At 41.2% G+C, this 144,179-nt stretch overlaps 1 protein-coding gene and 1 pseudogene across 1 annotated transcript; both read left to right on the forward strand.

Moving 5' to 3' along the window:
- The first annotated feature begins 18,126 nt into the window (after nucleotides 1-18,126).
- On the forward strand, nucleotides 18,127-18,244 carry LOC145409149 (5S ribosomal RNA; annotated as a pseudogene).
- A 4,210-nt stretch (nucleotides 18,245-22,454) lies between these two features.
- On the forward strand, nucleotides 22,455-105,870 carry LOC145408973 (cardioacceleratory peptide receptor-like). The gene is made up of 10 exons (XM_080279549.1): nucleotides 22,455-22,624; nucleotides 80,739-80,874; nucleotides 86,055-86,158; nucleotides 88,731-88,824; nucleotides 89,416-89,511; nucleotides 91,990-92,175; nucleotides 93,489-93,602; nucleotides 94,165-94,345; nucleotides 103,246-103,401; nucleotides 105,747-105,870. Exons 1-10 carry the CDS (start codon nucleotides 22,457-22,459, stop codon nucleotides 105,868-105,870), a joined length of 1,359 nt encoding a protein of 452 aa, XP_080135675.1. The 5' UTR covers nucleotides 22,455-22,456.
- Nucleotides 105,871-144,179: the final 38,309 nt, after the last annotated feature.

The raw sequence follows: 144,179 nt of genomic DNA on the forward strand, positions 1-144,179 counted from the left end.
CCAATATCAGCTAATGTTTTTTTCAGGGTGCGGCAAAACAACTTCAGTGGAGCAGATTTTAAAATATTTATATCAACAATTTCATTTTTCAGGGGAAGGAAAAATGGTTGGAGAAAGTATATAAAAATTACTGTTTGTCACACTGGCCTTCAGATAGCTGGGCCTCTGAATGCCTCACCCCTCTCTCTCTCTCTCTCTCTCTCTCTCTTTCTGTTTAACTTGATCAGGTTATGTTTATCTGTATTTATTTATCTGTCTATCAGTCCATCTGTCTTGCAATCTGTCTATCTATCCATCCATCCATCTATCTCTGCATCTATCTGTCTATCTGTCAATCAATCAATCTATATATGTTCTCTTCATCATTCTATATCAATCTACCAATCTATCTATTTCCCTATCTATCTATCCATCTACCTATCTATCCACTGAAGTCTATCTATCTATCTATCTATTTATCTATTAAAGGGAAAATCATTGATCCCTAAGTTGCTATGCTAACTGCCAATCCCCAATCCGACTTGATATCTCTTTTACCATTTAATATCTATCAGTCTATCTATCAGTCTATCTATCAATCTATCTTTATTTCTAAGGTGCTCTGCCAATTACCAATCACCAATCCAACTACAAGTCTCTTTCACAAGGCTTCTCCTTCCATCCCTCTGGTAAAAAGTCAGTCAATCTCTTAATATCCACTTCTATGCCGTGCGCTCCTACCTTCCTAATTAACCTTTTGTGGGAAGATTGATAGATAGATAGATAGATAGACAGACAGACAGACAGACAGAATAATAGACAGATAGACAGATTCACTGGGAACAGCAAGGTGTATTTGGTAATCCTTCTTGTCCCTGTTCACTGATACGTATATAGACAGATAGACAAATAAATAGATAGATAGATAGACAGATGGATTAGATAGATTCTGGTAACTGCTAGGTGTAGTTCGTAATTCTTTCCTCCCCATTCCCCAAACAGTAAAATTAGGGACCTTGCTAGAACTTAGATGGTTGCAAGTCGAATAAGTATGTAGGGAGATTAGGATTTTGCGAAACTGATTGGCTGCTTTAAATGAATCTCGTGTTGTTGATAGGTGGAAGTGTGTGTGTGTGTGTGTGTGTGTGTGTGTGTGTGTGTGTGTGTGTGTGTGTGTGTGTGTGTGTACCTACTCCTACCTCTATGGTACCCACCATCCGTCCACTCCCCCCTTCCCCCACTCCCCTCCCCCTGTTTCCCCTCCCCTTCTACCCCCTATCCGCCCCTCCCCCTCACCCCTCCTTCACCCAAGATGACGTGTGTTTGATTCATTGGATTACTCTCTCTCTCTCTCTCTCTCTGTTACAGATCTTCCCGCCAATTACTCTCTTCATAAAAGAAATTAATTCTCTCTCTCTCTCTCTCTCTCTCTCTCTCTCTCTCTCTCTCTCTCGCTCTCTCCGAACTCTCTTTCTCTCCGAACTCTTATAATCTCGTCAATTACTCCCCCCATAAAAGAAACTAATTCTCTCTCTCTCTCTCTCTCTCTCTCTCTCTCTCTCTCTCTCTCTCTCTCTCTCTCTCACACACACACACACACACACACACACACACACACGGTAACAAAACTGAGCAGCATCCCTATTTCACCCCTTCAGTACGACGGCAGTGTGACAAGCCCATGACCGAAAAAAAAAAAAAATCCAGTCACCTCTTGTGGGCTCAAACCTATGCAAGGCCGTCACTCCGACCGGGGCATCCTAACCACTACACCACCGGGGCTAAGGGTAAAATAGAGGAGGCTCCCTAACACCTCTTCCTCAGCGATTTTTTTTCGGATCTGGCTGGTTAATATATTGTAACTTACGCAGAGTATGGCGATATTAGAAAGGCTTAAGTAGCACAAAAGATGACATTGACGTATCATAGCACAATAAATCGCTTAGGAAGAGGTGTTAGGGAGTTTCCTTAACCGACAACAATGCACAAGGGTGTCGTGGTGTAATGGGTTGCACATCCAGCCCGCAACTAGCTAAACCCAAGTTCGCTTCCCGGACCGGTCGGACTCCGGGACAAAATTTGCTTCCCCTATGCCTCTGTTCAGTCCGCTTTAGAGTTGGGGATCTGCCATGTATATTCAACTGTTGCGTGTTCTGTTCTAGGGGAGACTTGTGACTTAGAAGAAAATACCCTCGTGCATTCGACAGGCAAGACCCGTAAATGATAGCGTCTTAGAAGTGGCGTAAAGGAGCTCCATAACACCTCTTCCTAAGTGATTTATTTACCTTATTACATCTTACTCTCCACCTGTGTTATATAAATTCATCAAATATCGCCATACTCTAAATAAATGACGTAAAAAGGACATTACCAAGGCATATCCAAAAATAAATCGCTAAGGAGGAATTGCTACGGATCCTCCTTAAGCGATGAGAATTCTGGCCAAGATTTTTTGTGACATGGAGGAGTTTTGAGAGAAATTTGACGTGTCTCGTAAAGAAAAAAAAAATGTGTTAATTCATGAAATGTAAATGCAATAAATGGGAGAGAGAGAGAGAGAGAGAGAGAGAGAGAGAGAGAGAGAGAGAGAGAGAGAGAAAATAAGTCATGTCAAAAAGGCAAGAACATATCCAGAAGTAAGTGAGAAGAATAAATATGTGACAGACAAGACAAGACAGCAGAAGTGAAGCCACAGAGAGAGAGAGAGAGAGAGAGAGAGAGAGAGAGAGAGAGAGAGAGAGAGAGAGAGATAAAAAAAGAGAAAAAGAGAGAGGGGGGGAAGTTCGCGAAGGAAAAGGCAAATCTGGAAGAGAAAAGCGAAAGAAAGTGGAAAAAAAAGAAAGCGAGGATGGAACGAGAGAGCACAAGACAATTCACATCCTGAGAGGGTGTGATAATGATGATATATATAAAAAATAAATAAAAAGTGACTTGAAAGAAAATAAAGATAGTTGGAAAGGAGAATAAAGGAAGACGCTGACTGGCAGATAAAATGGGCAGGATTGAAAAGACAGAGGTGATTGGTTGATAGGGAGGGGGGTCAGGGAAGGGGGCTGGGGAGGAGAGGGGAGAGGGAGGGGATGAGGGGAAGAAAGGGGAAGAGGGAGGCAGGATGAGGGGGGCAGGTGAAGGGAGGGGGTTGGAGTGTGGGAAAGGGAGGGAAGGAGGGAGGTAGGAGGGGAGGAAATGAGGGGAAGGAAAGAGCTAGGATAAGAAGGGAAGGGAGAGAAGGTAAGAGGAAAGGGAGAAGAAGATGAGAGGGGAAATGTAGTAGAGGAGATATGAAATGGGTAGGGTGAAAGAGAGGAGAATAAGAGAGAGGGTGAAGGGGAAGGGGAAAGGGTGAAGGGGAAGGGGAGAGGGGAGGGGGTACTGAAAAAGGGAAAAAGAGAGTGAGAGAAAATGACAGGGAGAAATAAGAACGAGAGGGGGAAGGGAGAACGAGAGGAAGGGGGTAAGGGGGAAAGGAAAGAGAGGAAACGAAGGGAGAAAGGGAGAGGGGAAGGGAAGAAGAATGGGGTAACAGAGAAGATGAGTTGCTGGAAAAGGAGAAGGGAGGGGAGAAAGTGTGGAGGGGAGAAAGTGGGACGGCGAGAGAGAGAGAGAGAGAGAGAGAGGGAAGGGGAGAGGAAGTGGGGAGGGGGTGGCGGGAGAAGGAGGGGAGGGGAAGGGAGGAGGGGAGAGAAGCTCAATCACAGCTCCAAGGCAATTGAGTAATTGAGGAGAAAAAGAAGATGGATGAAGCAAAAATGAAAAATATCCGAAGAAAATAATACTTGATGTCACGGAGGACGAAGACTGTGACATCCCTCGACCGATTAGCTGCCTCAGTACTGTGACTTTTTTTCATCACGACCACAGGAACTCCAGACGATTTTACTGAGCAACCAGACGATTTTTTTTCAACCAGACAAATTTTTTTAGCAACCAGACGATTTTTTCAAACAGCCAATTTTTTTCAGCAACCAGACAATTTTATCAGCAGCCAGACGATTTTATTCAGCTGTTGCATTCATCTGTAGCAGTGATGGAGGCGATTCGTGCTGTATACTCTCACCTCAAAAAGTCTGTCCTAAGCTGAATAAAATCGTCTGTAAGTAGCATGAATAAGGTGGAGAAACACGTCAAACTGAAAGCGTATTTTTAAGTGGTGAATTCGTAATACTATTCCCTTAACTCTGCATTTTACACCTCAGCATCCCCTTGTATGGTACTGATGGAACTTGTGTCGCTACTTAAGCCTCATCAATAAAATAACAGTGAAGGGTGAGGTGTAACATGCAAATCAAATCGCTAAGGAAGAGGTGTTATGATATCGTCAATGCCACTTAGAATAGGACCCTGGTGTGTGTGTGTGTGTGTGTGTGTGTGTGTGTGTGTGTGTGTGTGTGTGTGTGTGTGTGTGTGTGTGTGTTTAATATTCAGCATAAAAAAGAAGTAATATACCATGATCATCAACTGCTATTTTGTATTTAACCGGATATATGTTTTCTATAGACTGCATAGTGAAGTTTGTTTTTTATATATATTCCTAATAATTTCACCTAACAGCTGTTCTGAGGCCGCTCGCTGTGTAATTACCCCGATTGGTTATGGGTGTTATTGTATCCTTTTCACTTCAATTTGGCCTAAAATTATGATCTTGCCATCTTGTATGCTGAGGTGGAACAGTAGATTAACACTAAAATACGATGCTAGTCACGAAGAAGCCGACAGAAAGGGATGCAGCCTGGCAGAATGATCTAATTTTATCACTGAGGAACGGGAAGTAAGCTACAATAGGAGGCCTTACACTAGCTTGGCCTGTCACCCTCAAATTTGTTCACTTCTCGGAAAGTTGAAATAAACCAAATATGTATGAATAAATTAGTATGTGATAAGGCTCGACGAAAATGGACTTAGCTTCGTTGGATCCATTACAGAAAGCAAATTATTAAGGGGTAGCTATAACAATTTCGCAAATAAAATATTTTTCGGAACTTTCACACTAAAAATCTTTAAACAAAATTTGGAGTCCCAGAGTGGATTCATGCAAAGTTTCATCTAAATCGGTCCTCCCGACAAGGAGGAGGAAGTGGATAAACCCATATACAGACAGAGAACGGTGTATTATCTATATATATATATATATATATATATATATATATATATATATATATATATATATATATATATATATATATATATATATATATATATATATATATATATATATATATATATATATATATATATATATATATATATATATATATATATATATATATATATATATATATATATATATATAAAGTGGCCATACTGGACGAGGGCGGGTGCAAGTAAGAGCTTTGACAGGTTATAATGATGAAGAACTCCCACCCATGCCATCAAGCGACAGATGTGAACGTGGCCTGAGGTTTAGTAGATTTAGTTCCTTGACTTTATATCAGTACCCATAAATTGTTAACTTTCCTCAACATCTCGAAATGAACGGATCTTGAATTTGGCTTTTTTTTTTTTTTTTTTTTTTTTTTTGGAAGGAACGGTTTGCGGGCTCCTGGCCTCTGGTTCATTCTTTCTTGCACATAAAAAAGGCAGCGAAATGTGAGTTGAAAAATATGGATCTTGTCAGGTGAATAAAATGGTCTGTCCTTACCATGAAAATTACAAAGACTAATTTTAACGTCTTTATTAGTGTGGGTTTCACTTAATCTAAAAGAAAAAAAAAAAAATCATCTCACGGCAGCAAGAATAAAGGCGACAATAAAACTGTCTGGTGATAGGAAGAGAAACATAATAAACAAAGAAAATGAGTAAACAAGCAAATAAAGTAAGAAGTGAATTGAATAAAGTAAATAAGTAAAGAGGGTAAGTACTGGTTAAGCAAATAAGTAAATACAATAAACAAGAAAATAAATAAGAAAATAAAGCAAAATTAAATGAAACAGATAAGCAAATAAGCAAATAAAGAAAATGATTAACGTAAAGGAGAAAATAAAGCAAATGAGTAAAGTAATTAAGTAACTAAAGAAAATAAAGAACAGTAAGGAAAATAAGAAAGTAAGAAAATGAGAAGTAAAGAAAAATTAAAGTAAGCAAAGAAAATTGAGAGAAGTTAATCAGTAAATAAAGCTGGTAAAAAAGAGTAAAATAAGAAAATAAAGCAAGTAAGGAAAAATCAATAAAGTCAGCATGAGAATAAAGTAAAGAAAAATAAGCACAGTAATGAAGAAAATAAAGTAAGCAAAGAAAAATTAGTCAAGCAATTAAGAAAAAAAGTAATAAAGGAGAATTAGTAAAGTAAATAAATAAATTAAGTAGGGCACCATCTTGTCCCTAGGGAGAATAAAATCGTCTGGCTGTAAAAAGAATGAACCAATTACGTCACTGTATTGAGGAAAAGAATCAGGGACGAATCACGGACGGGAAAATGAAGGTTAAAAATAGGAGCGTGCAGTGATATTGAGGATATTGGGTAGCGGGGAGAGAGAGAGAGAGAGAGAGAGAGAGAGAGAGAGAGAGGGGGAGGGGGGGGCGTAATTAGAACCTGGGGTGGACCGTGAGAGAGGAGCGTTGAGCAAGTGAGAAAAGTTAAGAGCAAATCAGCAAGTGATATGAGGCTCCAGATCCCTTGGCAATGAAAACCCAATTAGCTCTCTCTCCCTCCCTCCCTCTCTCTCTCTCTCTCTCTCTCTCTCTCTCTCTCTCTCTCTCTCTCTCACCCAAAATAATGAATAATATTATAAACATCAGAGAGCAAACGCAATTAAGTCTTTCAATGTTTCGTGCCTTGTCTTTCACATTAATATTACTAAATGACTCTTCAGTTTATAAAGGGAAGAATTTTTTACCTTTAGGAGATAAAAGACACATTAATCAACCCCTAAAGTAAGAGAGGATTTTCTTAAACTGGCTATTTTTAGGTTATTCAACTTTGGGGAAAATTTTCGACCTAAAAGACATACGGACAGTCTTCACAAATTCTTTTACTCCCCTCAATCCCTTGACTTAAAACAGCAAGAAAGTGGACGTCACCTTGAAGTGGGCGTCACCTGAAAGTAAAGTGGACGTCACCTGAAAGTAAAGTGGACGTCACCTTAATGTAAAGTGGACGTCGCCTGAAAATAAAGTGGACGTCACCTTGAAGTAAAGTGGACGTCACCTTGAAGTAAAGTGGACGTCACCTGAGAGTAAAGTGGACGTCACCTTGAAGTAAAGTGGACGTCACCTGAGAGTAAAGTGGACGTCACCTTGAAGTAAAGTGGACGTCACCTGAGAGTAAAGTGGACGTCACCTTAATGTAAAGTGGACGTCACCTTAAAGTTAAGTGGATGTCGCCTGAAAATAAAGTGGACGTCACCTTGAAGTAAAGTGGACGTCACCTGAGAGTAAAGTGGACGTCACCTGAAAGTAAAGTGGACATCACCTGAAAGTAAAGTGGACGTCACCTTGAAGTAAAGTGGACGTCACCTTGAAGTAAAGTGGATGTCACCTTGAAGTAAAGTGGACGTCACCTTGAAGTAAAGTGGACATCACCTGAAAGTAAAGTGGACGTCACCTTGAAGTAAAGTGGATGTCACCTGAGAGTAAAGTGGATGTCACGATTAACTGCAGGAAACCGTGGAGGAAGAGACGAAGAATTTAACGTAAAGATGGGAAAAGTGACGAAGGAGTGAAGGAAGGACGAAGAATTGAAGAAAAAATGGAGACGGGGAGGGAGAATTGAAGGAAAGGTTCGAGAAAGGGAGGGAGAATTGAAGGAAAGGTTTGGGGAAGGGGAGGGAGAATTGAAGGAAAGGTTCGAGAAAGGGAGGGAGAATTGAAGGAAAGGTTTGGGGAAAGGGACGAAGAATTGAAGAAAAAGATGGAGAAAGACGAAAAAATTGAAGGAAAAGATGGAGAACGAAAAAAACTGGAGGAAAAGATGGAGAAAGACGAAAAAACTGAAGGAAAAGATGGAGAAAGGAAGAAGAATTAAAGGAAAAAATGCAGAAAGACGAAGAACTGAAGGGAATGATGGAGAAAGACAAAGAACTGAAGGAAAAGATGGAGAAAAACGAAAAACCTGAAGGAAAAGATGGAGAAAGGAAGATGAATTGAAAGAAAAGATGAAGAAAGGGACAGAAGGTTTAGGATCAGTACCTATTAATTACAAGGGGACCATTAAAGCCAACATTCAATCTTCGCAAAGTCCAAGGTTTCCGCTAAACCACGACACACAACCGTCCACTTTACCACCCAGCTCCCTATTTCGGTCCTAAACATAAGCGGGCTGGGGTAAAAAAGTTTAAAGATCAAACAGACGGTCAGGGAGTAGAACCCGGAACATATCGGTTGCGGACTGAGTGTGCCTCCTATTACATGGACATCATCGCCACTCCATGGTCCACTGCAGTACCAGAATCACTAACTGCGCATATAAGGTGGTTCATATATTGCGCCCTTCTATCTTGTGTGTTGAAGGGACGGCTGGGTCTGCTGATGTGAAGAGCGCGGATAATTTGGCTGCCTCATGAGGTTACTAATCAACCTTATATTCAGTGTACATGAAAAAAAAAAAAAGACTAAAAATGACGACCAGGGTTACGGGAAATAGAAACTAAAGTTGGGTAGACACTGATAAAATTGAGCCGTCCCTGCAACACACGAGGCCTTTGCCATCTAGTGGTAAAAAAGATACAATATAGGAACTATCCTCTATATATATTTTCCACTTTAATTCTAGCTTATTCTTGCTGCCTCCAGACACAGTACTGTAATTCAGATGGAGATTTTGGGGTTAGATATAGCCTTTAAATAAGCCTTTAATTAGTAAATGAGTTAACTGGTTGATTAGTTACGTCGTCTGGTTTAGAAATAGTAAAAGCAAACGTCAATGGGTTGTATGGATTTAATATAGAAAGATAAACAGATGGACTGATGGACTGATACGTGGAAAGAGAGATGGATTGACTGATGGACAGACAGATGGCTAAGGACAGACAGACGGATGCTCGTTGATGGATAAATGAAAAGCATATAGAATGATACATGGCTAAACAGACAGACAGACAGACAGACAAACACAGATGGACAGATAGACGAATAGATAGACAGGTAAATAGATAATGACATATATATAGACAGAGAGATGAAGAGACAGGCTACATACATTCACACAGGCATACACAGATACACACAAAAACAGACAGATTAGCCCAAAATAACCAATTAATTAAAATAAAACTAGGACACCAGAGAAGTAATATCAACAGTAACGCTTCCCCGTGAATATTTCTGGCCAGCAGGAGGGATTTAATAAAAAAGTTAGCCTCCAACACAACCCACTCGTTCCTCTCCCTCCACCTCACACTCCGGGCATAGTTTGTGGAGTGGGACTTGACGCTTTCTGTTCCTTGATGTTTATTATATTTTAGCTTATTTATCTATTTATTTATCCATTTTATTTATTTAGCTATTTCTGCTGCCCTGAGATGATTTTATTCAGCTTGGGAGAGAGACTGACATGGAGAGGTTTGATATAGCCTTCTCAACCCCTTTAAATACAAGAGTTTTTTAAGATGAATAAAATCGAGAGGTCCCCCCTCCCCCTAAGAAAAAAATAAAATTACGGATAAAAAAGGTAATCGGACTTCAAAATCCCTTCACTACGAGAGGTGCTTCTGTGGGCTAAATAAATTCGTATATTGTAAAAAAGAAAAAAAAACGAAAGATAATTAAAAAGCGAAAAAATTAGTGGAAACAGCTTTTATTTCCTTAGTTATGAGAGATTTTTCCCCTAAGCTGAGTGATAATAAATGGGAATAACACAAAGTAAATAGGAATATCACTACCATGGTAAGAGAGTTGATGGAAAATTTTTAACCCCTTCCCTTCGTGTGGTGCTTCGCTGGACACAATAAAAGCGTCAGTGGAGGCAGGGATGGAGGAGAAAGGAAAAGGATCAAGGTTGTCAAGAAACTGCATTTATAGTGTGTGTGTGTGTGTGTGTGTGTGTGTGTGTGTGTGTGTGTGTGTGTGTGTGTGTGTGTGTGTGTGTGTGATTTAATGCCGTGTTCTAGGTAACAGGACAATTTCCTAGCACGTCTTCCTTAGCGAAAAAGGTCGTTTCTACATTTTATAGTTCGAAAGGAGTCTCCTAATCTAATATAGTCATCTGAAAATAACAAAAATCATATAAAAATCTACATCATCGGAGTGAAGGGATTAGACTCTTCCATATTAGTAATCTATTTTTATTTTATTATTTTTTCATTTTTTGGGGGAGGGGGGCGCAACTGTTAGATTTTTTTTTTTTATTCATTAGTGTAGAGCCCCTGTTAAAGAAGGGGCAGGTGAATTCAACAATCTGGCATTTCCATTTCGAGAAGTCATTTTGGGGATGAATAAAAATCGTCTGGATACAAGACGAAGGAAACTGAAAACACGTTCTCGGCGACTGCAAATATTTACCGCTTCAGCCCGATGACGTTTTCTGGTTTGCACTATTGGTATTAAATGTTATCTTTTTATTTTTTTCTTTGGGGGAACACTCTTGCCGGATTCTGGCCTCTAGTTCCTTCTTCCTTGCGTAAAAAAAGATGGTGTTCAGTTTGGAAGAGACCCTTGACAGAGAGGCTAATGAATGCTATATTAACCTCCAGTGTGTCAAATCTATCCCTAGATTAATAACAATTCATGGTATGCTTTCTTTCACATTAACCTGGCCCAGATTTTCGTACCTTTGCATCTCAAGTAGTTTAACAGAAGATTAAGACAATACTATGGCTTTACTTCTTCGCCATAGCACTTCTTCGTGACCAGCATCATCGTCTAATTTAATATATTGTTACATAACAGGACTCAAGATGTAGAGATGGCAATTTTTTGGCCAAGTTAGAGTGAAACGAGTATAGTGCAAGAAGAAAAAAAATAAATCATCTGGCTGAAAGGGTAAACGATAGCCAGAATTAAAGACAAAACAGCACCAACGTCCGCATTTGTTAACCCATTCAATCCGATAACATCTTCATTTCATTCTTGCTGCCTCCAGACGATTTTATTCAGCTTAAGGGTAACATTTCGAACTGCAAGGGTCAGATGTAGCTCTCATCAACCCCTTCATTAGAGAAATCCCTTTAAAAAATCGTCTGGGGACCTAATTAACCACCTCATGTGTCTTCTAGTACGAGTCTCTTATTCCAGTTAAAACCAGACGATTTTATTCAGTTGAAAGTGGGTCATAGGAGCCTCAAATGTAGACACTGGTACACAAGATAACTAATATTTTTTTCGCAGTTAACACAAAACGATTTTATTCAGCTGAGATATAGACACTGATATGATGAACTATCTCAAATCTACGATAATTCTATCTTAGTAACTTCAGACGATTTCCTTGATCTATAAGTGAGTGATAGGAAGCTGGGAATGTTAACAGACTATTTCATTCAGCCGAGGAAAGATTTATGATAGCAAGACGGTTGATGAAAGATATATCTGACTCCTTAAGCACAGAAAAACCGTCTTTCAAAATTAATGTAAGTGTTTGGGGGGTTGTAAGAAACATATATTGAAAAACCTGTAGATATAAAAAAGGGAGGAAGGATAACAAGCAATTAAGGGAAGAAAATGTAAGGAAAGGTGAGGAGAATGAGAGGGAAGTAAAAGATAGTGTACCTGGAGAGGGAGGAAGTGAGAAGAAAATGAGAGAGAGAGAGAGAGAGAGAGAGAGAGAGAGAGAGAGAGGATAAATAAAAACAGCGAGTAAATGAAGAAAGAAACAGCGAGGGGAGACGAGAGTGAAAAGAAAGGAGAGAGAACCGAATGAAAGGATGGGGAGAGAGGGGAGAGAGGAAGGTGTTTAAGCGCAAGAGGGAGGAAGAGGGGAGATGATTAATGCTGGAGAGGGGAGATGAAGAAGAGAAGAAGAGGAAACAGAGGAAGAGGGGGAGAAGAACCAGGATAAGGAAGAGGGGAAAAGATGAATGGTAATCTGATGGACGTGAAGGGAGAAGGAAGATACCAAGGACGGAAGAAGAAGAGAGAGGGTTTGGGAAAAGAGGCCATGAAATATAAAGGAAAGGGGAAAGAAGGAATGCAAGAAAAGAGGGAAGGATGGCGCAGGAGAGATGAAAGTGAAAGAGGAAGAAGAATGGGGACGTGATAAAGAAGAAAAGAATGGATCTGAGCGAAAAACAATGATATGTAGACTAGAAATCAGAGGTAAGAGGAAACAGAACAAGAAGATAAGGAGGAGGATAAGAAGAAAGAAGAGAAAGGAGGAGGAGGATAAGAAGAAAGAAGAGAAAGGAGGAGGAGGATGAAAGAAAGATGGATGAGGAGGAGCTGAAGAAGGAAGAAATTCTGAAAGGAGAGCGCCAATGTGAAAAGTAAATAAAAGAACTACAGAAATGAAAAGAATAAAGAAAGATACTAAGAGAGAGAGAGAGAAGAATCAGGAAGAAGAGAGCAAAAGAGAGGGGAAGAGAGAGAGGAAGGCGTGTGAGAGGGGAGAAGATCTGAGGGGAAAAGACCAATATGAAATGTGAGAGAGAAGAGAGTGAGGGAGACAAAGTTGGGAGGGGGAGAAGGCAATTTATGGGAGTTTGGATCTGATAATGGAAGAGAGAGAGAGAGAGAGAGAGAGAGAGAGAGAGAGAGAGAGAGAGAGAGAGAGAGAGAGAGAGAGAGAGAGAGAGAGAGAGAACAAATTAACTAAAGAAGGAGGCAGAGAAGTTAAAACACAAGAAATTAATAATTCACAAATAAAGCAAATATTAATCTCCATCTCTCACTTCAATACGAATGGTCTTTACTAAACTCAATAAAATCATCTGGCAGCAGCAAGAATAATAAAGAATTTCGTTATCCTACTGAAGAGAATAATGACGATTTTTTAGAACATCGATTTTTCAAGTGATATTCTCAAAGAATCAGTGGTTTTCATTTTGGGGGGAGAGGGGGTGAGAAATTTTTAAGGGGGGCGCGAGGACCCAGAGGAAAAATACAGCAGAGAGTGGCCTGTACAAGTGTGTGTGTGTGTGTGTGTGTGTGTGATGATGAATCACTGATCTTTCATATTCAGCACTCATATCCTGTCACTGCTCCAACCTTCACACGTTTTCTTTGTACCTTTTCTTTGTAACCTTGAGTTGCTTTCAGTCCTTCCCTGTCTGTCGCTAGATCACCTTCCTACATTTTTTTCCTGTCTGGTCTGGTCGATTTACGAGAAAACAAAATATACAGAACTCTTATATTGTAGGATGAATAAACCGCATCCCAGTTAGCTTCTTTCTATGTCCAAATAAATGTTCCCAGCCATTTTCACTATTAAAAATTTCACAAACTTCAAGTGCCACGTCCACAGGTGAAAGCTTCTTATCCCTCACACTCGCATATTTGTTTCTGTAACTGACTGATGCTTAATTATGTGAATCAAACAAACAATGATACCTACCGCTACGTCTGTCAACTGAAAAAAAAAAAAAAAAGGCAAATTGGAATTTGTTTCTTAAAATGACGATAAAAATGACAAATAGAGAAGATACTACGAAAAAGAATGTGCTGATTTGATGCTTATGACTCTTGGGTGTTGTTTTGTGAAATTATGGAGGCTTCTATGACCAAGTGTGATGCTTCTTGGCCATTTAGTAGTGCTGACTGTGGCGACGTTGTTGTGTTTATGGTCATGACTGTGTGGTGCTGGTAATGAGTATGTGGTGATGTTAAGGACCATGTATGAATTACCATGAGGGGGTGTTCACGACCATGTAAGAGTGTTTATGAAAATGAAGTGGCATTTATGATTATATGGTGGTATTTGTGAACTTGTGGTGGTGTCTGTGATCATGAGGTGTGGTATATGATCATGTGGTAGTGTTCATGTCCTTGTTTTGATGTCTCTGGCCATGTGGCGGATTTATTACCATTACCATGACCATAGCGATGTAGAAATATTCTGGTGGTGTTTATGATCATGTAGTGCTGTTAATTAGGACCATGACCATCTTGTAATGTTTATAACCATGTGGTGATGTTTATAACCAAGAGATGATATTTATAACTATTATGTGATGTTTATGACCAAATGCCAGTGTTTGTTACCATGACCAAGTGATGTTTATGACCACGTGGCGATATTTACAAAGATGTGGTGATGTTGCTGGCGATGTGGTGGTGTTTGATCTCTCTTCCGCCTGTGGTATCTTAAGGTGGAGCTCTTTTATGATCTGACGATATCCACAAACATCTCTGCAAGGACGCTCTTTCCTCGTTGCTCCCCCTCGGGATAAGCTACAACAAAAAACATCTGGTACACTTGACAGATTTTCCATCATATATCTGTTGGTGGCACTGACATGAATGACTGGTGGTGTCAAATACTCGGTGAATTGGCCAAGTAACTGTGATGCATGAACGTCGGAAATTGTACTATTTAACCTTCAATTTTCGCAGACACCATCCCAGGTTTATATGCTGCCAACTGTACAGTACATAAAAGTTAACCAAGATTGTATAGAGGTCAATGAATATATATTAAAAAAAAAAAAAAATGTCTAGGTACTGGCAGATTAGAGGTATTCTCACTGATTTTTTTTTTTTGTTAAGCTGGGTAGATTTGCCCGACAACAGCAGCCTCAGAAAGCAATATACATTCTATACATCTTTTACCTTAACTTGGTCCAGATTTTCGTCCTACTCCAGCCTACGTCAAGCAGCTAAATGGCAAAAAAAAAAAACAAAAAAAAAACGATAAAACGGCTCTGTATCCATTTCATAGCACTTCTTCGTGACTGTCATCATTTGCTAGTGTTAATCTCGTTCAGGGTAGAGAGAGATTGCAATTTTTGGCCAAGTTGGAGTGAAAAGGGTAGAGCTGTTATGGGGTGTCCATAAGACTACACACTACAGTCATTAGTTCCTGGTGCACTTCAAAGCTCCTCTCTCTTTCTCTCTCTCTCTCTCTCTCTCTCTCTCTCTCTCTCTCTCTCTCTCTCTCTCTCTCTCTCTCTTTTCTTTTTCCACCCTACTTCGCTTTCCCTTTCCCTTAGTCTGTTTATTTCATTATATTTCCTTTCTTCCCCATTATCCGCCCATGTACTGCATTTCTCTCTCTCTCTCTCTCTCTCTCTCTCTCTCCCTTTCTCTTAATTACTCCTCTTTTCTTTTCAGCATTTCTCCCTCCTTCTCTCCCTTCTCAATTATCTTCGTATTTCTTCCAACCCTCTCTCGCTTTTTCTATTTTCAACCTGTTACATTTACTCCTTCCCAGTACTTCGCTCTCCCCCTCTCCCTCTCTCTCTCTCTCTCTCTCTCTCTCTCTCTCTCTCTCTCTCTCTCTCTCTCTATCTATCTATCTATCTATCTATCTCTCTTAAACAACCCCAAGAAGAGCAGTAAAAAACACAAATTTTTAAGAGGACCAAAATCAGATGTATTTTATCACAGCAAATTTTATAGACTTCTCACGATTTCTACTTGGCATCCTCTAATCCTACTTTCGTGATGATATGGCAAGAGGTAAGCTTGGCCTTCTCATGCAGTTTGTTAGGAAGGTGGATTTATATTGCAATCATCATTTCTGCTCAGATTTTTAGTTCTTTCGCAACGATTACTCTCATTTCTCATTTTTCTGACGCCAGTAAACGACCGTACTAAGCTTTACTTTTAGACACTGGGGAGACTTACTCTGTGTCTATCTCTTTCAAAAACAACTTGCCTGTCCTTATAAAATAGTCAAATACATCACGGAAGAAGAAAATGCAGTTCCTTTTCTCCCTGTAGCATTATTTGTGTCAAGAAAGCGTGGAAAATTCATCTCTAATTGCAGCACCATTGCATCATTGCTATTAAATGCAAGACCATCTCTATGAACAAGTCTCCATCAGTTACCCCTAAAATTTTACGAAAGAAGGTGCTCAACTTCCACAGAATTTACCAAAGCCTCATACATTTTATGAAAGAAGGAGCTCAACTTCCACAGAATTTAACAAAGCCTCATATGAAGGTTCTGATGTTTAGGCACCTCATACTTTTGCACCTGCTTTTGTTTTCACTGATAAAGCTTGAATATTACTCAGAAAAAAACATACAAAAAAACAAAGACTTCTATTACTACTTTTGTTTCAAGTTTTTAGCACAGGTTTCTTAATATTCTTTATCAATTTCACTCAACGTACCAATATAATGCCTAAAAGATGAATTATAACTTTCCCTGTCGACTGCTTTTACTTGACTGGACCAGACTAGCTGGGAGAATACTGGCCTGCTATGGGGTAGATGCCAAGCGGGAAAAATATTACAGTACTCAAAATGTGCTGGGAAAAGTCATATAGTAAAATCGCCCCCACTTATGAATATATACGCTGGCTTTAAGTGTTGAGAAATACCAAATCATTACATCCAGAAACGTTATTCAGTCATTTCTCAACTATCTAGAATCCTTAATATGTCCCCTATAAAGTGCTCCACCCAATCAAATATATATAATCACAGTCCTCCACATCGCCCCAAACCTGAAGCCTGCCTATAAATGTGGAGCAGGGGTGGCTGCGGGAAACGGTACCAGATACTAATCCTGGCATGCAGCACTGAACCACCGAGACCCTACCATCTACTGAACCTACTGGTGAGGGATACTTGGAGGTAAATGGGATGGAAAGTCCTTCTTAATTATCTCGCTTTTTTTTTTTCAGATTCACACTAGATTTGCCTAGACAATTTTCTTCTGTTCCTTCACTTAATGACGCCCCTCTCTCTCTCTCTCTCTCTCTCTCTCTCTCTCTCTCTCTCTCTCTCTCTCTCTCTCTCTCTCTCTATATATATATATATATATATATATATATATATATTCTCCCTTCTCCACTAGTAATCTACCATTTTTATCTTTCACTCCCCTGCTAACTTCACTTCCACCCTGTCTTACTCTTTTCACTTCTGTCTAGAACATTTTCTTACAGTCACTCCACTTTTCACTCAGATTCCTTCCAAATTCCTCATCCACTCCCTTCTTACTCTCTCTTACTAATCTTTTCACCTCTCTCTTTCTTTCCACATATAACTCTCTCTTCCGCCTCTCAACTTCTTCCACGCCCCTATTTCTCATCCATTCATTGTATGCTTTCTTCTTTTGTGCCACAGCCTGTTTCACCTCTTCAGTCCACCACGCTGTTCCTTGCACCCCCCTCCGTCTTCTCTTCCTTCCACACACCACATCACATGCTGCACTTATTTCTTCTCTAAATATCTTACACACACCTTCCACGTCTCCCATCTGCTCCAATTCATATTTGCCCAATCGTTCCTCCACTTCTCTCTTATACTCTGCCTTTTTCTCATCCTCTTGTAACCTTTCCACTCTCCTTGCAACTACTCCTTCCTCTTGTCTTTCCCTTCTTCTATTCCTCCATCTTACTTGCATTCTGATTCTGGCCACCACCAAGTAGTGGTCAGAAAGTCCACTCCCCCATCCTCTATACACTCTTGCATCCTTTACACATCTTCGCATCCTTTCATCCACACACACATAATCAATCATTGCCTTCCTTTCATTCAGTTCACCACCCACCCTTCTCATCACTCGCCATGGATACCTGTGGATCATTTTATGCCTGAAGAGGGTATTGGCTATCACCAACCCCCTCCCAGCACAAATGTCCACTAACGCACTCCCATTCTCATCTATCTCAGCAGGCACACCCCACTCACCAACTATTCCATCCACCTTCACATTCCCAACTTTACCATTCATATCACCAATCAAAAACACTCTCTCATTCCTTCCAAACTTTTCCATGCACACTTCCACACTTGTCCAGAACTCTTCTCTCACTCTTCTAGCACGATCTTGCGTTGGTGCATACACACACACAATCGCCCACATTTGTATTCCAACTTTCAACTTTACCCACACAATCCTTGACCCAAAAGATCCATACTGTCTTATGCTCCCCTTCCATCTTTTACTCACAACTATACATACTCCTTCCTTTGCCCTCTCATTCTCACCTACTCCTGCACATATACCCCATCCATACTCCCATTCTCTCACACTTTCTCCCCTCCATTTTGTTTCAGTTATTCCACATGCATCCACTTTCGCACCCACAAGCACCTGGACAATCTCTCTCTCTTTCACCTCATCATTTATATTCTGGTCAATTTACTATTGCTTGAGCTCAGTATTTTTATGTGATACCACGTTGAGTACACCGCTTCCCGTCCGATCAGCGAAGTTAAGCAACGTTGGGTCTGGTTAGTACTTGGATGGGTGACCGCCTGGGAACACCAGATGCTGTTGGCATCCCTACGTGTAAAGTGGGGTTGGTGGAGGATTAGTGCCCTTCCCTGTAAAACAATTAACTCTAAGCCCTTGGCCACCCCGTCTGGGATACATGGCGTCTGGCAATGAATATATATATATATATATTTGATGGATATTGTATAGCGAAGAGGTAGGGTAACTCCACATAAACTACTACAATACTGTAATTTCTTTTATTACCTACCTACAGGCAACGTTCATCAGTCTGAGAGAGAGAGAGAGAGAGAGAGAGAGAGAGAGAGAGAGAGAGAGAGAGAGAGAGAGAGAGAGAGAGAGAGAGAGAGAGAGAGAGAGAGAGAGAGAGAGAGAGAGAGAGAGAGTCTCAAATAAATCTCTTTAGAAGGATATTTCCTCATTTAATCCGGTCTGAGGATGAATTAAAAAAAAAAAATCTTTTATGTACTGGGTGTTTGAAGTCTACTTAATGAAGAGCAAAAATACATACATACATACATACATTCATACACACACATCCATACACACACACATACATACATACACACATACATACATACACACATACATACATACATACTCACACACATATATATCCCTTAACTCTTTTATAGTCATGTTTTGTGTGTTGTGTGTGTGTGTGTGTGTGTGTGTGTGTGTGTGTGTGTGTGTGTGTGTGTGTGTGTGTGATAGGAGCCTGACTGTAAATATTCTCCCCATTAACTCTAATTATGGTCAAGGTAATTTAAGTATGTTATTCTTGTTAATGGTTAATGATTTAATTCACCAGATAATGAGTCCAATTTCTGGAACAATCTCTTCTCATTTATTAGTGGTAAGAGGATGGGTTGATGATGATGATGATGATGATGGTGGTGGTGATGATAAAGGATGATGATAAAGATGATGATGACGACGATGATGACGATGATGATGACGATGATGATGATGACGATGTGATGACGATGATGATGATGACGATGATGTTGATGATGATGATGACGATATGATGACGATGATGATGATGACGACAATGTTGATGATGATGATGACAGTAGTTTCGATTAATATTCTAATATTTCTCTCTTTTCTCCTTCAGATCTCCCTCAAGTTCGCCTAAAGGTTGAGAAAAGGTCAACGTTTCCTTCACACTCCCTTCCATCTTTCCTCCCGTCCTTTCCTCCCTTCCCTCCATCCCTCCGCGTCCTGTCCTTCTCTTCTAGCCAATCGTGAAAATGTCTCTTCTTATTTTTACTCCTTGACTGTTTAGCGAAGAGGAAAAAGAAGAGGGAGTGAGAGACACAAAAGCGAAGGAGAGGAGAAGAGAGGGAAAGAGGAGGAGGAGGGGGAGGAGGAGGGGGAGGAAAAAGTGCAACAAAGAGGAGGGAGAGGTAAACACTAGAGAGAAAGGACGAGAAAAGACAGTGACAGAGAAGGAGGAGGAGGAGGAGAAAGGCAAGGAGGAAGAGGAGAAAGAGAGGGAAGTGCAAGAATGGAGGGAAAGAAAGGGTAAGAAAAGTGAAGTTGAGATACAAGAAGACCCGAAGGAGAAAAATAAGAAACGAAGAGGAGAAAAAAAGGAAAGAGCATAATAGGAAGAAATGTAATAATAATAATAATAATAATAATCCCAAACTGAAGTAACTGCAATAAATTTTCTAGCATCGACAAAATCTTTGTTCTTCGTGCATAAATACGTGCAGTACATGTGTCCAAAGCAGCACAGGGGGGTTAATGTAATTTTAACCTTTTGGCTTCTAGGATAAAATTTCTCTTAGCAAAATAAATAAATAAATAAGGTATCCGGTGTTAGATCGAATATAATACATAAGTGTGTGCAAAGATCGTGAAAAAGTTACCTACATTACAACTTACTGAAGAAGCTAAAGCCTAATTACTCAAAATTACCCCAGAACAGTATTAGCAAATTATACCTCAGCCTAACTACACTAAATTACGTTGAAACAGCATTAGAAAGATATGCCTAAGAGTCAAATGATGAGAATTGCCTTGAAACAGCATTAGAAAGTTATACCTGAAGCCTAATTGATGAAAGTTACCTTGAACAGCGTTAGAAAATCAGAAAATATACCTAAAGCTTAACTACTTAAAATTAACCAAGAAAAGCACCAAAAAATTACGAGTATAACAATAGCCAAATTATTTAAAATTTTCCTGGACTTCCATAAAAAAATTCTGATGCATTGATAGTACAAGATGTCTACAATATTAACAGGAAAATTAATTAAATAAAGCAATAGAAATGAGTATCGCTTTCAAAATCAAAATAAATCTTAAAATAAATTCCACTTGAACATGTCTAATACAGAAATTAAAAGATGAGGGAGTTTTGTGTAGACCAACTATAGTGATACATTGTAATTTATTAATAATGTGTTACAGTACTGAGTGAATAAAATAAATAGTGAGAGAGAGAGAGAGAGAGAGAGAGAGAGAGAGAGAGAGAGAGAGAGAGAGAGAGAGAGAGAGAGACGTGAACAGTGATACACACATAATAATAAAGGAAAGTGAGTACCGGTGCACATATAAGAAACAAGAAAATAAATAATCGTACAGTATATAGCGCATTAAAAACAACATAAGATTATTATTAGAGAAAACAATGACAGTAATAAAACACCCCACAAAAAAAAAAATTTGAATTAAAAAAAAAAATTAATAACCACGACAATAAAGAATGTAGACATATATTTGTATAAACAGAAAGAATATAAAGAGGAAAGACGTAGGTGAATAGAGACATGAAGATATTAAGTAAACAGATTTGTAACATTAAATCAGAAAGACCTTAACCATGATCTCGAAGGTGCAGTGTATATTTATTACTTTAGAAAACGAAATCAAAACTTCAGCAACATAGATAAAATTCCCTCTCAGCTGCCACACTTAAATCATTAAGAAAGCTAACGTCAATAAAATGGACAAATAATGTTTCCAACCATCAGACTATAAGAAATCACACCTGACATATAATCACGTGTTTATTGCTAAATCTTAAATTAATAAAGTATAAAGTCTGCCAAAAAAGGGTTAAAGGAAGTATCTAGAAGTCCAGCAACTAACCATATTACTAATCCCTTCACTACACGAAAATTATTCCCTTTTCTGTTACATAAAAGTCATCTAAGGAAACCAAGATGAAAAAATATAGGATCTCATCAATCGTATGGGCCTGATGGAGATAATTTTGGACATCTTTACTTTAATGGTCTGTCTGAAGCGGAGCAGACCAATTTTGGAGTAACAGAAAAAAAAAAAAACTAATCGTGAACAAGAATAAAGTTAATGGGGAGTGTTCCAAATGTCTTAGCTGCTAGAGGTCCGGCCAAATAAAATCAACAAAAGAATAATGAATAAAAAATCATCGTACTGACTGGGTAAAAGACACTGTTACGTCTTCAATAAGAGAGGCGAAGGGGAGTAAAAACCGCCAGGGGGTTATCAGAGTGAATTAAGATGCTATTGTTTGAGGGGTTAAATTGGACTGAGAAAAACCGATAGCAGGTACATGGAATAAAACCAGAAACACACCTTACTGAACAGGTTACTTGAGATGGTGAAATTGCCACGTAGAAGAATAAACTTAAAATATTATTGTAAACAGTGACTGAAGCATACCAAGTAAATGCTAAAACGAACGTAAAATAATATCGTAAACTGGGACTAATGCACACCAGAAAACAAATGTGAAAGGAGAGTATTAAAAAAGTTCATGGAAACTTAGTAAAGCCGCCAAGTGATACCAGAAATTTAAAAAAATCTAAATGAAGGAGGTAAATCTAGACTAAGCACGATAATAAACTGGTGTGGAAAATTAAAGGCATTACACTGATAGAACAAATGAAGACAGTATAATCGCCACTTTCTATCAAGAATTTAGACCATCGAACTGAAGGGTGAAAATGGAAACTAAGTGAATTTGTCTAACTGTGCCAAATATTAAGATCATTATACTTTAGTGGAGAAACTGAGAAGGAAGAAAATTGCTCCGCGGTACCAGAATTAAGATTACGGTATTGATGGAAGAAAATGGAGGCTAAGTAGGTTTGTCTCGTGGTACAAAAAACATAAAAAGAAAAACAACTGTACTACAGGGAATAAACTCGTGACGTGCTACCGAAAATTAAGTCATTCGTAGTCAAGGGGTCAAATATGGCCGACACGGGCGGGACTGTGTCAACCCTTTCCCTGGATCACGGCGAGGGTGAGGTTGGCATGGTGGTGGTGAACTTAGGGGTGGACTGCCCTGACAACACCCTGCACCTGGACCCTGCCAACACCACCTGCACCAACTACACCACCTACACCACTGCCAACAACAGCTACACCACCACTAACACCACCTCCAGCTTCGGCCCGGGAGATTCTTACTACTTCTATGAGGTAAGTTATAGTTCCTAATCACTAATCAATTGTTTTTTGTTATGGTGGGGTATATATATATATATATGTGTGTGTGTGTGTGTGTGTGTGTGAGAGAGAGAGAGAGAGAGAGAGAGAGAGAGAGAGAGAGAGAGAGAGAGAGGTGGTGGGTACTTAGAGGTGGGTGTGGTGGTGGTCTGTCTTAACGCCAACTTACACCTTAATCCTGCTAACATCATCATCCCCTGACACCACACCAGCACCACACCCACACCACTCCAACAGCACAACCACAATACCACCTACCCTTCGACAGAGGCTTGCAAACAGACCCCAGCCTTACGTAATCCTCTTTGCTACTCTCCTTATGCACCTGGCCAAGCTGTATCACCTGCTCAGCATCTAATCATTAATCTGGCTAAAGAGGAGACGTAGCCAAGACCTCACCCCACACGAAGTCCTTTGAGATTCGTAAGACTGCATGAGAGAAGAATTAACAATGATGATGTTCCGTGTGCAGTTTAACCAAAAAAATAAAGAAAGAAAGAAAGAAAGAAAAGAAAGAAAGAAAACTAGCAATGACTTTTTTTTCACTAGGGATAGGATGAGAGAGTGAGCAGAAAATGTGGTGAATTGACCTTCATCATGATATTATTATTGTAAATTTTGCTCAGATTTCTTGTCATGCTTCATATTTCTCCGTTTTAAGTGTTCAAAGCAGACATTTAACTTCTGAATGACAAGTCTATGCCCAGGTGCTTTCAGGCTTTCTTCATTCCATTGTTTCACCATCATCACTTAAAACACTAGCACTTCCACCACTTACAACACCACCACTTCCACCACTTACAACACTGACACTTCCACCACTTACAACACCAACACTTCCACCACTTACAACACTGACACTTCCACCACTTACAACACTAACACTTCCACCACTTACAACACCAGCACTTCCACCACTTACAACACCAGCACTTCCACCACTTACAACACCAGCACTTCCACCACTTACAACCTTAACACTTCCACCACTTACAGCACCAACACTTCCACCCCTCACTAACACTTCCACCACTTACAACACCAACACTTCCACCACTTACAACACCAACACTTCCACCACAAACACCACCACAAGATCATCTCCAGTTCTACAAATAGATCTCCACTAATAATAACACCATTACGATTCTGACTACCACCTGTACCACCACTAGTACCACCCCAGCACCACCACTGACACCACTACCATCTATACCAACCAAACCACATCCACCTACAACACCAAGACCTACACCATCATCAGCAACCATACCATACTCACTACATCCAGCCACAACACCACCACATACGTCAACACAACAGCACCAACACCACCACCAACTATACCACTTCAGCATTCCACCCCAACACCACCACCACTGCCAGCCATACCACCTACACCACCACGCCAACACCAGCACTAGCTCCTGCCTGGGGGGACTCTTATTACTTCTACGAGGTAAGTTATGCTTCATTCTTTTTCTCAACAATTTTTGATACCGGAACTAACCTGCAATAAGGTGTGTGTGTGTGTGTGTGTGTGTGTGTGTGTGTGTGTGTGTGTGTGTGTGTGTGTGTGTGTGTGTGTGTGTGTGTGTGTGTGTGTGTGTTGAGGCAACAAAAGACCTCCCCAAAGCTAAATGAAAATGTTTCGTGGGCAAAAAAAAAAAAAAAGGAGAAAAAGAAAAAATTAAAGCATGGTACCGTACTCAGGACTTTAAAATCATATACTTTAATATAATTTCCTTTTCCATTTTTTCAGATAAATTTCCTTCACTGATATAACTTCTTCATTGACTCTAAAATACTGATATCATTTCCGCATATATAAGGTCACTTTTTTTTAATACAATAAAGAAAATAAGGATACCAGTACATTTAGTTTTTATTTCGCCTCCAAATGTAAGGAGTCAGGTATTCAGATACAGGGAATAAAGTTCTTATGCTTCATCGAATATTTTCCAGCTACGACTCAGTATTCAAGTTTTGGGAGTTTATTTTTTATGCAAGAAAGAAGGAACCAAAGGCCAGTACCCTAGTTCCGTCACATGAAGAAAAATTGACTCTAGTAACCAAGGAGACTCAGTACCAACCTCACAGCTAAGACCCATCGAATTCCACGCAACCATGACTTGTACAGGAGTGTGTGGAATAGGTGGGTGGGTGAATAGGGTGGGTGGGCAGGGCAGACAGTGCGTGGGTGGGGTTGGAGAGTGTGTGAGTGAGAGGGTGGGGAGTGTGAGTGGGTGAATGAGAGGGTGGGCAGGGTGAGTGGGTGAGGGAGTGGGAAAGGTTAGTGGGTGAGTGAATGGATAGGGTGGGTGGGTTGCTGCGTGAGGAAGTGTCTGTGGGTGGACGGGGTGGCTGGGTTTGTAGGGTGAAGGATTTTGTAGGTGGGTGTAGTGGGTGCGTGGCCGGGGTGGGTGGGTAGGTGGGTGGCTTGGTGGAAAGGCATTTGAGACGGCAGAGTAGGTGGGTGAATAGGTAGGTGGGTGGGGGAGTGAACTTTGTGGGTGGGTTGGCGAATGGTGGATTGGGGCAAGGTAAGAGATGAGCTATGTTGATGGTTTATTAGAGAGAGAGAGAGAGAGAGAGAAAGAGAGAGAGCAGAAGACAAAACATAAAGAGAAGCTGAAGAGTAAAATGCAAGAGAGGGGAGAGGTTGCCATGGGAGGGGGGGTGGTGAAGGCTTACATACCTTAGAGCCATCTGTTAGGCGAATTGGTCACTTCTGCACCATCACCCACCGCTCACACACTTTTGTCAACAGCTGTACCGACTAGGGTAAAAATTAGATCAATATTCCACCTACTCGCTTTACTGATTAATATACCAGAGCTGAGAAAGGCTAGATATGCTTTGCTCATATATTTTTTTTTTTTTTAATATTATGTGTTAGGTAGGAAAGTGAATAACCTACTTTATTTATGAAGCAGACGCAGTGGAGTAGCAGACTAAATTTTATCCCTGAATGTGCATAGATGTAGGCCTTCTGTACAAGTCTCTCTCCAATAACACACACACACACACACACACACACACACACACACACACACACACACACACACACACACACACACACACACACACACACACACACTGTAGTTACGCATAAGCATACTTCTCTCTTCTCTCTGTAGTGATGAAGGGGTACAGAACCTAAAATGCCTAAGAACTGCTGCTGTGACTGGACCAACAGGCGTGGAGGAAGAGGCGTGGTGCAGGAAAACTTGGGAAAAACAAGGGCGAATTGGGTCTCACTTAGTCTCGGCTTTTCTCATTCATTCCCGCCGTTGCTCGAACTGTCAGACTTTTCGCGAGATTTTGCTCTGTTTAATTTCTCGCCATTCGTGCGCACCACTCTTTATTTTTTCTTTACTGCTTCAGGTTCTTGGTTCTTCCTGCTTCTTTATTTATTTACTTGTCTCATTTCTCCTTTTACTCTGCTAATTTTTTCTCTTATTCTTTGTTACCATCTCTTCTTCCTTGCCATTTTTGTTTCTCCCTGTGCTCATGATTTTACTGTTCTTTTTTTTTCCTCTTTTTTCCTCTTACTTCTTTATATTTTTTGGTCAGTCATACTTTGCTTTTTTATCGTCTTTTTTATCACTTTCTTCCTTCCCATTTGTCTTCGCTTATTTCCGTCTTCTTCCCCCTCCTTCTTGTCATGTGTTTCTTGTGCATCTCCTCTTATTTCTTTTGCCTGTCTCATTTTTCTAAATTTTCCTTTTTATGTCCTCCTCCTCCTTCTTCCATACCATTTTGTTTTAACTTTTCGTTCTCTACTGTTTTTTTTTATAATTTCTACGCAGTTACTTTTTTCTTAAGCCAGTCTTATCTTCTTAGCTTTATCTCTCTTTCTTATCCCCTACTTTCTTTTGTTTTAATTATTTACGTCTTTCACTCAATTTTTACAATTTTCTTTTCATCTTCTATTTTTCTGCTTCGTTTCTTGGCTGTCTTTCATTTCCAGTCTTCACCGACTTTCATTTCCTGTAATGGTGGGGATGATGATGATGATGATGATGATGATGATGGTCGTGCGAGACTGATTGATAAGGGTAATAAATCAAACCACACGATCATTATCTCCTATGTCACCCCCAACACTACACCACCATCCCACACCAGCACCACAACACTCATCACCATCACCAACACAATCACCACACATCACAAGCAGCCTCGCACACTACCACATCCATCTCTTCACCTTCTCCATCTTCCAGTGTTCACCATAACCACCACCACACCCAGATTCCGCAACCACCACTAATACAACTACCAACACCACTACCATCACCACCACAACCATTCCACACCATCACCACCATTATCATCTCATCGCAAAGTACCATTATTACTACCATCATAACTATTTTACACAATCACCAAAGCAACCACCACACACCACAACCACACACAAACCACATCACCACCATCATCTCCATTTTCAACACCATTCCCCACCACAACCACCATCACCACACCATACCACATCACCACCATCGTCCCTAACCTCTGTGGCCTTAATCACCATCTCATGCCACCATAACACCACACCCAAACTACCAACACACACCCTCACACCAGCACCACAACCCTTTCATCATCCCTACCACCACGATCACTACCACCACACCACCACTAACACACAACACCATCACCACCACCACACCACACCACCACCAACACACCACCACCACACCGCACCACACCACACCACACCACCACCACACCACCAACACTAACACACAACACCATCACCACACCACCACCACCACACCACACCACCACCACACCACACCACACCACCACCGTCCCTAACCTTGTGGCCACTATATTAAAGATATTACCATCTTTTTCGACTGTCATTTGCATATTCAGGGCTTTCATGATGTGGATATTAAAGTTGTATTTCCCTTGCTTTGCTATATGGGGGTTGCCTTGGGTATTTTTCCGTCTCTTTTTTCCCCCTTTTTCCTTTTCCCAGTTTTTTAAAATTGTGCTAAGCCTCTCTCTCTCTCTCTCTCTCTCTCTCTCTCTCTCTCTCTCTCTCTCTCTCTCTCTCTCTCTCGTATTTTTCCTTCTCTTTTTCCCTCTTTTCTTCCTTTTTTCGATTCTTTTTTACTGTGTTACTCCCCCCCCCCTCTCTCTCTCTCTCTCTCTCTCTCTCTCTCACACACACACACACACACACACACACACATTTTTTGTTTACCGCTTCAATATTATGTTGTCTGAGTCTTGACCTCCTTTGTTTGTCTGCTTGCTTGTTTTCTCAGACATTTGTTGACTCTCTCTCTCTCTCTCTCTCTCTCTCTCTCTCTCTCCCAAAATATTACACTCACATACGAACCGAACTCTTCCTTTTCTTTAAATAATAATACAGAAAACCTTCAATACTATCTCTGCTGTGGATTTATTTTATTTATTTTATTGATTTATTGGATTTAGGATGATTTATTATATTTAGGATGCCACCAGACGATTTTATTCAACTTAGAGAAGTCCTAGGTCTTAAAAGGTAAACAATATCTCCATTAATCCTCTCAAAATTAGGCGAAAGACTGAGGTGCTTTATTCTGGCTGACACAGGCAATTTTGGTTTCCTAGAAGATATCCTGACAGTGGACAGACATAAAACACACACACACACACACACACACACACACACACACACACACACACACACACACACACACACACACACACACACACACACACCATGGTCAAACCAACCAGATAGCACTTAGAGAGAGAATTCTATCGCCAACGCCAATAAAGCTTATGATTTACTGCTGTAATTCATCTTTTCTGTGGGACGAATACTTTTACGGTCTCACTGAATTAAGTCTTCGGTCTTAGGCAGTCCTGCTACACAGTCTAAAACAGTGCAATTCTCCACGAACGCCAATGAATGTATGATTTATCCATAGATTCACCTCAAAATTTAATCAGTTCATCCTTACCACACTGGCCACCTATCCGTCAAATTTCACTGAAGGCCGACCATAACTTTTTCGAATATCTAATACACAAACAGACGAGTGCATGCAAAACCTTCGTCCAGCTTCGTTGGCGGCGGTAACGAAGCCAAACAAAAGCAAATAAACTCATGACCCCTAACCAGGCAGCAGAGCCGGTCGGAACCACGCCACGATAAACAAAAACCGACGATAGGCAATAAAGGAGGAAGCGATAAAGCAATAAAGGTGGAAGCGATAACGAAGGAACATAAGCAATAGCATGGGGGACGTGGACAGGAACAGCGTTGGGACACAGGGTCGTCAGCCAAGCAGTATAAAAGACATTGGTGTAAGATGTGAGGGCCGGAGGTATATTGGGTGAGAGAGAGAGAGAGAGAGAGAGAGAGAGAGAGAGAGAGAGAGAGAGAGAGAGAGAGAGAGAGAGAGAGAGAGAGAGAGAGAGAGAGAGAGAGAGGTGGGGGGGACGGTACTGCGTGGGAGGGAGCGAATGACATTTGGAAACTAAACTAACATCGTGGGAATTGGAGGGAGAGAGAGAGAGAGAGAGAGAGAGAGAGAGAGAGAAATGCTGAACGATCTAGCTTAAACAGAAACAGGGTGACATCGGGACAAGCCGAAAATGTTGGCGAGCCGGATGCTGTCGCTGAAGTAAGAGGACAATGTGGTGAGGGTACCTGTGTGAGAGAGTAAGAGAGCGAGTAAGAGCTGAACGAGTGAGAGTGGGTGAGTGAGAAGGTGAGCGAGTGAGAGTGAGCGAGTGGAAGAGTGAGCGAGTGAGAGCGAGTGGCACTGGCTGATAATGTGGTGCTGCTGGAATGGGAAAATCTAAAAGGGCCTATCAGAGTGACAGTGTTATATTGTGCGTGTTTGTCTGGCAATGGGTGAGCCCCGACCCTGGGTTCAAACCTCAGCCGTGGCGGACATTTAAAGTAGGTGCTGGTAGTATGTTTCTTCATGTGCTTGTTAATCCCAAAACAACATTACACAACGCAAACACACACATAAACACATAACCACCATTACCATCCCAAACCTTCAACCAATTACCATTATAAACCCCCACCAGACATAGCCATCTTAAGACTATCCTACCCAGAGAGACACGAGTACACCTAGACACAAGACGATGATGTCACCAATATACCCTACTACACTACCAACACACAATACTGCCAACACTCCTCTATGCACAGACATTCTTCCATACTGTTTTTAATATTTTCTTGGAAGGAACAATCTAGCGGGCTTCTGACCTTTGGTTCCTTCTTCCATGCATATAAAAATAAAAATAATGCAGCTCCCCATACCCCAACACACACACACACACACACACACACACACACACACACACACACACACTTTCACATACATTACTCTTTCCACAGACACTCTTTCTCCTTTAGTACTTAGCCTTATAGGGAAGATTTAAACTGTGGCTATCACTCTCCCTCCAGGAGCATGGTCCGGAGCCTCGCAGAGGGCCGAATATAGACATGTGTGAATCTACCATCTATCTATATATCTCTCTATCTGTCTACCTATTTATCTATCTATCACTCGACCAGTCACAACCAGCAAGCAATATAATGATCTCCCTCACCAGGAAAAGAAAGACCAGCCACTTCCAGCCGCCAGGAAAAAGTTGTCATACTCACCATTAGTTCGGGGAGGAAAACTTGCTGTGTGTCTAGGGCGACGTTCTCTTGCGGGGCTGCGGGACACTGACCAACATCCAACCTATATCTGTAAATAAAGATGTCACTGCGTTTTTATGGAATTCATGACATCTGACAAAGCTGGTTAGTTCTCAAAATTCACGTGGAGCTGTAAATAAGAAGCCCTGCCTTTTAGCTTCCCCGTTCGGTAAATGCATCTCCCAGTTCCCGAGCAGAGGGATTTTTTACAAATAAATTCTGGCTACACTCAGACGAAGGGACATAGCGAATAATTTAATACAGATCTGGAACTAGAGAGGTTATATCAATTTCCAATCACCCCACTAATCTTTTGATGCTGTGATTTTTTTTTTTCTCTTATTTGCGTTTGAGTTTTCCTCTATTTTTATTTAGGCTCTAGGAAAGGAGAATTTCTAGATGTGAAGGGGTTAGATAAGGCTGTATGTAATTCCCTGGTTGAAAAAGTCTCCATTAAACTGAATGAAACCGTCTAGATTTATCAAGCTTCAGAAACGTCTGGCCTTCCTAACCCCATCAGCAATTAGAGTTTTATTTCTGCACAAACAAAGTCTTCTCTCCTTAACGCCTTGAATCAGGTAATTTATTCTATTACTCATTCTTGTTTCCTCCAGACGATTTCATTCAGCTAAGATGTTTTTCGAAATACGAGTTTGACAAAGCCATCAGTAATGCATTCACTACTAGACGTCTTTAAGTTCAATAAAATTCATGTGGAATTAGTTGCAGTAAGGTAAATAAAGCCAAGCAGGATGTAAGGGCTTAATCCACATATGAAAAGGACTGTGGTACTCTGGACTAGTAATTAACCCTTTCAATATGGTGACTATTTTATTAGGATTATAATAAAATTATTATTATTATTATTAATTATTATTATTATTATTATTATTATTATTATTATTATTATTATACCTATTATTATTATTATTATTATTATTATTATTATTATTATTGCCATCACCATCACCTTGATCATCACCATTATTATTATTAGTCTTATCATTATTATTATTATCATCATCATCATCATCATCATCACTTCTTCCCACCATCAGAGCGATCTCATTCCAATTAGAGGAGACTTTCGAACTAGTGGGGTCAGAAATAGCCTTCATTAACCCCTTCCCTAAAAAAAAGGTCTCCCGAAAGCTGAATAAAATCGTCCAGAAATAGCAAAAATTAATAAGGAAAAAAAAAAAAAACATGTCAGGATTGAAGGAAATAAGCAATCTTTTTCGTTCTTCTATTCGCCTTGAGCGCTATTTTTTTTTTAATTATTATTATTATTTTTATTATAGCATCGTTTTCGCAGTTTTTTATCTTCACGACGAGATCGGCTTCATTATTATTCAGAAAAACTGGGGGAGGAAAATGAGCAAGATATCAAATTTGCATAAGAGCTTCAAGCAAAAATATTTTATTAATACAAAGGCAAATTTTTTATAAATCTATGAAATATACTTTTTTTTTTTTATTTCTCCTTCAAAATAAAATCCAAAAAAAATCCTCGTCTCAAAACCTTCAGTACAATACGAGGAAAAACAAATGCATGGAATTTTCAACCACGAGCAAGGGTTTATATTTATTTATTTATTTTATCATAAGCGATATCAATAACTTTCAAAGGAGTAGGCCAAGAAGACATCAAATTCTGCATTTACACTTGCGCGAACGAGATTGCAAGTGGAGGCAGGTTTTGCTCGGTGCGTGTGTGTGTGTGTGTGTGTGTGTGTGTCGGATCCACCCATCCCTTTACTCCAATCCATTTAATCACAGTAAAACCTTTATTAGATAAGGACGGATATAAAGGTTAGTGCAAGTTTTTACGAGTGTGGAGAAAAAAAACAAAAAAGGATATATATATTTCCACCCACATTACAGCGATTGGAAAGGCTTAGGAGGCAGAGGATTACATTAGGTGAATTTAACCCCTTCGGTGCGATGACGTGTATTTTATAGCTTATTCCTGCTACCTCCAGACGATTTTATTCAGCTTACGGGAATTCTCTATTAGTAAGGCGATTAATGAAGGCTTTACCTAACCCCTCCAGTTTAAATAGTGTATCTGACGCTTAATAAAACTCAGGAAATAGCAAGATGAAAATAACACTGACTTTGGGCTGAAAGATGTAACTTCGATGCTTAATAAAATCATCTGGAAATACAAGAAATGAAATCGATGTCCTTGGTTTGGATGATTCAATGAGAAGTAGACGATTCGAGCAAGAATTTCTCAGCCCCTTCACGACCGGAGGAACTGACGAAGATGAATAAAATCGTCTGGCGGTAATCATTCATCCATTTGCATATCCTTTCTTGCCCCATCAGGCACAAATGATCTCGGGGATAGGTTACTCACTCCAAACGTTTCAGACAAGTGTGACCAGTGACTACACCATGAGCAGCATTGGGTAGGTAGTAAATCCCAGCCACTCCTCGGATTTTTACTTATATGTATGGGTGCAGCTGACTTGGAGTGCCTCAGACCACTACACCACCAGGCGTCTATTTGCTGATCATATGGTTACCACCCAGCGTCACAAATAGTTTCCTGCTACCTAGGAACCCTCTGACGTGTCACTGAGTGTACTGTGGCTTGACGGTAGCACTACATCGATTGAGTGGATGGTGACAACAAAAATGATTACACAGGCGTCAATGGATATCACGCAATGAAGCAAAAAGTTTCATACATCTGCATTACTAAAACAGTTTTGAAAGGTGTAGATACATAATTATATTTGACGAAACTTTATGAAACGCCCCATGATTACTTTGATCAGCCATAATTAGACGAAACTTTATGAAACGTCCCATGATTACTTTGATCAGTCATAATATTTGACGAAACTTTATGAAACACCTGCGATTATTAGGTATGCTTCGCCTGCATACAACATTATAGAGTGCAGTCAGCGAGGATAAAGGGATGTTTCAGAAATTATCGTCCTGTTTCAGAAATTATCGCCAGGCACAAGAGCTCCTTACCACATTCAATAAAATCGTCTGGCGGTAGCAAGATAAAAATAAATAGAAAAATAAAGGCGGACTCGAAGTGAATGTTGGGTGCGTCTGGGTTTATGAAGATTTATTACCGTAATGTGGGTATGTGGGATGCTTGAGAGAGAGAGAGAGAGAGAGAGAGAGAGAATATAACGAGTGAAGGAAAAAGTGAAAACAATGTGTGTGAGAGAGAGAGAGAGAGAGAGAGAGAGAGAGAGAGAGAGAGAGAGAGAGAGAGAGAGAGAGAGAGAGAATATGAGTGAAGGAAAAAGTGAAAAAACAATGTGAGAGAGAGAGAGAGAGAGAGAGAGAGAGAGAGAGAAGAGAGAGGGGGAGGGGACGGGATGATAAGATCCTGGGAAGTACCATACGCACCTCACACTTGTACTTAATCCACCTTACATATAATATTTAATCCCTCTTCCTACGCCCTAAGTAATTGGTACTGAGTTAATCTACACGTAATCCCTTTTTCTCACTAGGTTAATCCTCAAGTTCCAGTGATTCATATGCAGTACTGAGCCGCGCTTCAGAGATATTTTAATTATCCGGATCGATTTGATACTCAGATGATGCTCCCAGGGACAGCATTATCAGCTGATCTCTTGAAAAAGACGTCGATGGAGGGAGGTACAAAATTTCAGACGACTTTATTTACTGTTTCCTCATTAATTAATACATAAACATACCAGTAAGGAGGATCGTCACATATTCACCAAGCTGTTCACCTCATTCTACATCACATCACCCTTCCATGGTGTTTGTATCAGCCGTTCTTCTTTACATTTATGTCTGGGAGGCAAGTCGCTCAGGTGACGACCCAGGTGGCGCCATCCTACCTGGTGGCTAATGACGTCTCTCTGTATCTGGACATCGCTGGGACAAGAATATCGCACATCGCCCAAGTGATGACGTCAAGGTGAAGCAAGTCACCTAGCTCTAAAACAAGGCTCAGGTAAATAAAATCGTTTGACGTCGGCAAAAATTGAATAACTGGTGTTTTTGTGGCTATGAAAGGATTACTGAAGATTAACTTTTTTATGGAAGATGAGCTGAAGGAAAAACAAGCTAAATAACACACACACACACACACACACACACACACACACACACACACACACACACACACACACACACACACCAGACCACAAGTGTCCTGGGGGTAGGGGGGTTTCAAGAATACTCCCCCAGTATCCCTGCTTGTCGTACAAGGCGACTAAAAGGGTTGGTAGTGAGTTAGTGCCCCACCCCGTAAAAAAAACTAACTAAAAAAGCGAACAAAGCGCCTCGGACCCGGACGGACCATACGTTGACGACTAAGGAACGGACAAAGGACATTCTTAGGGTGGGAACGTGGAATATGAGAGGAGTGAATGATGAAGTGAAAGAGAGAGAGATTGTTCAGGTACTTGAGGATGCAAAAGTGGATATATGTGGACTGACTGAAACTAAATGGCAAAGGTGAAAGGGTGAGAGAATGGGAATATGGTTTAGGTATATGTGCGGGAGTCAATGAAAATGAGAGAGCAAGAGAGGGAGTATGTCTGATGATAAGCAAGAAGTGGAAGAATATAAGAGAGTATGGAACAGTGGGTGCAAGGATTGTATGGGTGAGGATGAAAGTAGGTATACAAGCGTGGGCGATTGTATGTGTGTATGCCCCGACAGAGGATCGAGTGGCAAGAGTGAAAGATGAGTTTTGGGCGAGTGTAGAAGCGTGTATGGACAAGTTTGAGAGGAGCGAGAGAGTGCTGTTGATTGGAGACATGAATGGCAAAGTTGGGAATGTGCGAGTGGATGGAGTGGTTGGTCAGTGGGGTGTGCCAGTTGACGTAGATGGGAATGGAAGTGCTTTGGTGGACATCTGTGCTTGTAAGGGGTTGGCAATAGCCAACACCTACTTTCGGCATAAGATGATCCACCGGTATACATGGAGAGTAATGAGGAGGATGGATGGTGAACTTGTTGAACGAAAGGCAATGATAGACTACGTGTGTGTGGATGAGCGAATGAGAAGACAAGTGTTGGATGCAAGAGTGTGGAGAGGGTGGGGGAATGGAGTCTCGGACCATCACTTAGTGATGGCCAAGGTAGAGCTGCAAAGAAAGTGGTTGAGGAGACGAAGGGGAAGACAGGAGGAAGCAACTCCTGTGAGAAGAGTGGAGAAATTGCAAGATAGTGAGAAAATGACAGAGTATAAGAGCATAGTGGAAGAAAGATTGGGAAGGTATGAGCTAGGGCAGATGGAAGGGGTGGAAGACGTATGTAAGATATTCACGGAAGAGATAGGCGCAGCGTGTGAGGCGGTTTGTGGAGTGAGGAGGAGATGCAAGAGTGTGCAAGGGACAGCATGGTGGAATGATGAGGTGAAACGAGCTGTGGAACAAAAGAAGAAGGCATATAGTGAATGGTTAGCGAGTAGAGGTAGGGGAGAAGATGAGAGAGAGAAGAGAGAGGTATATGTGAGCAGGAGAAGGGAGGTTAAGAGAATGGTGAAGGAGAGTAAAAAGAAAGTGGATGAGGAGTTTGGGAGGAATCTGAGTGTGAAATGGAGGGAGAGTAAGAAATTGTTTTGGAAGGAGGTAAAGAAAGTAAGGCAGTGTGAAAGGGGAAATAGTAGGGGAGTGAAAGATGGGAATAATAGACTGTTGGTGGAGAAGAGAGAGAAACTGAGGAGATGGAAGGAGCACTTTGAGGATTTGTTGAATGTGGAGAGTGAAAGCAGTGCGAGTATAAGTGGTTGGGGAATGGCTGGGAGAAGAAGAGATGAGAGGAGGGAGGAAGAGATCAGTAGGGCGGAAGTAGTGGAAGCGATGAAGAATATTAAGTTGGGAAAGGCCCCAGGAATTGATGGAGTGTGTGGTGAAATGCTTAGGTATGGGGGTGAGATTGTTGTGGAGTGGATATGGAAGTTGTGTAGATTGGCTTGGGAAGAGGAAAGGGTTCCAGAGGACTGGAAATCAGGTATAATTGTTCCTTTATACAAAGGAAAAGGAGAGAGAGAGAGAAGTATGTGGTAACCATAGGGGTATTTGCCTACTTAGTGTGACTGGTAAAATATATGGTAGAATACTCATTGATAGGGTTAGGCATATGACAGAGGAGCTAGTTGGAGAAGAACAAGGGGGATTTAGGAAGAGAAAAGGGTGTGTAGATCAGATATTTGTTCTAAGATGTTTAGTGGAGAAGTATCTAGAGAAGGGAAGGAAAGTGTATGCTGCCTTCATGGACTTGGAGAAAGCTTATGACAGAATAGATAGGCAAGGTATGTGGAAGGTATTAAGAATATATGGAGTGGAGGGAAAATTGTTGAGTGCTGTGAAGAGTATGTACGAGGGAGCTAGGGTTACGGTGCGAGTGGATGGTGAGCTGAGTGAGTTCTTTGATCTCAATGTGGGACTGAAACAGGGTTGTGTGATGTCTCCATGGCTGTTTAATATATACATGGATGGGGTTGTAACGGAGGTGCAGGGTAGGGCAGTGGATGTGGGGGTGGCTCTAATGAATGAGGGTGAGATTTGGAAGCTTCCTGTATTGCTGTTTGCTGATGATACAGTACTGTTGAGTAAAGACGAATGGGAGTTGCAAGGTTTGGTGAATGAATTTGGGACAGTGTGTAGGAGGAGGAATCTGAAAGTTAATGTAAACAAAAGTAAAGTTATGGTGTTTGAGAGGAATGAAGTCACAGAGTGTGCAATGAGGTTGGATGGTGAGGATATGGAGAATGTGAGTGCATTCAAGTACTTGGGTAGTGTGATGAGTAAGGATGGAACTTTGGGGGATGAAGTGCATGAAAGGGTACAGCAGGGAAGGAAGGTTGTTGGTACACTGAAAGTAGTGATGAGAAATAGGGAGGTGAGTATGGAAGTTAAGAAGTCACTGCATGATAGTATTGTGATCCCTACCCTGACGTATGGAAGCGAGGCATGGACCTTGCAAGAGGGGAACTAGTCAAGAGTGAGAGCAGTGGAAATGAGTTACTTGAGAGGAGCATGTGGAGTGACGTGGAGGGACAGGTTGACGAATGAAGAAGTGAAGGAACGCTGTGGGGTGGATGTGGATGTGGTTGAGAAGATTAGGAGAAATACACTGAGGTGGTTTGGACATGTGAAGAGAATGGAGAATGAAAGACTGACTAAAAGGGTGTATGTAGGTGAGGTGGAGGGAGGGAGAGGGAGAGGTAGACCGAGGATGAGGTGGAGGGATGGAGTTGAGAGGTATATGAGGGATGGGGGGGTGAGTTGGGGGGAGGGTAGTCAAATGGTGGGTGACAGAGCGACTTGGAGGCGTTTTGTCTGCGGCCACCCTTTGCGGGATTAGGGCGTCGGACTATAGATAGATAGATAGAAAATCTAGGAGTCGGACTTGAAATGCCATAAGTTGAATTATTGTCCTTAAATATAAAAGACACGCTTGGGGCAGAAATAAAAGCAAGGACAACTGTACTGCTAAAGGACATGCAAGATTTGATTCACAGGTACAAGGAACATGAAACTGTAATTTCCCTTTTGAACCAAACATGAGCAATTCGTTCAGCCAAAATTCACTTCGCTCACCCCTCAAGCACCTTCACTAGATTGTATTACAATGTTTATTATCGTCAAGCAAAGATCCCTAACCCATTTCAGCTCCGTTAATGGCCAAATGAGGTCAGACTGGAGGATAAATCTGACTAGTAACCAAGGAGATGAGTGATATAATTCTCTCAGATGAAAACAAACCGACTATAGTGTTTACAGTGACGGTGATCGACTCGTAGTTCATCTGTGAGCGATCAGGGTCCGTATCCTCGCAGGTTAAGGAGGCTCCATAGCATCTCTTCTTTAGCGATTTATTTTCTAAACTACATTTTAATATCCTTTTTTTCTTCTTCTTATATCTTTTAAATGACGAGGTAGATTGCATGAATAACACACAAGAATATAGTAACGGAGCAAAATTAGGAAATAAATCGATAAGGATGAGGTGTTTACCCCAGGACACGAATTCGGAATCTGAGTAGAATTTAAGTGGTATAAGGAACCTCGTTGCATCTCCCCCTTAGTGATTTATCTTTACACATCAACATTCGCTCATTTGTTATTTATTTCGTTTAAATATCGGCACAGACGAAGATGTGAAGGTTTTACGTGTAGAATAAATAGCTAGGAAAGAAGTGTTACGAATTTCTTAAACTTACTTAGAACACTGTGATGATCCTTCTTCCTTCATCTCCACCAAATTTCTCTCTCTCTCTCTCTCTCTCTCTCTCTCTCTCTCTCTCTCTCGGGTCTAATACAGGTAAAAATCCCTGTATCAGAATATCGGCAAACAGTCTGCCGGGGAGATGACAGGAGTACACACACACACACACACACACACACACACACACACACACACACACACACACACACACACACACACACACACACACACAGAATGATGGGAAAAGAAGAGTGACTGACCAGCGGGAGACAAGAAAGCAAATAATAAAGAAATGTATAAATAATAAGTAAGTAAACAAATAAATTATAATAAAATAGGTTGTGTGGATGAAAAGTATAAGTGAGAGAAAAGTATAAGAGACTGAGTTGTATAAGTGAATGAAAAGTATAAGTGACTGAATTGTACGCGTGAATGAAATGTATAAGTGAATGAAATGTGTAAGTGAATGAAATGTATAGGTGAGAAGTTTATAAGCGAATGAAAATTATAAATGAGAGAAGTGAGACATCTTTCCATTTCGCGAGGCGCTATTGTGTCGCAGGGACGGCTCAGTCAGCGTTATCAAAGTCCATCCTGCATCCTTTACTCATTTCCCACCCCCACTGCCACACCAACACCCACACCAGCAGACTGAGCCGCTATCAAAGTCCATCCTGCATTCTTTATTCATTTCCCACCCCCACTGCCACACCAACACCCACACCAGCAGACTGAGCCGCTATAAATGACCATCCTGCATTCTTTATTCATTTCCCACTCCCACTGCTACACCAACACCCACACCAGCAGACTGAGCCGCTATCAAAGTCCATCCTGCATTCTTTATTCATTTCCCACCCCCACTGCCACACCAACACCCATACCAGCAGACTGAGCCGCTATCAAAGTCCATCCTGCATTCTTTATTTATTTCCCACCCCCACTGCCACACCAACACCCATACCAGCAGACTGAGCCGCTATCAAAGTCCATCCTGCATTCTTTATTCATTTCCCACCTCCACTGCCACACCAACACCCATACCAGCAGACTGAGCCGTCCCCACAACACACAAATGACCACCAGTGAGTTTTTGGTGAAGGCCTCTTTACGAACCACCCTGTCTGGTGCTCAAGGTAACAAGTGTGGCTAAGGAAAATCTACTTTGCAATTTATTCTGTTGACGTCTTGCCATTTTGCTTTAGGGTATATCTCGGGCAGAAAGAGTGTCAAGAATCATCACAACAATTTTTTTACGCATTATAATAATCGTACTGCAGGTGGCTTTCGGGATTTCGCAACAATTTTCCTTAAGCGCTTTATCTTGCACATTATATCTACTGTCTCTTGTGTGTTACTGATGAAAAATATATCGACATTTAAGCTATGCAAAAAAGATAGAAGAAAATGTTGACTGCAATACGAAAAATAAATCGCTACTGAGGAGGTGTAACGAAGCTTCCTAGGGCACTCAAAATATGGTCGTAAGCCTCCCATGTCACTCAAAATATGGTCGTAATCTCCCATGCCACTCAGAATGTGATCGTAAGTCTCCCATGCCACTCAGAATGTGATCGTAAGTCTCCCATGTCACTCAGAATGCGGTCGTAAGTCTCCCATGTCACTCAGAATATGGTCGTAAGTCTCCCATGTCACTCAGAATGCGGTCGTAAGTCTCCCATGTCACTCAGAATATGGTCGTAAGTCTCCCATGCCACTCAGAATGCCGGTCTCCGCATAGCCAGTCAGAATGAGTCTCCTGCCTCAATTTGTCAGCTGGCTTCCCCTTCCCAATACACTAACTCATCCTTCACCCATAACCGATAATACTGGATCTCCTCTCTCTCTCTCTCTCTCTCTCTCTCTCTCTCTCTTGCGTACCTGTCTTACCCATTTCCTCCGTCTCCTTCCTCCTTACCTACGTGGCTTCTCCTCTCCCTTTCCTTCTCCCTTCCTCTCATCTGTCTGTCCCTCCCTTTCCTCTACTGCCTACCTGCCTTAATTTCCTCCCCTACCTACTTACCTTTCCTCCCTGCCTACTTCCTTCCCTCCATCTCCTCCATCCTTACTTACCTGTCCTCTCCCCTTCCCTCTCCCTCCTTCATCCCAACTTCCCTGTTCTCATCCTTCCCTTTCCCACTTCCCTACCTTCCTACCTCACTTCCTGCTCCTTCTCTCCCTACCTACCTACCTTCTGTCTCCTCTCCATTTCCTTCCTACCTACCTACATACCTACCCCTTCTGTGCCCTTCCCAACCCAACTACCTACCCCTCTTGCCTTCTTCCCTCCTCTTCCTCCCAACCTACCTACCTACATCTATCCCTCCCGTCCTTTCTCCTTCCCTCCCCTCCTTCATACCTACCGCACCTACTTCTCTCCCTGCCTTCCTGTCTCTTTCCCTCCCTCCCTACCTACCTACCTACTTCTATCCCTGCCTTCCTGTTTCCTTCCCGCCCTCCCTTCCCTACCTAGCTACTCCCTGCCCTCCTGTCTCGTTCCCTCCCTCCCCTCCTGACTCCTTCCCTCCCTCTCCTTACCTACACACTATTCTCCCTCCCTACTGTCTCCTTCCCTCCCGTCCTTTCTCCATCCCTCCCTCCCCACCCTACCTACCTACTTCTCTCCCTCCCGTCCTGTCTCCTCTCCTTCCTCTGCACGTCACATCCCAAGCAAGTGAGTCTCATGAGAGTCACACACAATCCAGCCTCGTCACAATGCAGTCCCCTGGTTCCTATATTACCTCGCTCTGACACTCCCTTACCCACAACAACTGCACACACACACACACACACACACACACACACACACACACACACACACACATTCACAGTTTTCTCTCCTTTCCTGCCTCCCTCCTTCCATCCCTCCACTTTTCCTTCCGTTTTTTCTCTTCATTTCCACACCCTTCATCAACACTGTATTCTTCCCTCGCTTTTTTCTCTTCAACTTTTTCATTTTCCTCTCTCTCTCTCTCTCTCTCTCTCTCTCTCTCTCTCTCCCTTACTTTTTCTCTTTCTTTCATTCAGTTTCCTCCATATTCAAGTTATTTTTTTTTGGGGGGGGCATTTTATTGAACAATTTTTTACTTGTCTTCTTTTACCACTGTCCCCCTATGGTTCAGAGGACGGAAAAAATCATCTGTGTGTGTGTGTGTGTGTGTGTGTGTGTGTGTGTGTGTGTGTGTGTGTGTGTGTGTGTGTGTGTGTGTGTGTGAAACTTTAGAGAAGGCAATACCAAGCTCGCCTTAATATCGGGAAGTTGAGAGAGAGAGAGAGAGAGACAGAGAGAGAGAGAGAGAGAGAGAGAGAGAGAGAGAGAGAGAGAGACGCGGTTAAAAGCTTCAAAAAGTAGTAGAGGAAATAAAAATAAAAGATATTGGTTTTCTCGGGGACAGACACTCCCAAAATTTGCACACACAGGCAGTTGCTATTGTTTCACCCCTCAGTACAATGACTTTTATGCTATTGTTACCACCCAGCGATATTATTCAGTTTTATAGTTACTTTCCGAATTCAAGGGCTTCTATGTTCCTGTTACTCATATGCAGAAAATAATGGTCTGTTGTTAGATGGAATAGTAAGCTAGAGTTGTCTCGATTATAAAAAGGGTAATGAGACCGGTATCCACACTCTCAGGCTCTCGCTACTACTGTACTGTTACTACTACTGCTACAACTACTACTACTACTACCAATAGCCTACTAATATTGATACCAATACTACAAGTTCTATTATCATCATCATCATCATCATCATCATCATCATCATCATCATCATCATCATCATTATTATTATTATTATTATTATTATTATTATTATTATTGTTGTTGTTGTTGTTCACACTCAGCTGAATAAAATCATCTGGTCTTAGTTGTATTCTCCATCAGTAAGGAAGCTCCGTAACATCTTTTCCTAAGCGACTGATGTAGCTTATTGCACCTTAAGGATGCGTGGACAGAGAACGCTGTCCTCGCCTGTGTTACATAAATCCTCCTGATGCTGTCCTCGCCTGTGTTACATAAATCCTTCTGATGCTGTCCTCGCCTGTGTTACATAAATCCTTCTGATGCTGTCCTCGCCTGTGTTACATAAATCCTTCTGATGCTGTCCTCGCCTGTGTTACATAAATCCTTCTGATGCTTCCACACTCTGCACAGATAACCTGCAAAAGGATAACCAGCCGAATCCAAAAATAAATCGCTAAGGAAGAGGTGGTAGGAAGCCTTCTTAGCCGACAAGAATACTGGCCTATGAGTGAGTTAATTCCTCTTCCCCTCACCTCCAGTCACTGTTTCTCTCTCTCTCTCTCTCTCTCTCTCTCTCTCTCTCTCTCTCTCTCTCTCTCTCTCAAGGGGCTAATGAAGGCTATGGCAAACCCCTCCAAGCCTTAAAATCCCCTAATTGGTATAAAATCGTCTGGGCAAAGTTAGAAATAATACGAAGTAAAAAATAATCTATCTGATGGAGATAAATCACTTTGCCTTCCATTTTTGTAAAGTTATCTGATTTTTTAATTGTCATTTTCTTTTTTTCACATTTTCCAATCTTTCTTTTATCCCTGCCATCCACTCTTATAGATATTTTGAGTTTGTTGTTTCATATATTTTCCTCTTTCATTTCGTATATACAATCTCTCATTTCGTCAGCCCTCTTCTCTTTCCTATTCCTTTTTTTCGCCCAGTTTTTCACTCTTTCCTTTTCTATTTCCTAAATTTTTTTTTTCATCCCCTTTCTTTGACTTCTAATTCTTTTTTCATTTTTCAATCAGTTATATATTTTCCCTTCATCTCTGTACGAATTTTCCGTTTTTATTTTCTATTGTCTTTCTCGTATATTTTGCAGTCCCTATTACACCCCTGTTTTCGATCCATATTGAGTATTTTTTCCTTTTCCTGGTACTTTTCATTCTCACGTTCTACAAGGCTACTGAGAAGAATATCGCTCCAATTTTTAGCCCAGTAATTCTGAAACGTACATAACATTCTAAAACAAAACATACCTCCTAGGTCTGTAATCCTGAGTTTCAAAGATCATCGTTCACTATCAATATTTATCGTTATGAGGTGAATCAGTATTTATGTGTTCGCCATTATACATGCTTATATATTTCCATCCTTCCTTCACCCTTCTCTTCAGTCTTTGTAGCTCTTCATTTCTTTTTTTATCTTTATTTTCCCCATTTTTTTTCCTATTAGAACTCCATCCTCACATTCTGACATCTTTCCTTTCTTCATTTTGCTCTTGTTTCTCCTTTTTGGCTTTTTTCTGTTTCTCACTTTATCACTTCATATTTCTCTGTTCCTGGATTCACTGGAGCACATTCTCTCTCTCTCTCTCTCTCTCTCTCTCTCTCTCTCTCTCTCTCTCTCTCTCTCTCTCTCACAATTGCATTCTCCCACTTTGCCATCCCTCTCTTCTTTTTCCTCTTTGTCCTCTCTCTCCTTTTTTCTCCCATTTTTTTTCACTTTCCCCTCCTTCATTCCTGGATTTTTTCTTGCATGTGTTTTCCGTTTTTTCCCATCCGTATTGCAGGATATTGAACCGGATTCTGCGTAGCACAGGAGGCTTCGTAACACCTCTTCCTGACCGATTTATATTGTACAGTAGACTTGATAATTTGTCGGTATTAAAAGGATATATATAACGTGCCATAAAATGATCAAGTGTCATATGCAAAAATAAATCGCCAAGGAAGAGACGTTAGGAAATCTTTGAGGTCACTCTGCATGCGGTCGATTCGCACACGGATATTGCCACTCACGCCCAGATTGTTACTAAGGAAAACGGTGGTCTAGTGGGCGGAGGAGTGGACTGCTGACCTCGGATACAACGAAGAGAGGGAGAGAGAGAGAGAGAGAGAGAGATCCATTTCCAAAACAAGAACTTACAGTAGGCTAACCCCTTATCCTTACCAGCTTTAAAATCCAAACAAGAAGCGGTGCCAAGGCACAGGAAACCCGTGCCCGGCAGTCATTTTAGTGCTGACGTATAAACAACAGGATATCAAGTCAAAGATGTCACATATCGAATTTGGAACAAATCGGGTGAAAATGGACGATTTTATGCCCAATTGAAATTTTAGGCCCGACCCACCTGACACTGACCCCCCTACCGCTAACTGGGGGGCGACCCCCCTGATATAATGAGGCATGTTATAGGATGCAGATTTGAATTATGCTCCTTTAGGTTTTGGTCTCATGTCGATATGACGACTTTGAAAGGAGTTATGGCGGAAAACTATTTTTAAGTCCTTTTTTTTTTACGTTTTTTTTTTTTTTGGGGGGGGGCGGGGCTACAGCTTGGGCCTTAGCCCAATTTGGCCCCAAATTTATTAACGTGATCAGAAGGTCATTGCCCATCATCTTTGTAATTTTAGTCAAAATCGCACCAGTAGTTTTCGCGTAAAGTTGTTAACAGACAGACAGACAGACAAATAGACAGACTGACAAACCGAGTGAAAACAATACCCGTCCCTGAGCTCCTTCGGGGCGGGGGCGGGTAATAAATGGTCTTTAAATCGCAAGAACAGGCCAGAAAATTGGCCGTGCGATTCAAGGGATTAATTAGACACCTTAAAAGTGTAAAGGAACTTTTGACTGGGACTCTACGTTAACATTTTTCCCTTCCAAAAATTTTCTTGTCAGTGTATTGCCAACTTTACTCTCTCTCTCTCTCTCTCTCTCTCTCTCTCTCTCTCTCTCTCTCTCTCTCTCTCTCTCTCGTTGTCGTACTTTGCACTCTCATAACCTCGCTAGGTGGCCATAACCCACAAAACATTAAATGGAGAGAGAGAGAGAGAGAGAGAGAGAGGGAGGATGGGGAATGAACTTGTAATGTTTACTATCCTATACTGTTCATCGGAATTAACACTTTCATTAGGAAGGCATCTGATATACTGAGAGCTACTGCCCCTCGTCTTTTTTTTTTTTTTTTTTTTTTGGCTTAGGGTCCTTTTTAAACCGGAGGATTTACATATAGTCTTTCCCTCACGCCATCACTGCAAAAGGGTTTCCGTAACCTAAATAAAGCCACCTGGAGTCCTTTTATTTATCTATTTATTTTTTTTTACAGGAAAGAAATAGCCCAAGATTTAGTGCCTTCAAAACTCGTTCGGCCAAAATGAAGCTGAACAAGAAATAAGATAGAGTTCAAGATCAGTTCATTTAGTTGTACCTGGACACATGGAATTTAACAGACCGGCGATTAAGGACAACAGAAAAGACAGACTGAAGGGGAGAGTTCCAGATCCGACCTGAAAAACGCCCCTGAGTTGATGTACTAGCTAAGATGATGTGGGGATGAGGATGGGAGTCGGTGTGTGGCTGGGAAGATGGGGAGAGAAGCGAGGAGAAGGGGATGGTAGATGAGGATGGGATGTGGGGAGAGAAGAGGACGAGTGGGCGAAGAGGTGGAGAAATGAGGGAGTGGAAGGGGGAGGGAAATGAAAGGGAAGACAGTAATGGGAGGAGAGAACTCTTACCTCATAACAGTAAGCTCTAATTGTGTCCAGTGGCCGCCTGCCAACTAGTGAGAGAGAGAGAGAGAGAGAGAGAGAGAGAGAGAGAGGAACTGAACATATTCACATTATTTCAAACATGATTAGCATTCTCTATTACTTGCGATCAGACTAAAATTTTTCTCTTCCTAAATAGGCTGCTGTCAGGTCATTGTGTGATTAGATTTATAATATGCATGTATTCTTGTGCCGTGGAATAACTTTATTGCCACCGTAACTGATATGGTTTACCCCTGCCACATCATAACAGACCCATCCCCTTACCCGCACCTGACCTGACTAGTTGATCAGACCAAATGCGGGAGAATATCTCCTCAGGGCTGCGTCATCACTTATTCATTCACAGTTTCTCTCCATTTATTTCTGTCACGCACAGCCACTCTTTCTTGCTCAACGGACGTCCCTCTCGCATCCAGCGCTCTCTTCACACTGTCCATCCATCCTATTCGTGGTCTTCCTCTCAGCCTTACACCTCTCACATCAGATCTAGTTATCTTTTTCACTCATTGCATTGCGCAGTTGACCCTTGTGCAGTGTGGTGCGGTGAGGATCTGTCCGTTCTCCCCTTTGGGGCTAAGATGCGAATGAATGTGTTTGAATGGATGAGTAAATGGGGAGTGTGTCGTCCTGTCTCGGCTACCTCCCTTTCCTTGGGGGAAGCAGCCTAGGTATATAGATATAGATAGATAGTAACTGATATGGAATGTCTCCTAAGGTGTGTGTGTGTGTGTGTGTGTGTGTGTGTGTGTGTGTGTGTGTGTGTGTGTGTGTGTGTGTGTGTGTGTGAGAGAGAGAGAGAGAGAGAGAGAGAGAGAGAGAGAGAGAGAGAGGTAAGCATCGGCTGTGAAATGCAAAATATGTTTCATGTCACTGTCCACAATGTTTGAAGCAAAATAACTGACATCTCATCTCATGTAAACCCAGGCGACTCCACACTTTTGCTTGTCCCTGTCTTAGCCACACCTGTGGGTTGCAGTGTTGAAAAAAAAAAAAAAAAACTTCCAACCATGCTTCCCCCCGCTTCCTGTATGGCCGCGCTTTAAAGTGCTGCAAACCCTCTCACCAGCATCCGCTCGAGCCCGCCTGCTGCCTGCTCTCCCGTGACATCCTAATTCTACCCCTCACGCCTAACCGTTCGCACATAAGAAAAAAATTCAGATATCCTAATCCAATTCTCTACCATTACACAGGGGGATGAGGGGACAGAGGACCCAGAATTAGTGGGGGGGGGGAAAAAAAAAAAAAAGCGAGGAGGAAAACACTATCAGCTTAGTGAAATGTACAGTTCAGAGCAGAAATTAGCGGACAGTCACTAGCCAGCACTGTGTAAGGAGGCTCCATATGACCTCTTCGTTATTGATTTATTTTTGGATATGGCTGGTTACTATCCCTTTGCACTTCATCTATGCAGAGTATGGCGATATTAGAAGGATGAATATAGCACGGAGACTGAAGTAAGGTGTATTATGCAAAACAAGTTGCCTAGGAAAAGGTGTTAGGGAGCTTCCATTTCCGACGAGAGTTAGGGCCAAGATAGTAGCTTTTGTTCTTAGTTTATTCCATTGTTTCATATTGCTGTCCATCCATCCACTCATCGCATAATTCTTTTTTTTTTTTTTCCCTCAGAAGCGTAGAGGCCCGGGGCAAAGTTACACAATCCCAACATTTGAGTCGAGGGTAACCAGCCTCACTCGCCCATGAGAAGCATTATGTGAGAAGAACAAAATCCAGCTATCATGAGAGGCATTATGTGAGCAAAAAATCCAATCATCCCCCGAATACTAACCCTTACATGCACAGTCCGGTTGGGGCGCCTTAACCCACTAAGCCACACATAAAATCTCTCTTGTAACACCTCACATCGCCGCAGCCAAGAGGGAAGTTTCAGTGAACTTTTGATTGTGACTGTATTTTAAATTATGTACTCATTCTTCAACCCATAATATTTTACTCTTTCCCGCAGAACAATATCTCAGTGTTTTATTATTATTATTATTATTATTATTATTATTATTATTATTATTACTACTACTACTACTACTACTACTACTACTATTATTATATGATTGTTACTACTACTATTACTACTACCACTACTACTACTACTACTGTTATTATTACATCACAAAGTTGAACCTCAGTCTGGGAAAATGAAAAGACACCCCCCCTCCAAAAAAAAAAAAAAACGCTCCAACAAAGAAACTCGAAAAGAAAATATCAACAGGATAAGAAAAACTACAACACTTGCAATAATCCGTCAAGTGAGAGAGAGAGAGAGAGAGAGAGAGAGAGAGAGAGAGAGAGAGAGAGCGAGAGAGGAGGAGGAGGAGGAGGCACTGACCGGCTCTTGAAACTTTCGTCGATCAAATTGCGCGGGGGGGAAAATAATTCTCTTGTATTTTCCTCTTTTCTTCTCTTTTCCTCTCTCCCTATCTTGTGTTTTTTCTTGGTTAAATCCTCGAGCTCCCTCTCCGAACTTCTGCTTTTCTCCTCTCTATTGTTTATCATTGTTTTCTTGTATTTTTCCTCGTCTCATGTCGTTTTTTCATTCGCCTGTCTTTCAGTCCCTTTTATCCTTCCCTTTCTTTTCTTATTCCCTTATGTTTCTCTCTCTCTCTCTCTCTCTCTCTCTCTCTCTCTCTCTCTCTCTCTCCCTATTACCCCAGTATGGGCTCCTGGACAGCTAGGGGTAAAGTTGGCCAATTTAGGTGACGGTCTGTGAAAGGGAGAGTTGTTACAAAAAAAGAATCAGCCGTTGCAAGAAATATATGTACGGTTTCTGTAGCCCCTGAGAGAGAGAGAGAGAGAGAGAGAGAGAGAGAGTTACATACACTGATCACACTTACTTTATGGTTCCTTTAAGTGGTCCGGCTGTAATGGAAAGACTTACAATCTAATTACGGAAGTTCAAGAGTTGCAAAGAGAGAGAGAGAGAGAGAGGAATAAAGTGAGGTAATATATTCCCCAGGGAAGCCAATAAATAGAGGGTAGGATTAAATGAGGCTAATTATTCTTCCTCTTCAGTGAGTTTCTTTATTCCTCTCTCTCTCTCTCTCTCTCTCTCTCTCTCTCTCTCTCTCTCTCTCTCTCTCTCTCTCTCGCTCTCTCTCTCTCTCTCCCTCCACCTGCATCACCTGAACTTCTGTAATTAGGGAGTAAGTCTTTCTAATATCGTCGGACCAGTTAGTAAGAAGAGTTAGGTCTGTGTGTTCTGTGTATAGGTCTCTCTCTCTCTCTCTCTCTCTCTCTATTTATCTATCTATCTATCTATCTATCTCTATCTCTCTCTCTCAGTCGCTCACACTTCCTTAGTATTAGCCCAGTTCTTTCATTCACCTCTTTCGATAACTTCCTCTCACACTTCCAGTCCATTTCACTTCAGCTCAGTCGCTCTAGTTTTCATGCACTTTCAGTTAGTTTCAGTTCACTCCCTTAATTACTCTCTCTTACTTTTTCGCTCGATCTAGCTCTCACTCATTTTGAAGTTGATTTTCTCACTTTCTCTAACCCAAAGAGGCGAATTATATCTTTTGCTTACTGTCTTCGAGGGATTTTATTCATCTTAGGAGGGATTTTTCGTAAACTTCTTCACCACCAGAGGTCCTTTGTAAGTACAGAAAAATCGTCTGGTGGTAGGAAGCATAAAAACAGATGAGGGAAACTCGCACTTTATAAATTTTAGTCTAAAGGGCGAACATTTGACTTTGCCATGTGATCTTGACTTTTGATCGACTGTCCTCAAATCAAACTGCTTCATACGCACCTGATCCTTAACCTATCCACTAGCTTTGACCCAAATCGGATTAAAGTTGGAGGATGAAATGCTTGAAAGGGTACAACAAGGAAGAAAGGTGGCTGGCTCTTTGAAAGTAGTGATAAGAAATAGGTAAGTGAGCATGGAAGTAAAAAAGTCGCCGCATGATGACCTGTGACCCTGAATTTTGACATATCGTTCTCAAAATTAAATTCTTTATCCTTGGCTTACTCTCAGTCTGTCCACCAAGTTTGGTTCATACTAGATTAAAAATAAATAAATATTGAGTTATAAAGTGGAATATTTGTCCTTGCCCTGTGACCTTGACTGACCTTCCAATATCGAATCCCTTCCTTGTCTTACCCTTAACCCTTTCATTAAGTGTAATATTAACTGCATGAAAACTACTTAAGGTGATCGTGCCATGTGACCTTGACCTTTGACCTTTCTCCTTGACCTATGACCTATCTCCTTGCCCTTGACCTTTGATTGACTCTTCTCAAAATCGAATACCATTAGTCTTGTCTTACCCTGAACACTTCCACTAAGTTTACCCTACACAGGATGAAAACTCACTAATCTTGCCAAGTGACCCCGACCTTTGACCTGCCCTTCCTCAAAACAAGTCAACACCCTGGCTGATCCTTCTCGTGGCAGCACCGATATGACTGGGTGGTTCCTCTGCCCTGCCACATAATAATCCCTCAACACGCTTCCTATCGCCTGAAAGGAGGATGTTTAATTGCAGGATGAGGGTGCCTTCAGCCTGCGTACTCCGGGTTCACGTTTCAGATGAACCTTGGGCTACTCCTCTTCCTCCTCCTCCTCCTCCTCCTTCATTAACCCCTCCGCTAATAGGAACCACTCCTACCCTGACTGAAATCGTCTGGGAACAAAAAAAGATGCAACAAATGAATACATAAATAACCGTATCGTAGTGAAGGGGTTAATCGAGGTCACGGTACTTAGTTGTAGTTTAACCTAGCATAAGGCGGTGTGCCCTGCCCCGCCCACTGAGGTCGCCACATGATAAGGCGGTAATTGCCCTTAAGTCGCATTGTCCTGCCTGATAATGACCCATGATCTGGTAATTTGCTCCATGAATGAGATGTGAACTCCACCGTCCTTCATTCATAGTTAATTCCACATTCCTTCATTCTGCTCAACTCAGTCTTCCTTAATTCTGCCCAACTCCACCTTCCTTCATTCTGCTCAACTCAGTCATCCTTCATTCTGCTCAACTACACCTTCCTTCACTCTGCTGAACTCCATCTTCTTTCATTCTGCTCAGCTCAATCTTTCTTAATTCTGCCCAACTCCATCGTCCTTCATTCTGATTTTCGTGTCGCATTTTGGCATTCATAGCATCATCTCCTCTGTCCCAGCCAGTAAAAAAAAAAAAAATTCAAAATCTTCACTATTCCTTAACCTCTTGAGCCCCAGGGGGTGATGGACGGTATATTATTTCTTCTCTCTCTCTCTCTCTCTCTCTCTTTGCTAACCAGGAATTTTTCTCTTTTCCTTCGAGGCATTTTCTCGCAGTGAAGTGGAGGGGGACAATCTCCATCAAATTCCACTGAGAAGGGTGAAGTGGTGGGGGACAATCTCCATCAAATTCCACTGAGATAGGTGAAGTGGTGGGGGACAATCTCCACCAAATTCCACTGAGAAGGGTGAAGTGGTGGGGGACAATCTCCATCAAATTCCACTGAGAAGGGTGAAGTGGTGGGGGACAATCTCCATCAAATTCCACTGAGAAGGGTGAAGTGGTGGGGGATAGTCTCCATCAAATTCCACTGAGAAGGGTGAAGTGCTGGGGGATAGTCTCCATCAAATTCCACTGAGATAGGTGAAGTGGTGGGGGACAATCTCCATCAAATTCCACTGAGATAGGTGAAGTGGAGGAAGGATAGTCTCCATCAAATTCCTCTCAGTTAGAAAGGCATCTCAAAAGGTAACTTAAACAAAGGAGTAGACAAAATAACGCCAGTAATCACAAGCGTCACATGGGTTTCACAAGGCGTCACGGAAGAGATGCACTGCCGTCACAAGGTATCACGAAACTAAAATCCTCTGCGTGCGAAAATCCTTAATGAGTGACTGACTGACCTGGCCACTCCTAGACATACTCCAGTTTCTTAAAGTATATGCTATGATTGAACGGATGAATGGTATTTTCCTGAATCGACTGGATGGAAGTTGTACAGCACAAAACAAGTGAAAGACACACACACACACACACACACACACACACACACACACACACACACACACACACACACACACACACACACACAGAGAGAGAGAGAGAGAGAGAGAGAGGGGGGGGGTCAAAACAGTGTTATATTTGGAGTGGCTCCATAAATTCTGGATTGTTTACAGTCCAAACTGTGTGTGTGTGTGTGTGTGTGTGTGTGTGTGTGTGTGAGAGAGAGAGAGAGAGAGAGAGAGAGAGAGAGAGAGAGAGAGAGAGAGAAATGGCTTAACTTGGTGTCGTCCGCACTTACTTATTTATCCCTTATTCATCGTTAAGGAAAAAAGTATTAACATCCCTTCGATACGAGGAAGTAGTACTGCAGCCTAGTTCCTTCTTACAACCTATTAAGGACTTTACACAGCCTGGGAAAGACCTTGAGAAGAGACGGGATTGGTGAAGTGTAAGAGGCTGATCACCTTAATTTAAAAGTTCTATTCCACTATGAATAAAATAATTTGGACACTTTTTGAGATGAACAAAGGAAGAAAAATAAATTACAGAAAATAATTACGAAAAAAGGGGGGACATAATGGCAGGGAAAAGATTGATGTCCACAAATAAGTAAACACAGGATTACAAAATCTTCCTTACGCTTTAAATTCTACGTCTTGGACTCAGTTTCTCTCTCCTTTATGGAAAAAAAATCAACTATGGACCTTAAAAAAAATACTGATGACCTGTATGTATAATGTTTACTACGAATATTAATTTGGGGAAAGTATTTATTTTTGGTTACTGTCAGATGATAAAATAAATCAGTTTCATTTTACTAAGCTCAAGAAGAGGTCTCGTTGTGAGTACGTGGAGGAAAATTTGCGAGAAAAGAAGTGTACCATGTTCCGGTTACCAGTTATGCTCTCTCTCTCTCTCTCTCTCTCTCTCTCTCTCTCCATTTGTCATTTCAGGTATCTATCTTTATCACCTTCCCGCCTTCCCCCATTTCCCTTCTCTCTCTCTCTCTCTCTCTCTCTCTCTCACACACACACACACACACACACACACACACACACACACACACACACACAAAGCTGGCAAGGGTCCAGTTCCATAAGTGAGGTATTCGGGAGAAATTTTGAGTGGTAAAACGAAAGTTGAGGAGGCGAAAGGAAGGCTTGAAGAAGAGAAAGAGGAGGAGGAGGAGGAGGAGGACGAGGACGAGGACGAGGAGGAGAGAGAGAGAGAGAGAGAGAGAGAGAGAGAGAGAGAGAGAGAGAGAGAGAGAGCGCTGGTGTGTGAAGGAGGGAAGGAGCACTGAATGGCAGATATAAGGCAACAAATTAGACACACACACACACACACACACACAGCGCAGCATGGCACCCTACAACATCAGCAATTCCACGTTTACATGCGTTACTTACACAGACACCCTTCTCTTCGTACTTCACCAGCCTGACTAAAGTTCAATTCCGGCTATCACTCTCCCTCCGAGCCGAAGGGGGCTGAAATATATCCTTTTTTAAGGTGGCAATCAAGAGGCACGGCACTATCACAGGGGCCTTTGTACAGCGCTTCACCAAATTAAAAATATTGAGTGAATGGTTTGTCTGTGAGGTGAAGGTGAAAAATATTGCTTTGAGTATTGGGTGAACGGATGTATCGATGATTTCACTGGATACTCTATTGATATTTCTATTTTCATGCTTTCCTCTTTCTGGTTTGAACCGTCCTATCCAAGCTTTTACGTTATATGGAGACCAGTACATGCGCGTATAAACTTGCTGTACATAGTAAGAGAGAGAGAGAGAGAGAGAGAGAGAGGGGGGGGGGGAAGGGGAAGGGGAAGAACAAAAGAAAGTGGCGGAAATATTCACTGTCGCGTGCGCATATTCAAACCTGACCTCTTTCCTATGCAAATATTCTTTTTGTGGTACACGCACAAGATGTTGATTGCTGTCCATTACCCTCCATCACACCAATTAGCCCTTTTTTATGTGGGTAATTCTCCATGGCAATCCCCTTACGGTAGGTAAAGCCAGACGATTTTATCCAGCTGAGGGTATGATAGCGTGAGTGTGTTAACTGCACTCTCTTCCTTACACACTCGTTGCTCATAGAGTCTTGTTTTCAGTATATCTATCTATTCTATCTGTCTACCTGTCTATCTGTCTGTCTACGTATCTGTCTATCTCTGTCTACCTATGACTATCTATCTATGTATTTTTCTCTTATATATCTATCTTTCTGTTTGTCTGTCGGTCTGTCTATTTACACCTATCCGACAACCTACCGGTCTATCTATCTATCTATCTGTTAATGTCTATCTATTTATCTATGATCTCCATCTGTCTGTCTATTGATCCATCCATCCATCCATCTGTTTATCTATCTATCCAATCCTCTGCAGCCTAATCAGGAGCGTCGGGGCCTAGGGCTAGGCTATTCCCTCCCAACACTGAAGACGATGGATAAGGCTCGATCAAGTAGCAATAAGTAGCCAGGAAATCGCAACTTACCCTTGGACGCACACCCTTTCTGACCCCATCCCTCGAAGCGCCGCAACCCACTGAACCACCTGGCGTTTACCGAATATCATAACGTAACTACAGGAGACTTTGGGACGTCTTTACTGTGTGAATTAATTTTCACATTTTATATTCACATTCTTTTGCACGCTACTTGTTTCACTTAATTGCCTACGTAGTTTGCATCATGGACAGGATTTCAGTGGAGATTTATGTGAGTGAATGTTCGTCTAATGTGAATAAAATTTTCTGATAGTAACAAAAATGTAGAAAAGAAAAGGTGACATAAAAGGTGATACCGTTCTGAGTAATGCATTTAGAAGACTACGTTCCTCCTCCCCACTGTCTACGTTACATCCAGACGATTTTATCCGGATTTGGAGGGATTTTTCGACCTGGAGGGGTTAGATATAGCCTTCATTATTCATCAAACAATCCTCCCGACACCTGACCAAAAGTTTTAAAAATCCATCAAAGCAGAAAGGGTTAATTTGATCAAGAAAAGGTTTTTGTTTTTGCAGTTTCGCTTTTTTTTTTTTTTTCGTTTACATTAACACCGTCAGCTGTAAGACTTCACTTGTTTTTAATATTGCTACTGCCAGACGATTTAATTCAGCTTAGGAGTGATGCCTGGGATTGAAGGGGGTTAATGAAGACTATTTAAGCCTTCCACGTCCAATAGTCTCCCCTGAATGGAATATTCTCGTCTGTGGATATCAAGAAAAAAAGACATCATTGTAGTGAATATGTTAACCTTCTTAATGTATCTATCTATCTATCTATCTAATTTTTTAAACATTCTTGCTACAGATGGACGATTATACCCAGCTTCCCAAGGCCCTCTCAAAATGGAGTTAATCAAGATATACTCCCACACTTTCATTAACAGGTATACTTCCTCAGCAGAGTTACATCATCCAGTGTCCAGAATAATGCGAGCCCGTATATCAACCACGTGGCCTGCATTGCGCTATGAAACAGTGGAAGAGGGTGTGCGGACAGAGAAATGGGTGTGGTGAGGAAAGGAGTGGGTGGGATGGGCTGGAGTAATGGTGAGTGGAGGAACAAGGACGGAAAAGAATACCGTGTAGATACTGAGGCTGTAGAGTAAGTGGCGTGAGTGCAGTGAAGGTTTAAGATATTCTCCATGAGTGTCAGTGTCAAGGAAGGCAAAGATATAGGACTGAGTGACAAAAAAATGGGCGCGTGAGACAGGGAAATGGGTGGGATGAGGTAGATTCGGGGTGGGATGGGTGGGGAGGGACTGTGACAAAATACCCTGCGTAAATAGGTAGTGTATGGTGAATGGTTTGTGTGTAGTCAAGGTTGATCTCTTTATTCATTTATTCATTTATCTACTTTCTCTTATTTATTTTAACAACAGTAGGCAAGAGAAGCTCATATATTCTTTTATGTCTGAGGTCTTGCTACACAGACAACCCTCGTCATCGGGGTGAAGGGATAAAAATGCGGTCAGTCCTATATTGCCCCCTTCGAGGAGGAGTAGGATCCCGAGGCTAGGCTACCGTAATACAGTACAGCCTACATCTCCTGGGGCATTACATATTGTGCAAGATAAATCACAGAGGAAAAGATGCTAAGAGGCTACATAATTTAAAGTGTGTGTGTGTGTGTGTGTATGTGTGTGTGTGTGTGTGTGTGTGTGTGTGTGTGTGTGTGTGTGTGTGTGTGTGTGTGTGTGTGTGTGTGTGTGTGTGTGTGTGTGTGTGTGTGTGTGTGTGTGTGTGTGTGTGTGTGTGTGTGTGTGTGTGTGTGTGTGTGCGATCTCAAGTGAGCTCCATTTCCTTCAGGGTAGTCACAGAAGGTTAGGAAGCAGAATACAGGGTCTTGGTGGTGGCTTAAAGTGTGCTATATCAAACGGGGTCAGTTCCTGCTTCTGGGACAAAGGGAAGCATGGAAGGAGGAAGGCAGGAGGTGGGGTGGGGGGCGGGGGAGGTCAGACACGCAAAATGGGAGAAAAAGTTTTGTGGTGACGTGCTGAAGGGATATTTTCACCTGCTAAGTGGACTACAAATATGATGTAGTATGCCATGCGAACTTTCTTACCCCACGAACGGTCAGGTATTTGAGAAGAGCAGGGAAGAAAGCAGGAAGGAATGGGAGAGGAAAGAATGAGAGAGGCAGGAACAGGCGTGGACGGAATGAGAGGGGAAGGAATGGAGGAGGAAGGACAGAGAAGGACTCCAGATGCAATATTTGTACGGCATGCGGGGCTTTATTAAATAGCTGAGTTGGATAAAAATATAAAGTGGCATGCCAAGTGAACTCTCTAATTCCACAGGCAGTAGGGTAGTTGTGAGGGTTGGGAAGAGCAGAAAAGGAAGGGGAGAGAGAGAATCATAAAAATAAACGTAGGAGTTAATGTTCTGTTGTGGCTTGAAATGAGGTGCTTACATGGACTGTCTAGTGGTTTACAGATAATGATTTTAATGGCTCTGGGTCCCACCTCCCCGGAAGCAGGCCTTTATAGATACTAAAGCTGAAATTCATATGTGGCAGACTGCACGGTAAAAAGGCCAGCGGGTGATATATTTTTTATTATGTTCCGATGAATGCAATCAACTTTTTTCTTTTACTCTGCCTGTGCATTGTTCTTTTTTTTTTGGGGGGGGGGGAGGAGGGGGTTGGTGTTTCCATGTTGAATATTATGTATGAATGGTATAACTAATTTCCTCATTTTGGTAACAGTCATAAGCATCACGCATTTCCGATACTTTACTTAAATATTTGGTTATGTTTGGTCAAATTCATAATTTTTGCAGACCTCTGTGAAGCCTCAAGCATCTTAGCCATCTCATTTTCATTAATGGTATATTCAATTATATATATATATATATATATATATATATATATATATATATATATATATATATATATATATATATATATATATATATATATATAAGTCAGTTTTTGGTGCAAGTACTTATTTGCTTAAGGTGGAGTTATCAAAAAAAAAAAAAAAAAAAAAAAGTTTGTCTTTACACAGGTACTGGGATTAAAAGTATGCGTCTAGATTCTCCCCTATTATAATATTTTTTTCCCTTACTGACGTGGAGGTATTACATATTTTTCTTGATTTTCAGTGGTTTCATGAGAGAGAGAGAGAGAGAGAGAGAGAGAGAGAGGGAGGGGTGGCTGAGGGTGAGACAAACCACACAAGAGTATAGGTTTTGTGAGCTGATATGTCTAATTCTGGAGGCTTGGCTTTCCTCCAGCCTTCTCTCCATCATTCTCTCCTTCCCTCCATCCTTCTGTCCCTTCCTTCCTCCATCCTTCTGTCCAGCTTTCCATCCTTCTCTCTCTCTCTCGCTCCCCCCCCCCCAACACACACACACAGTCATCACCAATCACTCCCCTATTCACTGTGGGGTCATTCCAAAGTTAACCCCTCCTGTTTAACCCTTTCATTGCTATCGATGTTTTTAGTGCTATTCAGACTGACAGCACTCCATTTTGTACAGATGAGGGAAATTCAACGTTCCAAGAGTTACGGAATATTTCACTTTTAATGACAGACGATTGTTTTTAACCGAGAGAAATCGCTTTGGTCAAAATATTAATAAACATGGCAGTACTGAGCATGTGGAGACTATGAAACGTACTGGCTTAAAGAAAACGCTTATTAACAACATATCATAGTAAGCCCTAAAAAATTTCTTAAGATTACCACTGGAAGTACTAAAACCATTTTATGTGACGCTCTCAGACGCTACCGTTTGTTTCTGATTAAGACTTCCTCCTCCTCCTCCTCTTCTCCTCCTCCTCCTCCTCCTCCTCCTCTTCCTCCTCCTCCTCCTCCTCCTCCTCCTCTTCTTCTTCTTCCTCCTCCTCCTCCTCCTCCTCATCATCATCATCATCATAATCCGCCTAGAAAAATGATCAGCGCTACCCACTCCTTGCGTATGCTGTGGAGTAGGAAAAACTACTTATATTAACCCACTGAGCACGGTGACATCTTCTCCATCTTCTCGTTGTTAAATCCTCTCACTTTTATTCGGCTTTTCAAACACCAGGGGATTAGATACAACTTTAATAAACACCTCAAAATAAGTTGAATAAAAATCGTCTGGTAACAAACAACATCACTGCACTAAAAATAACAACTTAATTCGAAAGGTAAATCGCCACGCTGCTTTGGACACCGGGATTTTTTTTTTTCCAGGCTGTCCAGGCGATTTATTTAGCCAAGAAAATAAATAAAAAAGTAGTACAAGGTTAACCATTTGGGAGGTGCATGTGGAGTTACAAAGAGAGACTGACATGGGGAAGTGAAGAAGCTTTGTGATGTGGATGTGGATGTGACAGAAAAGGTTGGGGAAATACAGTGAGGTGGTTTGGCCATGTGGAGAGGTTGGAGAGTAAGAGACCAACTAGGAGAGTGTATGTGTAGGAGTGAGAGGAAGAGGGAGGCCGAGATTGAGATGGAGGGAATGAGTAGAAAGGTACGAGTATATGAAGGAAGCGGGTGTGCAAGTTGCGGGGAGGAAATCGAAATTGCAGGGAACAGGGCGACATGGAGGTGATTTGTTTGTGACCACTCCTTACAGGATTAAGGCGTCTGGCTGTAGATAGGTAGAACAGATACCTCCTGCTCTAATTTAACCACTTGAATCCAGGTGACTTTATGGCTTTATTTTTGCTGTCAGACAGTTGTTATTGAATACAGAAAAGGCTTTTGATATCAAGTTTCATATCATGGTTTGTCACTTTATCATTTCTTATAATTTTGTCGACCTCGCCTTTATTCCAGTCTTTACTCCTACTTTATTCTTTTCCCACGTCTCTCCTTCTCCTCGGCCCTTCCTTTCCCCTTCTTCATACCCACTTTCTTCTTCTCTCCCAGTGTTCTGTCTCTTCTTTCATACTGTTCCTTCCTGCTCACATTTTCTCACAGTCTCCTATCTTCCGCTGTCTTTCTGTCGCCTTCCTTCCTCTCTTTTATCTTAACATTTTCTTCCTTCTTGCCTCGTCCTTAGATTGACCGTCTTAACTTGGGGAAGATAATCTCCTTCTTACGGGTTGTCTCACAGCTTAGTCGAAGAATAAGAAAATGCAACATAACCATTCCATAGCACTTCTTCGTGACTAGCACCATATTTCAGCGTTTAGATTAGCTTAGTAACAATAAGACAAGACTAGGGCTCTCTATCCATTGCATAAAACTTCTTATTGACTAGCATCATATTCTTGTGTTAATCTCTTGTTACAGCTCAGCATTCACGGTAGAGAGCTCAATTTTAGACCAGGTTAGAGTGAACATAGTATGGTTTTTCTTTTTTATTTTTCCTTCTTCTGCATCTTCTTCATCTTCTTCGTCATCTTCATCTTCATCATCTTCATCTATACTTTCTTCATCATCATCATCATCATCATCATCTTCATCATCATCATCATCATCATCATCTTCATCATCATCTTCATCTTCTTCATCCTCATCTTCTTCATCTTCCTCTTCGTTTTCCTTGTCGTTCTCCTTCAGTCTCCCTCCTTCCTCTTCCCCTAACCTCTTCACAGTCAGAGAAATAAGCATCTCAAGGGCTGACGAATACATAGCGGAAAATTTGAAACCTTCTGAGACACGCGTTGGCAGAGATGGGATTTGCACTGTGTTTTGAAAGTTGTAAAAATTCTTCGGACAAAATTGGGAATAAATGATCGTTTCTTTAACTAAGCATTATTTATTTATTTATTTTTTTTTCTGTCACTATCACTTTACGATTTTATTCAGCGATTTTATTCAGCGATTTTATTCAACTGATGTAGTGAATGGATTAATGAAGGATGTAGTGAATCCTTCCATATCTTAAAGCCTCTCTTAAGCTGACTAAAATCGTCTGGATACAACATGAATAAACTAAAAAAAGGACATCCACGTATTGAAGGGGTTAATCTCACACGTGCCTCTTCTTTCCTTTTCTCTTTTCTTATTTTTTCTTTATCATATGCTCTCTCTCTCTCTCTCTCTCTCTCTCTCCTCCATCCCTCAATACCTCATCTCTCACTCATTCCCTCCCACGTTTTTCTTCCTCCTTCCTTCCACGTTGTCTTTCCTCCCTACCATTGTTCCTTCCTTCCCTCTCTCTCTCTCTCTCTCTCTCTCTCTCTCTCTCTCTCTCAATACCTCATCTCTCTCTTATTCCCTGATCCGTTTTTCTTCCTCCTTCCTTCCACGTCGTCTTTCCTCCCTTCCATTGTTCCCTCCCTGCCTCCTTTCTAATTTTTTTCCCCTCCTTCCTCCATCCCTCACTTCTCCTTCCTTCTCTTTCTCCCATTTCCTCCTCCTTCCATATCACTAACTTTTCAAAAAAATTTCTTCAATATTTACGTTTTATTCTTTCTTTTTCCTGCCAGCTATTTTTCCCGAAGGAGCAGTGGGTGGAAGAGAGCCATCATTTTTCTTTTCACATAAGTAGCTCATTCTTTATACCTCGCTAACCCCTTACATGGTCTTGGTAACTCTAGTATTCTATTTCAGCTTAAACCAGACGATTTTATTCAGCTGAGAGAGTTCTAGAAGCTCAAGCCCACACCAGGACCCATATTCACACAGACCCCTACCATCATTTCCTTCTCGTAAGTTATATGTGCTTCCATAGATAAAAAAAAGAAAACAAAGGCTGATTCTTCACTTTGTTCCTCTGCGCGTTCCTACTAAATCAGTTATTACTTAGAGGATAATTTTCACCGTAAGATTTTTTTTTGCAGAAGAATACGGACGATAGAATGCAGTATCTTGGCACGTCTCCTGTTTGTCTTGAATATAAAAGCCTGAGTTACAAGATGGAGTTGATCGGAAATTTTTGTGAAACCGGGCAGAGGTAAAGTAAAAATGTCAGCAGCAAACTCAGGTCTCAAAGAACCAGGAATCGTATTAATTAAAAAACTGAAACCATTTCGTAAACAGATATTCATGGCAGTTATTTATTAGCACACACAGTTTTACGCTGTCTCGTGTTTATTCGCTTCGTTATTCGCTTTTTCGCATTCTTTCATGTTACTAGTCCCTCTGTTCTGATTAAGGGACATTTGGTACTTGCATGAATGAACAAAAAAATCTTATACGCAACTGAAGCTATAAAAAGTTTGTTAATATTGTTCCTGGTTTGGGTGGCTATTAAATTTTTCAACCTAAGGATACATTGTCTACTTTAGTCTAGCCTTCCTGACGCTTCGTATCAATTTAGAATACATTTTATAAACTAGATGGGATTACAGAGGCCCTAATTAACCCCTTAAATATTAAACGCCTCTCCTAAGAGAACAAAACCCGCTTGAAATCAGCAACAAACATAATACGCCAAAAATGCATCATCGGATAGAAGGGAACTTGAATATTTTCCGAACGAGTGGACCAAAAATGTTGCCTAATGGACCACATCCTCTCTCACTCATTTTCCTGCATCTTTTCCCTTCCTCTCATTATCATTTTCCATCTCTGCTTCACCTACTCTTTCCGTATCCCTTCCCGTTCTTCATGGCTACCCTTCATCCCCCCCTATCTTCCTTATTTTCCCTCCCTTCCTTCTCATTATCTCTTGTTATCATCTTCCTTGCACTTTGTCTTCTTCTTCCGTACCCCATAGCCTCTCTCTCTCTCTCTCTCTCTTTCTCTCTCTCTGTACCCCACGCCCTTCCCCCTTTCCTCTCTCCCTGTCACAGAGAAGGATACAGCTCGTTAAGGGGTTTGTTTGTTTTATGCTCCCTGATTTCTGAGAGAGAGAAAGAGAGACAGACAGACAGAGACAGAGACAGAGACAGAGAGAGAGAGAGTCACATACATACATACATACATACATACATACATACATACTACATACATACATACATACACATCACAAAGACCTTCGGGTTCTTAATAAGCGGTCCGGCCGTAATAGAAAGACTTATACCCTAATTACGGAAGTTCAAGAACTGGAGAGAGAGAGAGAGAGAGAGAGAGAGAGAGAATGACAAAAAGTTTACGATCCAGATTATATTATCCGACCTTATCCTTTTTATTTTATTTATTTTTTTTACACGATGTCTACGCTTGTACTCAAACTACCACTAAATGAAGGTAATGACACTGGTAAAGGATCTCGAATGTGCTATAAAATACCTACACTAACCCATTCAGTACGATGACCCGTTTTTACACCGCCTGAAGAAGCAACGCATTTACTTCTTCTCAGTGACTTATTCTCTTTCTTTTTCTTATCGACGTCCTTGCCACAGCCTCTCACACACATCTATTATTCTGGAACAACTGACTTGAAAATTACACTCCTTGTACCAGGGAAGTTATCTTGAGACAGCTCTTTCGGATATTCGATAATGAACATATCTTGAATTTGGCGTTTTTTTTTTTTTTTTTTTTTTGAGGGGGGAGGGAACAATCTTGCGGACTTCTGGCCTTTGGTTCCTTCTTCCTCGGAAAAAAAAAATTAATCCCATGACGCATTTTCATGTATTTTTGCTACCACCAGAGGATTTGATAAAAGTCAGACCAGGCCTTTAGTAAGGAAGGGGTTAATGAAGGCTGCATCAAACCCCTCCAGTCTTGAGTCTCTCCAAAGCTTAGAGAAATCGTCGGGTGATAGCAACAGAATACCATATACGTCATGGGAGTGAAGTGGTTAAAATAATTTAAGACCTGTAACTGTTATAAGATGATCAAGCAGCCTCCAAAATACAGTTTCAAAAAAGCAGAATTCTGAGGCAATATTCAAAGAACTCCACATTCCACATGAAAATACTTCTATCATTGTAGGACTAATAATAAGGGACTTTTGATATAACTCAAAATTTTTTATGGATTTTGACTGTGACTTTGAGAACAGGGTCAAGGTCATTCATAGTATGCAAATCACGTTCACTCATGACCCGCTACTTTTCCATCGAGTTTGGTCAAAATCGGCCAAATACTTTCCTATCTAGCATTTTCAGGCATGAGGCCATTTCAATTTTCCTCAGTATCTCAAAAACAATATGTTGGACCTCAGTATCAATACCCAGGTGCACTAGTATATGCTAACGACTACATTTTGGAACATCTGCAAACCAATTGATTCAGAAGTTTTTGCTGAGTAGGAGGGCAAAAAAAAAATGAGAAAAAGAACAATGAAGGGGACGCTGGTGCGGCGCCAGTGCTAGGAGAAAAAAATTGTGCCAAAAGAAGCCTGTAACCAAGATACATCTCTCCTGATTATTTTGAAGACTTTATCTCGAACGGTCTTGGAATACCGGCCTTCTAGATCCCCCTCCCCCTCAAAAAAAAAAATATAAATAAATAAGAGAAATAATCTGGTGTCTATAATATTAATAATAACTCCAAAGAAAGTGGAGTTCTTAAAAAAATGAAACAGAAATCCCATTGTGGGCCCGTTTTACATTTTATCTTCAAGGCAGCTACGGTCCAGAGTATGTTAAATCTGAACGGGCCCTCTAGCCTCTCTGTTCTGGGATTCGCTTGCTTCCCATGATTTAAAACAGCAAGAAAAAACACATGCAACTAAATTAGGGAAACGTCGTGCATATGGAAGCGAGTGTTCCATTTTTTTTTTTTTTTTTTTTTTACATCAGATGGACGATTCTGTTCAGAGAGAGAGAGAGAGAGAGAGAGAGAGAGAAAGAGAGAGGGAGTGAGAGAGAAACTGAAAGGAAGGATGGATCGTGGTGTCATATTCTTGTCATTCCTCTTTCTCTTCTTAATGCGGACCCTGTTTCTCTGGCCACATCCTTCCCCACAGTTTCCCTCTTTCTCTCTCTCTCTCTCTCTCTCTCTCTCTCTCTCTCTCTCTCTCTCTCTCTCTCTGCAGCAATAACACTTTTAATTAGCCCTGTGTCCTTATGTATTAGGAGGACAATAACGCCAATCTCTCTCTCTTTCTCTCTCTCTCTCTCACTCTCTTTTTTTCCTCTTTTTTCATACTACCTCTTCCCTCATTCTCCAAGCCTTATTCCTCTCTCTCTCTCTCTCTCTCTCTCTCTCTCTCTCTCTCTCTCTCTCTCTCTCTCCCTCCTCTCCAGATCTATTCTCTTCCAGTTTTCCCTTTCTCTTTATCTCATATATCTCTCTCAAAGTCTTTCCTGTCTCTCCAGTTCTTTCCTCCGTCTCTCCAATTCTTTCCTCCGTCTCTCCAATTCTTTCCTCCGTCTCTCCAATTCTTCCCTCCGTCTCTCCACTTCTTTCCTCCGTCTCTCCAATTTTTCCTTCCCTTCATGGCCACTGTTCGTCCTCAATCACGTAACAAAAATGTCTGATTAGAGGGATAAAGTGCAATGTTTGAGAGAGAGAGAGAGAGAGAGAGAGAGAGACGAAGAGGACGGGCAGTGGGAAGGGATGCAAACAGGGAGAGGGGAAGAGAGGAGGGGAAGGGTGAGAGGGAGAGAGGAAGGAAGAGGGAGAGGGAGAGGGGAAGAGAGGATGGGAAGGGTGAGAGGAAGAGAGGAAGGGAAAGGGAGAGGGACAGGGAGAGGGAGAGGGAGAGGAAGGGAGAGGGAGAGGGAGAGGGACAGGGACAGGGAGAGGGGGAGGGAGAGAGTGAGGGTGAGGGAGAGGGAAAGACAGGGTGAGGGGGAGAGTGGAAGGAAGAGGGAGGGAGTATGAGAGGAGACTGACGGGGAGTAGGGAGAGGGAGGGAGATGCAAACTGTGGATGAGAGGGGGAGGGGACTAAAGATAGAGGGAAAGGGAGGGGGAAAAGAGGGAGCGAGAGTGGAGAACATCATGCTCATTCTGAACAATAAAAATGAGAGAGAGAGAGAGAGAGAGAGAGAGAGAGAGAGAGAGAGAGAGAGAGAGAGAGAGAGAGAGAGAGAGAGAGAGAGAGAAAGAAAGAAAGAGAGAGAGAGAGAGAGAGAGAGAGAGAGAGAGAGAGATGGGAATGAGAATGAGAATAGTGGAAGGAAAGGGGAGGAAGAAAAAGAGCAGCGTGGAAATAGAAGATTGCCAGTGAACTCAGGGGAATGCAAGATGGTCTCCACGCACCAACAACACAATGATATACTTTGCAAATTGTCATAAAGATTACTGAAAATACGATCCCGAAAATTTGTGTTTCCGTGTGACCCTTGACCTCAAAAATCCCTTGTAAGGATCCAAATTAAAAAATGAAAAAAAGGTGTGTGTGTGTGTGTGTGTGTGTGTGTGTGTGTGCAAGGGGGGAGATAATTGCCCAGGGAACAATTACACCAAGACTGAGGCACATTGGTGAAGAAAAAAAAGGAAAATAAACGACTGTCACCAAAATGAAAGTGTTTGGGGGGAGGAGGAGGAGGAGGAGGAGGAGGAGGAGGAGGAGGAGGAGGAGGAGGAGGAAAGAAACTGAGGCAAAACAATAGATCTCCAGACTCTGGTAAGGAAAACTAATAATAAGATAAAAACGTACGAAGAAATAAGATAGACCATAATAAGACAGTGAATCAACAATGCATTGGTTAGCACATCCATCTATCAACTGATAGAGCCTGATTTCAATCTTAGAGCTGGTCAGACTGGCAGACTCAATTTGTTTCCCCTTCCCCCTTCTTCATCCAGGAGTACAAATTGGGACCTGGATGTAACCTGATTACTGGGAGTTGTATTCGTGGGGAAGACTTCGAATTGAAAAATTTCCTGACTTAATGACCCCATTTACAGTCAATAGTAAATTTTTTAAAGCTATTTCTTCCAATTTGGGAATAATGGGATAATTGGCGATAAAAAGGAAAGACACAATGGACAATGGGTAGGACAGGAGAAAGGAAAGAAGAATGATGAAAATGGTGATGAAAATGAGGAACTGATGGGACGGAAAAGAGAAGCGAATGTGTAATGAGGTGAGGAGTTAAAAGAGGAAAGTGGATTAAGAGAGACGTATAATTTGGAGCGAAGAGAAATGAAACGCCGAGAACTTGGGCCCAGAGCTGTCGACGCCAAGGCATACAACCTCCACGACAGGGTTCACTGTGGGTTGAAACAAGACTAGAGATAAATTAAGCCTGCCCCATATGACCTTGACCTTTGGCCCCTCGACCTTGCTGACCTATTCATTACATCGTCCCTTCATACTGTATCACTGACAAAAGTTTGGTCGAAATCCGTTGAGGGGTTCAGGAGATATCTCGCCCAGAAAAATGTTACGGACGCAAGGACCCACGCACGCACGCAAGGACAGACCAATCACTTAATGCCTCCTCAAGCATATGTGGGCAGAGGCATAGTGAGAGTAAAGAATGACGAAGGAGAGTAAAAGAAAGAAGAGTAAAAGAAAGAGAAGGGAAAGTTTGAGGAAGAGGAACGAGAGTAAAGGAAGAGAAAGAGGGAAAAGAGGTAAGAGAAGAGGAGTAAGAAAAAGGTTTTAAAAATACGAGAAAGAAGAGAGAAAAAAAGTGGAAAGGAGAGTTTGAGGCAAGGAAGATGTGGGAGTAAAAAGAAATGAGAAATAAATAGAGCGAGGAGAGCAAAAGAAAATGAAAGAAGAGCAAAAGAAAGATAAATGAGAGCAAAATGAAAGGAGGAGAGAAAAATGAAGAGAGGAGAGAAAAGGGAAAGATTGAGAAGAAAACTGTGGAAAATTCTTGTGGCTCCTATCTTATCACTGCCCCTTACTCTTCCCTTCTTTCCATTTTCCCCCCCATTTATTCCATACTCTCTCTCTCTCTCTCTCTCTCTCTCTCTCTAACACACACACACACACACACACACACACACACACACACATTCAGGTTAGTTTACAGTATCGTCAAACATCAAACAATAACTCTCTAATACAACGAAGCCAAGAAAACAAATAATCACATTAAAAATACAGTCTTCAACGCTATGAAAAATAAGCTTTGAATATAAGCTTACACTGTGGTATAATATTTCGCCCTGGCCAGCTATTCCCAGTCAAAAATTATTCCAAGTTCAAAATATTTTACCTGACCAAAGGCTTCTCTGTAAAAGGTAAATTAATTGACGGTATTTGGGGTTATAGTTAAATTTAATAACTTTATACCCAGGGTGAATTTGTTACATTTTGATCTATCTGAAAATTAATTGTGTTATCTAAGTAACTATCTATCTGTCTGCTGGTCTGTCTATCTATATGTCTGTCTATGTATGTCTATATGTCTGTCTGTTTCTCTATCTGTCTGTCTTTCTGTCTCTCTGTCAAATCTCTTTCTGTCTACTTGTGTATGTCTTTTTGTCTAATCTATCTATCTATCTATTTGTCTGTATTTCTGTCTATCTATCTATCAATCAATCAATTTATCTATATCTATATCCGTCTGTCTATCTACCTACTTAACCGTCTGTCTACACCCAAAGGCCTTAATCCCGAAATAGGTGGTCACGAAAAAATTGCCTCCATATTGCCTGTCCTACACCATTCCGCTGTCCTCCCATCATAAAAAAATAAATAAATAAATAAAAATGAAAATGAACAACGCATCCTCATTAGTTCATATTTGCAGTTCGGTTACTCTACTTTCCTGCAACTTAACCTGTAATTTCACCTTCCAATCTTACACAGTTTCTTTTTAATTCTACTAAGCGCAGGATTTCACTCTGCTCACTGCATCTGGCTTCTTTTCTTCCCTCTCTTTGCTTCAGTGTTATCATCCACTCAGTCAATGTGGTGCTACCTTTAGGGGACTCTGAGTGATAAATAGTTTCCTGTAACCTCGGGAAATCATTTACTTCGTTGGGTGGTAACCATATAGCTAAGTTACTCCTGGTGGTTTAATGGTAAGGAGCACCATTCGAATGAGGTCTTAAAGGTTTTTATTCAAAGACTGATTGGAGTTTATTGCCAACTAAGTGCCACTCAGGGGCGGGAGATGCTGGTCACCCTCGGAAATAATAGTCTAGCATTTGGTCCCTACTCTTCTGATTAGACAAAAAAATAATAATAATAAGACTGGCTGACAAATACACTTCTCATCCTTCTTTCTCTTTGCATTCCCAGGCTCATTTGAACGTGAACCTAGTGGAGTACAGGCCGAAGTGGTTCTTTTTCCTGAGGTTCACCATCATCCTTTCTGGGGATAGGAAGAAGAGTAAGGGATGTTTGTTTAACCAGGCAGCTCAATCACTCGGTCATATCCGTGCAACCACATGAAGGCGTTTCTCTCCAGCAAGTCTGTATTCACTAAAAATAAACAAAAAATAATAATTACCGACACTATTGGATTAAAAGAGTGATGTTTATTGCAAGAACCCCCTTCATCATCCCATCCATGTGTCTTCCTACTTCCTTATCCCCCTTTCCCATTTTTACCTGCACAACACACCTTTCAGACTAATTATTCAAAGCTATTTACAGTCACAACATCTACGCCTCGCCTTGCTGTGACGGGGAAGCTTGTATATCCCACTGATGAGGATGCCATAGTAGAGTTCGTTCACTGTAAGTTTTCTGGAGGTTTTCGTCCTTTATAAAGATTTCGCGTACCTAAACGGCTTTGTATCCTCTCCATAACACTTCTTTGTGACCAGCGCCATATTCTAGTGATCTGATGCGTGTATTCTTAGCTTAATGACAGTGTATGAATTCTGTATAGGATATGAGAAGTTGTGAAATGTTTGTTGCTGTTTGCAAAGTTAATTGCTTTGGTGGTGTGTTTCAGTTTTGAAAAATGTCCTCAAGCAATCTAGAACTAATATAAAGCAATTTAAAGCCTTGGACTATAATGAAATTTCACAATACTTCTTATTCCTATATGCAATAACGTGCGACAAAAGCATACCCAACCTTCAAAAAAAAAAAAAAAATGATAAATCACACGTCCCAAATACACACATATCCTTATTTGACACTGGAATGGGTTGTCATCTGCTCAACATTTTCCAGTCTGGTTTTATGTCTGACACGAAAAAATGCTTGACTATGATTTATGCATTCCAAATCTGTCCCTGATCACCCGACTACCAAATACACAACGTTATGTTCCATGCAAGCTCGAAATGGTGCCCAACATTTCCCCTTCCAACAACAGTAAGATTTTCCATATAAGAAGGAACAGCTGGGAGATCCATATTATAATGTCAAAGTGCAACAATACTTCTGCATGGGTTAATCGAGACATATTTAAATCTCTGAAAAGTAGAAATATCCAAAAATTAATAGAACTGCCTTGCTTTATCCACAATGAATTACCAAACTGTGACACCAATCATGAATGAGTTAGTATGAACTCTTGTAATTATTTGTTCCACATTTGAAGTGAACTGTCAGTCACATGTGTATGCATAATTAAAGCCACTTATCCGTGAGTGACGCTGCCCACACACCAGAGTCACAACACCGACTGACGCCCCTGACACTAACCGAATGTTTATTGCTGTTTTGTGCTGACAGCAGGATGTGCCTGCAGCCTGATGGACATTTGGACTTTGCACTGTCAGCTGATGGTGTTATGGCAGTTTTATTGCTTACTTTATGACTGTAGGTTACACAAAAATCATAGCTTCTGTTTAGCATGGGTTTACCAAACAAAGATATTCGTCGACCACATGGCTTGCATCGAGTAATAAAATTGTTAAAGGGGAGGTAAAGAAACTGGCAAAGTGAGCAAAATAATATGGTGGGCGATCGTGCTGAGGTAGAAAAAAATGCTCTGAAAATGGATGTTGTAGGAATAGTGGTGTGAGTGCAGTGAAAGTTTACTGAAAAAAAAAAAAAAAATCCACCAAGAATGAAAGTGTAAGGGAAGTGTAAGTGGGTGGGATGAGCTGAAATTTTGGTATGGGGTGGAGAGGGGCCATGAGAATACATCTTGTCAAAACGGGTGTTGGCTTGAGCACAGTAAAGATTATTTTAGTACCCCCCCCCCCAATAAACAGACAAAGAAAAGCCAGTTTTGCTCTCATATACCTGACGTCTTGCAACATAGATTAAAAAAAAAGGTGTCACTGTAAAGAAAAGATAAAGATGTAATAATGCAACATACAGAATGGGACGGAATCTCTTAAATCAGCGAGAACATGGCTCTGTTACAGAATATCAGTAGTTACACAACCATCAAAATGCCTTAATTTCACACTCCCTCGAACTGAGCAAGTGGAAAAACTATACCAACAGATTGAAACTGTGTTCACTGTGAAAATGCGACAATTTTAGCCCGACTTGGACCCTCCCAATTCTCATCGCGCCTGATATAGATTGCCAAGAAGTTACCAAACGCCGCTGGATATTTGATAAATTTATTCATTCTTTTTAGAGGGTGTGGTATACGTAGTTCCCAAATCCAGCAGTTAAAATCTAGAGACACCTTACGAACTAAGGGAGTTTGATATACTGTAGGCCTCACTAACCTCTTTGCTACTAGATGTCTGTTCAAAGTTATAATATGAACGTGTAGAAACAGCGAGATAAAACAAAATAACGCATTACTAGATCGAAGGCGTTAGCAGGTTTATATGCATGTTGAGCCGATTAGATTATTTTACCCTCCCACCTCCTCGACATAGAGCCAGATATCCCTGCTCAGAAAAGAAAGGTGGAAGGATTGAGGCTGTCAGGAGGAGAAATTAGGGTTGGAGGATGAGGGTAAACCTGTCACTGTAACAATCACTTTTCTCAACTCTCTCTCTCTCTCTCTCTCTCTCTCTCTCTCTCTCTCTCTCATATCAGTTCATGTCTCAGATTCACAAACAAATCTTACCATTACTTGCTTCTTATAACAATGATTTTTAATTGGGGGAAGGACAAGGAGAACGCATAATCCTCTCGTATCTGTTGCTCTTTCTACATAAACATATCTCAGTCGCAAGAGGAAGCTAATCTTAAGTCCATTAGTGAATCCAGCTCAAGATTTCTGCTGAGAAGATTCCCGGCCTTCCCCAATATTTACTTCTGGTCCAGTTTTTGATCCCGTGTATTTGCTAGAGGACGAGAAAGATAGCCAAACACTTCAGAGAAAAAGTTACCATTCACCGTGGTCTCTTCTGGTGAGCTATGAGAGAGAGAGAGAAAGAGAAAGAGAGTCCCTGAGTTCTCCTTGGCTTCGTAATTTGTCAAAGATCTTCGCTCTCAGGCACCTATGACCCACTCTGACCGAAATCCTTTAATATTACTTGAAATACAATGCTAGAGTTTTCCCACCCATAAGGGAGTTACCCAATCTGCATGGTAAATACGTCTCAGTAGCAGGTATTTGTTTGATCTTTTTTTTTTCTTTTTTTTCTGTTTCAATATTCATTCTTGTGTGTGTGTGTGTGTGTGTGTGTGTGTGTGTGTGTGTGTGTGTGTGTGTGTGTGTGTGTGTGGAGAAGAGAGAGAGAGAGAGAGAGAGAGAGAGAGAGAGACAGACAGACAGACAGACAGAGACAGAGAGATTTTTACACTGCAGCAAAGAGACACAGGTTAATGGGAGTTAGTGAGAGAAGAAGAGATGCTGAGACGAAAAGCTTTGATTCCACCCAGTGTAGAAGAGCTGTATGTGGTGATCCCCCATGCATATCAGAAATATACATCTAAACTGGGCCAATTACGGTACATACATTTATTCAGCAACTGCCAAAGGTAAAAATAAATAAATAGAAATAAAATAAAGGGTCGGTATACATAGGTGACAATGACCGGTACTCTTGTTGATTAAGGATGCTCCCCAACACCTTTTCCTAAGCGACTGATTTTGTCTTTTACACCATACTCCCCTCTGCTGTGCTACATTAATCCTTCCAAACTCGCCATACTCTGCATAGGTAACGTGCAAAAGGATATAGCCCTGCCATATCCAAAGTAAATCGCCAGGGAAGAGGTGCCAGGGAGACTCCTTACCGAGAATACGGGCCTTGTGTTTTGCGGATTTTTAGCGGATTTTACAGGCCTATGTGACGCGTTTTTCAGCAGCCACGTTTCGGAAAATTGGGTTTAGTACACCCATTCTCAGGCAAGCAGATTTGACAAGAAAAGTTACATCATTTTAACAGGACAGATTTACAGAGAATGAAATGATAAAGATCCTGAGAAATGATGAAGGATTTGGCTTAGCATACATAAAGACGAAGGGATAATCCTGTAGAAATTTGAGACGGGTTGAAAAAAGCGGGATTTTAGTTTCTCCTCCAATTAAAAAAAAAAAAAAGCATGTAAAGTGTCATTTGTTCAGGTAAGAAATAAGAAACATGAAAAAAGTTTGCCTGTCTTCATCTCGTAATTGTTGTAGTGATTATTCTGATGGACACTGTGAGCAGAGGGTGGAGCAGAGAAAGATGGAGTGATTGTAAAAGTAAATAGAGATAAATGTGCATAGGGACAGAAATGAGTGAGTTGGTGAAAGGATTTATTAGAAAAACATATATACAACGAGAGAGAGAGAGAGAGAGAGAGAGAGAGAGAGAGAGAGAGAGAGAGAGAGAGAGAGAGAGAGAGAGATGAGCAAACGAAAACACGTGAGCGTAATGTTTGCGCAGACACTGTCAGCTAATCACTCGTTGGCTCCAGTTGACTCTACGTGTGTGTGTGTGTGTGTGTGTGTGTGTGTGTGTGTGTGTGTGTGTGTGTGTGTGTGTGTGAGAGAGAGAAAGAGAGAGAGAGAGAGAGAGAGAGAGAGAGAGACTGCGGGGGAAAGTTGGGTGCCTCGCTTTATTAACTGGCTTGAAGCAGAGAAGGAGAAAGTGAAGCGGTGAGGAAAAGGGGATATGAGAGAGAGAGAGAGAGAGAGAGAGAGAGAGAGAGAGAGAGAGAAAGGAGGGGGTACCGTATTTTCTTGAATTCTGAGGCTTACAAACATCTCTTCCTTGCTAGTTAATATTTATACATGACACACTGTTAACGTCCATTAACACTCGATTCCTGTCCTATCTATCCATCTATCTGTCTATCTATCTACCTATTTATCTATCTGTCTATCTATCCATCCGTCCCTATCGGTGCTGGAGGGGGGCGTATTCATATATACTCCTTTTACTCTAACTTGGCCAAGATATTCGTCCTTTTGAAGCTTATTTCGCATAATTCGAGAATAGAATCGGAGTATACTACAGCTCTACGTCCTTTCCATGGTACTTCTTCGTGACTAGCATCATCTTCTAGTGCTAATTCATTGTTAGAACTGAGTATTTAAGATGAAGATGTGTCAATTTGGGTCTGAGTTGGCGTTAAATGGGTATAGTGAGAAAAATTAGCCGAGCAAATGTTGTGGTTAATTATACAAACGTTACTCAGCTCCAGTCCTACCCCGAAAGGAGGATGGTGGATTCCCAAAGAGAGTCCACTTCAACTAGCAGTACACTAAGTTCATGTATTACGTAAATCGGGAGCTACTATTACAACAACAACAACAACTACTACTACTACTACTACTACTACTACTACTACTAATAATAATAATGATAATACGTCCGCATCACTGAAATAATGTGGTAGACGAGGAATTTCGACCACTGGGAAGAAGAGAATGGATGAGGAGGAATTTGAGTTACGTGAGAGGATGGTAACAGGCAGGTGGTCAGAAAGACTGAATAGGAGTGAGAGGGAACTAGGAAGGAGAATGTGCTGGGTCTCTCTCTCTCTCTCTCTCTCTCTCTCTCATAAAGAATAACTGACATCTTTACGGCGTAGAAAGTCGGCCTATAACTCCTCCTCTCTCTCTCTCTCTCTCCTAACTAACTTTTATTCCCTCTCGACCTCACGCCCTCCCGCTCACAAAACTCAAATTGTCCGTGGACCAGACTCTCTCTCTCTCTCTCTCTCTCTCTCATAAAGAATAACACATCTTTACGGCGTAGAAAGTCTGCCTATAACTCCTCTCTCTCTCTCTCTCTCTCTCTCTCTCATAAAGAATAACTGACATCTTTACGGCGTAGAAAGTCTGCCTATAACTCCTGCTCCTCTCTCTCTCTCTCTCTCTCTCTCTCTCTCTCTCTCTCATACACACACACACACACACACACACACACACACACACACACACACACTGTCCTTTCTTAAACTACAGTGCATAATGTAGAATGCAGATTTTTTTTTTTACAAGCTTTCTCCCTCAAAGTTAAAAAAAAAGTCCATCTGGCGGAAGCAAGATTTAATCAAAGACATTTTAGAGAAAGAGTGAAGATGCAGTTTTCTTGAGGCGATAGGAAGAAGCAGTGAAGTACAAAGGAAGACATCATCATCATCATCATCATCATCATCTTTAACATCACCATCATCATCATCAACATCATCATCACCATCATTTTCATTATATTTATCATCATCTTTAACATCATCATCACCATCATCTTTAGCATCATCATCATCACCATCATCATTTTCATTATACTTATCATCATCTTTAACATCATCATCATCATCATCATTATCATCATCACCATCATTTTCATTATATTTATCATCATCTTTAACATCATCATCATCATTTTCATTATACTTAATCATCATCTTCAATATCATCATCATCTTTAACATCATCATCATCATCATCATCTTCAACATCATCATCGTACATCATCATCTCATCATCTTCAACATCATCTTCAACATCATCATTATCATCATCATCATAATCATCATCATCATCATTTGTATTATATTTATTATCATCATCATCATCATCATCATCATCATCTTATTTAGCACAAAAGAAAAGAAAAGAAGCAGTGTTTTTAGGTACGGTATACAAAGATGAAGGGTTGAGATAGAGAGGAAAAAGTACTATATAGAGTGTATGGAGATTACTTGCCTAGAAAATATTAAATCAGGAGAGAGAGAGAGAGAGAGAGAGAGAGAGATCTTATGGCCAGGCACAAGCAGTTTCCCATTCAAATCCAAACACTTTTACACACCGAAAATCCCAAACTTCCCTGAGAAAAGAATTCGCACTGAACCTCCACTGCGCGGGGAAAAAAAAAAAAAAGAAGTCAGGGGAAAAATACAGGGAAAATATACGGAAAAAAAGAAAATGCCGTCCCTCATTAAGCAGCCTTCAGGAGAGCGCAGTAGTTAGAAATCCCCGGTCGGAGTGTCGGCCGCGCATAGATTTGTTTCTCCAAGAGTTCACTGGAGGCTTTCTCTCTTGTGTAAATCCATGAAGAGGGGTAGTTTGATATCCACCCTCAGCTCTTGCATATTGATGGCTTTTTTAAATTGAAATTTTGCTATCTATGAGTGATTTAAGTCAACTTAGGAATGATTTAGTAGTAGTAGTGGTGGTAGTGATCGCCCCAGATTCATCTCAAATTTAAACCCAGTGGACTACAGACCAAAACCGCCTTTCTGCAGTCCACCATCCTCCTTTAGGGGGATAGGAAGGGAGCAGTGGGACGTTTGTCTAACCGGGCATCTCCACCACCCAGTTATATAGGTACCCCACCACACGAAGGCGTCCCTCTCCGCAATACGTGGTCTATAATCTTCAACGAGTTTGCTAAGTCTATGTTTATTAAGGCCACCTGTCTCCTCCAATTGGAAGTCTCACCAAAACGGAATAAAGTTGTCAGGTGGTAGCAAGAATAAGAAAACACGTCACAGGTCTGAAGGGGTTCTGGACTTCCAGTGTGGCTTTTTCCGGGTAGCACATCCGGGGTAAGGACGCCAGGGGGTCTAGTGGTCTAAGGTGCCAGTCGGGGGGAAGGTCATGGACTGTACGTGCGTGGATTCGAATTCCGAGGAGCCACATGTCAAGATACGAGGATGACGTTTTTCGGATACAGCTAAGTCAAGTGTACAATCGGGAACAAAAGCTAGGGTACTTATTTCAGTGCCTCTACTTCACACTTAAGCCATGTCCGCCACTCTCCTCCTTGACCATTACACAGAATCATCTATGGGCAGAAAAACTTACTAAGCCTCTGCCTGGAAATATTAGCCAGCAAAGAGAGGTGAGAGGTACAAGAGGTGAAATATTAGGTGAATTTTTGTGTATCTGGACTGACAAACATACCAAGCATCTCTCACTGCATAATAATTAGCCTGCAGACGAAAGTGGGAGGCAGAGACAAAATACTGGATGAAATTTTATATCCATGAGCGGGGAAAATTAACAGCGTATTACGGCTCAGGAATATTTATCAGCAGAAATGAGCTTGATACAAGAACATAATATTAGGCTACATTTTCTCCCTACCTCCATAACTCCCTTTTTCATGATGGCGTCCTTTTAAGTTTATTCGCACTTATTGTGCAGTTGCAATTATAAAACATGTACCAATATATCGAAGCCATAATTGCCCTAAATTCCGTCACACCTAAAAAAAAAAATCATGATAGGAATTTTGTATATGGCGAAAAAATTCCCAGGATACCGACTAACCCATCTGGGAAGTTTCATTTAAATTCATCAAATAACCTAGGAGGTTGGGGGAGTGGACTTTCTGACCACTACTTGGTGGTGGCCAGAATTAGGATTCAAGTAAGCTGGAGGAATAGAAGAAGGGAAAGACGAGAAGAAGGAGTAGTTGCAAGGAGAGTGGAAAGGTTACAAGAGGATGAGAAAAAGGCAGAGTATAAGAGAGAAGTGGAGGAACGATTGGGCAAATATGAATTGAAGCAGATGGGAGACGTGGAAGGTGTGTGTAGGATATTTACGGAAGAAATATGTGCAACATGTGATGTGGTGTGTGGAAGGAAGTGAAGACGGAGGGGGGTGCAAGGAACAGCGTGGTGGGCTGAAGAGGTGAGACAGGCTGTGGCACAAAAGAAGAAAGCATACAATGAATGGATGAGAAATAGGGGCGTGGAAGAAGTTGAGAGGCGGAAGAGAGAGTTATATGTAGAAAGAAAGAGGTGAAAAGATTAGTAAGAGAGAGTAAGAAGTGAGTGGATGAGGAATTTGGAAGGAATTTGAGTGTAAAGTGGAGGGACTGTAAGAAAATGTTCTGGAAAGAGGTGAAAAGAGTAAGACAGGGTGGAAGTGAAGTTAGCAGGGGAGTGAAAGATAAAAATGGTATATTACTTGTGGAGAAGGGAGAAAAAGTGAGCAGATGGTGAGAACACTTTAAGGAATTGTTGAACATAGAGGATGGAAGTAATGCGAGTATAAGTGGCTGGGGAATGGCTGGGAGAAGGAGGGAGGTGAGAAGACAGGAAGAAATCAGTAGGATAGAAGTTGTGGAAGCAATGAAGAAAGTTAAATCGGGGAAAGCCCCAGGAATTGATGGAGTGTGTGGTGAAATGCTGAAGCATGGGGGAGAGATAGTAGTAGAATGGATGTGGAAGATGTGCAGATTGGCCTGGGAGGAAGGTAGAGTCTCGGAGGATTGGAAGTCAGGTATAATTATTCCCTTGTACAAAGGAAAAGGGGAAAAAGAAGTGTGTGGTAATCATAGGGGCATTTGTCTTCTTAGTATAATAGGAAAAGTGTACTTACTGACAGAGTTAGAGAAAGAATAGAGAAAACAGTTGGAGAAGAACAGGGAGGCTTTAGGAAGGGAAGACGTTGTGTAGATCAGATAATCATTCTTAGATCTTTAGTGGAAAAGTTTCTAGAGAAGGGAAAGAAGTAGTATGCGGCTTTCATGGATTTGGAGAAAGCATATGACAGGGTGGATAGACAAGGATTGTGGAAAGTGTTAAGAATATATGGAGTAGATGGGAAGTTGTTGAATGCTGTGAAGAGTATGTACGATGGTGTGAAGGCTGCAGTGCGTGTGGATGGGGAACTAACGGAATTTTTCTCTTTGAAAGTTGGGTTGAAACAGGGATTTGTCATGTCTCCATGGCTGTTCAATCTGTACATGGATGGGGTAATAAATAAGATACAAGATACTCGTAGGGTAGTGGATGTTGGAGTGGCCCTGGTGAGAGAGGATAGTGTTTGGAAACTCCCTGTACTGTTGTTTGCAGATGATACTGTGTTGTTGAGTGAAGACGAAGGGGAGCTGCAAAGCTTGGTGGATGAGTTTGGGAGAGTGTGTAAGAAACGGAATCTAAAGGTGATTGTAGGGAAGAGTAAAGTGATGGTCTTTGAGAGAGGTGAAGTCAGTGAATGGACAGCGAGGTTGGATGGTGAGGAATTGGAAAATATGAGTACGTTTAAGTACTTGGGTAGTGTGATGAGTAAGGATGGAGGTCTGGAGGGTGAAGTGCTTGAAAGGGTACAGCAGGGAAGAAAGGTTGCTGGTTCTTTGAAAGCAGTGACAAGAAACAGGGAAGTGAGCATGGAAGTGAAAAAGTTACTACATGACAGTATTGTGATACCAACTCTAACGTATGGAAGTGAAGCTTGGACGTTGTTGGAAGGACACAAGTCAAGAGTGAGAGCAGTGGAAATGAGTTATTTAAGAGGAGCCTGTGGAGTCACATGGAGAGACAGGCTGACGAATGAGGATATAAAGGAGTGTTGTGGTGTGGATGTGGATGTGATAGGAAGCGTTATGAGGAACACACTGAGGTGGTTTGGCCATGTGGAGAGGATGGAGGGTGAAAGACTGACGAAGAGAGTGTATGTGAGTGAGGTGGAGGGGGGAAGAGGGAGGGGGAGGCCGAGGATGAGATGAGGATGGGGTGGAGAGGTATTTGAGAGAGGGGGGTGTGAGTTGGAAGCAGGGCAGTGAAATGGAGGGGGACAAGGCGACTTGGAGGCGATTTGTTTGTGGCCACCCCAAACGGGCTTGAGGCGTCTGGCAATAGATAGATAGAGTTAAAGCACACACACACACACACACACACACACACACACACACACACACACACACACACACAGCCTTGAATTTAGGGCAGCGGTATAGTTCGAGTTGCCGAAAATGATACCAACTTCGCAAGATTGATAAAGGGCAAGCAACTGGAAATATCTTAGTCATCCCTCTTGCTAGTGTGGCCTCTTGTAGAAAATGGATGAGGAAGTGAGAAGGAAAATGTAAAAAGGCGAAAGTGAGAAGAATATGTAAACGTCAGAGGAAATGTATGATGATGAATGAGAGGAAAACTGAGCGAGTGAAAATGAAAATGAAAAAAATGAGAGAATATGAAAGTAAAAAAAAAAAATGAGAATGTAAATATGAGAAAATGAGAGTGAAGGTGTAAAGGAAACTATTAGAGCGAAAGTGGGAGTGAGGAGAGAGCGAGAGTGAGGGAGGAAATGGGAAGGGAAAATGCGAAACCGAAGACGAGTGAGGGGAAAAATCCTCAAAGTTCTCCCTTCTATTGGAATGGTCTTGTTAGAGGTGAGAGTGAGTGTGATGTTAAAAAGTGAGCTGTCTTTAATATTCATGTATTCTCAAAAAGGAATGGAAGACGAATGTGGAAGGGTTAACAAAAACAGGTCTTAATCTTCCTGGACAAAAGGAGCAATTTCGAACATACTGTCACGATTACCGAAGAGAGATGTATCCCTTCTCCTTCCTCCTTGGACCAGCATCATTTGTTTTGTTTCCTTAATCTCTCTCTCTCTCTCTCTCTCTCTCTCTCTCTCTGTACGTGCGTGCGCGTGCGTTTGTGTGAGGGTTCATAGCACAAACATATGGAAAGACATACTGCCCGTAACTACTTCAATCAAGTCACTGCAGAACGGGAGGTGACTACGACAACCACCGAACTAACACCGGTCCTTTATTTTGCTCGAGAATCTGGCCATGAAACAGGGATTGCGGTTTACGTAGACTTTATTGATTTTTGCGATTGACGACGATACACAGGCAGGCTGGTGAGTTTGCACTTGCATTGGAGGCGCTGTCTTCCTGTCCCAAAATAAAATAATCCCTTTTCATGAGAGAGAGAGAGAGAGAGAGAGAGAGAGAGAGAGAGAGAGAGAGAGAGAGAGAGAGAGAGAGGGAGAGAGAGAACAGGGATTAAGGAAAGGAAACCAAACTGAAGAAAGATGGATTTAGGAGTAAGAAGGGAGGGAAAAGATGAAAGGAGAGATACTTTGGGGTAAAGGCAATTCCGGTGATGGAGTGAAGGATGAAAAACGTGATAAATGGAGGCGAAGAGACAGGAGGAAAGATGGCGAGAGAGAGAGAGAGAGAGAGAGAGAGAGAGAGAGAGTGTGTGTGTGTGTGTGTGTGTGTGTGTGTGTGTGTGTGCGCGTGCGTGTAGTTAATACGGAACACAAGAAAGCAAAATGAAGAAAATTATTAGCAATACGTGTATGAAATCCCCTTCGGTATATTTTCCCGCATATTACATTACCCAGGGAATACGTGGGTAATATTTTCCTCTCCTCTATCGACAGGCGGAGCAGTTCACGGTGCTGTCGCTGTTGAATATTTTCTGGCCATAGGTACTGTCAATTTTTCTCGGCTAATTTTTGTGTGTGCAAAACGGAGAGAATACGTGGGTTATATTTTTCTTCTCTACTCTCGACAGACGGAGCAGTTTACGGTGCTGTGGCTTCTCTTCATCAGCATCGTGGTGGGCAACGTGGCAGTCCTCGCAGCCCTTATGTTGTCCAAGACCAGGAAAAGTAGGACTAATTTCTTCATCATGCATCTGGCTTTAGCAGGTGGGTGGTGGTGATGGTGGTGGTGGTAGGGGAAGTAGTACTCATTGTCGTAGGGGAGTGTGATGTTGGTAAATGATTTGAGGTGGTGACAGTAGATGTAGCAGTGGTGGTGATAGAGTGGTGATTTTAGTGGTAGGGAAGTGGTGATGGGGATGGTAGTACTGCTGATGATAGTGTGGATGGTGGTGGTGACGGTGCTGAAGGCTGTGTGATGTTTATATTGTCCAAGCTCAGGAAGACTATTACTAACTTCATTAACTTCTTTATCGCGTGGGTGGTGAGAGTAGTGATCGTTGTGTTGTTGTTGGTGGTGGTGCTTGTGGTAGGAGAGTCGTAATTTTGGCTGCAGAGTGGTGATGGTGGTAGAGGTGTTTGTGATGAGGGGCAGTGTTGATGATGGTAATGCTATGGCGATGGTAGTGGTGGTGTGGGGTGGCGAAGTAAGGATGGTGGTGCTGGTCATGGTGATCGTGGTGGTAGTGGTGGTGATTGTAGTATGCTGTTCATGTTGTTCAGGACGAAGAAGGGTAGGATTAATCTGGCCCTAACAGGTGGGTGGGGGTAATGGCGGCGGTGGTGTGGTGGTATTTGTGATTATATTGGTGGTGGTGGTGTGGTGGTATTTGTGATTATATTGGTGGTGGTGGTGTGGTGGTATTTGTGGTTATATTGGAGGTGGTGGTGTGGTGGCTGTACTGGTTATAGAGGAGTGTTCATTACCCATTAGACATTAAGACACCTGATGTATGCCGTATCACAGGCGCTAGAGAGAGACGCCTTCATGTGGTGGCACCGATATGGCGAGCAATTCTTCTGTTTGCCGAAATAAACATCCCTTAACTCCCCCCTCATCACCCGAAAGAGGAACGGTTGACTGCCTTACTGAAGGAGGGAAATTTTAGCATGTAAAGTTGGGGTCAGGAATATCTCTCCACTTTTAAGACGAACGATTATGAAACTCTTACACATTATCCTGAAAATCTGGGAGGATTCCGAAGACAACCCCACTAAGTTTCTAAAGTTTTCGGTCACTCACTTATTATTTATCGTAATGAAGTGGATTGGTATTAGTGTCTGCAACAGTACACCATGTTTATGTTTTTTCGTTTACCTGTGTTTCCGTATGCCTTTTTTTTTTTTTTTTTTACATGACCCACAACAAACGCAGAACACTCAGGAAGCTTTTTCCACGTTAATATTTTATTCATTTCAGCGACTTCTATACACGGCACAGTCACAACTTTCTTCCACTCCTCTGATATATTTTCTCTAATACTGTATATGCTTTCTGTTTCATGTTCTCCTCGCATGAATTACTGCCAGAGAAGGTAATAATGGGAGAAGTGAAGAGAGTTGTGAAGAGTTTACAGAATGGGAGGGATCGGGGTATTGAATTGCGTGCAGCAATGATGAAATATAAAGGCAAGACTGCACACTAATTGATTTCATGAAGGAGAGAGCACACTAATTTGAGAGTGCACACTGCTTTGTTTATTAAATATAAAGGTGAGAGTGCACACTACCTTGTTTCTTAGTTCGTTCGTTCGTTCGAAGATGTGCAGGCCGGGCCATACATTAGCCCGGTCAGTGGGGTATGGACTGATTAATAAATGGTAAGTGGGGAGGACAGGACCTGGGGATTGTCCGGCACACACGTCCTGTCTCCTGACTGGCTTTGTGGTGTGTGTGTTGTTTCTTAATTTGATCTGCGTCTATCATCCCTCCATACTGAAAACTAAGCAGCAACAGGAGATTCATTCAAGGATATGGTGCAACTCACGACGAAATGCTATGGAAAGGATGTAGAGCCGCAGCACTGTCTTATTCTGCATTTGAACAACATTAAATATGCAGCAAAAGACAAAAAACTCCACCACCTGATGTATGCCGTATCACAGGCGCTAGAGAGAGACGCCTTCATGTGGTGGCACCGATATGGCGAGCAATTCTTCTGTTTGCCGAAATAAACGTCCCTTAACTCCCCCCTCATCACCCGAAAGAGGAACGGTTGACTGCCTTACTGAAGGAGGGAAATTTTAGCATGTAAAGTTGGGGTCAGGAATATCTCTCCACTTTTAAGACGAACAATTATGAAACTCTTACACATTATCCTGAAAATCTGGGAGGATTCCGAAGACAGCCCCACCAAGTTTCTAAAGTTATCGGTCACTCACTTATTATTTATCGTAATGAAGTGGATTGGTATTAGTGTCTGCAACAGTACACCATGTTTATGTTTTTTCGTTTACCTGTACTACGATACCGGTACCTGGTGCTAAATTAAAGGTGTTATGGGTTTACGATACGGGAACGAAGATCACGACTATCCAGTGGTAAACAAGAATTATTACTTTTCTGGCTCGGTGTGTGTGTGTGTGTGTGTGTGTGTGTGTGTGTGTGTGTGTGTGTGTGAGGGGATTCTGCCATTTTTACTGACGGGAACTGGTGTAGTCTACAATAATTCTTTTTTTACTGAGAGGATTTGGTGTTTTTCCTTCTTTTTATTTTGTCGAGAGGAGTGCGTGATTTTTTCTTTATTTTCTTTACACTGACAGTTGTAAAAATGTTTCTACCACCCACAGACGACCATGTTGATATTTTTTTATTTTCATTTTATTTTTTACTGATAGTTACGCTGCACGACAGCGACAAGGACATCGAAAGCTTAATTGGAGAGTGAACGAAGCCAGGTATACATTTCATCTAGTATTTTTTCAACTGGTTCTCGTATTATTATATTTTTCTGGTTCCTGACTTCTACCTATTCTACTCTGGTGCTGTTCAGTCATAAAAATCTACCATATGATCATTTTAATTTTAATTTTTTTTGTTTTTATTCAGCTACCCATTTTTTTTTTTTTTATCTTTCTCAGTATTTCTCATAATTTCTGCCTGTTCTCGTTTCCTCCTTTCAGTCTTCATTCCTGTCCTCTCTCTCTCTCTCTCTCTCTCTCTCTCTCTCTCTCTCTCTCCATCATTAATTCCTTCTCTCGTTTTCCTTGTTTTCTCTGTAGTATTTTCCTTCTTGCCTTCTTATTTCTTGCCTTCTCCGTCACTTCCCTTTTCCTTCCTTCCTTCTTCCTTCTTCTCATGAATACCTCTCTCTCCCTCTCCTTCTTCAAACTTTGTCCCCCTTTACTCCTTTCCTTCCTTTGCTCTCTCATGCATCTGTGTGTGTGTGTGTGTGTGTGTGTGTGTGTGTGTAATTCACCGGGTCGGTCAGGATCACTTGATGGTCGTGATCGTCAGCATTTTACCCTCCCGGAAGGGAGTTGAGAGCTCATATAGTCCGATCTAAGGGCAAGGCTGTGACCTTCACACACTCACACACCCGTCCCCTTGCTCAAGGGGGACAGTAACCACCCACTTCGTCAGTGAAACTTTTCGCAACCTGAGCGAGGCGCGAACTCCCGTCTACCAGATGGCAAGCGAGAGCGTTACCACTGTGTGTGTGTGTGTGTGTGTGTGTGTGTGTGTGTGTGTGTGTGTGTGTGTGTGTGTGTGTGTGTGTGTGTCCTTCCTCCTCTATCTTGCTATCTGTCTTAGTTTTCTTCATTTACTCTGTTCTATCGTCTCAGATCTTCTCCATCTTTTCATAACTCCCACATTCTCTCTTTTTCTTTATGCTTCCCTCTCTTCTACGTTCTCTCTTTTTCCCTCCCTTATTTCTCTCTTCTCTCCTCCCCCCCATTTCTCACCTTCCGTTCTTGCTTCCTCTCTTCATATCATTCGTCCTCTCTCTCTCTCTCTCTCTCTCTCTCTAGGTCTTGTTTCTTTTCTCTCACGTCCCCTTTATTTCCTCTTAGTTCAATTCTTCTCCTCCATTTTCTCTACCCATTCCATCTTCCCTCTTTGTTCTCTCCGCTTCCTCATCATTTCTCCCCTCCTTCCTTTCCTCCTCATTTCCTCTCTTCTCTCCTTCCCTCCCTCCTTCCTTCCTTCTCCCAGGCAATGGAGTGGAAAGCGCTGAGTGTTGGAGTGTAAAATTGCTGTTCATGGTAATTTGTCTGTGTATGTGTTGGCTCGCAGGATTAGATTAGTTCACGATCTAAAGCCAGACTCACTCTGTGTGTGTGTGTGTGTGTGTGTGTGTGTGTGTGTGTGTGTGTGTGTGTGTGTGTTTGTGTGTGTGTGTGTGTGCACTTCTTTATTTGTCTATGTGTCTGGCTTTCTGTTTGTCTGTCGGTCCGCCTCTCTCTCTCTCTCTCTCTCTCTCTCTCTCTCTCTCTCTCACACACACACACACACACACACACACACACACACTTACACACACACACACACAAAGGGATCGACATGTTGTGAGAAGTAAGAAAGAAAAGTTACCAATGATATCAAGATAACTTTACCATTTTCTCGGTATGCTTCCTGCTTCTCAATTTTTCTTTCGTATATCTTTTCTTTTTTCCTTCTTTCCTTTCTTTCCTTTTTTTTAAAGCATTCCATATAAAGCCAACAGATATGCTGGTAAAAATTTATATTGGGAAAAGTTATCTATAAGGGCAATACAAATTTGGGCGGTAAAAATATATATGGGGTTTTAGAAAAAGATTTGGGATTAAGCTGTGTATATAGAATTTTTGTACATTTATTTACATACAAACCATGTATATACACACAAACTCATCACACACTCCAGATGCGCACCACACACCTCAGATACACACCAGACACGCTTTAAGTACACGCCAGACACACTGTTAATAACCACCACCCCTCAACATTCACCCCATAATACCTGGACCCCTCCGAGTGCGGCAAACATCATTCGAAGTGATAGGGTGACACTCATAAAACTCTACAATTCAGACTTGCCAGATTTCACCCTAAAGGTACAGTCGGCATAAAAAAAAATCCTTTTCCCCTGTTCCTGTTTGTCTCTCCGTGGACTTCGAAGATCAGTGAGGTGAATCTGAAGCAACCGACACTAGTGACTTTATTTTTAGTTGTAAATCAGTGTCATCTGTGTTCTTTGCTGTGGATTCAGAAGACTGATTGTCAAACTTCATAAAGAAAAAAAGGAGGCAACAGGACTTTTGATGCAGACTGTTCAGTGACTCTCTCTCTCTCTCTCTCTCTCTCTCTCTGCATGCACGCGCATGAGGGGTATCTTAGTCTCATTACAGTATACATTTTCTCCAAGGTTAACATGGACTCATACCGAATTTCCCCTCTCTTAGATCTCTCCGTGGGTCTGATCAGTGTTCTCACCGACATCGTGTGGAAGAGTACGGTGTCATGGCACGCTGGAAATCTGGGATGTAAAGCAGTCAGATTTGCACAGGTAAGAAACATGATCCTTCTTCTTTTCTGTCTTATCTTTGTTGTATATTCTCGCTACGGTACACGATTTTAATAAGATGAGAGATTCCAGGAATTTCAGGGGATACAGAGAGCCTTCAGTAATCCCGTTCCTATGCTGAATAAAAGCATAAAGACATGGCGAGAAGAGAAAGAAGTATATCATGAATGTGAAAATTTTAACCACTTCAAACTGTGTCATATGAAAAAATAATATAGGCTATGGCTTTTCTCAAAATTTCAGCGTGTATTAACATTAGATGAGTGGGAATGCATAGTTCTTCTTTTAAATAAAATAATGTTAGCCAGCGTTCTTGAATACACTACACAAGTTTCTAAGCGTACAACTTCTCAACTCAGCTTATAATTCTGGATGACGTGGAGGTCGCAGAACTTCCCCACCTTATTTTTTCAAGCTATTCTTTCCTTTAATGACTTGTGCGGTCATTAGGCATGCATTTATTTTCATTATCTACTTATTGTTGGTTGCCATAATCCAGGAGTGACCATGAACAAATCGTCTCCATGTCGCCCTGTCCTTCACCATCAGGCTGCCCTACCTCATCTCATTCCACTCTCATAGATATTACTCTCCACTCCATCCCTTCACCTCATCCTAGCCATCTGACTACCGCACGCGATTTCCGGGTGGTTCCCGAAAGGGTTCCTTTTTCCACCAAAAAAGGAATGTATCCAGTACTTGTTTTATATTTTTTTTGGTATTTCCTAAGCTAACCTGGCCATGAAGTTTCAATATATAACACTGAAAATGCTTGAAACTGTAAATAAGATCAAAATTTAATACTTCTCACTGAAAACATTCGTTTTTTTGTAAACAAATAAAAAAATTGACAGCAGGCATTTAAATGATATTCAGAGTTTGCCAGAAGTACAAATGTTACCGTAATTATAAAGATCCACAAAAATCATCACTTTACAATTGTTGTGCGTCTGACACCTGGAAACATAGCCTAATAAAAACGCTGGTGATAATACAGATATCAAATACAATAGTGACTAAAATGTGTTGCAAATTCTTGTCATAGAATGCATATAATAATTGCAGAAAGCACCTGGAACATAGTAAAAACGCTGGTGAAAAATTTTACAGAAATCAAATAGTGACTGAAATGTGTGGTAAATTCTTGTCAAAGAATGCATACGGTATAATAATTGCAGAAACAGACAATAATGAAGAACACACTATATTTGTATAGCATCATATACACTAAAAATATATGAATGTAAGAATATGTGGCATAATTAAGGCATACCGGTATAAAACTGAAAAAAATAATTTACCAGCTACTGTTCATCATCAGTGTAATTATATCATGCATTCAGCTGCATATTTATTACTGTAGGACTCCTGCTCTAGCAGTTATATATTAAGTAATTTATCAATAAAGGTAGGTTTTGAGGTGGAAAGGGTGCAGTCTTCCTGTGTTTTGCAACAGCGGGTGACAACAGCTGAGGCTCCTGGCAAATATGTATTCTGATACAACAAGCTTATATGCCTTCATTTATTAACCAGCGTATGTACACATATCTTTATGCATCCTATTAAAAGATATTTCCTGCCCAGCACTTATTACAGAGTTTCTTCAATCTGATTTCAGTATTAGTTCCAGTATGCTACAGAGGTGATCAGCGGATTGCAGATAATCACGCACATTTCTCTTGCTGCACAAAACATCGCATTATTTCATACATCATATTGCTCCATAGTTGTTCACTGTTCATCAGTAATAGTATTATGTACGTAACTTACCTGTGAAGGTGGATCCCGAGGTGGAATAGGGGTACCATCCCATGCACCCGCAGCGTGGGGCGGCGGGAGGGACTTGTCACATGTTTACATTGGAATAGATGGCAAAGGCCACCTGAAAGTCAATTGCACATGAGCGCCCATTTCAAACCTCCTCGATAGCTGTCAAAGTAGTGTGGCCCAGAATTTTTCCCAAGCCGTGGACTAAAGTCGAGTAAGGATCCATTAACAATATTTACCTAGTCCGATTTTACTCGCGATAAGCAGTCAAAGGGCTAAGTCTCCCCCCTCTCCCACTTGACCTTGTTCAGATTCTCTCTCTCTCTCTCTCTCTCTACTAAATAAATGTGTTGTTTTATATTTTCAGGTTGTGGTGATGTCCTCTAGGTCTGTCTTTCTGTCTGCTTTACGTCTGTCTGTCTGCTTCTGTCTGTTTGTCTGCTTTTGTCTGTCTGTCTGTCTGTCTGCCTTTCTCCTCCAGGTCTGTCTGTCTGTCTAGTTGTCTCCTGCATGCCTATCTATCTGTCTGATCTGTCTCTATCTGTCTCTTTATCTATCTGTCTCTCCATGTACTTCCACTACCTGATGATAAAAGTATTGGCTTTGCAGGTGTTGGTGACAGTTCTCCCAAGTTTTATGTGTGTGCCTGTTTGTCTGTCTTTCTCCCCCACGCCTGTCTATCTGTCTCTCTTGATCTTGCACGTCTGTTTGTCTACCTATCTATCTATTTCTTTGTCTGTCTGTCTCTCCGCACAATACCACTAATTGTATTTTTTTTTTTTTACAGGTGGTGGTGACATACTCTTCCACATATGTCCTCGTGGCTCTCAGCATCGATCGTTATGACGCTATCACACACCCCATGAACTTCTCCGGCAGCTGTGAGTTCATTAATCTGTCTGTATGTCAGCATGTCTGTTCGTCTATCTCTCTCTATCTACGTCTGTCTGTCCTTTTGATTCTACTGTATTTATATGATTATCGGTATCATTCTAATTATCTGTCTATCTATCTATCTGTCTAGTTGACTGTCTCTATCTAACCCATCCTCTCTATCTCCCTATCTATTTATTTACATTTCTATTCATGTCTGTTTATCTGTTTATCCTGTTGGTCAAGCCGTCACACATGATATCAACTCAGTCATTCGAGTTCATCCATCTATCTGTATATCTTTATCTATCTTTTACCTAACCTAAATTAACCCAGTAAAGCCTAACCTAACCCAACATAGATCCAATGTAATCTAATCCAACTAAACTAACTTAACCTAACCTAACAGAAACTAACAATCTAACTCTCATCACCTAACCTAACCAAACCTACCTCCCCATCCTACCCTAACGTTACCTTCCATATTCCAACTACCTAATCTACCTACCCAAACCTACCCTAACCTAACTATCCTACCCTAACCTTACCTACCTTATTCTGACCTAGCCTACCTTAACTTCGACTAACCTACTGTACAGGGCGGAGGGCGAGACGGCTGGTAGTGGTGGCGTGGTTGTTGTCTGCCGTCTTCGCCTCCCCTAGCCTCGTCTTCTTCATGGAGGCCTCAGTAGACGGTGAGTGAGTGAGTGAGTGAGTGAGTGAGTGAGCGAGTGAGACGGTGAGTAAGATGGTGAGTGAGTAAGCGAGCGAGATGGTGAGTGAATAACTGAGTGAGGAGGTGAGTGAGAGTGAAATGTTGAGTATGGGAGAGAGTGAAATGGTCTGGGAGTGAGTGAGACGGTGAGTAAGATGGTAAGTGAGTGAGCGAGCGAGATGGTGAGTGAATAACTGAGTGAGGAGGTGAGTGAGACAGTGAAATGGTGAGTATGGGAGTGAGTGAGACGGTAAGTGAGAGTAAAATGGTGAATGAGTGAGATGATTAAGAGAGTAAGATGGTAAGTGAGCGAGAAGGAAGGTGAGTGAGTGAGTGAGTGAAACGGTGAGTGCGTAGGTAAGTAACTGTGTGGGACGGTGAGCTGGATAACTATACTCATCAACTCGTACAGTAATCTATCGTCATTAAGGTCATTTCTTTAACTACATATTTTTTTTCTCTGTCTAAGTGTTCCGTCTCGTAAAGAAAACTGAAATAATCTCTATCAAATATTGTGTAGGTATTTCCCCCACCAGAGGAACTATTTCTTTCTAATAAGCTTTCCTAATTCGTCTCGTGGGCTAAGGAGTCTCTAACATTCCTTCCATAGTAGTATGTCCTTGCATATTGAGTGCTTTTGTTGTTTTATTGGCTAATTATGTAAAGCATTTAGATATTTAAAAGAATTACACACAGGATTTTATTAACAGCATCAATAAGGATTTTTTAGTTTATTCTTGCTACCTCCAGACAATTTTATTCTGTTTAGGAAAGACGTTTCGTACTAAGCGATCCATTAAACACCTTATGAAACACCTTTAGGTCGAAAAAATCTCTTCCAAAATAAATATGGACGTCTGAATTTAGCAAGAATAAAAGGATGTGTACGTCAGCAGAGTGAGGTGGCTAAGGGAAAACCATCAAAATAAACTGCCCAAGAAGAGGTGTTAGCCTCCGGAACTTCACTGGCTCACGAGATTTCGGTCATGTACATAAAAATCTCGCATGGCGCCCACACTCTGCCTAATTAAGGAATTCTCTTGCATGACCACACACACTCATGCAAACCGGTGTCTTTGGAATTTATGACACCCACTTCCAGCTCGACTCGAACACATATAAGCCGGAAGAGGCGCGTGAGGCGGCATCTGATGCATTCGTGATAGATTTTAGCCAATTTTTACGACAAGCAATCCTTCTTAACTGCTAAACCTCTCAGAGTCGAACGCATAAGAAAAGAATAAATAATAAGAGTAGCGTCGTCTATAGTTTTTTTCCTCTTTTAGTTCTAAGTAGTACCACATGATTTTATTCAGCTAAGGCTCAGTCACAGGAGACTGGAAAAAACTTTAAACTGTCACCATCATCCCTCTCATTGCGTGGGTCAACCTAATCCCAGTGACATTAAACCACTTCATGCAGCTGAGAAATGGTCATAGTAATCTGAAAGCTTTAATCATAACCAAAACATTTTTTTATTTTATCTTGTCCCTTTGATACTCACTGTGGATAGGCTGTGAAATGAAGGGCTGCTGCATGACTGAAGAGAGTGATAAAGATAAGAAGTCGTATTCACAGTTTCAGGATCGTTCATTCAGGTGTGAAATGTGAGGTAACCGTACTAATGAAGGCAAAAAGGTATACATAAATAACCCTAATACAAAAATAGCTTCAACAAAATAATGTAAAAATATATCATCAGCTGAGCCATATTCTAGCGACTGGCCTAAAAAACGAGACGCACATATTTCACGTTTATATTTGGCGTGAGATTCAAGCGTTTAATTTGAGATGAGAGGCTGGATTTAGAACGATGGCATGGATTTATTAAGCGATTTATTTACAGGGATGACGCCGTATTTAGAAAGGGTGACCCGGCCGTATTTAGAGAGGCGACAGGGGATATTTAGAGGGGTGACAGGGGAGTATTTAGAGGGGTGACAGGGTTTTTTTTTAGAGGGGTGACAGGGGAGTATTTCGAGGGGTGACAGGACCATATTTAGAGGGGTGACAGGACCATACTTAGAGGGGTGGCAGGACCATACTTAGAGGGGTGACAAGGCTATATTTAGACGGGTGGCAGGGCCGTATTTGGAGGGGTGACAGGGGCGTATTTAGAGGGGTGACATGGCCGTATTTGAAGGGGTGACAGGGCCGTATTAAGAGGGGTGACAGGGCCGCATTTAGAGGGCTGACGGCCGTATTTAGAGGGCTGACTTAAACATATTGAGATGGGAGCAGATGAGTTTAATTACCGTATATTTAGACACTGGAACATCTCTTGAACTGGCCCATTCTGTCAGTCACACACTAAGATTTTTTGGAGGCAAAGTCCTTCAATCCTGTTCACTTTAGCAACACTCCAAATTTCGACTCTTACGGTTTCGTCTGTATATATTCTAAAAAGCACACGTCTATTTATACAGACTCATATTTAACCTTTATTTTCCCCTCTCAGGTGTTTTGCAGTGCTGGATCGACTTCTCCGAGGCGTGGCAGTGGAAGGTGTATATGACCCTAGTGGCCCTCACCGTCTTCGTCTTCCCCACCATCATCATCACCGCCTGCTACGCCATCATCGTCTACACCATCTGGTCGAAAAGTAAAATTATGACCGTCGGCACCAAGGCGATAGGTCCCAGAAGTAAGTAACCATCAGTCAATCACTTTTTCACCTCTGTATTACCTCATCAGAAGAATAGGATCCCTGGGCTACGCTATTCCAGAGTTCAAAGGCAAAGCAGGCCAGTTATTCTACCCTGAGCGGCATTAACGTGGCCAATAAACCCCAACCATCCCTCAAAATCAGACCCTTATGAGCTAAGTCTGGATGGACCTAAGGGTACATGCGTGGACCAGGGAGCTAGGAATTTATGTGTACCCAGGTGTATGTGTATGAATAAACGTGTAGGATCGTTTGGACCGAAGGATAAATATATGGACCAAAGTGTGATTTAATAGACCAAAAAATATATCAACCAAAAATTATGTAGACCAATGGACCGAAGTGGAAGCATGTGGACCGAAAAATAGAAGTATAGATCAAGAAATAAGCATATATGGACCAAAGTAAATGTACGAACCCAGAAGTTAATTGTGGACCAAAGTGTAAACATCTGGACCAAACTCTAGATATATGGACCGAGAAGAAAGTATAAAGACCTAATAGAATATACTGGTACTAAACAAAGACCAAGAAGTAACTATTGGATGTAAAGTATAAGATAATACGCGGACCAAAAAATAAGTAGAGAATCGAAAGAAAAGTGTGGGAACGAAAAAGTAAATAGAGAGAAGTGTAAGTGAATGAATCAGTACATGAGTGGTTAATTGATGAGAGCACTTTGGGTTGGGAAAGAGAGAGAGAGAGAGAGAGAGAGAGAGAGAAGTGTGTGTGTGTGTGTGTGTGTGTGTGTGTGTGTGTGTGTGTGTGTGTGTGTGTCTGTGTGTGTGTCTGTGTGTGTGTGTGTGTGTGTGTGTGTGTGTGTGTGTGTGTGTGTGTGTGTGTGTGTGTGTGTGTGTGTGTGTGTGTGTGTGTGTGTGTGTGTGTGTGTGTGTATGATTTTAATTAACTTGTCGTCTCATAATGCATTTATAGCCATGACTTATATCTCATTGTCATTACTGATGCATGCTCTGTCCTGCCCTGCCTTGCCCTGCCCTTCCCTCACCTAGCCCTGCCTTACCCTGCCTTGCCATACCCTAGTGTAATCGATGTTCCTCTCTTTCACTCTGCACTCCCTGCCCTACTATACCCTGCCCTGCCTTTCCCACCTCTGTCCTGTCTTTAAAAATAAACTATGCACCCCTCCTTCACGCTCCTCTACCTTGCCCAGCCCTGCCATCCCCTGCTGTTCTAAAATAGTCTATACACCCCTTCTTTACTCTGCTCCTCCCTTCCCCTGCCCTGACCTCCCCTGCCCTGTAATAACCCCTGCCCCCTTGCCTCTCCCCCAGACGGTGACCTGCGGGTGTGTGGTGGGGAGGAGGACACCCGACGAGCCTCCTCCCGCGGCCTCATCCCCAAAGCCAAGATCAAAACAGTGAAGATGACGCTTGTTATCGTCTTTGGTAAGTTGTAATGACGCAAACACGGGGAAAGGTAAGCCAGGTGGGTCATTAACAGGTGGGTTTAATTGATGTAGTTGAGCATTTATTTCCTCTCTCTCTCTCTCTCTCTCTCTTTCTGTGTGTGTGTGTGTGTGTGTGTGTGTGTGTGTGTGTGTGTGTGTGTGTGTGTGTGTGTGTGTGTTTTACACATTAGGACATAAAAGTAAAACAACATCAATCTTCGAAGTCACTGATAAATTCTAATTACAAAAACAAAGGGAAAATTGGCAGTGAATCATAAATGTGATCTGAAATGGGTACAGAACGTCATTCTTATTCTGCTGTTTTTCTTAGCTGGTATATAAGAAAGGAAAGATATCATAGCTAATTTTGGACTTTCTTCCTAAGTTCGGATGGGGTAAACAGAGAAATTATAGGCCTTGGTTCATAAATACCTTGATTAAATTTATATAAAACTCTCAATTTCTTCTGACGTTTTTCTTAGCTGGGAAAAAAGAACGTAAAAATTCTTGACCGCTCCCTAACCGCACAACATCCAGCCGACATACCGTCTCTGCCGCAGTGTTCGTCCTCTGCTGGTCGCCCTACATCGTGTTCGACCTGCTACAAGTGTACGGGTTCGTGCCTAAGTCCCCGACCAACGTTGCAGTGGCCACCTTCATCCAGTCCCTGGCCCCTCTCAACTCAGCCGCCAACCCTATCATCTACTGCCTCTTCTCCACACATATCTGCAGAAATCTCAGGTCAAATAGCATAAATTGGTCTCTGTCTCGTGTATTGTACTCAGCTACATCCTAATTCTGCTTTCTCATATATTCAAAGTCATTATAACTTGACTCATTCACATAATCTACAGCCTCTTCTCCACACATACCTGCAAAAATCTCTGGTCAAATGCCTTAAATTATACTCATTCAAATTGTACTCATCGCCATCTTATTTCGGTTCTTTCATCACTAACTCTAATTATTCATTTATATATTCATCTTCACATCATTTACCGCCTCTTCTCCACACATACCTGCAGGACAGGTGAAAGGCTTTAACTTGTCCTCACTCACTCAAATTTTGTACCCAACGTCATCCTAGTTCTGTTCCCCGTATATTCAGTCTAAATCCAGTCATTCATAATTATTCAACGCACATCATCTACCTATTTTCCACACATACACTCTATTGCCATACATCCTCTCTGCTCTTGTCATTTTTTTCCACTTTATACACAGTTCACACCTTCCATAACTCTCCATGTTCGCTTTGTTATACGCTTTTTCAAGATCTCTAAATGTCTTTTATTGTAGTTCTTCTCATATACTTTCTCTGTTAATTGCCTTCTGAAAACATTTTATCTTTCGATTTCCTTTACCACTTCGAAACTACCCTGTTCAGTATTCCCAAGATTTTTACGCCTATTTTTTTTTTCTCAGTTGTCGTTAATCTGTTCACCTTACCTACAATACTATCTATCAATCTGTTTATTGCCGGACGCCTTTGATCTATTGCCAGCCGCCTTAATCCTGTAAAGGGTGACCACAAACAAAACTCCTCCATGTCCCGCCATTTCTCTGCTCTCCCCCCATCTCACCCCCCCCCTCATATACCTCTCCATTCCATCCCTCCCTCTCATCCTCGGCCTCCCCCTCCCTCTCCCCTCCTCCACCTCTCTCACATACACTCTCCTCGTTAGTTTCTTGCTCTCCATTCTCTCCACATGGCCAAACAACCTCACTTCACATTTTCCACAAAAGTTTCCGCTTTCGCTTCAGTTATATTTCCTTTTAGCAGCGGTACGAACATGACCTCCTTTCACTCCACGGTGATACAGACTCTTTCATCTTGGCTTTATCACTGTTACTATAAATATCACACTACAGTTTGTCTATTTCATTTTATTATTTCTGCATATACATCAGTGACTGTTAAAATTATATCATCACATACTTTTTCATTAATATTTACAATCATGGAGTTATTCACCCCGTTTGCATTCATCTTTTATTCACTACTTTCATTGATTTCATTGAGTATTAGTGTCTTGACCCGGTAATCGTGTCTTAGCTTGGTAATACTGATAGGGTTACTCTTTCAACTTAATTTTTTTTACTTGTTTCAGATATTTACCCACGTCACTTTCACCATATACCGTCCTCATTCATTTACTAATCTCTTCCTTCCTCAGCTGTTTTAACAATTTTTCAGGTGAATCAAGGTTGAATAAATCCTGAAAGAGGTTCCGGTGGAGAATGAATAATGATTGTGTGACAGATGATGAAATAATTCCAAACTGTACCTTGATAATGTCCCTTGCATGACTACTGATTAAATTTTTCCTGTCAGATGTTTGTTAAAAGAGGATTGTGGTGTGTGTGTGTGTGTGTGTGTGTGTGTGTGTGTGTGTGTGTGTGTGTGTGTGTGTGTGTGTGTGTGTGTGTGTGTGTGTGTGTGTGTGTGTGTGTGTGTGACGACTAAACGTGTTTGTGATGTGAGCTGTGATTAGTATGGTAAGGTGTGGTATGAAGCGACCTGAATGAGATGTGGTGAGGTGTGCTGTGGTATAATTCTGAATGGTGTGGTGTGGTGTGGTGAGGTGTGGTGTGGTGTGGTTTATTGTAATATGGTACAGTATAGTATGGTATGGTATGGTTTGGTATGATGTAGTACGGTGTGGTATAGAATGAATTTGTGTGGTATGATATGGTGTGGTTCGGTGTGATGTGGTGTGGTGTGACGTGGTGTGGCCAGGTGTAGTACTGGCATGTGACCCATTTAAACATCCTTCACTAAACAGCTTAATATCCCTTGCCTGTCAATTTCCCAGATGATAAATATTACAGTAGTAGCAGCCTGATCCTTTAAATCCCCCCCCCCCCTCTTTAGCGTCACCCTTATTGTCGTATGTCTTTCTTTCCTCCCTTATTCTCTCCTTTTCGATCCATCATTAATTTTTCCTTTTTCCTCCTCTTTGTGTATATTAAACTACAGATCAATTTTCCTCTTCTTTCCCTCCCCCATATTCACTTCTCTTCACTTCTTCTTTTATCTCTTCCTTTTAGCACCTTTTTCTTCAAATCATCCATCCTTTATTTTTTACCTTTTCATCTCTCTTTTTTTTCACTCCTCCTTCGTCCTCCTACCTTCTCTTCTTCTCTTACCACCTCTCTTTGCTTAAACCCTTCCTTCCTTTTATTTCTTTAGCCTCTCCACGTCTTCCCCTTCCTCCCTTCATCTTCCTTGATTGCAGAATTTGCTCCTTCTTTGTTTCACTTTCTTCTCTTTCTCCTTTTCTCTCTACCCCTTTTGTAAAACGTTTTCTTCATTTTTTCTTCATCCCCTTTCTTTCCAGATCTCTTTTCTTGCTACAATCCTTCCTTCCTTTTTTTTATTTTTTTATTTTTCACTTTCCATCTGCTAAAGTTTCAACACATTTTTCCTGTTCTTACTTCTTTTCCTCCCACGCCTGTCTTTCTCTTTATTTCTTTCTTTTATTGCACTCTCTCTCTCTCTCTCTCTCTCCCTCTCTCTCTCTGACATATTCATTCCAACATATCTTTTTCCCACTGACTTTCCACAGGCTGAACTTCCATTATATTAATTAATGAATCACACATTTTCACTCACATTCTTTTGGTTGCCCGTTTTATGGATATTAGTTTCTCTTTTACAACAAATGTCAAAAGTGTTAAAATTCTTCGTTTATAATTTTTGGAACAACAATTTCTGCTACATCACAAACACGTAGATGAATAGCTAGTGTATATTGCTCCAACAAAATACAATATCCTGTGATGCAATTCCACATACACACCTCTGAATAACGTGTACAGTATATATCAACACTAGGATTTGCAACAAGTTCATGCAACATATTTCCACACACACCAACAAAAAAAATGACTGGTTTATATTTACGCACTAGCATCTTCCACAATATCTTACGTCACATCTCCACATGCAAACAAAGGAGTAATAAATAAAGCTTAATTAGACATTTAAGCAAAAACTATATCTTTACCAGTTACTCTAAAATACAGATGAATGTCATAAATTAGATCCATTTCTGCACATACATGAATTACAATGATTTTTCAAACCACACATACACAGGCACTGGATAAAAGTGTGTTTCTCTGCATCTAAAATTCATACAACAACTGCCTACATACAGATCCACGCATTGTTTAGAAGGACTGCAAAAGTAGGCTCTTGCACGCGATGATATTTTATGCAACAACTACACTTACTCTAATTACACACACACACACACACACACACACACACACACACACACACAAAGAAAAACAGCAGACCTTCTTATATTTCTGAACTTTCCCTTATTAACTCGGACATAATATTTTTTTCTTTTCTTTCCCTATTTTCTCTCCACTGAAAAATCACCCCTAAAAATATCGCCTAGAAGAAACAAACCATTAAACATCCCCGCAGTGATGGGGTTCAGAATAAGTCACTTGATTGAATCTGCTAGGAACATTAATCTAGAGTGGCGAGATAGAGTATGATTCTAAGACATTACGATCAATTCCCTGCCCTAATCATTATTATTATTTTTTTTCTGTAGGGAGAAGTAGAGATATCGAAAGACTCTGAACTTTTTAATTTATTGTCTTTCCTTCAAGAAATAAAAATTTTTGCAATAACTTTCCTCTAGTAACAATTTTTTTTTTAAATTAGAAAGAACGAGGCATGGAAAGATTCTATTCCTCATCCTTCCTTCTAAAACAAATACATTTTTACAGTAACTTTTCTCCAGTAACTTTTTATTATCAGAATGAATGAGACACGGAAAGATTCTATTTCTTGCCTTCCCTACAAAAACAAAGTTGAGTTACGACAGGGAATCGATCGTGAAATACATTTGAGAATCCCGCCCCTGTAGTCCATTTCTCAAGGCATTCCAGGCTGCACCCTATAAGAAACTGAAGCTCGGCACTCCAGTTTCAGTTTGAGCGAGTATTACCCTTTTGTTCATCATACTAAGAACACTTCACACAGGAATTAACCATCCTCAAAAAATGCTTATACTTATACTGCACACACTATAAACTGCAACAAAAAGATGATGTAGGGGAAAGAAACACAGCATCTGACAAACCATAAATCGCGTCTCATCTGTTTCCACCAGATTGCGGCTTTACCCTGTTTACACTGTTTACATATACACACAAAAACAGTAGACACAACGTAGGGCAACTTATAAACAGAGTCTCATCTGTTTTCGTTCATTACAATTTTACCCTGCTTTCACTGTTTAAATATACACACACAAACAGTAGACAAGGGGTAGGGCAAACTATAAACTGCATCTCATTTGTGTCTGCCTGATTACAGCTTTACCCTCACCCCTTCTCTCCCTAACAAGGCAAAAATGGAGCACCACCAAAACCACCTTCACGAACTCCTCAGTAAGTCACCCAAGCCCAATAGAAGATCCTTTTCATTATTTAATATTTTTTCTTTGATATACTTCTTGCATACTTTTCCTAGCTCACTAACATACCCTCGTGGAATCTTTACTTTTTTCTCTCTTTTCTGCTTTTCGGCATAATGGTTCGTATTCTAAGCGACTTTGGATATTTCGTGACACCTCTTCCCTTAGCGGTTTAGTCTACACAGGACGCATCAGTATTCCCATGTGTGTTGTTGCAGACTAAGTCGATCTTAATGACATAGCAAATAATGAAATGCTGAAGTGTATTGTGAAGAATAAATCGCTAAGGAAGAGGTGCTACGAAGCCTTATTCATCACCTAAAATGCGGCACTAAGCTTCCTAGTCCACCTCCAACACCAGGGGGGGCACACAGAGAGGCACGAAACCCCTGCATTGGCGTTAGTGAGTAAGGTAGCTGATGCCAGGAGATTTCGTGTCATTGTGTATTATCACTGGTGACTAATTAACCTGTTAGGCTTGGTATATACTGTATTTTTTCCTTATATTCCTTGGCTTAAGCATTAACATTAAATATCCTTTTCACTTCAGTCAGTCAGGATAATCTGCTTTTCACTGGAAGCATCATCTTTTCTTACTAATGTACCGATTCTTTTATCGTCATGAAAAAGTAAAAGTTATTCGGCTGGCTGCTGTGTATTCAGTGCTCTTTGTATTTGACATCACATGGTACAAATTACTGTAGCTTGTGTATTAAGTGTGAGCAGAGCAATGCATGAAAGCACGCTGTTACTTCCACTATAGTATCCTGGAAAGGCACGAATCACAAACAGAGAAGCATGGTGCATGACCCTCACCGTGTGCATCCCTGTCTAACCCTTTGTTTTCCTATGATTTGGGTGTGAACACATTTTTTTCTACATTCAGTGTGTCTTACCGTTGTGCTATACTGGATATCTATACCACTTTCGAAATGTATATTGTTGGCCAGTGTCAACTAAATTCGTTCATCCGAGGGGAACATTTGTCAATTATTGGGATTTACGAGTTCGCATCGCGTAAGGCAGTGAGTTCCCTACCACGTTACTGGATATAAATTAAGACATTCATTATAATCCCACAATAATCCTTCAAATCCCTCATCCTCTTGTTCCCACACTATGACGAAAAGAAGCCTAACATCAGAATTATCTGCCCACCAAAAGAGAATCATGACACCCGCAGTTCCTGTACCCCCCCCGCCCCCCACCACACACACACACACACACACACACACACACACACACACACACACACACGCACAATACAGCGCTACAATATTCATGTCAGTTTAAATATGTCTAGTTCGCTATAAAATACTGTATGTGTGTGTTGTGCCTTTTTTTTTTTTTTTTTATTAATATACAGTATAAACAAGAGAGGTGACACTAGGAAGCGACAGCAACAAAAGATTTCCCCCCCGTTTAACAAATAAATAAATAAATAAAATAAAACTAATGATAATAATGATGAAAATAACAATAATCTTTCAAATTACCCACATTCTAAGTCAATAATCGTCCAAGTTCAATCACCCTCTAAATTCAATTACTCTCCAAATGTCACCCTCCAGATAAGTCATCCTCCATCTGTCACCCTCCAAATCCTGTCACCCGCTAAAAGTCACCCCCCCAAAAAAAGTCACCCTCAGTGTCACCTGCCAAATTCGGTCACCCTCCAAATAAGTCAGCCTCCAAGTGTCACCCTTTAAATCCAGCTATCCTCCAAATTCTGTCACCCTCCAGACATATTATTCTCCAGATGCTACTGTCTAAATTCAGTCACTCTCCAAATACAATCACCCTCCAAATCCAGTCACCCCTTAAATTCAGTCACCCTCCAAATAAGTCACCCTCCAATCATTCACCTTACAAAATAACTCTCCCTCCTCCTTCCAAATAAGTCACCCTCCAAACAGTCACCTGACAAATAACTCTCCCTCCTCCTTCCATATAAGTCACCCTCCAAACAGTCACCTTACACCTTGTAACTCTTCCTCCAAACACAGTCAGCCTCATCCTCGCAATTACAATTTTTGATACTATGGCTGGTGTGTATTTTGCCTTTTTTGGGGGGAGGGGGGGAAGAGTCAGAATAAATAAAAAAAAAAAGCAAGAAAAATTACAAAGATATCCACTCCATAAAAATTAAGCATCCTTATCCATCCATCTATCTATCTATAGCCAAACGCCTTAATCCTGTAAGGGATGGCCACAAACAAATCGTCCCCATGTCGCTCTATCCCCTGCAATTTCGCTGCCCTTCATCATCATCATCATCATCATCATCCTGAAATATTTTCCCAGCACAGGATGGCAATTAGCAGTGAAAGCGAGCTAGAAAACAACACCAAAGAGGATCTGCGCCTCAAAAATATTCAGTCATTCTCATTCAGACCTGCACTAGCTTCCATGACTGTGCCAAAATAAATCCTATGAGAGATATCCAGTGAGGGAATGAACATAGTCTTTTTACCTTACCTTGGACTAAAATTCCCATCTCTCTACCTTTAAAGCTGTATGGTAACGCTAGATTAACAAAATGATATGATGCAAGTCCGGATGAAATGCTATAGAAAGAATGTAGAGCCGTAGTACCGTCTTTTTCTGCCAGTGAGCTACGTTAAATAAGCTGCAAAAAGGACGAAGTCTGAGCCAAGTGATTGTGAAAGAACCATAGGAGGGCTAATGTGCTCCATGAAAAATTATTCGATTAGCATATTTCTTTTTCACTCACTGAGTAAATGATTAAAAAAAAAAAATGAAAACTCCAAGATAAGTGCCCCTGTCGCCCCCCCCCCAAAAAAAAAAATCACTTCCCCTTCCACAAAAATAAATGTAGCTAATAATAAAAACAATAAAGACTGATAGCTAAGAATATCTGGAAAAAAAAAAGGGGAATAATACGCCAGAAATCAACAGCAATATATATCCCCTTTTCCCACAGAAAGTTCCGGCCTCCACCCTCTAATAAAGACAGTTAAAGTAAAAATACGAAAGATGGAAACGCCTTGAATAAAGACAACAGCCCAAATTCAGTCACTTCTATGCTCCTTCATGACCGAGGCAAAAAAAAAAAAAAAAAAAAAAAAAAAAAAAAAGATCCCAACGGCGAAGCGTGTAGCAGTTGTGGTGGGGTGGAGTGGTATGTGATAGTGTGGTGTAATTCCTTTTCTTTTTTCAATGGGTGAAGGTATACATAAAAAAACAAGATATGTGTCACCAGAAATCACTAAATGTGTGCCGCTCTCCCCCTCCCCCCACCATTTGAATATAAGCAATATTATTATTAAAGAAGAACGGAAAATATGACGGCAAAAGTACCTGCTCCCAAAGTCTCGTTGATTCCATCCTTACCTCTACTCGTTTACATGACCATGAGCACCGTAAATAAACCAGAAGGGAGAATCTCAATATCAACATTAAACAAGATAATATCAGGCAAAGTGTGTCTTAACTCCATATAATAGATTGATTGATAGATAGATAGATAGATAGACAGATAGATAGATAGATAGACAGACAGATAGATGGACAGATAGACAGATAGATAGATATGGATATAGATATTAAAAGGTAATATCAGCAAAAAGTAAGAGCAAACGTAAATTCAAAGAGGGGTCTGGTTAGTACTTGGATGGGTGACCGCCTGGGAACACCAGATGCTGTTGGCATCCCTACGTGTCAAGTGGGGTTGGTGGAGGATTAGTGCCCCTCCCTGTAAAACAGTTAACTCTAAGCCCTTGGCCACCCCATTTGGGATACATGACGTCTGGCAATGAATGAAAAAAAAAAAAAATTTACTCTATTCATTTAGGTCGCCCCATCCTAATTTCTGCACTAGTACATGCCCGTGGCTACATAAACACTACAGAAGAATCCTAGTGATAGAGTGAGTAGTCAGGGTGATGTAATAAGTGGCAGAGCATATGGGTGTTATGTTCATCTTTTGGAGGTGGTGGTATATAAATATAATACAAGCGACAAGATATAAAGATACCTGAATTAAGCCTATATGCTCTTTCTCCCCCCCTCCCCCCAAAAAAATAATCCTTCCATCCCCTATAAAATGTATTAAGTAAAAAGAGCAGTAATAACATGAAACAATATATCATCAGAGAAAGTATGCCTCCCTAATCCAGTCTCCCCAGCCCTAACCTCCACCATATTTGATAACCGTGGCTCCATAAAACCCTACAGAAGAATCCCAGTGGTGGAGTGGGTAGTCGGGGTGGTGTTCCCGTGCCTGGAGTGCTCCCGCCAGCCACTGGAGGGCAGCACGACCCTCCACCGGCGCGCTACAGAGTTTTCCAGCCTGAGTGAAGCATCGTCTCGCCGCACCACGCTCTCCCTCAGGTATGGTTGGGGCGATTCTGAAGGTGTGTGGCGCCATCTGTTGTTGGAGTGTAGATTGTCGTAGTGTTAGCATCAATAACTCCTTACCCATGCCCAGCAACAGACGCTAGGGTTCAAACCTGTGTGAGTGAAACTTCGTCTCTTCGCACCACATTGTCCCTTATGTATGTTTGGGTGATTTTGATAGAAGCTGGTGCCATTTGTTATTACTGTGTTAGTTATCTTACTCTTATGGCCAAAAGTTCATCTCAAACCAACTATGGACACCAAGGTCTGAAACTGCTTTGGTTGCTGCCTTAATGAAGTATCATCTGGCCGTACCACTCTCTCCCTCAGGTGTGGATGGGATGCTTATGGTGTGCGGCATCTTCTGTTTTTGACCAAATTGTACCACTCTCAGGATAAAAAACATTTCTCTACTTTTGACTATCTATGGCTGTCAGAGTTCTGGCCTGCCCAAATCACTGAGTGAAGTAGCATGTCGCTGCACCACGCTTAATTCAGGTATGCCATAGTAACTTAAAAGGATGGGGTCTCAGCAGTTGTTGGCGTGCATTTCCTAGAGTTCCTCCCTTCAGACAACAAGGATATGCTTCAGCAGTTACGTGAATGAAGCATCATTTCATCACAGCACACTATCCATTAGGTTCTGGTTAGTATCAAAAGATTCTACCTGGTACTACCCAGCCGCAGCCCAACTCCCTTCCTGCCTCTATCGAGCTACGAACACCATCTATCAAAATGTTTTGGTCACTCCCTAAATGAAGCATCGCCTCATTACATCACTCTCTCCCTCCTGTACTTGTATATCTAGTGGTATTGTACCTCCATGGGCGTGTAATTCCATCTCTTGCTGAAGTGTACAGATCATAGCACAATCATTGTCAAACACTTTTTCACACTCATGCCCAACTATCGAAATAAGGGATCAGCCTGTTCTGTCCTCTGTCTGTTCAGTGCCCAGAAAAAAAAAACTGATCTCGAGACAATGTAGGGTGCGCTGATCATCAGCATTCGTAGCTGTGCAGCGAGAAACTGCTGATCCTTAGCGTAAAAATGTGACCAGAAGCCAATTAACCTTCATCAGTAACAGTCTACTGAACGATAATGCTAAATAATAAGATTGTAAAGTTTAACCTTGTTAAGTATATGCATATATATGTAGATAGAAAGATAGAAATACAGAATAACAGATGAGGGAATGCGGTGAGTAATGCAGGAAAGTGGAAGGTAAATGCTTGTCTACAAATTCCAGTAACCTAGGCAATGGAGCGTGACTGGTGGACTAATCGTCCTGGGTACTTAAGGTTACACTCCTTGCAGACTCTTCATTGAACTGGATTACATTTTCACTTAACCTTTTCAGTTGCATTCTTCATTTTTTTAGTTTATTCTTGCAACCTCCAGCAACTTTATTCAGCTAAGAAGATGTTTTTAGAAGACACTGAACCTACTAAACTGCAGGCTTAAGGTTCCCCTCTCCTGCAGTCCACCCTCTCCCTCTTTGGGGGATAGGGAGGGAGCTGAGGGACGTTTGCATAACCAGGCAGCTTTCCCACCCAGTTAAATCAGTGCCACCACATGAAGGCGTCCCTCTCAGGCACTAGAGTTAAACTGACTGCAATACAGCATCAAAGGAAGAGGATATCCAGCCTAACTTTTGACTTGCGTGGTTTTCCTTGCACTTGCCGGATGTGTGTGTGTGTGTGTGTGTGTGTGTGTGTGTGTGTGTGTGAGAGAGAGAGAGAGAGAGAGAGAGAGAGAGGGGGGGGGAGGGAAGAAGTAGGAGAAAACCAATATTAGCCAGGAGAGGAAAGTGAGAAGCAGAGGGGTCAAATTTAGACCAAGTCAACGTGAAAGGGATATAGGAGTTTTTTTAAGGCCAAGTAAAAGAGAGATATAAACCACTAACTATAATAATTTAGGCCAAGTTAAAGTGAATGGGGTATAGAACTAACAATAATCTTTTAAGGCAATATTAAGTGAAGGGAATTTAGGATATTAGCTTAGGCCAGGTTATAGTAAAAGGAGTTCAGGAATTATTATAATCTTTTTGGTCAAATTTAACTGAAAATAGTATAGGACAAACTTTAATTTAAGGCCAGTTTTAAAAGGAAAGGATTGTACGAGTAACTCCAACCTTTTAGGCCAAGTAATAGTGAGAGGAGTATAGAAATTTTAAAGGGAAAGGGTTATACAACTTAATCCAACTTTTTGGCAAGTTATAGTGAGAGGAGTATAGAAAGTTTAAAGGGAATGGATTATACGGCTAACTTCAACCTTTTAAGCCAAGTAATAGTGAGAGGAGTATAGGACTAACCATAATCTTTCTCTCTCTTCCTCAGGTACCACCCAGTGAGACAAATAGGGGGCCTCAACCCCCCCTCTGGCCGCTCCCCTACCACCCCCCTTCTCACCTTTACCAGTAGGAGGAGGGGAGAGCATATGGTGAGGGGGTCGGCCGTGTAGAGGGGAGGAGAGAAGAGAAAAGGAGAGGAGAAGAAGAGAAGAGAGAAGAGGAGGGGAAAAGTAAGAGGAGGAGGAGGAGAAGAAGAGAAAGGGAGGGGAGAAGAGGAGGGGGGCAAAGGAGAAAGGTGGAGAGAAGAAGAGAGGAGAAGAGAAAAGAAGAGGGGACAAGAGGAAACAAGAGGAGGGGTGAAAAGAAAAGAGGAGAGAAGACGAGGAGAGAAGAAGAGAAAGGAGGAGGGGAGAAGAAGAGAAAAGAGGATGGGAGAAGAGAAAAGAGGAGGGAAGTAAAAAGAGAAGGGGAGAAGAAAAGAGGAGGGGGAGAGGGGAGAGAATAGGAAGGAAGAAGAGAAAAGAAGAGGGAAAAAGAAGAGAAAAGAGGAGGGGAGAAGAAGAGGAAAGAGGAAGGAAGACGACATGTGAAAAAATAACCACTAAAACCAAAACAGACGCAGTGGGAGCAGAAGCAACATTGAAAAAAGGATTCGAAGAGAGAACCGGAGAGGAGAAAAGGAAAAAAAGAGGGGGAAGGAAGAGAGGAGGGAGGGAAGAAGAGGACGGGAAAAGAGGAAGGATGCCTCAAATCTTCCTCTTCCCTCTTACACACCTCCTCTTTACCTTTCTCAGTACTAGGGAGAGCATACTGTAAGGGGATAGGTTATGTAGAGGAGAGGAGAGGACAGGACAGGAGAAGAGAGGAGAGGACAGGAGAAGAGAGAAGAGGAAAGGAAAGAGAGAAGAAGGAAGAGAGGAGGAGAGGAGATTAGAGAGTGGAAGGACAGTGAAGTAAAGAAATTATAGAAAAGAGGAAAAACGATGAAGGAGATAGAATGAAATGGGGAAAATTAAAGAGAAAAGAGGAGGGGAAAACAGAGAGCGAGAGGGAGAAAAGGAAATAAGAGAATGGAGAAGAGGGGAAAGAGAATATACATGAGGAAGAAAGAGGATGAGAGAGAGAGAGAGAGAGAGAGAGAGAGGAAAGAGTGAAAAAGAGCGGTAATGGTTTCTCTCCCTCCATCCCTCCATTTTTATCCTGGCTAGCCGGAGAAGGGAAGAGAATATGGTGAGGAGAGGAGAGGAGAGGGGAGGAGAGAAAAGAAGAGGAGAGGATAGGAGAGGAAAAAGGGAGAGAGAGAGGAAAGGAGAGGAAAAAGAGAGGGGAGAGGAGAGGAGGGAAAAGGAGAGAGAAAAGGATAGGAAGAGAAAGGAAAACGTGGTAGAAAAACAGGTTGATAAAATATAGGAGGAGAAATAAGGACGTGAAGAGCAGAGAAGAGGAGAGAGAGGAAACTAGAGAGAAGAAGAGAGGAAAAACAGTAGGAAGAAGAGAAAAGAGAGAAAAGAGAGAGGGAGGAAGAGAAAAGATGAAAAAGAGAGGGAAAAAGACGGCGTAGAAAGAGAAGGATTTGCTGTTTCCTTCTTCTCTTCCTCCTCCAACGTCTTTCTCTTTACCTTTATGGCACATAGTGAGGAGGTCGGTGATGGAGGGAAAAGAGAGTAGAGAGGAGAGAAGAGGAGCAAGGAGAGGAAAGAAGAGAGGGAAAAAGAGGAAGAAAACGTAAAATGGAAGAAAAATTTGGAATAGGAATAAAGGAAAGAAGAGAAATGAGAAAAGATAAGATGAGAGAGAGAGAGAGAGAGAGAGAGAGAGAGAGAGAGAGAGAGAGAGAGAAGGGGGGGAAAGGAGAAAGAATATAGATGAGGAAAGGAAAGGTGAGATGGAAAAGAGGAAACAAGAGAAAAAGAAAGAAAAGAAGATGGAGAAGAGGAAAGAACCCGGACGAGAGGAAGGGAGGAGAGCTGGAGGGAAAGGAGAGGGAAGAAAAAGATGGAGGAAAGAACAAAAGAGAAAAGAGAAGAGGAAAGGTGAGAGGGCGGAAGACGTGGAAGAAAAGGAGGCGAAGGATGGAGAATACTAGAAAAGAGGAAGAGAAAAAAGAGAAAAAAGGAAATATAAACTTGGAAGAACAGGAGGAGAGAAATAGAGAGAGGAGAAATGGAGAGAAGAGGAAAAAATGGAGAGAAGAGGAAAGAAATGAAGAGAAGAAATGGGAAGAAAAGAAAAATGGAGAGAGGAGAGAAAGGGAAAGAAATGGAGAGCATAAGGGAGGAGAGGAGAGAAATGGAGAGGAGAAAATGGAGAAAAGAGAAATGGTGAGAGAAACAGAAAGCAGACAGGGGAGAGGAGGAAGAGGGAACAAGAAGACCAGGAGAAATAAGTCCACATATTACGCACAGGTTTGAGTCTCCAGTGCGCCACTTCATCCTCCTGTCAAAAAAACCACCTGTCAAAAAAAAATTAATCTCAACTACACATCTAAAAGGGTAACATGAGGCTGATTTATTTATTTATTTATTTATTACGTTTTCCCCTCTGCTTTCCGTGCCACTATTTGTTTACTCTCTCTCTCTCTCTCTCTCTCTCTCTCTCTCTCTCTCTCTCCTTCACTTTTACTCATTTATTCCCTCTCACATTTTCCTTATTTTCTCATTCTATTTCTTTACTATTTGGGATTCATTCTTGTTTTTATTTCTTTTCACTTCTTACTTTATCACTTCCTTATTCACCTTCATTTATTTATCATTTTCTTTTTTTTCCAAGTCTCACCACTCCAAACATTCCACTTAGACATATTTCTGATAACCAAGGAGATTCTCAGTGTAGAAGGGAGTGTATCTAAATATATACGACTCCTACGAGCTAAGAAATAAAGCTAAAAAATAACTTCTTTTGTATTTTCATTATAGAATGTCAATTTTCAAACGTAACTAGAGGATGAAGAAGAGAAAAGAGGAAGAGGTAAGAAGAGAGGAAATAAGAGAAAAGAGAAGAATTGGAGAAAGAATAAAGATGACGAATTAAAAGGTGAGAAGGGAAAAAGGAAATCAGAGAAAAGAAAGAAAACGAAGATGAAGAATGAGAGGACAAGAAAAGGACAAACTAATGTAATTTTTATATTATTACGCCTTTCAAACGTAACTAAAGACGCAATAAAGAGAAACAAAATATAAAAAAAGAACCTAAGGAGGATGGACTCTACCGACAGAAGCCAGCTAGCAAAATGTGTATGGATATTCGCACACAGACGAACGTGCATGAACATAACTGAATAATGTAGATGTGGGTGCCGGTACATGAGAAAGATTTGTTCGCCCTGTTCGTAACTACTGGTCGCGGGGTGTGGAGACAGAGGAAAAAGTGTTCGCCAAAGCAAGTAGTATGGAAAAAGTGTTCAAAGAAAGTGGTATAGAAAAAGTGTTCGCCAAAGCAAGTGGTATGGAAAAAGTGTTCAAAGAAAGTGGAATGGAAAAAGTGTTCGTCAAAGCACGTGGTGTGGAAAGTGTTCGTCAAAAAAAGTGGAGTGGAAAGTGTTCAGATCAAGTGATATGGAAAAAGTGTTCAAAGCAAGTTGTATGGAAAAGTGTTCAAAGCAAGTGATACGGATGAAGTGTTTGTCAAAGTAAGTGGTATGGAAAAAGTGTTCGTCAATGCAAGTGGTACAGGGCGGCCAATGGGACTCTTCTGCCCCCCAAAAGACAAAATGGAATTAAGCTGCTACCATGTTTACTACACTCACTCCTGAAGTCGTAGAGGAAACAATCTAGACTCAACCGTACAAAAGACAGCCACTTGTAAGACTCAGAGGAAAAGGTGCTTCGTCCTTGATAAAACATGACTCGAGTTAAGTATTCAAAGAGTAACATCAGAATCCTTCATGTGGACGATATTACAGGGAAGCCATTATGTCTGAATATCTGAGTCACTTGGTGTTAAGTGGAGACTGTGTAAATGTAAAAATAATTCCTAGTGTAAAATCACGATGTACAGTAGCGGTAAATAATTCGTGTACACCGTCTCGAAGCAGTGTCAGAACCAAGTGGGAAATTGTTAATCATAAGTAATTAACCCCTACAGTCCGAGTATGTCATTTATATTTTATCTACTATTAAATGATTTTTTCTTCAGTTTCTGCAAGCATCGTAGTACTGAAAGGTTTATATATAGCCTACTGTATACTGAAATAGGATGAGAGAAGACTGAGCTAGGCCAGAAAGACCTTGTAGCGCAAGAGAGAAGGAGATAGAGAAGAGAGACAGCAAGCACGAAGGAGAAAGAAGGAATTGAAGGGTTTAATGACGGCTGTATCGTATCCTTTCAGTTGGAAGTCTCTCCTAAGGTGAATAAAATCGTCTGGAGGTGTCAAGAATAAGAAAAAATAAGTCCTTGATCTCAAAATCTAATTCCTTCAAGGCGATGAAGTATTTTCCTATTTAATTCCTGCTTAGAGAGAGATTTTATTCAGCTTTGGAAGAGGATCAGGGTCTGAGGGGATTAATAGAGACTATATCTAGCTCTGTCAGTAAAAGTGGTTTCTCAAAAGTTTGATGAATCGTGTGGAGGTAGAAAATCTTCTGGAGACTTAAAATCGTCTGGTTTAAAAATCGTCAGGAGGTTAAGAAAATAAACGTCTGGAGGTAGAAAAATCCTCTTAAGGCTAAATAATCGTCTGAAGGTTTAAATATCGTCTGGCGGTTTAAAAATCGTCAGGAAGCAAATAATCGTCTGGAGGTAGAAAAATCGTCTGGAGGTAAAAATCCTCAGTAGGTAGAAAAACCGTCTGGCGGAAGAAAAATCAACAGGATGTACAAAAATCGTGTAGAGCTAGAAGCATCGTCTGGAGACAGAAAATCGTGTGGAGGCAGAAGAATCGTCTTGAGACAGAAAATAGTATGGAGGTAGGAAAATTGTCTGGAGGTGGCAGAGAATACTTTCTCAGACTCAAGAGGGTTAAGTGGATTGAAAGACCTGAAATCCCACATCAGTATCTCGGATGTTTAAGTACTCCAGAGGTGTAAAAGGATTATTGACCGCAAATGTGCAATCGGGGACAAAATTTCGCCTCCTATTCCACTGAGTCTTCTTCACACTTACAGGGCATGTCCGTCACTTTCCTCCTGAGCACATCATATCAAAGAGAATTATCTATGGACAGAGATATATTTCAAGCTTCTCCCAGCTTAGGAATATCAACCAGCTGTTGAAGGTGTGCAGTGTGGGAGGCGGTCGCTGAATCGGTAGAGAGGTGGCCCGCAGTCCCAGTGGTCCCAGGTTCGAATCCTCGCTGGGGCAGGGAACAGTTTAAGGATGGATTTAAATTTTATAAAAGCAACCTTTACTGATCTACCAAAAGACCGGCCGTCATGTGGTAAAAATACCCCCACTAAAACCAATACACCAGTCCTGTATGAAACAGCCCTAGCTTGTATTCATTGTGGACAGTGGGTGTTAGCGTTGAAGTGGTGACACGTAGAGGTGTTCAGGAGGACTGCTGGGCCTTGGGAGCAGGCTGTGAAGCTTATGCCCAGAGTCGGATACGCACACAAATAAAAAGTAGAGGTGAAATATGTAGCGAAGCTTTGTCACTGATTGTACACGAATACCTAATATATGTGTGTGGGTGTGTGGCGAGTATGTGTTCAGTGTTTATATTAATGGTGTTTACATAGAGAACTTACTCGTGTATTCAAGTTAGGGTCACTGTTTCGGCCGTATTCTAAATGGTCCAGGAGGATTCTAAGCACCTCTTCCTTGGCGACTTAGTTTGCATATTGAACTTTAACTTTCCGCTCTGTGCTTTTCATGTCGACTTATCTTCCGCCTTTACAGTCCCTTTCCCATAGTTTGCAGCAAAAGCATACTAGGAGATCCAGTGGTGTAATGTAAGGAATAAATCTCTTATGAAAAGGCGTTACGGAATCTCCAAGGCCACTTAAAATACAGCCCTTTATGTATCTACTCTATGTTCAGTGTTGGCACCTCGTACCAAGATTCTGGTTCAATCGGTCATGTATAGGCATCAAGGGAGGAAGGTTGGTCATCTACCCTTAAATGTACACGACAGTGGTAGCTTAGGCACGTACGAGTATTCTCGTCGGGTAAGGAGGCTCCCTAGCACCTCTTCCTTAGCGATTTATTTATTGGATATGGCTGGTTATTATCCTTTTGCACGTTATTTATGCACTGTATGGCGATATTATAGTAGGACTCGCCTAAGTTTGCGGCTGTGGTGTGGCCCGCACCTGTGTACAGTGTTGCCACGTTTTCTATACCGTTATCTCTCTCTCTCTCTCTCTCTCTCTCTCTCTCTCTCTCTCTCTCTCTCTCTCTCCTGGCGGGAGATGTGAGCCACCCTGAGTACTTTTGATTCTTTTATAAGTTGTTTATAATTGTGCTTTCATTTGTTAATTTGGTTTTGTTATATTTAGTGATATTTATCATTTTTTGTATACGGCGACAGATGACCCGTTATTGCAGTACCATGATTGATTTTCATTCATTCATTCTCTTTATCTGGGTGTGGAAGTGTTGCCGCTCACGAGTGAATAATATTTTTTTTTTTTTTTTTTTACTTCGGTATTGGCAAATGCCTTCTATTCTGTCCTACATATTAGCTTATGATTATAAATGTGATTATTCCTCATCCTTAAAATTACGGTAAAAGCCAGTAAATGTGAGCATTTTTCCCTAGCAACACCTGTACAAGCTAAGCTTGGGTCTACGGAGGGGTACGTACTTTATCTTAGGCCAGACTGGGTGTGTCAGTGTTGCCACTCACAAGAATTATATGAATTATTTCTTTTACTTTGGATATTGGCATATTTCTTCTTTTTTCAGGCTCATTCTCTTATATCCATAACTGTAATAATATTACTCACCCTAAAACTACGCTAAAAAACATTAAAAGTGACTACAATTTCTTTTAGCAACACTGTACAATATGTATGCCATGTTTCTGTGTTACTGTATAAATATTTTATGCATAATAAGATTACTGTTGATTCATCCACCAAAATACACAAGTGTAAGTTTTATTCATCTGAATTTATCGTATTTGTGTTGCCTTGTACATAAATAGCTTCCGTTTCACATCGCAAGTTGGGGAAACGTGGCACCATTGTACACAGGTGCGGGCCACACCACAGCCGCAAACTTAGGCGAGTCCTACTATAGATGGATTCGTGAAACATAAGATAGGATAGTAAGGAGTATCAAGAAAAATAAATCGCTAGGGAAAAGGTGTTAGGGTCTTTATAACTCCAAGTGGGTGATAATATTTTAAGATTGGTAGTTATTATTGAACTCCCTCAGCTCAATGCGTACAGGCATAAGCAAAAGTTCGCGGACAGTCCCATGGTCACTTTCTCTCTCTCTCTCTCTCTCTCTCCGCTTCGTATTGCTGTCACATTAAAATATTTCATCCACCTTCTGTCGTCAAAGCCAGCAGGGAGGAGACAGCTAATTTTTGCTCATGGCTGTAGGTATTATTTTTCTTGCTCTCTCCAGATTGTTTTAATTAGCTCAAGACGCACTGCTCGAACTGAAGAGGTTAATTACACCCTTCATTAACCTCTTCAGTACGAGGAGCCTTTCGTAGGTTGAAGAAAATCGTCTGGAGAAGGAAAAAGTAAATTAGTATGAAGTCGCAGTGTAGGGACTTAATTAATGATCTAATGCGTGATGCCTCGTATTTAGTTTATTCTTGCTACTGCCAGATAATTTTTTTCACATTAAGATATACCTGTCTAAGTTGTTGTTGTGGTTGTGGTGGCCCCCAGGCTCACCTGGGCGTGGACCCGGTGGACTGGCAAGGTGATGTACAGTCCTTAGTTCCTTTGCCTCACCTGGCGAAAGGGAGGTGGAAGGTAAGGTTGGTGAGAGGCCAGGTGAATGAACACTGGCGGTTCAGTAATGTGTGTGTGTGTGTGTGTGTGTGTGTGTGTGTGTGTGTGTGTGTGTGTGTGTATGTGTGTGTGTGTGAGAGAGAGAGAGAGAGAGACAGAGACAGAGAGAGAGACAGAGACAGAGAGAGAGGGAGAGACAGAGAGAGAGAGAGAGAGAGAGAGAGAGAGAAATGGGTCGTCCATATTTGTTCCTCTGGCCTTCTCCTATCTTATTCTCCATTTTCCTCTCACCATAAGAAACTACAGATCGTGACTGTGCCTGTCAAAGTGAAAGGCTTAATTATCTACCTGTAAACCCTTTCGCCAAGATCGGTCTCCCTTAAGCTGACTAAAATCGTCTGGCGGTAGGAAGAATAAATGGGCAAGACGTCATCGCAATGAGAGGGTTTTTGTGAGATGCAGCACAGATGAAAAACAAAACATAATTAAATAAAAAAGGGGGGGAACTTCTTACTAATCTGCTCAATACCATAACTTTAATTAGGTTGGGAAAAGGGTCGTATTCTGGTAAGCTTAGAAGGTCGTCACACACCTCTTCTTCAGCAGTTTAATCCTGCACTGGCTCTTTAATTTGTCAGTATTAAAGACTTAAATATCTTCTTAGAATTTCTCTTTTTTTTTTTTAATCGATGCATTTCTGTTTAACTTGAAACTCTTTGCAATGTACGATATTTGTGCAGACTCACTCACGAAATCAAGACAGAATAAATGTGTAAATAAATGAATAAATAAAAGCATAAACACAGATAATGAATTGATTGACACCAGTTTTGTCCATATTTATTTTTGCATAAAACACGTAAAAATTCTTAATTTTATTCATAACAATTAAGTATGCAATAATAAAAAAAAAAAAGATCCGAGGAAAAGCTGCCAGAGTACCTTCCTAAACCTACTAGAATTTGACCTGCACTTCTAACGTTGGCTCAAATCAGAACAATCCCTTTCTCTGATTTTATAAGTTTTACCAGTCAATGCCAGATTAGAATTATATATGTAAGAATAAGTACTGCTGTTATATATGTAAAATTGAATATGTTTATATCTCTGTGATAAAAAAAATGGATGAGACTATTGTGTAAAAATATGGAAACTGTAAATAGCAGTAGAATTACTTACCAGTGAACACTTATGGAAATGTATGTTAAAAAAAGATGTTTACATTTCTTTACATATCTGTGAAAGAAAATTTTGGAGAAACCAGAATCGAGGTGATACTGTGTTTTGAGGTTACACCAATTCAGAGAGTTAAATGAACACACTAACTGAAATTCCTATGTAAAAATACTCGTTAACTTCCTTTATATATGTGTGATGGAAATATTCGGTGAAAGTAGAATCGAGAGCAGTGTGTAAAAAGATGTAAACTAGAAAAATATACTAGTGAATAATCAAGCACATAAGTGTAAGAATAATATTATATGAATGAGAGTGGTGTGAGTTCGGGGGAAGGCAGCCTAATAGAGGACAGGATGAGATGGAAGTAGTTTCTTCATGGCCATCCCTTCTGGAATTGAGGAGGTCTGGTCATAGATAGACGGATAGATAGATAGATAGAGGAGTAGAAACATATTTATACTTGTATATTTGTGATAAAAATATGTAGAGAAATTAGACTCAAGTCCAGTGTGCGTGAAAGCTGGAGGGCCACTGCTATACTCTTTTCACTTTAACTTGGCCTAAAATTCCAATCTCTCCATCTTGAAAGCTAAGACATAACACTCGAGCAACACAAGGATATGATGCTTGTCACAAAGAAGTGTAATGGAAAGGATTTAGTGCTGCAATATTGTCATTTTCTGCCACTGAGTTACAAGATATAAAGTGGGCCAACTTAAGGTGAACGAACTGTATCTACCTCGTCTTCATCTCCAGCCGAGTCACCCTGGATGAACTAGAGCTTACTAATGTATAGGATCCATTAATATATTGTCACTAGCTGGACGTGTGTGTTTACTTAACCTTTGTCACATAGAAAAGCAAGCCAAGCGACTTTGAAAGAACACATCCTTGTATCCAAACATTGCCAAACACTGACTGGCGCCATCAAACTTTCCCAGACTTTTCCAATCGGCTGTAGCTATATAAAGTGATGCATAAGAAAACTGTATATAGGATACACAACAGTATGAAGTACAATACAAAGGGGAAAAGTATAAGGAAGGATACCCTCTGACGTTCAGGAAGACTGAGAAATGTTCATTAACAGAATGCTGAGCGGGGACTGTTGGTGAACTCTTGATGGCGATTGAGAAGACGATCATGGTTCTCTTACGGTATCTTTATACTGTCAAAATTTAAGGCCATGCTAAACTGTTAACTAATGATTTAAGTGGAGCTGACTTTCCCTTCAGTTGTTCCTTTACAGTGTCTTGAAATAACGTCAAACGTACAAAAAGTCATGTTGAACTAATCACTAATACTTAAATGAAGTTGAATCTCGCTTCATTTATCCAGAATCTGAGACATGAAAAGGGATTGTTGACCCTGTATGGGAGGGTAATCATGCAACTTTCAGGATGGTTGAGGTTGTCAAAAGTCCTTTCATAGCATCTCTGAATTGTGTCAGAAGTTGGTAATTTGCTGAGTCATTCAACAGTAACTAAATGAGTTAGAACTGTTTTACTAGTTCCACGCTCAGATGTGTAACATTAGCACAAATCTAATGAGCTCTTCTTAACCTGATCAACAGTAACCTAATGGTTTGAAAGTCTTACTTCATTGGTTTGAAACCCTAAAAATGAACGAAATGAATCTCACGTCATTGGTCCGGAACTCTATAGATGAACTGGTTGGAATCTCATGTCACTGGCTGGGAACCCTAAAAATAAACGAAGCAAAATCTCACATCATTGATTCAGAACTCAACAGGTGAATTGGCTGAAATCTCATGTTAATGCTTCAGAACCCTGGTAATGAATGGGTCTGAATCTCTTTTGACTGGTTAAGAACATTAGATATGAAAATGTGTTAGAACCCTGCTTCAGTGGTACAGAACCCTAGTAATGGAAACTAGTTGGAATCTTGCTTCACAGACATGGAACTCACAGACTTGAAGGATACAAGTAGTTCACAAAAATTCTGCAAAGCCAATATTCAACAACTATTATATGGTTTGCAGTATCACTTCTCTGGTTCAGAACCCCAGAACTGTAAAAGAATTATTAACCAAAGCTGTCCAGTCTCATTCGGTGTAGCATTCAAAGTGATACTGGAGATTTCGTGACACCTCTTTCCTTGCGACATCAAAACCAAAGGCAAGAAAATTTTCATTATAATAGTCAAAGCATATCGCAAAGGAAGAGGTGCTACGAAGCTTCCCTTGCCAATCAATATACGGGTCTCACTCTGCTCGAAACATCTCTGCCACTTCAAGTCTACGACCCGACTCAGTTTGGATGCAGGGGTTGGAGTCTGCAGGCATCATAACAGGGCCAGGTCATCAACACAGGCAGCCTAAGTACTATACCTCTTTTACTTTAACCTTTCCCAGATTTTCGTCGTATTGAAGATTAAATGCAGTTAAAAGGTAAGGAAAAAACAGTGCTATGTCTCTACTGATTTAAATGAAGCTGATCCACATTTTAGTCTTTCTGAACCTTATTTTGAGAAGTTCAGTGGCAGGAAAAGACATTACTATGGTTCTGCAGCCTTCCCATAGCATTTCTTGACCGGCATCATATTCTAGCGGCAGTTAACTGATACAACTTCGTACTCAAGAAGAGATGACAAAATTTAACGCCAACTACAAGAAGAAAGTAACAAAAATAACAGTAAAAATAGCTGACAACAGTAACAATAATAATGATAACAACAAACAAAACAACAACAACAAAAACAACAAAAAACAATATAATAATAATAATAATAATAATAATAATAATAATATTAGTAATAATAACAATAACTAACAATTTCATCCCGTTCTTAATGGGATGCCTTTCCCAGACAGGCTTCGAGTCTTTGATTCTTTCTTTTCTGTATATAAAATGAAGACGTCGTAGCACCGTAAGGGTTCATTAAAGATTTTGCCACCCTCATGCAGTGTGGGGAAAGTTTATTAAATTTTCTCTCTCAATCTCATTTCGATTGTTTCCATTAAAACCCCTCAAACTTAAGAAAAACTAATTAATTGTTCTAACGTTATGAAAGATTTGATACAGAAGGTAGTCTTCCACTGGACCGTCCTCCAAAAAAGGTAATAATAATAATAATAATAATAATAATAATAATAATAATAATAATAATAATATCAGAAAGGATCGCATTAGTGCCAATTAGCTCATTCTTTTTGCTATTCCCAAAGGACAGTATGTTCATGGATTTCGTCAGTTTTAGCCACTGATACGTAAATAATTCACCGAATGAAGAAACGTTTGTTCAGTACGTTTCTCTCGTACCTAGAGCAACAATAACCTAACCTTATCTTATATGCCTGGGTAGCTACCAAAAGGAAAATGGCGTTCTTCGTGTAGCCTAATGTTGAGCTGCAAAAGAAGTTTGTAGAAGAAAAAAAAAACATGAATGAAAACAGAGAGAGAGAGAGAGAGAGAGAGAGAGAGATTATGAGCCTTAAGCAGCAGACAGCTCGTGCAAAAACACAGTTTCGAGATAAACGCATTTAAAGATTTAGAAGTTTATAATTTTGCTGTGGCTATGCGTAGTGTTGTTTACTTACCACACACACTCGTATATACTAAGGTTATTTATCATGGGGTCTCGTATACTGGAAATCCACCTAAGTAATTAAAAAATGGTAAATGGAAAAGTCTATTCTTCTTTTTTGGTACAGCAGGGGACAAAAATTCTCCTACTGTTCAGCTCTGTCTACTTCATAACTAGGGCATGTCCGTCACTTTCCTCCCTGATGAATCATATCAAAGAGTACCGTCTATGGGCAGATAAGAACAGAATAACTCACCATAGGAATAATTAACATCGAAGTAAGAAGTAGACGAGATGAAATAAAAAGTGAAATTTTGTCCCCGCCTCCACATTACGAGCGTGGAATCCCCACTTTCTTTCTTTTTTTTCCAGTAAGAAAGTCTAAAGTTTCAATATGCCGCACAGCCATAGTACCCAGATATGAAGGATTTTTTTTTCTATATTCCAGAACGTTAATAAAGCAGTAAAGAAATCAACTTGTCAATTGTTAATCCAACGTCATGACACTTATCAGTACATATTATTATTGTTAACAACCAAAAATAACACTCACCGGCCCTGGAGCTGTGTCGAACTTGTGGTGGTGATGGTGGGGTGGGTGGGGAGGAGTGAGAATTCATAACCACTGACGCACAAGGAGAGATCGGCTGTGGCTGGATCGATGCATACTCGTCACATGATGAGTTTGCCCTAAATTTAGTGTTTGAATCCAAGCCTTGACGGACAGTTCATCGGGTGTTGGCAGCATGGGCTTTCATACCCTTGTACATGTTCGCACTTTATCGGTTCGGCCAATGGTGGACACAAAATACAAACACAGTCATAGCCATTGCAACACTTCCACTTTCACGTGCATCACTTTCTATAGGCACCCTTTCCCCTTTAGTACTTCGCCAGCATAGGAAGGGGTTTATTCTGGTTATCAATTTACATCTGAGTAGAAGGTCCAGCCCTGTAGTGACTAATATAGATTAAGGCAGATTCACACAGACACCCTGAAAGGCGGCCTACTCGACCCGCTTCTGTACAGTCCTCCTCCACAACACTAGTTCCAAGCACCTTCTTGATAAAAGTTTAAATTCTTTTAATCCAGAGACCTGCACAAATCCCACTGCACACACTTTTATACTCAGCTTCATTGACCTTTACACAGTGCACAATGCGTTGGACTGACTGGATGTACTTTAGTTCTGGCACATACAGTAAAACACACTTCACAATCCTCAGTATTTATAAGTTTTGCTTGTCATAATCACATACGAGCCAAACGTCGTCAAATATTAGCTTAAAATTATCACGACCTACTTCACTACAGTTTCTGCACTTAACCCAGCGCCTACAGCTCTTGCCTCACCACAAATGAGATTTTCTTTACACACTTTACGTTTCCACCGTAAGGGATCGATTGTACGTTTACGAGGACTTGGTGGAGCTTGACTAGAGGACGGAGAGGAGTCCAATGTGGATTGATAACTGTTAAAAGGTAATGAACAAAATGCACACAAAGGTAAACACACTGTCACAGTCAAGTAAAACACGGAACTGATTATTTTCTGCCCCTGAGCTGGCCGTGTCGCGTGTGTATTGGCAGGGATTTGGGAAGGTGAGGAGTCTCCATCAATGACTAAATAAACAATGATAGAAGTGAGTGCCACAGCCAACAGAAAAATGGATTACCAAAATAAGTCTCAGTAACTTGAAGGCCGTCCCTCACGCCCTCTATTATAGTTACGCATAAGCTTATTGTGTATGGGAAACAAATATAGTGTTTTTATTGGGTAACCGAATAAATCTTTAATACACACAAACTGGAGTATATTTATTGTTTCTCATCCTGGTGTTATAAAGTAGCTATGTTTATCTCTCCTCCTTAATATTTTTCTCCTAGTACATATATGGTCAATAACAGGAGTATAGGCTTTTCTTGTTCCCCTTATTCTGATGTTAATGTATTTGCAGTTTAACCTCATGCTTTTGCTTTTCCTCCATTCTAATTTATCCGTTATTTATTTGTTGCTAACAGGTGTATAAATACTGTTTTTATGAAACAATATTATCATTATTGCCTATACCCCGTCTGTTTTATCCTTAATGCAGTGAGTCAGTAACAGAGGTAAATTTATTGTTTCATCCACGTCTTACGTAGTGGATATAGTCCTATCCTTTCTATTTTCTCATAATTTCTTTTCTCCTTTAACTCTTTCTGAATTATTCTATTTAATATATCATGAGTATTGAAACGAACATTAACAGCAAGATATTTAATTAACGTATTGCAATTAACCGCATATTAGCCAGACACAGACCTATTCAATGACCGGTATATAAATAGGATTTCTGATAACTACCTGCATACTACATTAATTACACATAACAAAGACTGACTTTGGTGTCTGATACAGCATTCTAACTAGGCACTGCAAACATTTAGGTCTACACTATAGGTTTGGAAAACATGGGCCACAAAAGCACATATTTACAGTGATTACTTTAGCATCGTACAAATACCTACTGAATATATATATATATATATATATATATATATATATATATATATATATATATATATATATATATATATATATATATATATATATATATATATATATATATATATATATATATATATATATATATATATATATATAAAATCTATCTATCTATCTATCTGTCTGTCTATGTTTGTATGTATGTATGTATTAATCCCCCTCGTCTGACCATCATCGTCGTCGTCATTAGCATCATCATCGTCATTATCATCATCGTCTTGTGTCAAAGAAGGGCAACACGAAGCCTCTCCAAACTTTCCCCACTCTGGCGAATTGGTTGATAGCCTATTGTTTATGCATAAAGAGGGAATCAAAGGCCCAGCCCCTGCAAGTTGGGGGGCACTAAAGAAAATTAAGAAAAAAAGGTGAAAAAAATAAAAACCAAAATTAAGGCCCAAAAATTTCATGATACCCAAAATCATTACGCTAAAAATTGAAGTTTATTTTGTAGTAAAAATAAAGAGGCTTCCAGCACGAATTTTTTGTTAGTGAGAGAGAGCGAGAGAGAGAGAGAAAGAAAGAGAGAGAGAGAGAGTTGAGATGAAATAGACAGGTTAACTCTTTTACGCTCCCACGAATCAGGGTCAGCTGAGTAAAATCGTCCGTCTAGCAGGAGTGTAATAGAACTGTGGTAGTCAAAAAAGCGTCAATGATACCACCATTAACACTCCTAGGCTCTATACGAAATCTGAGCTCAGGGAAATCGTCTGCCGTCTGCTTTAATAAAATACTGGAGAAGACATAAAAATAAGAGAGGTAAAGAGAGAGGTAAAGGAGAAGACGAAGAGTGGAAAATAAAGGAGAGACTTCAGTAACAGAGGACAACAAATGGGAAGTGGAAGAAGGGGAAAAAGAGAGAGAAAAGAAAGCGGAGAGTGAAAAGTGAGAGAAGGAAAAAATTAAAAGGATAAAGAATGAAAGATTTAAGGACAAGAGAAAGGAGATAAAGAATAAAAAGATTTAAGGAAGAGGGAAGAGAAAAAATGTAGACCAAATATTCACTAACGACGCGGGAAGGAGCGAGAAAAAAGTGAAACTAGAGACAGAAAAAAAGATGGATAATGAGAGAGAGAGAGAGAGAGAGAGAGAGAGAGAGAGAGAGAGAGAGAATGTAGACTTAATAAAAATATTGATAACGCACAAGTTAATCATAAACTGCAAAATAACAAAATAAATCGGTAAGAAAGAGATGTTAGGAAGTACTTAAAGCCAAAGTGAGAACAATCCCCTATGTTGTTTCCTCTTACCCCAGTAAAAATTTATAATACATCAAAATAAATCACTAAAGAAGAGACGTTGAGGATACGAGCCCTTGCCTGTTCCCTGCTACCCCTTCCTGCTCACTTCCTCACAGGACGGTATTGTGTAGCTCTAATTGGAAAAGTTATCTATGTGAAGGGTGATGGGGAAGATGCCTCTCTCTCTCTCTCTCTCTCTCTCTCTGCTTCCCTTCTCTTTTTTTTTTTGTCATTTCCTCTTTCTCTTTTTCTTACTTTCGCTCTACGACTTACTTCCCCCTTTATTGCTTCTCACTCATTATCTTTATTTCTCATTGTGAAGAAACGCCTCAATTCTTCCCCCTTTTCTTACGATTTCTTGCAGATTAAAAAAAAATAATATCCGTGTTAGCCTGAAGAAAATACCTGTATGTGTTAATTTCTTCAAGACAGTAAGGTATTTTAAATTTTGTTAGCGTATTATTATTCATTTTTTTATCAGCTTTGAAGAGGCTTTCCGAACTAGAGGTGTTAGATATGGCTTTTTTAAACCTATTAATTGCTAGAGGTCCTTAATAAAATCGCCTGCAGTTAGGAAGAATATACCAGAAACAATAAAGTTCATTTAAAGATCACAACACCTAGAAATACTAACTGATCTAAGAGCTGGATATTTGACTCTTTCTTGTGACTTTTAACTTCCACTGGTTGCCCTCAAAACCAAACAACTTCATTCTTGCCTGACCCTTAACCCATTCACTAACTTTGGCCCTAAGTGGATCAGCGCTGTTTAAGATGACCTTCCTACGTGACCTTGGCTTTGACCTTTCCCTGAGAAGAAGGCATTTGACTGATTGTTCTCAAAATCCAATCTCTTTATTCATGCCTTACTCTGAACATTTTCAAGAAGTTTGGTCTAATCAGATAAGAAAATAAGTTAATCTTGCCTTGTGACCTTAACCTTTGACCTATTGTTCTAAAAAAACTGATCATCTCCCAAGCTGATCTTTAACTCTTCTATAAACTTTGATGTAACTCAGACCAAAGTTGTTTTAGTTATTTTGATCACAGTCAGACACATGGTTGAACTTTGACTTTGTCCTGTAACCTTGACCTTTGGCTGACTGTCCTCAAAATCAGATCTCTTCGTTCGTGTCTTACCCTCAGCCCTTCCACCACGTTCGGTCTAAATTGGAAAGCTGTTTAAGTTGACGTTCTTAGGTTAAACTTTGACTTAGTCTTGTGGCTTTGATTTTTACCTACTGATCTGAAAAACAGGTCAGTACCCTAGGTGACACAACCCTCCCAACAAGTTCGGTTAAAGTTATATAAAACATCTTTGAGTTATTTGTAAAACACACACACACACACACACACACACACACACACACACACACACACACACACACACACACACACACACACACACACACACTCCGACCAAAGCAATATCCCCTTCCCTCCATTGCGAGCACAGGTGTAAAGACACATCACACGACTTGAGGAGTTAATCGTTTGACATCAAAAATTTATCTTCATTAAGCAAAGTCGCCTGGTGTTATCTGGTTATATGCATGGAAGTGTCAGGACGGGAGAGAGAATGGTGTTCCTCAGGGTTATGTCTTTTCTTCAACTCCTATGTTATGTGCCAGGCATCTTGGAAGGAACTAGTGTTTAATCTGTGTGTGTGTGTGTGTGTGTGTGTGTGTGTGTGTGTGTGTGTGTGTGTGTGTGTGTGTGTGTGTGTTTTAGGTACTGTAAGCTCTAAGTCTTCATTTCTTTCGTTTTTTCATGTATAACTGAGCGTTAAGAATCCGATCTTTACCAGTTTGGAAATCTCCTTACTTAGTTTCTTGGTGATAAATGTTTGGGTTCAACACTCTTAGGTTCCTGTGACTCACCTTAGGATCCCTTGACTCACCTTAGGCTCCTCTGATTCACCTTAGGCTCCCTGGACTCACCTTAGGCTCCTCTGACTCACCTTAGGCTCCTCTGATTCACCTTAGGCTCCTGTAACTCACCTTAGGCTCCTGTGACTCACCTTAGGCTCCCTTGACTCACTCTTACCTGAATGAAATCGTCTGGCGTTAGCTGTATTAAGGAATGGCTGAGTCACGTGGTCAGGGCAGTGTGTTTTAGTCTCCTGCTCCTTTAGCAATATTTGTTGGGGCTTAAATATGTCACGTTGTCCTCCTCAGGCCTGCCGGATGGAGATACTGCCCCCTCTCCCCCCTGCCCCTACCACCCCTGCTCCCCCTCTCCCCCCTGCCCCTACCACCCCTGCTCCCCCTCTGCCCCCCCCCCAACGTTTATTCCAGACGCTCCACATTTTCCTCTGTTTTGTTGATTTTCTCATATTTTTCACTATATTTCATTTTATTTTATTTTTTTACTTTATACAGCCTGTTCACTCCAGATACTCTCTATTTTATTTATTTTATTTAGTGTACGTTAATGTTGTCAGTATTCACTTTATTTTTCCATTTTATATTACATTCTTTTTTTATTTGGGTGTTTGGTTGTGGCGGCCACCATCCACTCACTTGATACAGTACTGGCTACTTCTTCCTTGGCCTTCATCATTCTTTTCCTGTCTGTGTCCTTCTCTCTTCTTCTTTCTCCCATCCATCCTGTCACCTTCCATTACGCTTAAATCCACTTCAAGTAGCTTTACACTGCCTAACAAGCCTAGTAGTTTCTTATAACACAGGAAGCCATTTACAACGCCGAGTGGTAACCATATAACTAGATAACGAGGTGATGTGAAGCCTATTACGGTGCCCTGTTGAATGAGTGGAGAGGCAAATACTGTGTTCATCGTGGTAGAAAAAAGCCTTCAGTCCACATATTTCTTAGCTTCTTAGTTCCACGTATGGTCTCAGCTGAATGAAATCGTCTTATGTCAGCCAGATCGAAGAACCTAACTTCGGAAAGCGCGTGGCAGCAAAGGAATTCTCTACATTGAATAAAATCGTCTGGTATTAGCCTGTAAGAAGATTTGTATAAAGATCTGAAGAAGTTTTAAGACTTATATTGCAGTTTCGCCATGTGGAGAGCGAGAGACTAACTATGTGAGTGAGGCAGAGGGGTGGGAGGGGGACACCGAGGATGAAATGGAGGAATGGGGTGGAGAGGTTTATGAGGGAGGCGGGTGTGAGGTGGAGTAATGGCAACGAAATGGCGGGGGACAGGGCGACATGGAGACGAGTTGTTTGTGGTCACTCTTTATGGGATTAAGGCGTGTGGCTATAGATAGATAGACAGATAGACAGACAGATAGATAAATAGATAAATAGACTGCAGTTATCCTCTTAGCTGGCCACATTAGTTTAGTCTCAGGCTGTATTAAATAAAGTAATGTTTCTACAACTGAGAGTTCGTGTCATTTTACCTGTCCATAACGAGGGATATCCCTAGGCCTAAATTTTCGTTCAGTAAACAAGCACCGTAACACCTTTTCATAAGCGATTTATTTTTGGTTCCGGCTGGTCAGTATCATTTTCTACCTTACTTATGTCGGGCATGGCGATATTAGGATGATATAAGCAACACAAAAGACGACACTAATGTATAATAAGCAAAATGAATCGCTTAGAAAGAGGTGTCAGGCAGCTTCCTTAACCGACAAGAAAGCGGGTCCCCAGACTTGAGCCAAATCGTCTGGTGATGGAAAGGATTATATGTGAAAAGTGACATTAGGCTGAGAGGGTTGATGAAGGCTGCTTTTACTCGTATACTCTTCACAAACCAGCAGACGACTCTCCTCAAGAATATGCAAAGACGCTATGATACTGCAAGATAGTTGTGTGAGAGGTCCTTATCTTTGCTATGAATGTTAAAAAAATAAAGGAGAAATAAATCAAAGAGTAACGGAATCAGGAATACAGTGTCATAAAAAGAAAACATGAAATAAATAAAGGCGATAACGTACGAAAAACCGAGTATATGAGAAAGTGAGAAAAGAGATAAGGAAAACAGAAAAATATATCATCCTACAGAACTGATAACAAAGAAAAGAAATTGACGCCTTCAGCTAAATGGCATATATTTTTCTAGTCATGCAACCACTAGGCGATTTTTTTTTTTTTTCATCTTAAGAAGCCTCTCAAGAAGGAAAGGAGTAAGGAAGGAGACATCTAACCCTTCCACTCCAAGGCTCGTATTCTCGTCGGTTAAGGAAGCTCCCTAACACTTGATCCGTAGCGATTTTTTTTGTATATGACTGGTTAATGTCCTTTTGTACGTCATTTAAGCAGAGTGTGGAAATATTGGAAGGATTTATGCAAGACAAAAGAGGACAGAAAAGTGTAATAAACAAAACAAATCGCTTAGGAAAAGGTGTTGCGGAGCTTTCTTAATAGATGAGTGTAAGGGTATGGCTCTCCAAAGCTGAATGGAATCGAACAGACAGATCAAGAATGAAATAAGAAATGCGTCTTGGGAGTGAAGGAGGTAATTGCGGTGCCATATTTGCTTTCTCTATTTTGCCAGCAAATGGAGACGAAAGGAAGATGTTTGGGGAGGGTCGTGTGTCATGATAACGAGCGAAAACAAACCCTCCTGATTACACTATGACCTTGACCTTTGACCTGGCATTTAACCCTTTCACACTGATGATGCACCTTTTTTTTTTTTTAATTCATGGCGGTAAGATGGAGGGATGGAGTGGTGAAGTATATGAGGGAAGGGGTGTGTGAGTTGGAGGGAGGGCAGAGTAATTAATGGCAGGGGACCGGGCGACATGGAGGTGATTTGTTCGTGGCCACCCGTTACAGGATTAAGGTGTCTGGCTAGAGATAGATAGACAGATAGATGGGTACCAATAAACGATTCTACTCAACTCGGGAGATATTTTTCAAACAGATAGATTAAGCTGTATACTTCATTATCCCCCTCAGTACTTATGTCTTAGGAGTAAAATAGTCTGGAGATACCAAGTGAAAATATGCAGTATATAATTGTACTGAGGAGTTTAGCCTTAAGTCTTAGTCTATAAGAAGCCTCTCAAAGCCTGAACCAAACTTCTCTGAGGATGATGATAAGAGAGAGAGAGAGAGAGGTATGGCTTCTGTTTTTGCTAGGGTGTTAATTCCTGAAAGGGATGGTGTCTTCTTCAATTGGATGTAATTGAGTGATTATGATGATGATGACAATGATGATGATAATGATGATGATGATGATGATGACGATAGTTGTACCAGTAGTTGTAGTAGTAGATGTTGTTGTTGCTGTTGTAATCATCATCATCACAATCATCATCTCTCAGTTTTATAGCACTCGCCCAAACGCAGTGGGAGCAACGGTGACAATTGCTTCCGTGATCTTCTCTTGCAAATGGGCGATGTATTTTTTCCTGGTAAACGATGGCCTTTACATGTCCCCAGAGAAAATAATCTGACGGTGTGAGATCTGGTGATCTAGTTGGCCATTCAGTTGAGCCCCGGCTGCCACTCCAGCATTGCGGAAACAAACACGTGATTTTCCCTATATGTTCTGACTTCTGAATCACCCTGTATTTAGATATGGTATCTATTTTTTCTACGCACCCGACTCTGACTAAAGACTACGAAGCCCGTTTCCTAAATCCAATACTTCACCTGCGACTGAGATTTTCGTTGTTGTTGATTTTTTTTTAACATTTTTTCGTGTAGTTCAGTGGCAGCGTAAAATTTTGGCCCTGCATCCATTCCATAGCAGTTGTTAGTGATTAGCATTTTTTTTTAGTCTCTCCTTGCGGCTCAGTATTTCAGAGATTTGTAATTATATGCCTCGTTACAGAGTCAATTAAGCAGTGTTCTTCGCTTAATGGAACCACCTGAGACAGAAAATAGTACATAGGAAAACAGAAAGTACCACATAGGATACAAAAGAGTACACAGGAGTACATAGAAAGTCCAGATAACAGAGGCCCACTGAATGATTACAAGGCTATCAGGTGGGGAAACACAGGCATCTACTAAGGTTCTAACCAACAAGTGCGAGACAAGGGAGAAAAAGGAGAATATTCTGGCCCTGAAATGTCACAGAGAAAAATACTAGGCTGAATGCTGCTATCTTACTATTTCTGTTCCTGTTTCAATCCTTTCATGCTGGCTACATACCTTTCCTCGTTCTAGTACTCTCTCTCTCTCTCTTTCTCTCTCTCTCTCTCTCTCTCTCTCTCTCTCTCTCTCTCTCTCTCTCTCAAACACCATTTTCTTGACATAACCTCAGCTCAAAGAGGAAGTTAGTGGTCTGTGGGCAAATATTACTTTTTTTTTTTTTAGGTTCCCTCTCCCTCCTCCATTTTCTTCGCTCCTTCTCACCTGTCTCTCTCTCTCTCTCTCTCTCTCTCTCTCTCTCTCTCTCTCTCTCCGGCTATCATTACTCCTCACGCACCCAAGCTCCTAAAGATATTCAAATTGTGCGTGAAAGTGTCTCTTCTCTTTTCTCTCAGAATTCCCACATCTCTTTCTCTCTTTTTCTCTTTTCTCATTTTCTTTTTCTCTCTTCTCTTTCTCATATACTCCGTTTCTCCTTAATTATCGCCTTTATTTGTTTCATGTTTTCTTTTTATGATTTACTGTATTTCTGATTCACTTACTCTTTATTTTACTTACTTACCCTTCATTTGTTTTTTTTAATTCGTAGCAAAACGCCAGGGTATATAAGAGCAAAAACAGCTTATTTTGTTTAGTTTCTATTGTTATTGTTTTTGTTTTGGTTATTGTTATTACTGTTGTTGCTATTGTTGTGATTGTTATTGTTCTATCTATCTATCTATCTATTGCCAGACGCCTCAAGCCCGTTTGGGGTGGCCACAAAGAAATCGCCTCCAAGTCGCCCTGTCCCCCGCCATTTCACTGTCCTGCTCCCAACTCACACCCCCCTCTCTCATATACCTCTCCACCCCATCTCTCCATCTCATCCTCGGCCTCCCCCTCCCTCTTCCCCCCTCCACCTCACTCACATACACACTCTTCGTCAGTCTTTCACCCTCCATCCTCTCCACATGGCCAAACCACCTCAGTGTGTTCCTCATAACGCTTCCTATCACATCCACATCCACACCACAACGCTCCTTTATATCCTCATTCGTCAGCCTGTCTCTCCACGTGACTCCACAGGCTCCTCTTAAATAACTCATTTCCACTGCTCTCACTCTTGACTTGTGTCCTTCCAACAATGTCCAAGCTTCACTTCCGTACGTTAGAGTTGGTATCACAATACTGTCATGTAGTAACTTTTTCACTTCCATGCTCACTTCCCTGTTTCTTATCACTGCTTTCAAGGAACCAGCAACCTTACTTCCCTTGCTGTACCCTTTCAAGCACTTCACCCTCCAACCCTCCATCCTTACTCATCACACTACCCAAATACTTAAACGTACTCACATTTTCCAATTCCTCACCATCCAACCTCGCTGTACATTCACTAACTTCACCTCTCTCAAAGACCATCACTTTACTCTTCCCTACATTCACCTTTAGGTTCCGTTTCTTACACACTCTCTCAAACTCATCCACCAAGCCTTGCAGCTCCCCTTCGTCTTCACTCAACAACACAGTATCATCTGCAAACAACAGTACAGGGAGTTTCCAAACACTATCCTCTCTCACCAGGGCCACTCCAACATCCACTACCCTACCTTGTACCTCTTTTATTACCCCATCCATGTACAGATTGAACAACCATGGAGACATGACACATCCCTGTTTCAAACCAACTTTCAAAGAGAAAAATTCACTTAGTTCACCATCCACACGCACTGCAGCCTTCGCACCATCGTACATACTCTTCACAGCATTCAACAACTTCCCATCTACTCCATATATTCTTAACACTTTCCACAATCCTTGTCTATCCACCCTGTCATATGCTTTCTCCAAATCCATGAAAGCCGCATACAACTTCTTTCCCTTCTCTAGAAAATTTTCCACTAAAGATCTAAGAATGAATATCTGATCTACACAACCTCTTCCCTTCCTAAAGCCTCCCTGTTCTTCTCCAACTAATTTCTCTGTTCTTTCTCTAACTCTGTCTATAAGTATCTTACCATACACTTTTCCTATTATACTAAGAAGACAAATGCCCCTATGATTACCACACACTTCTTTTTCCCCCTTTTCCTTTGTACAAGGGAATAATTATACCTGACTTCCAATCCTCCGCGACTCTACCTTCCTCCCAGGCCAATCTGCACATCTTCCACATCCATTCTACTTCTATCTCTCCCCATGCTTCAGCATTTCACCACACACTCCATCAATTCCTGGGGCTTTCCCCGATTTAACTTTCTTCATTGCTTCCACAACTTCTATCCTACTGATTTCTTCCTGTCTTCTCACCTCCCTCCTTCTCCCAGCCATTCCCCAGCCACTTATACTTGCATTACTTCCATCCTCTACGTTCAACAATTCCTTAAAGTGTTCTCTCCATCTGCTCACTTTTTCTCCCTTCTCCACTAGTAATCTACCATTTTTATCTTTCACTCCCCTGCTAACTTCACTTCCACCCTGTCTTACTCTTTTCACTTCTCTCCAGAACATTTTCTTACAGTCCCTCCACTTTACACTCAAATTCCTTCCAAATTCCTCATCCACTCTCTTCTTACTCTCTCTTACTAATCTTTTCACCTCTCTCTTTCTTTCCACATATAACTCTCTCTTCCGCCTCTCAACTTCTTCCACGCCCCTGTTTCTCATCCATTCATTGTATGCTTTCTTCTTTTGTGCCACAGCCTGTTTCACCTCTTCAGTCCACCACGCTGTTCCTTGCACCCCCTCCGTCTTCTCTTCCTTCCACACACCACATCACATGCTGCACATATTTCTTCTGTAAATATCTTACACATACGTTCCACGTCTCCCATCTGCTCCAATTCATATTTGCCCAATCGTTCCTCCACTTCTCTCTTATACTCTGCCTTTTTCTCATCCTCTTGTAACCTTTCCACTCTCCTTGCAACTACTCCTTCCTCTCGTCTTTCCCTTCTTCTATTCCTCCATCTTACTTGCATCCTAATTCTGGCCACCACCAAGTAGTGGTCAGAAAGTCCACTCCCCCAACCTCTATACACTCTTGCATCCTTTACACATCTTCGCATCCTTTCATCCACACACACATAATCAATCATTGCCTTCCTTTCATTCATTGAAACCATCTCTACATTGATATGATTAATCCTACAGCATCTATCAACACTAGGTTTACTTCCATGATCCCTCTCCCAACCCCACCACTGCTTCATCTCCCTCTGTGTGCCCTTCCCCTCTAGTCTCTCAATTTAGGGTGATATTTCGAAATGACCTTCACTGTACAAAAATACACTACCCTTATAACACCCACTTCACAGGGTATACTCCCCCTCCTCAGCCTCAACGCCCAACCAAATCTCAGCCCATCCCACCCACTCCTTTGTTCACTACCTCCATTTCTTTGCCACCCCTGGAGGTTTCACTGACGACGCAGGTCACGCGATCGACGAAAACATTATATTTACCATTCCTTCTTCCCCCCGTTCTCTCTCTCTCTCTCTCTCTCTCTCTCTCTCTCTCTCTCTCTCTCTCTCTTTCTCTCGTAATAAAAGACAGAGCAATTTTCTTGGCTGTTCAGGCAGAAAGTCTCCCCTTTTATTCCCTTATCTCTCTCTCTCTCTCTCTCTCTCTCTCTCTCTCTCTCTCTCTGACCCTCCTCATATCCCATCAGCTCTCACTCGCTGTCTCTCCCACCAACTAACATCATCATCATCATCATCATCATCATCAACATCATCACCACCATCATCATTTTCATCATCAACATCATCATCAACATCATCATCATCAGTCTCATTGTTACAGATTTTTGGTTTTAGCTTCATATATATCATCATTTTCATCTTCAAATTCATCCTTCTTCTTGTCCTCATCATTATCAACATTATCATCATCATCATCATCATTATTAATATCAACGTCATCATCATCTTCAACTACGTTCTTACTATCTTCATCTTAATCTTTATCATCAGCGTCATAGCCATCAACATCAAAATCACCATTACAATCACCATCATCATCATCATAATCAGCACCATCATTTTCATCATCATCCAAATCATCATCATCATCAGCAGCAGCAGCATCCTGGCTCGATATTTTACGCGGGGTGGGAAGGATCTAGTTATAAAAATGAAAAAATAAAAAATAAATAAATAAAAGATATAATAAAATACCCATTGAAATAAGGTACACCTCCGTTCATTCATCATTCACTGTAGGGCAAGTCAGGGGTAGAATTTGCCTCTTCAGTACGATGACACTTCTTACATTTCATTCTTTCTACCATCAGTCAGAGTTATTAGCCCCAGACAAGATCTCGCTTTGCTGTTTTAGGTGAGAGCCCAGGTTCAACTGAATGTGCACCCAGTGGACTGCAGGCTGAAGTTGCCCTTTTTCCGCAGTCCACCTACCTCGTTTTTGGAGGATAAGGAGGGAGTTGAGGAAATAATGTGCAACCGGTCAGTGGAGCCGCCCTGTTATATCCATACCACCACGTGAAGGCTCCCTTTTAAAGCACTTGGTCTCTCTCGAAAGCGAAACTCGTTAAAACAGTCTTAGTTGTTGTTGTTGTTGATGTTGTGGCTCCCGGCTCAGCTGTGAACCCCGTAGACTGCAGGCTTCAACTATTCTTCTGCAGTCGAATCTCCTCATTTTAAGTGATAAAGAATTAGCCCAGTTGAGGAACGTTTGTATACCTAGGCAGTGACGCCGCCTGGTCATCCGTGTGCCACCACATGAAGGCGTCCCTCTCCAGCAACAGCAGTGTCAGTAAACCCTATTTCTTTATTCAGTTTTTACCGAAGAAAATATATACACAGAAATCCATACATACATACATACATCTTAGGAATGCGATATCGTAGTTAAAGTATTAACAAGAAAATGGGGGAAAATCAAACGCGATATAGGAAAAAGCGTGGAACAGGGGTAAGGGGAATGTAAGAGTGATAAAGCAATATAGAACAAGGAAAGCAGGTACGAACAGTAAGAGAGAGAGAGAGAGTTATACTCGTATTTAAGCAGCGTGTGTTTAAGTTCTTTATCTTGTTGTTCTTTTTCCTTTTCTTTTTCTTCAAAGAGGAAACCTATAATTTTACCCTTCACCACGCCCACACTCCCAATCAAAAACACTAGTATTTCACCACCCACCATCATCTCATCCCCGCCCATGCTGTTGAAGTTTTTCCACTCTCCTCACCCACTTCCAGCTGCAAACTACTGCAATCACCAAAACAGCCAGCCAACGTACATGTGTGTGTGTGTGTGTGTGTGTGTGTGTGTGTGTGTGTGTGTGTGTGTGTGTGTCCTTCAAGCATCTAAAACTGGCTACCTCTCAAGATACTAAGAATTCTTGCCTACTTGAGGGGTAACTCTCTCAAAAAAATGAGACCGTAAGCATGACCATCACCAACCCCTATGTCCTCTTCCAAATCACATGCCAGTTTTAGTATTCTTTCCCAACTAATTTTCCAATTTTTATGTTCTCTTTCAAATCATTCTGGTCAACGTTGAAACAGGAACTCTTCGTATAAAGTTTTCAGTTGAGGAGTGCGAGGCAGGTTTCAAACAATTTACGTACCACATTACTACGCCCTTACTACGCACTAAATACTAAGTTACAGGGAATGAGGCTCAGATACTAACGAGAAAGTGGTGATTCAAACTTCTCTGTGATTTGGTCTGTGTGTGTGTGTGTGTGTGTGTGTGTGTGTGTGTGTGTGTGTGTGTGTGTGTGTGTGTGTGTGTGTGTGTGTGTGTGTGTGTGTGTGCATACGAATTTTCCCTCCCACGTAAGTCTGTTTCTTCGATGCTGTTGCTTCGATGAGGTTGTACAAAGGAACGTGTGAAGTTGTTTTGGCCCCTATGTTAGCCACTGTATGAGCTGAATGCTTCTGAGTTTGGTGTGTGTGTGTGTGTGTGTGTGTGTGTGTGTGTGTGTGTGTGTGTGTGTGTGTGTGTGTGTGTGTGTGTGTGTGTGTGTGTGTGTGTGCGTACAAACAATGGAAACAGCGGATTTAGGTGGATATACCAGACGTTACACCATGTCTCTTTCTCAGGTCACTCATCGTATTTAGTCCATTCACCTTCACTGGCATAATTTCACAGCCAATCATAAAGGGACTCGAGTATGTTGCTAGGTATGAACTTCCATGGAAAATATGGTAGTAGGTCTTGAAACGCATCCCTCTCAGTGTCATATTAGAGGAGGTATTATGGGAATGAATAACTCCGCCACCTCCTTTTTGCTACAATCTTGAATTTTTGTCAAGAGGTGAGGGTCAGACTTGTCCCAGTTTGTCTTTATACTCTCAAACCCTGGCGGAGGTATGCACTCTGCTCCACCAGGGTAGCAAGAATAAAGTGAGAGAAATGATTTGAGAGTAGTAGTAGTAGTAGTAGTAGTAGTAGTAGTAATCATCATCATTATTGTTCTCATCATCATCATCATCATCATCATCATTATTGTTTTCATTATCATCATCATCATCATTATTGTTTTTCTTTATCATCATCATCACTATCATCCAGACATCCCTTCCCACACCACGGTTGGGAGAGATTGATGGTGATGATGATGATGATGATGATGATGATGACAACAACAGCAGCTTCAGCAACAGCAGCGCCAGGAACAGCAGCGGTTGTAGTTGCTAACCAATCGGATCATGTGGTGCTAATCTACCTATGCAAATTAATCCTCTCAAACAGTAATCCTGGGGGGTCGTCAGGGGATTTAACTCATTGGCCTGTTCTACCTGTCTTCCGCACCCCTGTTCCTACTTTTGGGTTCATTTTTATTTTTATCATTAGCTTTATTTGCAATTAATGGTTAACACTTTTATCTTCACTCATACAATTACCAAACACATCACAACAAAGCAAGCGATTAATGACGAGATCTAGGGAAGAGAGAGAGAGAGAGAGACAGACAGACAGACAGACAGACAGACAGACCCCTAACATAGTCCCCTCTATTCCTTTCTGAGCACTCCAGAGTTTACGATCCAAGGAATTTGTCACACATCACGTTTTCCTTCCCATATGTTAAAACAGGAAAGACGCACTGAGTGAAAAAATCTCTCTCTCTCTCTCTCTCTCTCTCTCTCTCTCTCTCTCTCTGACACCCCAGTGGTTCTCCTCATCTAACTATCGCCGGACAACACTGCATATTAAAAACTACTGGATCTCCACTGCATCTCACCTTTAAGCTTAGGCAACACCAGGATAGATATTGTAGACCGAAATATAAATGTTAAATAAAGCTTGATAGCCACTTCTAATTAATTACGAATTTACGGTAAAAAAAAAATACCTACAAATTTATTACAGTGTCTGATGTAATATTCAGTCCCGACCATCGTGCTTCATTTATGGAATTAAAAGTGTTTTAATTAATTGGCTGGGGCTGAGAAAGGCCAAACAGTTTGATGCAACACGCAAATGAAAAATAATGTTTTCATTATAGCCTTAAAACTGTTCACTTTTAATCGCAAACTGTAATACTGAAGTCTAAAATTTGGCCACCCCTGATATAGGAAGTTAACCCCTTTGGACTTTATTTATCTATTTACTTATTCTTACTCCTACAAGACGCTTTCAATTTATTTAGGAGACATCTCACCTTTAAAGCTGGAAGGAGTAGGTACCGCCTCGGTTAACTCCTTACCTATAAGAATAAAATAAATTCTGAATAAAATCGTCTGAGGGTAGTGTAAAGAAAATGAAAAACACGTCGTTGGATTGAAGGAATAAAGGAGGTAAGGAAGAAAAGAAAAAGTTGAAAAACAAAAACAAAAAAACAAGAAAAAATGTAGAGATGAAGAGTGTTAAGATGTGAAAATGGCGAGGGAAAAGTAAGGAAAAATGGAAAAAGCAAGAAAAAAAAGTGGTGAGATAAAGAGGGTTGGAGCAGGTGAATAATGATGGGAGAAAATAAAGAGAGAGAGAGAGAGAGAGAGAGAGAGAGAGAGAGAGAGAGAGAGAGAGAGAGTGAGAGAGAGAGAGAGGCGATCCAGAAACAGGAACAGAGAAGCACAAAAGTAAGAGAACCATCAACAGAGTGCCCAGTGAAACAAACCAAGGCATCATTTCACTCAATCATCAGGCTTTCGAGTGTCCAAAGTCTTTCTGAATATGGAAAGCAAAGGTATGGAGTAAAATTAAACCTTACAGTCTGACAGTGTTTTTTCTTTCATTTTTCTCACTATCTACAGACGATTTCACTAAGCTCAGCAGATTTTTCGAACTGGAGAGGTTAAATAAAGCCTTCATAAACCCCTTCACTATTACAAATCTCTCCTAGGTTAAATAAAATTGTCTGGTGGTGAACTGATTAAAATGAATAATATGTAAAATAGGATGAAGAGCATACAAATAATTAAATCGCAATACAGGGTTAATAGCGAAATAAAATCCAAATAAAGTAATCCCCAACAAGAGTTAAATCCCTAACAAATCTCTACACCCAGGGCAGTATTCTACGTGGCGTGGGAGACTTCGTAGCACGCATTCCATGGCGATTTATTTTGCATATCACATCTTTTCATCTGGCGCTAAGACAAACACTGTTTATATGAAAAATATATAATGAACGTACAAGAAAATATCAAGCTCAGATATGCATGCTAAATCGCTATGGAAATGATGGTTCGAAAATTATAATTCCCCATAAAGAAAAGATGCTTCGAAGCCAGCGATTCCGCCTAGATTACGCCCTCCAGTTCGACCCGTGTTTCGAACCTGCCAGCGAGTCGGTTCGAGAGCAGAGATGCCCAAGGGCCCAGGGACGGTAGTGTGCGCAGTTACCGGGTACGGGAGAGGAAGGGAGGTGCTAGTCACACATCTCCCCTCCTCAGATCTTACGCACATGTTATTTATCTTAGTGATCCTGGTGTGACTATAGGAAAAAGTTAAAGAAAATCTGTCTTAACTCTCCAACTAAATTTTTATTCATTGTGATTGCACTGAACTACTTCGAGTTTGTGTTGTGAAGCAGTATTTACAATGAACTGCCTCGTGTGACGGTGGTAATGTTCGTAATCATTGTGAACCGCCTCGTGTATACTACGAAAAAAAAAAAAAAGTCTTGGAAATTATGGTGAACTGTTCCGTGCGTACTGAAAGGAAATATATGCAAACTGCCACGTGTGTACTGGGAAAAATATTAGTAATGTTATGACGTGTCTCGTATGTGCTGGGAGAAAATCTTTGTTATGGTGACCTCTCTTGTCTGTACTCTGAAGAAAAAAAAAAATCTTAATTATTGTGAACTGGGAGGTCGTAGTAATTAATGACCATCTTTCTGACCTTTGGTTCCTTCTTCCATGCATTAAAAAAAAAAAAAAGTAATAATCTTAAACCATGCAACATGAGATCGTCTGTTATAAAAACTAATTACTACGAAATGCTCTTACTGAACTTAGGGGAATCTATCGGTATGAAGAGGATTGAAACGTTCTCCATTAACGTTTTCAAGATGCGACGTTATTTTCACCTTCAGTGACAGAGGCCTGAAGTGAAGTGTTGGAAGTGAAGTGCTGGGAGTGAAGTGTTGGGAGTGAAGTTGTGTATGATAGTGCTTCATGAACGCCTCCTACCTTAGCTGTCATAACTGCACACATACGCACACGCACACAAACAAACATGTACAGTACGCACGCACACAAACAAGCACGCAGATACTCTCATACACATATATATACACATGCACATACACGTACACAGACACACCCATATACACACACACACACACACACACACACACACACACACCACACAATACACATACACACAAACACATACACATATACACACATACACATTCACAGCATACACATACATCCACACATACATATACATATACACACACATATACATATACATACACACATACACATAAATACATACACATGTACATACATACATACACATACACACATACACACATACAGACACACACACATACACACACACACATACACACACGCACGGACACACGCACGCACACGCACACACATACACATACACATATATATCCACATGCACCTACATATACAATATACATACAGTACACATACATACATACACATACACACATAAACATACACATACATACACAGAAGCATATACACGTACACATAACATACAGTACACATAAACACACATACACATAACATACAGTACACATAAACACACACACACACACACACACACATACACATAAACATGCCTACCCATCCATCCACCCACCTACCTACCTACCTACCAACGCTGACTCGCTCCTACTTCACCAACAAGCCACCGATCAGCACATCAGCACTACCCTCAGCACCTGTATAAAGGTAAGGTGTCATCTTTATACATATACAACTTCGGACAGCCATAGCACTCCAATTTTTAGTCCAATAGTTGTGAAACTCCCACACAGTATTATGAAAAAGTTCGATGGGCATTACTGGAAATCGCAGATCATCGCTCACCGTCTCTTTATTTATCGCAAAAATAAAAAGAAAGATTAACTATAGTCGGTATGAAAAAGAAAAAAAAATAGAGGGATGAAAGGGAAAAGGAAGAAAGAGTAGGGAATCCGGAGGAGTTTCTGGACGGATGGGAGACGAAAATGGTGAGAGAGAGAGAGAGAGAGAGAGAGAGAGAGAGAGATGGGAGGAGGGAGGGAGAGGGAGACAAAGGGGGAAGTGGGAGGAAGGGAGAAAAAAAAAAAGAGTTGGAGAAAATACATGAGGGAAGAAGGGAAAGACGGAGGAAGGGAGGGAAGAAAAAGGGTTGGAGAGAAAATTGGGCAAGGCGAAAGGAAGGAAAGATAGGAGATGGAGGAAGAGAAGGTGGGAGGAAGGGTGGGAGAAAGGATTGGAGAGAAATTGATCAGGGAAGGAGGGACAGAAGGTGGGAAGGATGGAAGGAGGGAGAGAAGAAGGGAGAGACTGAGGGAGGGAGAGAAGGATGGAGGGAAGGAGGGAGAGAGAGAAGGATGGAGGGAAGGAGGGAAGAAGCCTGGAGGGAAGCCAAGCCACAAGAATGTCAGATACCAACGCACAAAATCTAAATTCTCATACTGCCTCTCTTAACTTTCCTACGTCCAACATTGTCATTTTAATACTACACCTTTTTCACTCTAACTTGGCCAAAAATTGCTGTCTCTCCATCTTCAGTTCTGAGGTATGACAACAGATTAACTCTAGAATATGGTGCTAGTCACGAAGAAGCGCTGAGGAAAGGATATACAGCCGTAGTGTTGTCTCACCTCTGCCTCTGAGCTGCGAGAAATAAACCGCGAAAGGCAATAATCTGAGACAAGTTAAGGTGAAAAGAGTATAGCTTATTCCTGCTTCCACGCGATTATATTCTGTGCGGGAATGATGTTTCTAGCTGGCCATTACCCATATCTTTAGGCAACTGGATCTCTTTCTTATGCTGAACACAAAAATAAATCCTTCACTAAATCATGTACATATAGAAGCTCTTTCATTGGGTAAATACAGAAAAATAATTAACTTTCCTTAACCTCATCCTTCCGGTAGCTATTTCATAAGGTAAATATAATGGTCTTGTACTAGAAATTAACCATTCTAATACGTCATTGTTGTGAGGGAGTTATCATCATCATCATCATCATCATCCGGACCTCCTTTCCCACCTTAGGGTAGGGTGAGGAAAGGAGTTAACCATCTGTATACCCATGAGTGTCGTCATTTCATCCTCCCCTTCGCATTTAATCTTATAAGAAAAAAAAAAAAAGAAGCCATTGGTACCGTATTCCAGATCATTATTTTTATGGATTTATGGCTGGAAGATCAACCTAAGGCTCTGATGGCATTACAAAATCGAAAACATTCAGCTTTATCTTTGAGTTTTGAAGCCCGGAGCGCAAGGTGAGGACTGAGATTCGACTTCAACATATTCACTCCCAGGATACGCTTTTTTTATTTTTTCCTTGCTAAATCCTGAAGATTGTTGTTGTCCAGTAACACCTGTCTATCTGGCCGAGCAGACCCATCAACCGCAGGCAAGTGACTCCATCCCCCCGCAATGGAATCCCACAGAGTCAACTAATTTTCCCTTGCAGTGGACCAAGTTTTTTACCTTTCGAAGCTGGAATAATTATTGTACTCTCTCTTCCTTCTCCTTCGCCGACTATCCCCCCCTCCTCCCACCTGCCTTCCAAGAAAGGCTTAGTTTGAGGGCTTGAGGGGAGCTGTTATTTTGGTGGCTTCGTGAAATGTCTAAATTAATTATGGAATCAATGGACGTGTAAATAGAGGTATGATAAAGCATGGCAGCAGTAATGTGTGTGTGTGTGTGTGTGTGTGTGTGTGTGTGTGTGTGTGTGTGTGTGGAGAAGGAGGGAGATATTCACAAAACACTGACGTCACAAATCTACTTTCAGCAACGGGAAATAGATGATAATGCGGGGTAGACAAAAGTAAGTCTGACTGAGCCGTCCCCAGAGTACGCAAGAGCTCGACTGCTTCATTTTGAACCACCCTGTACACGCGCATTAAGTAGGGTCAAAGGGGCCAAATTTTCAGTGTCATGTGAGGCTTAACACTCTTTCCTAAGCGATTTATTTAGCATATACCTGACATTCTCTCGTGTCTTATTTATCTATAGCCCGACGCCCTAATCCCGCAAAGGGTGGCCGCAGACAAAACGCCTCCAAGTCACTCTGTCACCCACCATTTGACTCCCCTCCCCCCAACTCACCCCCCCCTCCCTCATATACCTCTCAACTCCATCCCTCCACCTCATCCTCGGTCTACCCCTCCCTCTCTCTCCCTCCACCTCACCTACATACACCCTCTTAGTCAGTCTTTCATTCTCCATCCTCTCCACATGTCCAAACCACCTCAGTGTATTTCTCCTAATCTTTTCAACCACATCCACATCTACCCCACAACGTTCCTTCACTTCTTCATTCGTCAACCTGTCCCTCCATGTCACTCCACATGCTCCTCTCAAGTAACTCATTTCCACTGCTCTCACTCTTGACTTGTTCCCCTCTTGCAAGGTCCACGCCTCGCTTCCATACGTCAGGGTAGGGATCACAATACCATCATGCAGTGACTTCTTAACTTCCATACTCACCTCCCTATTTCTCATCACTGCTTTCAGTGTGCCAACAACCTTCCTTCCCTGCTGTACCCTTTCACGTACTTCATCCCCCAAAGTTCCATCCTTACTCATCACACTACCCAAGTACTTGAATGCACTCACATTCTCCATATCCTCACCATCCAACCTCACTGCACACTCTGTGACTTCATTCCTCTCAAACACCATAACTTTACTTTTGTTTACATTAACTTTCAGCTTCCTCCTCCTACACACTGTCCCAAATTCATTCACCAAACCTTGCAACTCCCATTCATCTTCACTCAACAATACTGTATCATCAGCAAACAGCAACACCGGAAGCTTCCAAATCTCACCCTCATTCATTAAGGCCACCCCCACATCCACTGCCCTACCTTGTACCTCCTTTACGACCCCATCCATATATATATTAAACAGCCAAGGAGACATTACACACCCCTGTTTCAGTCCCACATTGAGATCAAAGAACTCACTCAGCTCACCATCCACTCGCACCGTAGCCCTAGCTCCCTCGTACATACTCTTCACAGCACTCAACAATTTCCCCTCCACTCCATATATTCTTAATACCTTCCACATACCTTATTTATGCTGGATTAATATTGGCGTAGTTTGAATCAGTAATACTAGAGAATGCTCAGGTGTAATGTGCAGAATAAATCGCAATGGAGAAGATGTTGCGAAAACTTCAGAATCACTTGCAATACGATTTTACGTCCGGACGAAATTGTTGCTTCTTCTGGGGAAAACAATATTTCTTTACCAATACTCTCTCTCTCTCTCTCTCTCTTTCTCTCAAACCTAGCTCTATTCACCCCCCCTTTCTTTCCTTTTACCCATCACAGTCCTACAGTTTCACAAATTATTTCATTCCTTTAGGGTGGCAGAGGAAATGGGGGAATGAGTGGGAAAATAAGGAGGAGCTATTGCACGAAGAGAGGGAGAGAGAGAGAGAGAGAGAGAGAGAGAGAGAGAGAGAGAGAGAGAGGAGGTTCAATCGCAGTGGTAAAAGGGAATATTTAATGATTTTTATTATTCTTTCATTTTTCTTAATTAGAACCCCAAGAACCTCATTATAATCTCACCTGAGGGTTTGCATGTCTTAGAGATTCTAGCGCCACTTCACCCCGAGGCGCCTATTCTCGTGGAAGCTCCCTAACACCTCTTTCTATGCGATTTATTTTACTTAATACTCTTAACTCTCCTCTTTCTGTCATAAAAATCATTCATATACAACCAAACTACAGCATACATATGAACTAATATCAACCAGCCGCATCCAAAAATAAATCACCAAGGAAAGGGTGCTTGGGAGCTTCCTTATCGACGACAATACAGGTTCAAGACACTTTTTTTTCTCTCTCTCTCTCTCTCTCTCTCTCTCTCTCTCCCTTTTTGAGGGGACATAAAGCTCTATTACCTCCCCCCCCCCCGGCCCGTGGTATGGGTTAAAAAGGCATAAAAACACTGGAATTTCAACCAAAAATGGAAATTCCGTCTCAGTTATTGACAAAAATTCGATTGACGGAAGATTGCTTAACTTTTAGGGCGATTTTTTTCATTTTTTTTTTAATGAATGGAGGACACCTGTAATCTGATGTACGGAGTTATTTTATTTGATTTCTTCCTCCTCCCTCTGTTCATCTGTAAAAAAAGTGGTAGTAGTAGTAGTATTGGTGGTGGCAATAATAATAATAATAATAATAATAATAATAATAATAACAGTAGTAGTAGTGGTGGTGGTGGTGGTGGTGGTAGTAGTAGTAGTAGTAGCAGAAGTAGTAGTAGTAGTAAAGAAATCAACTAATAAATAAAGAGGCTATCTTCTCTTTTTCAACTCCTATCCCTCAACCCACACCACTTTCCAACCTCCTTCGCTTTTTCCATGTTTTCAGTGCTCCCTCCCACCCCCTCACCCCCGCTCCCCTCACCCCCTCTACCCCCTCCTCACTCCCCTCACCCCCTCTACCCCCTCCTCACTCCCCTCACCCCTACCCTTCCCCTCCCCACTCCCCTCACCCCTCACCCCCACCCTTCTCCTCCCTCTGGTCTGATATTGCCTGTGCTGGGATGCCATTCACTGCCGCCCACACACACCGCCCTCCAGACCTTAGCCAAAGGTGCACACGGCATACCCAGAGGACATTTTAAAACCACACACACACACACAAAGGTGCACACGGCATACCCAGAGGACATTTTAACCCCCCCCCACACACACACATACTCACACACACACACACACACACACACATATAATTTCCTGGGACGGTCAGACTGCTAGACTAAGTTTGCTTCCTCCCTTGTCCTTTCTCAGCAAATAATGTAACTGGTCACCTAGATGTAAATTTGACCTGTGGATCATAATTTAGGGAGATTGGAATTTTAGCAGAATTAATTATTTGCCTTAATTATCCTCGTGTAGTTGACTGATGGGCATTGATTCTGATCTTGACTCTGATTTTTTTTTTGGCGTGCATCACATTCAGTTACCATCCATTTAATATCACGATGGGTTCATTTTATACTCTATTTTTGCTGCTTCAGGATCATCATCATCATCATCATCATCATCATCATCATCATCATCATCATCAACACCATAATCATCATCTTCATCATCAATTTCATCATCATCATCATCATCATCATTATCATCATCATCGAGACCTCTCTTTTCACCTCGTGGTGGGGTGAGGTCGGGAGTATAAGTTCATTCAACTACAGGGAATGAAAAATAAAGCATAACGAGGTCACTAAAGGCTACAGTATATCTAACGCCTTCCGCATCTAAAAAATCTCGAAATCTGAGGGAAATCGTCTGAGAGAAGTAAGAATATTATAAAACTGATGTCACCGTCCTCTTCTTGCTTACTGGCTTATATGAGACCCCTTCCATACCATTCCTGTTTTTCCCTTGTATTTGTTGACCTCAGTTGCTCTTATCTGATCGGCCTGTCCAAAGGATTTATTGTGTATTCCCCAACGCATTAGCATTCTATCTG

This window comes from Coenobita brevimanus, chromosome 79 (assembly GCF_032717465.1).
Source record: "Coenobita brevimanus isolate Jiangsu-jjx chromosome 79, ASM3271746v2, whole genome shotgun sequence".
Taxonomy (NCBI): Eukaryota; Metazoa; Arthropoda; class Malacostraca; order Decapoda; family Coenobitidae; genus Coenobita; species Coenobita brevimanus.

Excerpts from the sequence above, each read along its gene's own strand:
- LOC145408973 (XM_080279549.1), top strand. The coding sequence starts at position 22,457 with ATGGTGGTGGTGAACTTAGGGGTGGACTGCCCTGACAACACCCTGCAC. Across the intron at positions 80,875-86,054 it reads CATGCATCTGGCTTTAGCAG|ATCTCTCCGTGGGTCTGATC; the intron begins GTGGGTGGTGGT and ends CCCCTCTCTTAG. Across the intron at positions 86,159-88,730 it reads AAGCAGTCAGATTTGCACAG|GTGGTGGTGACATACTCTTC; the intron begins GTAAGAAACATG and ends TTTTTTTTACAG.